Below are 144179 nucleotides of genomic sequence, written 5' to 3'. Positions count from 1 at the left end.
TAGAATAAGCCAATAGGCTGGATTGCAGAATTGAAAAGCGACTATAATAGAGTACAAAATTGGCAATCTAATATGTATACAGCTGTTTAGGGTGGTATACATAAAAGGCAATTATATTCATAAAATATGATAAAATCAGAGTATTGTTTTAACATAAAATTGGAACTACATAAACATAAACATAAATTATAAAGGTTATCTCCATAGGGTATTAAAAAGCCCCCAACATATTTATAAGAAATTAAAAAGGTCAAAGTCAACATTTAATCCATTTGGTACAAGGGTTTTTAAAAGGTAAACACACAGGATTTCTTTTTGACCTATCAACTTTTTAAAATCACCTCCTCTCCAAGGGATTTTGCATTTCTGGATACCTATACATTTTAGATATTTAGAGTTTTTATCATGAATTAAAAAGTGTTTGGCCACTGAGTGGTTAGGGTATTCTTTGATTATGTTTTGACAGTGTTCTGCTTGTCTGATTGTTAAACACCTTGTGGTCATCCCAACATACTGGAGGCCACAAGGGCAATATTAAATTTTTCGAATTGCAGTTAATGAGGTCTTTGATGCAATGTGTTCTTTTGGTGATATTGGATGTAAATGTGTAGTTTTAGACTTAATAGTTTGATCTGTAGTTTTGCAGACTATACATCTACTACATTTAAAAAAAACAAAAAACCTTCATATTGGGATAAGAAAGATAGGGTTGGTGGTAGCTTTAGTGTAGTTTTTGGTTAAAATTGATGTAAAACTAGTTGTACCTCTAATAACTATGTTGGGTTTTTCTGGGATATATACTTTTAGAGTGTCATGTTGTTTCAAAATGTGCCAATGTTTGTTAATAATTTTGTTCATTTTGTGACTGTTATTGTTAAGAATAATAGGAATAAAAGAAGAAGAACCTTTGTCTTTTTTTTTGTTTTATATTATAAAAGATCTGATCTATTACTTTGTTTGACTGCTGTGAGTGATCTCTCAAGATTGTTTGGGGAATAATTTTAATCTTTACATTTTTCTTCAAGAGTGTGGCTTCTTCATTAAAATCTTTGTCATGAGAGCAGTTTCTATGGAGACATAGGAATTTACTTTTTGGTATACCCGCTAACCAGGGTCTGTGGTGACAGCTGGATTGATCAATGATAGTGTTTGTACAAACTATTTTCAAAAACATTTTAGTGTGAACTGTATCGTTTTGGATAAAAATCTGTAAATCCAAAAAATTAATACAACTGTTACTGAATTCTGAGGTTAAAATGATACTATTGTTGTTTTTATTAAGAAGGTTTAAAAATAATTTTAGGGAGTCTTCTGAACCTGAAATAGCTAACCAGGTTTGCCCACCAGGCATGGTCACCCCAAATGGCTTCAGGCTTCCAATCTGCCATAGAAAGGTTTGCATAGCTCGGGGCAAACCTGGTTACCATGGTAGTGCCCTGCTTTTGTATTTAAAAGGAATCTAAAAACCAGAAATAGCTGTTTGTTAAAATGGTATGGATACTTTCTATGATAAAATACATTTTTTCATCTGGGATAACATTTTTTGCTTTTAAAATTTTAAAACTGATTCACATCCTTTATTATGAGGTATGATGGTACACAGTGATTGAACATCACACATGACTAAAATATAGTCTTGTTGACATGGAAAGTTCATGGGAGAGTCATGGAAGTCTTTGAGATAAGATTTCATTTTTTTAACTGTGGGTTGTAGGATGATGTCTATGTATTCTGAGAGGTTTGATAGGGCTGAATTTATAAACTAGAAACTATGGGTCTTTGTTCATTTTTATCTATTTTTGGTAGTAAATAAATGACAGGGATTTTAGAGTAAGGTATATTAATGTAAGTGAATTCTGTTTTTGTTAAGATGTGGATGCAAGGCATTTTAAAACAAATATATCTAAAGTATTTTTAATTGTAGCAGTGGGATCTTGGGGTAGTTTTTTGTAAACATTGAGGTAACTAAGTTGTCTAGAAGCTTCTTCTATATACATGATTTTGGAGAGTATAACTAAATCACCTCCTTTGTCTGCTGGTTTTATTACAATGCTTTGATCTTTTTTTTTTTTTTGTAATTCTTTATTTTTCTTGTGCATTCAGTTACAATATGCTTACAGCGCCACAACGGCGTGTAAAAGCTATTCAATGTCATACAATGTCATGGCAGGATAAACAGCACGTTTTAAATTTTTACGATATAACAGGCTTAGTACACATGAATAACACTTTTATAGCTAGTCTATGCGTGCTTAATTAAGTAGTTATGGTATAATCAGTGAGGTAAAGGCTTATGCAAGATAACATCAAGTACAGATTTCTCTACATTGATTAAATGTGACCACCAGGAGGCAGCGAGTTGCTGGGCTAGCCGGATAGAGTAGACATGTGGGCTCAGTCATTGTTAAATGATTTCTTAATGATTTCTGTGCGGATCTGCAAATACAAGATCAACTATAATAAACTCAAAAGGCAATACTGAAAATGAAATGCTAACTTGAAGGGTATACAGTGCTCTGCTTGGATTTTAATTATATATGATTAGCAGCCGCTCAGGTACTCCAGCAGCTGTGCTGTATCGTCTGGCACCCTGGCTGTAGTCAAGTCCCTTATGTTCCACTCTGATTGCTTAAAAGCTTAGGTACTTGTTGGCCATGACAGCATTCTTATGTGACTGCTGGCATCAGCCTCAGATATAGAATGAAGCCTCCATGTTTAGGCAGGGTCAGTGTCCCACTATAGTCCCGCAGATCCACTGATAACAGTGGAAGATGTTGCCTCAGATATTGCAAATATGTGCCGAGCCTGCGTGATGAATGTGCACCCTTCAAATCCGTTCTCCGGCTTATAATGGATGCGGCGGCCATCTTGGATTTTGCCACGCAGTCCCTGTTGATTGTTTGAACGCCCGGATTACCATAGTTGGTCACTGCTTCCCCGGTTGGGGTCTGGGTCAATCCCCCCGGTCCACAGTGGGGGAGAACGGAGCCCTCAGTAGGCGTGCGAGAGGTCCAGCCGGACTAAGCACGGGAGATCGACCGTTTCTCCCGCCAGAGCCTCACGACAGGCCGCAGTCAGCATCGCCGGTAGGACAGGGGCCGACAGCTCCTCCGAGAGTTGTTGCTCGGCTCCCCTCTGCCTTCTAACAGCTGTTGGGTGTTTTTTTGGGGGAGATAAGGCAGTTTTAGGCTGGATATTGTTGTTACATCATGGAGCTGAGGTGCCCCACGTCCATCCAGCTCTGCGGTCAGGCCCCGCCCCCCTGCTTTCATCTTTTTGAAGTTCTTTAAGAGCTAATTGTTCACTGCGGGTTAGGTTGTGATGTTGGTGTTTTTGTGTTAGAATTTTATCGAGGTCTTTGTGGACTTATTTTTCAAAGACTTTGAGTGAGCCAGATTTTATACTAGCTGGGTAGAAATAAGAGCTTTTTTGAAGATGGGTAGTGACTATTCTAGATTCTTCTGCAGATAGATGGTAGGGAGTGGGTGGGGTATCTGTTGTCATGGGTTTATTTAAAAAGAACCACTTGAATGTCGCTGTTCTAACACATTTGTTGATCTCTAAATAGGTTTGGAAGGGTTGGAAAGGATTAGTAGGGGGCAAATGTAAGGCCTTTGCTTAAAACAGAGATTTGGGTGGAAGATAAACATTTTTGGGACAGGTTTCAAATTCCTAGAGATTTTTCATCTGGAGGGCTCACTTTCTCTCCAATCTTTCTCTTTTGTTCTTTCTTCTTCTGCCTGCTCTTCCTCCTCTGTACTTGGAATATTTTTCTTGTTCTTAATGGGTATGGTGTTTGGGGGGGAGGGGGGCATTGTTGTTTGGACGTATCTCTAAAAAATGGTCTTCATTTTCAAATTCTGAGTCTATGGAAAGGAGTTGATATCTGTTCTGGTGACTATAGTCAATTGGGGACTTTTTGTAGTCATCGGTTTTGTATGTTTATCTTGATCTTTGGGGTCTTGGGGAAGTGCCATGATGGGTTCTTCTGTGTATTGTTGAATGGTCGGGAGGTGGTGGTTGTCTGTAGATAGGGTAGTTTTATACATATATTGGAAATAAAAGTATGTGTGTGTATATATATATATATATATATATATATATATATATCTGTGGTCGGAAAACCATAGTTGATGGTGAATAAGTATTAGTGGTTAGTAGTGGTTAGGCCTATAATAAAGAGGGCCCACCCAATTAAATAGATAATATTTAAATATTAACCAAAAGGGTGAGGAAGGAGGGCAACACTGGAACCCGTTTGCAGGTAAGGGGAGGAGGTCTTGGTTTAAATAGGCCGGACAACTTCTCCCACAACTACAGCCTGTTGGTAGTGGTGTGCCGGAACCGACGAGTAGTTAGGCCTGTAATAAAGAGGGCAAAAAGATAAGTCATACTTTATTAAACCAGAAACGATACTTGCAAAGTCATGATATTAAAACATTTAGTTAAAACATAAAGTGCGCTGTGTCTTTAAATAGTTGTGCCTTCACAAACTTGTCCAAAATGCAACAATCTCACAAAAGTGCTTAAGTGTAAAATGTGCCAAACAACCAATGTTGTGGCATATATAATACACACTATTATTTACACAATATATTAAAGTGCTAACGTGGTTTATAGTGCTAATTTGTGAAATAATATGAATTATTCAACTTACAGACCCAAATTGGTAAGGGTAAATGATTCTCCACATGTAAAAAGGAGACAAAAATATAATAGCATAATACTGTAAAACACTTATAAATATTTAAGAAATGCGGTATAACACTCACAAACACAGAGCAGGTAAAGAGACTGCTCAGGCTATAATCGCTTGTGCACTGTTAAACAGTGTATCCAGGGAGTAGACCTCTGGTAGAATCCAATAGGATAAAATCGATGGGCGGCCGTCTCAGTATAAAATAAATTTTATTTGTATAAAATACTCAGCAGGCTTGTACAGGCTGGATTAAGATCGCTCAGACATTACTCTGAACAAATAAACAGACATCCGGATACCGGTATTCTAGATATCGTAAAAAATGTCCCACAGTCTCTCGAGCGTCCAATCCTCCTTACGTGCTGCGTGCTAGCATGATGACGCGTTTCGCCGTAAGGCTTCCTCAGATCACGTGTTCCTGTGCCGACCATCCCATTATAACAGCCTCAAAAAGTGGGCGTGCTTCCGTTTTTGGAAAAGTCCGATATGTCCATACAGCTGATTACTCAGTCTGTTAATCAAGTCCCTTCTTACTCTTAAAGAGACATACTTAAAACGTCAATTAATTCCTTAACATGCTAAACTGAAAAATACATATTACAAAACACATATTAAAAAATACATATTAAAGGGATACTTTCAATTAATGTAATATTACCTTCAGTATGCATAGTAAATTAAATACATCTGGCAAATATTAAAAGAAAATAAAAAAATAAGCACAAAAAAGAAAAGGATAAAGTTATTAAAGGGACCATGTCACATAAAATTCAAAAGGTCAAACTCAATATTAAGACCGGAGGGTTGCAAGGTATTTAACCTATACACCCATCTTATCTCTACTTTTCCTATTTGTTGTATAAAATTACCACCTCTCCATGACTTCTTAACATTCTCGATACCTAAAAACATAAGGCCTTTTGGGTCCATATTGTGGAACTTCTTAAAGTGAGCTGACACACTGTGCAACTCATACCCTCTCCTTATATTATAAACATGTTCTGCTATTCTTTTTTGCAGAGGCCTAATAGTCCTACCCACATATTGAAGACCGCAGGGACATACTAGTAAATATATCACGTTTCTCGTGAAACAGGTAATAAACTCATTAATCTGATGTTCCTCATTAGTGTACTTATTCTTACATTTACTGATCCCTTTCAAGGTACTATTAACGCTACATTTGCAGCCTATACATCTATTACAAGAATAAAAACCATTTTTACTTGTTAAAAAATTATTGGTCAACCTATTACCATTGTCCTCCTTTGGGTGAATATTTGTTAAAATACTTTTAAAACTGGGAGCTCCCCTTAATGTTATAAAAGGTCTATCTGATAATAAAACATTGAGTTCCCTATCTTTTCTAAGTAAGTGCCAATGCTTGTATATGATGTGTTTAATTTCTCTAAAATTCTCATTAAAATCTAATACTAAGGGTGCAATTTTATTATGGTCTTGCGAAATACATTTATCTTTTGGTCTAATGAGATCATCCTGGCTATTTTTACCTATTTCAATCCTGGCTTTATGTATTAAGTCTACGGGATATTGCTTATATTTAAAACGATCTTCTAAAATAGAGGCTTGTTCCTCATACATACAATCACTAGTACAATTACGTCTTAGCCTCTGAAATTGACCCTTGGATATGTTGTTCAACCAAGGTGTATAGTGACCACTATTATATAAGACACTATTATATAACTATTGGCATCAACATTTAAAAAAAAAAAAAAATTGTCATGATCGTATTATTCTCAATATATATGTTCAAGTCTAAAAAATTAATACTTGTTGTACTGACTTCACTAGTTAACGTTATGCCCCAATTATTAATATTTAATTTATGTAAAAATTCTTCCAACATAAAACGAGAACCCTTCCAGATAAAAATCAGGTCATCAATATATCTCTTATAGGTGACCAGGTTCGTCTCCCATTCTACGCCACCATAAATAAACTCTTATTCCCAACCTGACATGAACAGGTTGGCGTAGCTGGGAGCGAACCTGGCCCCCATAGCCGTGCCCTGGTGTTGAAGATAAAATTGAGAATTAAAAACAAAATAATTATTAGTTAATATCCAATAAATACTCTCCATGATAAAATCTATCTGATCTTTTGAGTGTTTCCCAAAATTTTCAAGACACTTTCTAACTGCTTTACAGCCTAAATCATGTCGGATAACAGTGTACAGAGACGATACATCACTCGTCACCAGAATATACGTGCTTTTCCATTCTATATCTTTCAGCACTCTAATTATCTCCGGTGTATCCTTTGTGTACGATGGCATACTCTTAACCACATCCTGCAAATGGATATCAACGTACTTAGAGAGATTAGCTGAAATTGAACCAATACCCGACACAATTGGTCTTCCTGGCGGACATTCCATATTCTTATGCACCTTTGGTAAGGTATAAAATGTAGGGATTCGGGGAAAATTATTTTTCAAAAACTTAAACTCTTTATCATTAAGTATTGTACTCTCTATGCCTCTATTAAGAAGCTCAAAGAGAGACTTTTGAATTTCAATAGTAGGATCATCTTTTAATTTTTTGTACACTCCTTCATCGTTCAACTGTCTAAAACATTCTTTAAGGTATTCTTTAGTATCCTGGATAACTATACTGCCCACCTTATCGGCAGGCTTAATGATTATCAATTTATTATCCCTAAGCCTTTTTAGAGCATCCCTCTCCTGTGGGTTAAGGTTATCGCTTCAACCTCTTCTAATTTTATTTTCTAGGGTCTTGAGATCATCCATTACGGATTTTTCAAAAATCTCTATTGCACCAGTTTTATAAGTGCTAGGGTAAAAATTAGACTTGTTCCTAAGTTGGGTATGCGTGTCATCTATTTTATTCTCAATTTTATTTAAATAGAAAAATCTTTTAAGCGTTAAATTTCTGGAGTATTTGATAATGTCCACCTAGGCAGAGAATGAATCAAATTTTCTTTTGGGAGCAAATTTTAAGCCCTTATTTAAAATCCTAATTTCATTGGTCTCTAATACATGACTTGAGAGGTTTATTATTCCCTCCGGTTTAACAACCTTCCTCTCTTTCCGGAGTTGTAGTTGTACTCCTCCTCTGCATCCTCTGTATCTCTGTACCTTACTCTCTTCTGCGGGGATGTTACATACTCCCTTCTTTGCCTCCCTAAAAAAAATATTTTCTCTGTTAAGGGGAGTGTCCTTACTCAGAGTGTCAAACCTATTTCTTAATTGGATGCCGTTATTCTTAGGAGTATCAAGTTCTGTATTCCTAAAATTACGTCTCTGATTGTACCTAGGTTTGACTTCTGTCCATTTATTGTCATTATCTTTAGGGTTATACCACTTTTGTTTATTCTCATAGGGCCTATTATTTGACCTATCCCTATTTGGTATATAGTTAGATCTGTATGACGTACGGTTTGTTTTCTGCCTATTGTCTCTATTAGTCTTCGACCAATTGGTGACGGTATTATTTTTATAATCCGTCTTATCTCTTTTATATTTTCTTTGTTTGACAATTTTTACTTGTTCCTCCAATTTGTCAAGGTTGGACACAGTTTTTTTACTAAGTTCTTCAAAATCTCTAGTACCAACCACTGGTTCTAGATTCCTATGTATGTCCTTGATGTCTTTATCTATTTTGATAAGTGATTCTGATCTACATGCTATCACTATATCCATCATCTCAAAAGCAAATCTCTCAAGAGCATTATTCCAAATAATCATATATTTTTGGTTATCTTCATTTTCAAAAGTAGGTGTTTTCATAAACCTAAGTCCACGTGGAGTGATTTTTTCACTCCTATACTTCTCTAAAGTGGCAACTTCCCACTTGTATTTTATTTATTTTGCTAAAAGTTTCTCCAATCTATTACATACAGTCTCTAAATCATCATTTGTGGATATATTTTCTCTACCGTTAGTCACTTCTACGGTTTCTACCTCATCCAAATGAAAACGTAACTTTTCTCTGTATTCAAACAGAGCCATGTTTCTATGTGCAGCCTAGCTTGTGTTGAGCTCAAATACAATACAATATAGAAAGATAACAAGCTAGAATGGCACAGTATATTTTAAGTGACTAAACGAAATAGTAAAATAAATAGCAGCAGCACCTTATAAGTGTATAAGCTCATAAAACACTGAAATACAAATAGTTATTTTACAGAGTTTTGTGTCATCTGGAAACACTGAAACATGATTCTCAATTATTTTTTCAAAATCATTTATAAACATATTAAATAGAAGGGGTCCCAGAACAGAACCCTGAGGGACAACTCTTTGTACTCCATTTTTAAACTAATGTTCTACCCAAGAACAATAATTTTCATCTAGACTGATTTCTTTGAGTTTGAACACAAATCTGGTGTGTGGAACTGTATCAAATGTCTTGGCAAAATCCAGATAGATCACATCCACTGCAACACCCTTACTTCTTCGTAGAATGCAATCAAGTTAGTTTGACATGACCTGTGCTTCATAAAACCATGCTGATTTTTGCTGATAACCATATTCTTCTCAAGGAATTCTTGAATATTATCCCTTAATAACCTTTTAAATACTTTCCCAGCCACAGAAGTTAAGCTCACAGGTCTATAATTTCCTGGCAAGGATTTTGAACCCTTTTTGAATATAGGAACCACATCCCCCTTCCTCTAATCCTCCAGAACACTTCCTCAAAGAAAAGAATCTTGATTAAAAAATTAAAAACAGATTAATTAAAAACAGAGGTTCAATAATTTCCACACTTAGTTCCTTAAATACTCGTGAATGAATACAGTCAAACCCTGGAGCTTTGTTTATGTTAACGTTCTTTAGTTGCCGTAACACCTTGTCCTGAGTTAGCCGATTACAATTTTTCTGCAAGTTCTTTGAAGCAATCATTTGCATATCTATTGCCATAAGATTGTGTCACAGGTGGCGGTCCGGAGACCGGGACCCCTGTATGCCTGATGATGGTAGGAGTCACAGCGTGGAAATTAACAATCAGGGTCTGGTACAGGGTAACCACATGCTCCCTGGTGTTGAGCACCAAGGATTGTGCGGCCACATGCAGCGTCTGATGCAGCTTCTACAGATCTCAGGAGCTTGATAATATGCAGATATGTATCCAGTACTAGAAACAAGGCAAGACTAGAACAGGCGCCAAACAAGATAAGAAGACAAGAGTAGAAGAACCCAGAACTGGAGCAGGACAGAGAGCAGAACCCAGAACATGTACACAAGACATGAGGGAAACAAGAACAGGACATGGACAGGACAAAACTGTACATGGACTGGGAATACAAGACAAAATAAAACAAGACAAGAGATACAAGGCGAAACAAGAGGAGAAATAACCAGTTACTATATATGTAATAAACATTGGAGATTTAGACATACATTAATGGCCAAGATATATACAGCCCACCACTGCGCCAAAGTATTCCAATTACGGTGAGTCTTAACTGCCTAGCTATAAGAAATATACCGTAAGTGGGGTAAAGTGCAGAAAGCAGTGCAGGCAAGCCACTCTATGAAGAGATCACTCCCAAATCCCACAGAAACAGTAGATGCAAAAGGTGTATATATATATAAATATATATATATAGATATATAAGTGAGGGTGCCACTATCACAAATATGTGGCTTATAATTACCACTTGGGGGCCTTATTCCCCAGTCTCTGAAAGGGGCCGTGGGTACCTCTACAGATCTGTCAAGTAGTTTAGTCCAACACTAAGTTATGGTGAGGTAGATCATTGTGAGGTAGATAAAAACAGACTCCCAATACCAGCCTCCTTTTTTAGGGTAAGTTGCTGCTCGCTCGACGCATTTCGTCCATTCGGACTTTCTCAAGAGCTTGATGTCCCCTTCTTTTTTTTTTGGCAATCTTCATTTTTATTGAAGCACAGCATACATGTATACAGAGAATAAGCAGTTAGAAAGCTTACAGGCTCCAAGTATATTACCGCACATATGGTAATGCTCACACCCCTTTTCCCGCCTGTATTTCCCTACCCAGCCTCTGTGGTTAACTGAACAACCGAGTACAACTGCGCAAACTGAACTTTAGAACGTGTTCTTTATGTCACTATGGGGGAAGGTAGGGTAAGGGTATCGTGTTTTTTTTGGGGGGGGGGACTAATCTCTTCCTCCTCTTGTGTATTTGGCTTGAGGTAATGACCTGTTGATGTCCCCTTTTAATCCGGCGAGCTTAAATACTATAAAGGGCTAATTGCCGGCATGCGCATCCACAGACCACGGGAAACAGACAGCGTGAGGATGTTCTCTAATTTAAGACTATGTCCTCTTGATGTGGTAGTTTTTCTTCTTTTAAATAAAGTTTCCTCCTTTACTGTGTTGATTCCCTTTATGTATTTAAATGTTTCTATCACATTCTCCTGTATCGTATTTCAACCAAGCTATACAGATATAACTAATACCCCATCCCAGTTATTAGTGTACCTACACTTTAATGTATTTGTTTTTTAGAATTTATGTACTTAAAAACTCTTTCGAGTTGGTTTTGCTCTCTTTGGATATATTTTTTTCATTTTGCTGTTTAGTGAATCTAATCACCTTTTTGCACACATTATTGGTGTGGCAAAAGTTACCTCGCAGCTGGTACTTGGAGGGGCCTGCTTGCCAGCCTCTTGCCCCAGGATTATGGGCCCTGCAAAAATACATGTTAGAAAGTGACATCCATGGAAAAACCAAACCACTGAACCGATCTGGGTGATTTTTGGATATGTTGGTTACCCAGATCAGGGCTATCCAAGGATGTGACTCTTGTGGGGTTTTCATGGATCTTGGGGGTACTTTTGGAGTGTTTGTAAATTGTGTGTTTTTCTGTACCTGGAGATAATTAATTATCTCTCAGACACAGAGGAGGAGTATGTTGAATGTATTGCTTGTCTGTGCCTCTACCCTCCCCCTTTTTCCTATCCTACTGTTTCCCCAGCAGGGAGTTGTCCCAGGGACACTGCCAGACCAGTTTAAACTGGCTGCTTTGTCCCTCCTCAATCTCCCATCAGCCCTTGCTATTGTCTGACCCCACCCTTCCTTGTACTATAGGGCGCTATGTAACCTATTGTATGTGTAACGGATCACCTGGCACCCCGACTGGGTACCTCCATTGAAGGATGCTCCTAGTACTTCCTGAGGGCTCCAAGCACTCCAGCCGACACCACAACCACAGTAGACTCCTTCAGAGAGCAAGACAGGAACAAGCTCCCACAAGAGCTCAGTGACCATAGCAAGGGAACATGCAGAGCATAGCAATCCCTTGCAGCAGATTCCCCCAATAAGAGACAGGACTCAGATTGAGGGTGAAGTAGAACTGCCTGTACTGGCACATACAGCCTCTTTTATTCACATTCCACAAACATAGTACTGCCCACAGGGTTTTGCAGAACAACCGATCAATACGTACAATACACTCAGACACTCCCGCACAAAATCCTCCCCTCTGCCTGTGATATAATTACTGAACACAATGGTCTAACTTCATTATCACAGGCAGGGAAATACACAGTTTTACACAATATCCATAACTCTAAAAGTATACATGACATTCACATAAACACTTACATTTTCAGAATCAGCATACTCCAAATACAAACATACGTCAGAATCATACACATTGGTCCAGTGGGTCAAAAGTTAGTTGAAAGTCCCTTTGTGACCATCTGCAAGCATGGCTTGGGTGTGGTAAGCCAATTACCTCCTGCATACAGAAAATGGTTCTATTCACAACAACAGTAAAAACACATAAAAATACATAATTCCTATTATACTTAACAGAACCCCCACATTGGATCTGAGCACTCACTATATCAGAACAGCGCTCAGATACCACAACCACAGTCAAATCACCATGGGGTTAAAACACAACAAGAGCTGATGAGAGACCGAGGAGGGGCAAAACAGCAAGTTCCAACATGTCTGGCAGTTTGCCTGGGACAACGCCCTGCTGGAACAATAGACAGGAAACGGGGGAGGGGAAGAGAAACATCTTCCAATGGATTCAAATGGGCAGAAACAGTCTTTTAGAAGCCAATAAGCCCCAAATAGTCTTTTTAAATGGCAATACACCCCAGGGCCATAGTCATGAGGGAGGAGGCTGGCAATCAGACTCCTCCAACAGCCAGGGGCAAATGGCAGTTGATCATATAAAAATCCAGTGACAAAAGGCAGTGACATAAAGTCTTGGCTCATATTTGGGGGATTGTGAACTGCCCTCTGGAGATTGCTATAATCACTATACTCCCCTGGGTATAATCATTAGCTCTTCTAAGAGCTGTTCCTGCTTCGTTCTCTGGAGGAGAGAGGTCTATCCACTGGGAGCTGGATCCTGGTCTTGGGTCCAGGGGGGTTGGGGGACAGCGAGACCCCAACCAACCTGCAGCGGTTCGTGGGATTTACAGTGCTTATGGTGTCTGGTGGAGTGCTTGGAGCCCTTGGAAAGCACTAAGGGCATTGATTGATGGAGGTACCAGGTCTGAGTGCCAGGCGGTAATTGGCTTCCTTATATCTTTTATAGGATGTCTCTGATTTGTCCGATTTAAAGGCTTTGAATGTCCTTTTCTTATTTTTCATTTCTTGATTCACTTCCACTAAGCCACATTGGTTTCAATGTGTTTCTTTTATATTTATTGCCCAATGGTACATACTGAGAAATGTACCTTTCTAATATTTGTTTTAAGATATTACATTTATCCTCAGAGTTCTTTTCACTAAAGAGTTTATGCCAATCAATATATTGGCCTTTTAAAACATTCTATGTTTTAGTATACCCCATGTGCTTTTGTTTTTTTAAGTTTATTTCAAGGGACACTATATTGTGATTACTATTTCCAAATGCTCACCTACTTGAATGTTGGTCAAAAGATCAACGTTGTTTGTTAGAACCACGTCCAGACAAGTGTCCTTTCTAGTTGGTGCTTGTACAAGTTGTGACATGAAGGTGTCACTTAACAAGTTCAAAAACCTAATTCCCTTTGCTGAACTACTAGTCCCTCTGTCCCAATTTATTTCCGGGTAATTAAAATCTTCAATAATTAACGTGTTACCCAGATTGGCAGCTTTCTCAAAAGCTCAAACAGCTGTTGTTCCTCACCAATATTAACATTAAGTGGTTTATAACATATTCCAACCAATGATTGATTTCCCTTCCCTTTCCCCAAGCAGATATTTACCCATAAAGCGTCCACATTTTCCTCATCCCCTTCCACGTGCTTCAGATTTGGCTTTAACTCGTGGTTGACATACACATCTATAGGAAATATTAAACCGTAAAAATATATTTCGTAGGTTAAATTTAAACCTCAACCAACAGTAACCCCTACTGTGCTAGTGTTAGAATTATAGGTACATATAAATTATCATATATAAACCTATAGTTTTTTATTTTCATATTTAACTTTTTACCTTTTAAAAGCATATTGGTTATTCAACTAGAATATTGGTTATTCAACTGATTTGGTTATTCCACCTGTTCTGCAGCCAAATCAAATATATAGGGCAATCCAGCAAACTTTATCTTGTAATTGTGATATAAAAAAATCATTCTATAACCCCAATGTTTCCATAACTATCTTTCTTAATCACCTGTAACTTATCTTGAAAAAACAGACAATGATTAACTGCTAGATATTAGTTTCTGGTTGGTCTGCATGATTAAAGGCCAAGAGTCAAGTAGTTCATTATTTGATGAAAGGAAATATGCTAATATTGATATTTGCATATTGCTATAATTAATTTTCATGTATTATGATGCTAAGTTTTCATAGTTTTCAAATATGTTTGCATCCTGCTGAATAATAAACTCTATGACAACCCATTGATAACCCATTATGATTATTGTAGAACTGCATATTGATTTGTGATTTATTTGCTGCATTGCAATATTTCATTAAGTGATTAAAGGGACACTATAGGCGCCTAGACCACTTCAGCTCATTGAAGTACCTTGGGTGGTGTGTTCCTATTGCACTTAGTGCTGCAATGTAAAACCACCAGACAGCCACAGGGGGCACTTCCTGAATCGAAATGGACCTTTGGTCCATTATCCGACGCTGGAAGTCCTCACGCACTGCATGAGGATCTCCAGCGTCAGAATTTCCCCATAGGAAAGCATTGATGAACGCTTTCCTATCGGGAGGTCTTACTATACCCACTCTCTTCCTCCACTAGCTGACATCGGTGGGGGAGGTGTGTGGGAGGAGCCTGACCAGCATCAAGGGACTTTGGCGCTGGATTCAAGTAAGTGGCTGGATGGATTTTAACTCCTTCAGCCCTGTGGGAGGGGGGCACCTTTTAGACCTATAGTGCCAAGAATTGCCAAGAACGGATTTGTTTTCCTGGCACTATAGAATCCCTTTAATGTGGACATTTCATATTGATTTGACCAAAGTATTTATATTGTCGTATTGCCATTCTACTTTATACTTTCACTGCAATTGATATCAGACATGATAATTATTTTTCTGTCACAATAAAAATGCAAATTTTGGTAACCTGTTGTGGTTAATTGGTGAATTATAAATTCAAATTGAACAACACAATTTTGGGATGTGTAGAAAGGTGAAATAGTAGATACCATTCTGGCTTAATTTTTTTTGTATTTTAAAGTTATTGCATTATTTTTTTAATTTTTGTTTTACATTTTATTTGGGTATGAAAAGGTTACATACATGAGATAATAGCCAGTCAAAGGTGATATTGAATATGGGTGTGATTCAGCAGTACATAGGATTTATTTTAGAAGTAAATAGTTAACATAGTCTTGGGTGCCCGAATAGAAGAACAGTCCATATGGGAACCATGGTAAAGTTAGTGTTTTAGACATTGTATGTCAAGACCACTAGAGGTAAACAAGTTTAGACATAATTGATTGCAGTAATCCTAATTGAATAGAGTGAATGGATGGTGATAGATACCAATAAAATAATATGAGGATAAAGAACTTGTCAAATGGGGATGAAAATAAAAATCAACATGTAAGTGAGAAACCTAAGGATGTCCCACATGGGAATTGAGAACAAGAAGTTACTGTTTGGAAGGGAGACAGGACATGTGATTGTGTAGGAGGATTGGGTTACAGTCTGCATCAACCTGCACTTTGGCCAGTAAGGGTTTACTTTTGGAGGAAAGAGCTTCTGGAGTCCTATACCTGGAAATACTTATGGGTGAGCGAGTAGCACATCTCCTCCAGTATACGTATATTTTCAACTGTTATTTTCATCTATATCTAGTCCCTCATTGAGGGTGGATTCAGTTTCTTCCAGAAGATGGGAATACAGTTTGCATGGTTTTCTGCTGTTAACAGGTGTTTAACAGGTGTTTAACAAGGGATTGTTAAAATGTGTGCAGAGATTGTGTGCGCAGGAACAGAATAACTCCTGTTGGTGAGAACGGGATTTGAACATTCGCAATGGTGTGTAGAAATGCAAGAATGCATTTCCAGAACCCATGTATAACAGAGCTATGCCACCAAATGTGTGAGGAAGTCTTTTGTGGCTGAAGGCATCTCCAGCAAGTGTGAGAAGATGTGGGGAAGAAATTGTGAAGTTGTGTGGGAGTGTGGTGCCACCCGGAAATGCGTTTGTAATTTCTTTCCTGTGTTACTACATTTTGCAGAAAACCATGGTGAATACAAGAGGAGTTTGAATAAAAGTGATTGGAGTTTCTTTGGAGTGGTTGTATTGGTGCAATATAATTCAAATTTGATAAGGTGACGAGTGCCCTGAAGAAGGTGTGGCATGGTGCATATAACATGAGTGATTTCAATATATTTATATAATTGGAAACTCGACAAGCTATTCTGTTAGCCACACCTGAGGCTACTCCAACACTATTGAAATTGGAAAATAGTGTGAAGATATACAAAACTGACCTCATCCGCTTTAAGAGAGATAAACAAGTTAAAGTGGCAGCTGATTATAAGGAGCATAGAGTCTATAAGTGGCTAAGCGGCACTAGTGACCGTCCCAGATTTGCGAGAAAGAAAAGATATATACAGAAACCTAAACAATTCACAATTGACAAAACTTCTGGGGAATCCAGCTCTGAATCTGACCATAATAGAGAGATTGGAGAGGAGAGAATTGTAAGATCATCACAAGTGCAACCTTTTTTAGAAAGTACAGTTCAAGATCACTTGGGCATACAAACACGGTATCGGAACAGAATCACAACCTCAGAAGACGGACGATCACTAGACGTGGACAGAAGGGGAGAACCTTCTGGGGCAAGAGGAAAACCTCCACGCCAGAGGAGATAATACCGATTTTCAATTTATCCTCTAGGGTTTTGACGGCAGCAGAAATGAAACTATTAAGTAAAGGGTTGTCGTTTGTACCCACAGCCAGACCGAATGCATTAGATTGGGAAGTTGAACTGTATAAATTCGGAAGATCAATGCGACTCAAGGACTACTTTAAGAATAAACCAACTCTATTGGTAAATCCAACTGTACCATTCAAGAAAAAAAGCACCTTTGACCCTATGCCCAATCAAGCCACTATAAAAACCTTTTTGAGATCAGTATACAAGGAAACCACTGACCACTTGGGAACTATACACCCATACCGTTCCAACTGTTCTAAACAGGATAGGGAGACTATTAAATCCTTGGCTGTCGATAAGAATATTGTCATCAGACAGGCGGATAAGGGTGGCGGAATCGTCATCCAGGACTACAGTAACTACAGATTGGAAATTTTAGACCAACTATCTGATTCTAGCACTTATTTGAAACTACAGGGAGACCCTACCATTCAAGTTAACACGTTGATTGAAAATGCTCTGCAGAGGGGCTTGGAGAATGAATTAATAGACAGGGATCTCTGGGAATTTCTACATCAGTCCAATCCCAGAACACCAGTGATCTATACACTCCCGAAGGTCCACAAGAACCTCCAAAAACCCCCGGGAAGGCCAATTGTTTCGGCAGTTGGGGGCATCCTGGAGCCTTTGGCAAGATGGCTGGATTTTCTGTTTAAAGAATCAATAGAGATTTTACCAACGTATATTAAGGATACTCCTAACTTCATTAAACTCATTTCCTCTGTGGAGTTACCAATAGAACCTACAGCTCTGGTAACCTGTGATGTGAAAAGTCTCTACACCATTATACCCCATATGGGGGGGGATACAAGCTATGAGACAAATTCTTCAGGATTCAACGAAATATGAGGGACCCTCCATTGATTACGTGATGGAAATTTTGGAATTAGTCCTCACGCAAAATTACTTTTGTTTCGAATCAAGTTGGTATAGACAAATAGCGGGCACGTCTATGGGAGCATCCATGGCTCCAATGTACGCCAATGGCTATATGTTTTGTTTTGAATCACGATATATACTGGAACCCTTTCGGGACAACATCATAATATACGGACGATATATCGATGATATTTTCATGATTATCAGGGGAGACATCAGTACTGCAGAAACTATGGTGCGAAATATCAATTCATGTACGCCTAATGTGGAATTGACAATGACCCTGGATCCGTTGACTGTAGACTTTTTGGATGTACGAGTTTACAAAGAAGGCAATAAGCTGGCTTACACACTATACTCAAAACCTACGGATAGGAACACGCTCCTTCAAGCTAGTAGTTTCCATCCCAAGGCATTGAGGGAATCTTTACCATATTCGCAATTCCTTAGGGTTTTGAGGAATAATTCCAACAAAGTGAAGGCTGAAGCTCAATTGAGTGATATGTGGGACAAGTTCCGACAACGTGGTTACAGCAATTACACACTACAGAAGGCATTGGATAAATGCCAACAAATTTGCCCTACATCGGACAAATCAACCATGGAGAGATTGGTGTTCCCAACAACCTATTCAACGGCTTCCTTACAATTTAAAGAAATTATTAACAAGAATTGGAGAATTTTGACAAATGACGTCACACTGCCGGAGCAGTTTCGGCACCCGCCAATGATGTGTTATAAGCGAAACAAAAGCCTTAAGGACCTATTGGTCCGAACGGATCCTACGCATTGTTATCTACAAGAAGAAAAAGTGATGAACCCAGGTTGTTACAGATGTTTAGGATGTGTCACTTGTGGACACATGCTACCCGGGAAATTCTTCACCCACCCACACACTGGAAAAAAGTACATTATCAAGCATCGATTGACCTGCACCACCGATTTTGTAGTGTACAAACTAAGCTGCCCGTGTGGGCTAACGTACATTGGGAAAACCGACCTACCCTTACGTGAACGTATTCGGAATCATAGGTCAAGCATCAGAGTGGCATATAGGGACCAGAAGTCAGACCTTCCTGTGGCAAAACATTTTTTGGAACAGGGACACACGTTACCAACTCTAAAATTGATGGCCATTGATCACGTTCCAGTTCCACGGAGAGGAGGGGACAGGAAAAAAATGTTGCTCCAACGTGAACTTTTTTGGATAAGGACTCTGAGAACCGTATATCCAAACGGCCTTAATGAGAAATATAGCTTATCGGCATTTCTATAATATGTGGATAACATGGGATGCTCACCCTGGGGGATAGGCATACATGTTTAAATATCTCCACTGTACCATTTTGTATTATATAAGGATTGATGGTCACGAGTGAGGGGTGATTGTGAGCCCACCCTGGGGGAGAGGCCGATCACTTACCTTTAGTGACTTGGTATTAATGGTATTTAATCACTATTGTTTGGAATTAGGAATGTGTGTTATGTATATTCACCATTTTTTATGGCAGGCGCTCAATGTATAGAACTGCGAATATGGGTCTAGTTTGGTTACAGTCTAGGGGATTGACTTCATGAAATTTTGACCTTTAATTGGATTAAGGCAATATAACCGTATTATCAAGTCATCCTTGTGAGACCATATCAAATGATTAATCCTCCATATTGTCCAAATCATGTAAATTGGTTAAGAGATGTATAGAATTATCTATTTATTTGGATCATGTTATAATTTATTTTCGTTGGAGTAGAATATTGAGCAGGATTTATATTTATCTATGTTTATTATGCAGTATAAGGGTATTTCCTTTATATGGCAACGACTAATGTCTGCCATTGATATGCAGTCTGCATTTACGGTTTATGTTCAATTTTTTGTTTAAGGATAACTGTTGGATGAATAATAGGCAGTTAATTAGAACTTTTTGAGAGGATGGGAATCATGGGAGTAGGAGTCCGTTGTTTGGTCTGGTTGCAGTATCATGGCAGCCATTACATAGCATTGACAGTTTCACCTTGAATTATTTAACTATCCATGCAGTGCACACAAGTAATATTGAATCTATTTGGATTCCTGGTTTTGCATCAATTGTTATGTATGTCCGCATAGCATTACTATGACCATCTTCATTGATGAGTATCAGAATGTGGTTACTCTGAATCAGAGTATGTTTTAAAAAAATGTTGCCATCCGAGAATATATATGCCTGTTTAGGATCCCTATCAACATTACAGTTGCAGCTTCTATTACGATTTCATTTAGAGGGTTGTTTTTAAAGTTTTTACGTTCTGTATATGTAGGTATCCATGGCAACGACTCCGGGGTCGCGTCATTGAGCGCGACACCACGTGGCTTGCGACTCGCGTCATCAGCCCGCGGCAGTCTCGTTCCGGTCGCCCTGAGAGTCGGATGCAACACAGGTGGGGGTAAGTAAGCGTTATGTTTTATGCTATATATTGGGTTATTGTTTGTTGTGTGATGTGTCCTGAGGAAAGCCTGAGTATATCGGGCTGAAACGTTGACCGTTTTATTTTGGATCGAATAAAGGTTATATTTTAAAGAAGTCCTTGGAGTGCTTTCCATCTTCACTTTGCTTTATATTTCTATGTTTGGATTTAGCACCGGGCATTATACCATTTTGTTTTGGGTGGAGTGCAGGATTTTTTGGTATATATATATATATATATATATATATATATATATATATATATATATATATATATATATATATATATGTAAAAAATAGATAAAATTCGTATCTTGTAATACCTTTTTTATTGGACTAACAGAATTTTTTAGTGACAAGCTTTCGGGATAACCTCCCTTTCTCAAGTCTGAAGCATTTCTGAGCAAGACGACACATAGAATTCAAAGTTGAGTTGTGATATAGGGGTTAAGACACAGACACTCTATTAAACACCACAAAGAAGAATCATACTGCACTCCTGTGGGACACCACTTTACCCAGCCTGGCCACTCACTGAAGGACCTAAAAATCAAAGTACTGAAGGGGGGGTTTAAAAATACCCAGGAAAGAAAAGCCTTTGAAGCCAGAATGATTAAATGGTTTAACAGCAAGAATATAGGACTAAATATTGATTTGGGATTCCTGTCCCACTACCAACACTTTACATGAACACTCTCCCAGCATTATCTTACTATTCTGTCATATGTACCAACACTTTAAAATGCATTCCTATATGTTTATTCTATCTGTACACCAAGTACTATGTGTTAACCTATGCTTTCCCATACTCATATGCATGTATGCTTTTATATATATATATATTTCTGTGCATTTATATTTGTGTATATGAGTTCATGTGCATGTATGTATATGTGTTTATGTATATGTACATGTGTTTATGCGTTCACATATACACATTTATGTGTGTGTGCATGTATAAAGTGTACCATCCTCTGCACTGTCTGCTTGTTTGTTTTTCTTTTCCCTCTCTCCCCCCTCACTCTGCTCTTCAGAAAGATATTTATGACCCTCTACAAAGATGGTGTCTATTTTCTACCAAACCTGTGTCTTATCTACACTCATGTCGCTTTAACCCCTATTTCACAACTCAACTTTGAATTCTATGTGTCGTCTTGCTCAGAAATGCTTCAGACTTGAGAAAGGGAGGTTATCCCGAAAGCTTGTCACTAAAAAATTCTGTTAGTCCAATAAAAAAGGTATTACAAGATACGAATTTTATCTATTTTTTACATCTACATCACTGGACTAATACGGCTACAATTTCTACTTATATATATATATATATATATATATATATATATATATATATATATATATACATATATACATATATATATATATATATATATATATACATATATATATATTTGTGTTAAGGGCTCCTGATAGTACAGAAGATACAAACACTGATAAGTGTAGGATGGTATTAAAAGAGCAAGTCGGTTGTGGTGTGCCGGAACCGACGATGAGGTAGGCCTGTAAATAAAGAGGGCCCACAAAGAAGAAATGTAAAGAGAAAAGGAGTTAATAATGAGGAGTGGGTGGGAGGGTGATGCAGCGCTGGCCTCGAACGATATGGAGCCAGGTAAGGGGTGTCCCTTAAGTAGGGAAGAGGTGTGTCATACGCCCCTCCCACAATTACAGGCCAAAAGGCCTTAATACTTGTGTTAAGGGCTCCTGATAGTACAGAAGATACAAACACTGATAAGTGTAGGATGGTATTAAAAGAGCAAGTCGGTTGTGGTGTGCCGGAACCGACGATGAGGTAGGCCTGTAAATAAAGAGGGCAAAAGTAGAAAATCAAATTTATTAAATACCAGCAATATACATACTTTAACCAGACATGTCTTGAAAGGCATTTCTTACTTCTTGTACCGGGTTAGGTATGTATCTAGAGTAAGCCGATGATTTCCAGCGCCCTAGTGACTTGATAACATGAACTGGAATGTTTGCACTGGATGCTGTGGAGGCCGCTCCTATGCGGAAGGAGTGGCCCGAATAGTTAGCTGATTTGAGGCCCAGCTGTGTAAGTAAAGACCTGACGTGTGTCATAAAGGTGGTGGTAGTGAGTACCGAACCTTGTAGACTGAAAGTGGTTGAGATGGTGGTTCGTTGTTATGCTGGGTATATGAGTCCAGTAGTTTGACGGGGCTCCACCTGTTGTGAGTAGGATAGTACTTAACCTCTACTGAAAGTGCATGTTGATTGGTTTTGGAGTGAGGCAGAGTCAAGATATAATAGTCCATGTGTTTTGTTAAGTGTGAATGAAGTAGGATGTGAGTGGACTGTGTTGTGCTTATGGCGGTAAATTCTCTTGGTCTCAAGAAACCATAAACAAGGCTACGTATATGGCGGTTTTAACAATGAGGTTTGTGTTGTTGGCAAAGGGTTTAAATCTAGTGAGTTGGATAAGTCTTTAAAAATATGGAAATCTATGGGTAGCCTCTGGGCCGTACGTGGGGGTTCGGATCTCTGAATACCCCTAAGGATGTTCTTAATTGGTAGGAGGACACTTGATTTGTCTGGTTGTAAAGTTAGCATGTGATGTTGGATGCCTGTCAGATATGGTTTGATTGTGTTGTATGATAGTTTGAGTTTGAGGTGGCAAAAAGAAGCAATGCCCAACCATGATGTCACGATGAAAGGCTGTAAGATGTTGTGTTCAGAAAGGAATCTTTAAATCAAATGAAAGCTCTATCGTAAGTTTCCCGGGTATTAGTAGACAGTGCTAATTGGGACAATGTTCTGCTATGTTGCATAATAGCATCTAGTCCATTACTAGATGGTGGAATAGTGGGGTGTTCGTGGCTGTGAGTGCGGCTGACGGGAGTATTTGACGAAAAGCCTGGAAATGAAAGCGAGACAAATTGTCAGCAGCAGTGTTACATACACCTGGAACATGAATACAAAACAAGAGAAAATTATGACATGCAGCCATCCAAGTGAGTTTCCTCAAGAATCTCATAATAGTCAGTGATTTGGATCGGCCTTGTTTATAATGTGACAAGTTACTTGGTTGTCTGAGTAGCAACGTACAGACGAACCTGCCCATAAATGCACCCATGCCACGGCAACCGTCACGATGGGATATATCTCAAACAGAGCTGAGGTAGTGGAAAAACCCTCCAGGTCCTGAAACTTCTGAAGGCCAGCTGCCCCAAAGCCATTCATTCCTGAAAAATTGCTGCAAAACCTGTGGTAGACACCGCGTCTGACCAAATGGTAGGTGAGGAGTCAGACAATTTTGGAAGGAACATGCTTTTACCATTCAAGGTGGTTAAAAATTTTCGCCACATAATTACGCCTGCCGTGGCTTGGGTATCCAGGGGTGACCTGTGTCCATCATGTCTAAAAGTGGGAAACATGGAAAGGAGTTGTGAGATGAAAGCCCGGCCTTGAGGTATGATGCGAATGGCAAAATTCAGTGACCCAAGCAGAGACTGTAATTCTTGCGGTTGCAAGTACCGAGTTGTATGTAGAGATTATGTTGATCAGAATGTTTTCTACCTTGGGCGTGGCAGGCTAGCTTGCATGGTGGCTGAGTCTAGTATGATACCCAGGAATGTGATGAAGGTATCTGGTCCTTCAGTCTTGGTGGAGGAGACTGGGACACCCACCTGTTCGAATAGACTGATGGTTTCTTTTAGGCTACTGGGAGGGGAAATATTCTCCTCGACCAGTAAGAAATCATCCAGATAATGTATAACTGTAGGGCGTCTGGCTATATTTAATAAAACCAGCATAGGGTTTCGGCGAATACGTCGAAAATGGCCGGACTACTTTGGAACCTAAATGTTAAACGTGAGCAAAACAGTAGTTCCCTGCCCACTTGATACCATGCAGGTGACACAGTGTAGGGTGGATAGGCAGTAACTTGAAAGCATTGTGATATCAGTCTTACTGAGCCATGCTCCGGCCCCTGCCTGCATGATAGCCGTAATGGCGTGATCTATGGTGGAATATTGCAGTGAAAATTCCTCAGAGGGTATGAGGGAGTTCAGATGAGTGTCAGAGGTGTGAGGTGTTGATAGATCAATGATAAGTCTCTGTTTGTGAGAAGATTTCCCCGTGACAATACCGATGGGGTTTGTCCGCTATGTGGTGAACGGAGGGGACTGGAAGGGCCCCCATCGGAAGTCCTCTGCCACTTCCTGGCTATGAGTGTCTCCACCGCTGTAGGGTTTGTTGTGCGGATTGTAAATTAGGACATTCCAGGATTCCGGAAGGCATGTGTATGAGGCCTGTGTGAATCCTTCTGATAGACCCGAGATAATGAATTCCACCAAATGTCTAGATGGATGATGTGGCAGTAATGTCGTAAGTACAGAAATGTTTATTGATGTTAAGTATAGTTTTGGGATACATTTTATTTGGACACAGATTTAGCATGTGCCCTGAAACAGATGGCTGGAGAAAGTGATTGCAACTCAACCAGTGCTGGAGGGGTCGCAGCGGCCGACCCAGCCATGGTAAGGTGTGTAGTGACCGATTCCCCAGGGGTGATACTGGCAGGCTAACTAGGCCTGAAAGGCAAAAAATTAATCTTGTTTTGTGACAGGTGAGGCCCTGCTAGTTGCCAAGTGGCTATGAGAGGCTCTGTCTATGAGTTGGCGCGAGGGGTTATTGAGGCCACCTGTCGTAGTGGCAGGAATCGTAGGCCTCTCGGTGATAGTAAAAGAAAACAGGGGGAGGGAGTGACAGGTGAGGCCCTCTCTATAATATTGCGAGGCGGCTAACTCACGTGTGGCCCGATGGCGTTTGCCTCCGAAACGTTGAGGCAGGGTGTTGGCCTCGCGGACCACTAAACGATAGGCAGAAATGCCAAGAAGGGAGGTACCTATTTGGGCCTATACCCCTAACTTGCCAGTACTCTATGGCCTAGAAGAATGAAACGTATGTGAACTACAACGTGAGCAGGCTTACGTACCTGGTAGTATGTATGAAGTTTTGAGATTCGACAGGTATGAAAACCTGGATAAACCTAAAAAGGGATAGAGTGAGAATGGATCCTGTGAGACCTGTGTAATCTGTATAGGCTGGGATTAGGGCTTCTAGCAGTATGTGTTGGAGGTGTAAAATCTATGAGTATGATAGTGACATGACTGCCCATGCTAGGTGACAAGCGTTACGCTGAGTCCGATACCTGGCAGCATGGGGATTGGCCGTGTAATGTGTATATATGGAAGGTGATCAGATGATATGCATGTCACTAAACTGATCTGGGAATGCAAGGGACTTTTTAATGTGAAGTGACAATATGCAGAATCATAAATGTTGCTGTAAAGTGACGTATGAAGGTATGAACCAGAACGTGTGATTCAAAAACCGAAAGTCTTGTGAGACGTATATGCCGTGTTCTTGAATACTCGTGTTATGTCGTCTGAGTGTGTCAAGAAAAGGCCTGAGTTTGTAAATGCCATGTGAAATGACAATCTATGCAGAAAATGTTGTAACGTGACGTATGAGTGGTTGAACCAATGCGTGTGATTCAACCCGAAACCCTCTGTGGAAGGTAGGACCGTGTTCTTATATACTCATGGTATATCGTATGAGCATGATAAGAAATGGCCTGAATAGTTAGTGCCATGTAATCGTAATGTACATGGTTGTAATAACATCATATCTCCATTATACTCTTTGAAAATAGGACCGTGTCCTTGAACTCGTGGTATGTCGTACGAGCATGACAGAAAAAGGAGCCGTAATGTAGGCTAACCATAACAGTAATATACATGTAATATCTGCATTGTAAAATAAAATAACTATTATTATTAAAAACATATATATATATATATATATATATATATATAATAAGCAAACTGAAACAAAATAGACAACCTAAGATCGTGTAAAATAAGTATTTGAAAGTTTAACCGATTACTGTGCAGGAAACGTATGATTGGTTGGATCAGTACGTGTGATTCAACCCGAGTATGCATGAAAAGGAATTAAATCCTTGTGTCATGGTTAACAACAAAGAAATTAGGCCTGTAACGCAGGCTGATTTAATTGTAATGAAATGGATAATTATAAAAAAAAAAAAAACTCCAGTAAGCGTGGGAGTCCAATGTCTATACAGAAATGTTAGCTGGTTTCATACCCTTGATGTAATAAGTGATACCTTAAAAATAGCATGAAAATGGTCTGTCTATTTAACCAAGCAACTTTTTAACCAAATGTAAATACATGAAATGATGAAATGTAACTCATGAAAAAGATCTATGTGAATACATAGCAGAATAACCGAATCTTAGTATGAAGGGAAATAGAAGTTAGCATGAATAGCTTAACCGTATGCATTTTAATGCGAACAGCAATCGTGCATAGAATATACTATGAATAAGTGCCGACCAGAAAACACAAACCGAAATGACAATCGTTTAAATGAAGCAAGGTTGGTTTTTACATGAAATGCAATAATGTCTGAGAAGCCTGTAGTACACTGAATGACCGGTAGGGGTCAGTGTGTAGGCGAAAATGCAGTGGTTCGTTGGTTTGTACATGAAATGCAATAATGTCTGAGAAGCCTGTAGTACACTGAATGACCGGTAGGGGTCAGTGTGTAGGCGAAAATGCAGTGGTTCGATGGTTTGTACATGAAATGCAATAATGTCTGAGAAGCCTGTAGTACACCGAATGACCGGTAGGGGTCAGTGTGTAGGCGAAAATGCAGTGGTTCGTTGGTTTGTACATGAAATGCGATAATGTCTAAGAAGCCTGTAGTACACCCAAAGACCGGTAGGGGGTTTAAACGAATGATATGCATGAACATGCAATGGTTTTAGAACAGACTTAGACAAAATGCAGCCGTAAAGTGAGGACCTGGCCCGTGCATGGTGCCGTGGGACTGATGCCTGGCATAACGGGTAGGTTGACTTACAGTTTGTGAGTCACTTGGACACCATCCACGGCGATGGATTGAAGAAAGAAGGTGGTAGGCCGGAAAAGCCTGTGGCTGGATTCCTGACACAGCTCTGCTTAAAAAACCTCATGGAGTAATCAGGTAAAATGGCGTCTGGATGACCCGGAAGTGGAAATGATGCAGCGCTGACCTCGAACGATATGGAGCCAGGTAAGGGGTGTCCCTTAAGTAGGGAAGAGGTGTGTCATACGCCCCTCCCACAATTACAGGCCAAAAGGCCTTAATACATATATATATATATCTCAATTGTTGTAATTCTGTGATTCCTCCATTGGGTAGTATGGATGTTAGCTCTTTAATCCCTGATCCCTGGCCATTAACTGGCCAAGAAAAAGATAAGAAATAGAGTAAAATATTAATCTTTAATATATTAATTAGGTGTCAAAACTTCAGATCACAGGATATATTTTGTTGAAGTGGAGGGAAATTTAGGTCATAGATAAAGAATAGATTTTCTGGGAGGTAGACTCCAAAATATTTGATAGCCTTGTCTGCCAAAGCAAAGGCAAATGTGTTTCGTAGAGATTGTTGCAAAGCATGGTTTAGAGTGAGTATTTCAAAGTTGGTTAGGCTGGCTTGAAATTTAGGTACTTGGTTATAAGTGGAGATTTTAAGTAGTATATGTGGGAGGGTGGTTGAGGAGTATGACAATGTGAATAGAAGGTCATCAGCAAATGTTAAAACCTTATACTCTCCTTTAGGTTTTTGAAGTCTTTGGATAAGTTAGTTATCCCTGATCCCCTCAAGGAAGGGTTTGAGCACTAGGATAAATAGGAGAGGGCACAGGGAGCACCCCTGTCTTGTGACATTTCTTATTTGGACCGAAGGGGAGAGCTGGCAGTCAGTGTGAAATACAACACACTGGACCATCTCAGACAGTCAGGGCCAAATCCTATACCAATCTATCCTGTAAACCTTCTTGGCATCGATGGCTAATAGTAGATTAGGAGCTGGTGAGATTTTAGGGAGAAGGATCAGGTTGATAATTATAGACATGTTCCCCATCACCTCCAGACCTGGTATGAAACAAGCTTGATCTCCCCTCCTCTTCATTCTCACACTAGAAACATAGAAACATAGAATGTGACGGCAGATAAGAACCATTCGGCCCATCTAGTCTGCCCAGTTTTCTAAATTCTTTCATTAGTCCCTGGCCTTATCTTATAGTTAGGATAGCCTTATGCCTATCCCACGCATGCTTAAACTCCTTTACTGTGTTAACCTCTACCACTTCAGCTGGAAGGCTATTCCATGCATCCACTACCCTCTCAGTAAAGTAATACTTCCTGATATTATTTTTAAACCTTTGTCCCTCTAATTTAAGACTATGTCCTCTTGTTGTGGTAGTTGTTCTTCTTTTAAATATAGTCTCCTCCTTTACTGTGTTGATTCCCTTTATGTATTTAAATGTTTCTATCATATCCCCCCTGTCTCGTCTTTCCTCCATGCTATACATGTTAAGATCCTTTAACCTTTCCTGGTAAGTTTTATCCTGCAATCCATGAACCAGTTTAGTAGCCCTTCTTTGAACTCTCTCTAAGGTATCAATATCCTTCTGAAGATAGGGTCTCCAGTACTGTGTACAGTACTCCAAGTGAGGTCTCACCAGTGTTCTGTACAATGGCATGAGCACTTCCCTCTTTCTACTGCTAATACCTCTCCCTATACAACCAAGCATTCTGCTAGCATTTCCTGCTGCTCTATTACATTGTCTGCCTACCTTTAAGTCATCAGAAATAATCAGCCCTAAATCCCTTTCCTCAGATGTTGAGGTTAGGACTCTATCAAATATTCTGTACTCTGCCCTTGGGTTTTTACGTCCAAGATGCATTATCTTGCACTTATCCACATTAAATGTCAGTTGCCACAACTCTGACCATTTTTCTAGTTTACCTAAATCATTTTCCATTTGGCTTATCCCTCCTGGAACATCAACCCTGTTACATATCTTAGTATCATCCGCAAAAAGACACACCTTACCATCAAGACCTTCTGCAATATCACTAATAAAAATATTAAAGAGAATGGGTCCAAGTACAGATCCCTGAGGTACCCCACTGGTGACAAGCCCAAGCTTCGAATATACTCCATTTACTACAACCCTCTGTTGCCTGTCACTCAGCCTTACCCATTCAACAATATTGGAATCCAAACTCAAAGATTGTAGTTTGTTGATAAGCCTTCTATGTGCAACAGTGTCAAAAGCCTTACTGAAATCGAGGTAAGCAATGTCTACTGCACCACCCTGATCTATAATTTTAGTTACCCAATCAAAAAAATCAATAAGATTAGTTTGGCATGATTTCCCTGAAGTAAACCCATGTTGTCTCTGATCTTGAAATCCATGTGTTTTTAGATGTTCAACAATCCTATCCTTTAACATGGTTTCCATCACTTTCCCCACTACTGAAGTTAGGCTTACTGGCCTATAGTTGCCCGACTCCTCCCTATTACCTTTCTTGTGAATGGGCACAACATTCGCTAACTTCCAATCTTCTGGGACTACTCCTGTTATCAATGATTGGTTAAATAAATCTGTTAATGGTTTTGCTAGTACACCACTAAGCTCTTTTAATAGCTTTGGGTGTATTCCATCAGGTCCCATTGACTTATTTGTCTTTACTTTTGACAGTTGAAATAGAACCTCTTCCTCTGTAAACTCACGTGTAATAAATGACTCATTTATCCTTTTTCTTAACTGAGGTCCCTTTCCTTCATTTTCATCTGTAAATACCGAACAAAAATATTCATTGAGGCAGTCAGCTAGACCTTTATCCTCATCTACATACCTTCCTTCTTTTGTTTTTAATCTAACTAATCCTTGTTTTACTTTTCTTTTCTCATTTATGTATCTAAAAAAGGTTTTGTCCCCCTTTTTTACTGACTGTGCTATTTTCTCTTCTGTGTGTGATTTGGAAGCTCTTATAACTTGCTTAGCCTCTTTCTGCCTAATCTTATAGGTCATTCTGTCACTAGAACCCTTTCAGCAGCGCATCAGAGACAATCCTCACATTTAGGGGGTGAGGATAGACAATAAAGATAGCCGATGACCTCCTCTTCTCTGTTTCAGAGCCCACATCTACGATGCCCGCTTTATTACAGGAGCTAGACCTCTACAAGCATATCTCTAACTTTCAAGTTAATTTCACAAAGAGCGAGATACTTCCACTAACCATACACCTTCACACGAAGCGTGCCATAAATGCAAAATTCTGTTTCCCCTGGGCACACGACACAATGGTCAAGTACCTAGGGGTCAACCTTCTGCACAACTTGTCCAAACTATACAAACTAAACGCCCCTCCCCTGATTAAGGCCATCACGGCAGACTTGACTTGGTGCAGCAAACCACTGTTTAGCTGGCTTAGCCGCACTAATATAGTCAAAATGACACTCTCCCTAAAATATTATTCCTTTTGCAAAACCTGTTGTTACTCTCTCTCCCCTTCCCCCTCCCGTTACAGCCATCATACAAACTCAGGGGCCTATGTAGAGGGTGTATAACAGGAATGTAAGACAGGAGTAAGTGTTGTGTTCCATAGGATATGCTTGGAGATGTGGGGGATTTTCCATGAAGCAAACAAAACAAGCAGAGTAAAACAATATTGTGTTATCACAAATTTAACACACCTGCTCCCCATTCCCACCTGGGAACGTTCAACACTAACGAGTCACGTGGACATTTCCATTAGGGGTGTACTAACTTTTGTTGCCAACGGTTTAGGCATTAATGACTGTGTGTTGAGTTATTTTGAGGGGACAGCAAATTGACACTGTTATAAAGGCTGTACACTTACTAATTTACATTTGTAGCAGAGGGTAATTTCTTCAGTGTTGTCACATGAAAAGATATAATAAAAGATTTACAAAAATGTGAGGGATGTACTCACTTTTGTGAGATACTGTATTAGATATATTTGAACTCTGTCCCTCCCACTATTTGTACTGCTTGGGTATACCCCATGAGTAAATACTGCCATGTGTGATAAGGAATATGGAAAATTGTTTCATACTTACCATAATTTTCTTTTCCTGATCATTATACATGGCATCATATGAGAGTTGTGAAGCTAGTTACAAAGACTGTTGGGGGGGGGGGGGGATGCATCTGATTATAACAATTTCAGAGTTCTATTTCCTGTCCTTTTTGCTGTAAGGGTAGGAGCTAACCCATGTGTAAATGCTGCCATATATAATTATAAGGAAAAGAAAATTGTGTTAAGTATTAAAAATTTTGGGGGCGTGGCTTGGGCTCTGACCGGCATGGATGCTTGATTTGGGAGCTCCATTCCACCAGTGCCCTAAACAGCCTGCAAACCAGCAATAAATAGCATATATGGGGCGCCAGGTCATCCAATATGACGCCGACGGCACCATCCCCCAGGGAACCGCATGGCGCCGCGCTGGAGAGGATAGGGGAAGAACTCCGCACGATGGCAGCGGCAATGGCTACTAAAGCGGACCTGCTGGTACTCACCACCACCATACAGGACGCCCTACGTGCTGAAATGGCGGGACTCCGGACGGAGGTAACCGCGCAAGCAGGCCGCATCCAGGCACTGGAAATCACTCAGGAGGCCCATGCTGCAAGGCACCAAGCAGCGGATACAGCCCTCGCACATCAAGGGGAGCTGTTACTGCACATGAGAAGGTCAGTTGAAGATTTAGACAATAGGGGGCGCAGATGTAACATCAGGGACCGTGGGGTCCCCAAAACAGAGGATGGGGGGGAAGACGCGGCAGGCATTTTAACCGACCTGTTCCGCCTAATATTGGGGGAGGCCGCACCCCAGATCCTCAAATTCGACCGAGCACATAGAGCCCTGCGCCCCCGGTCTCTAGAAGAAGGCCCGAGGGACTTGATTTGCTGCCTCCACTCTTTTAAAGATAAAGATGCCATCATGAAGGCGGCCCGGTCCCGTCCGACTTGGGATTTTAGAGGGGCTTCGGTCTCCCTATACAGCGACCTCTCACCCATTACACTTGAGGCCAGGAGAGCCTTAAAGTAAAAATAATAAAAAAGGCTGCGCTTACAATAAAAACAGACACAATGTAAAGTCCAAAGGGAGGAAAAGTCCAACTGGTGTGTCCTTACAGAAGGTCTTTGCTGGTGATGTCCTCTACCAATGTAGTAGTTCCTCTCATATGAAAGACAAAAGGGAAGAGACGGACAACCAATAGTGTAGTATACACAATACTGATGTGAACAAAAATAATAATAACAGTTGAGAACTCACATTTACCAGAGCTACTGTCCTAGCTCTGGAATAAAGCGCATACAGCGGTATGATCCCCGCTTATGGGATTTAAATGGGTTCCTCTCTGTGTTCTTGGTGTCCAATTCTCAAAAAGATAAAAGAAACATCCGATAGTGCTCACTGTTTGGCAAAGTGGATAAAATAATAAAAGAGTATACTCACAAACCAAGAGCAGACCGACTGCTCTGTGTAGACAGCTTTGGTGGATTGATCCCCACCTAGGATTTCTTTAAAATGCAGGAAACTTCCAGGGTTTTTTTCAGGTGTAATAAAACCAATAAGGATTAAAAAGCCAGGGTAAAATAATTAAGTTTCTATAATAAAAAGGTAATTTGGCACAAACAAATGTCCAAAAAATACTTGGTGGATTGATCCCCACCTAGGATTTTTAGATATTTATTCTTGTGTTTTTATAATATATTAAAGTATTTTTTGGACATTTGTTTGTGCCAAATTACCTTTTTATTATAGAAACTTAATTATTTTACCCTGGCTTTTTAATCCTTATTGGTTTTATTACACCTGAAAAAAACCCTGGAAGTTTCCTGCATTTTAAAGAAATCCTAGGTGGGGATCAATCCACCAAAGCTGTCTACACAGAGCAGTCGGTCTGCTCTTGGTTTGTGAGTATACTCTTTTATTATTTTATCCACTTTGCCAAACAGTGAGCACTATCGGATGTTTCTTTTATCTTTTTGAGAATTGGACACCAAGAACACAGAGAGGAACCCATTTAAATCCCATAAGCGGGGATCATACCGCTGTATGCGCTTTATTCCAGAGCTAGGACAGTAGCTCTGGTAAATGTGAGTTCTCAACTGTTATTATTATTTTTGTTCACATCAGTATTGTGTATACTACACTATTGGTTGTCCGTCTCTTCCCTTTTGTCTTTCATATGAGAGGAACTACTACATTGGTAGAGGACATCACCAGCAAAGACCTTCTGTAAGGACACACCAGTTGGACTTTTCCTCCCTTTGGACTTTACATTGTGTCTGTTTTTATTGTAAGCGCAGCCTTTTTTATTATTTTTACTTATCTAGCTCTAAAGGGTTTGAGGGATCCCCTTTTAATAGGTTGCTGCTTTTTAGTTACCTAGCGCTGTCTCATTTTTATTTATTTCAGGAGAGCCTTAAAACCCATTAAAACCCATTACAGCAGCCTTACAAGAGAGGAACATCCCTTACAGATGGGGCTTCCCCTTCGCCTTGTCAGCCCGCAACCAGAATGGATGGGTGTCGATCCGCTGGCCTGAGGAAGTCCCAAGGTTTCTTGAGGAGCTGGACTCATCCCCGATATCCGTCCAGGATTGGATCTTGGGCCCCCTGGGAGGGAGGCCACACCAACAAAGGGCGCCCCGCAGACGCGGAGACAATCCGCCCAGGGGCCCGGCTCTCCGCAGATGCATCAACCCGGAGGTACATGAGTAAAAGGCAGGCCCTCCGCGGGCCCTCTCTCTCCCCCCATCCTTGGGCATCCCACTGAAAGGGACACTCTACACTACACGGATGCCATGCTGGAAGTTATTGTCACCCCTATACCCCTCCATGCCCCCTTTGGATTTAGCAGCCTCACAGCTTACTCCCAGTTATGGCCTTGCTCTCCTCCCAGACTGATGAATAGGGGCTACTCCTAATCTTTGCGCCCCCGAGATGCTTTGGATGGGGATGTGGAGCATTGTTTCTCCCCATATTAGACCGGAGAATCCTGGACAGCTCGCTTGCCTCACGTTCTCCCAAGGTGACTGGCACCACAGAAGGTTCTTGGGGTGGGGGGCTCCTACTGGGTAATTTTGGCTTGGGTTGGGTCCTCACACTAACTTCACGATACAAGATTTATATCTCCGGCACCAGAGGACTCTTTCACCTTGACGGAACAGAACGCAACCGGACTCTGCCCACGCTCCTGCAGAACTCAGCTCTAGGCCTACGGTATGGGGTGCTACCACCCAACATGCATTACTCATATATCACCGGAAAACTGTCTGATACGATTCAAATGTTTGTTACACACTATATGTCATAATTGCCATGTTTTATGAGGTTGTTATATTCATGGTATGATAGTTGCTGACTGCCTCACCTACTGATTACACGCCTCCCCCTTAGACATACAGATTAGTGAGACGATCCGACTTAACCTAACACCTCATGACATGGGAAATGACATATCAGACAGGACACAGCAGCAGGGGCGTACCTAGAGCATATGGCACCCGGGGCGGGTCCTAGTTTTGGCACCCCCCCCCACACACACACTTTAAAACACCCACAATTTTTTTTTAATGTATGTAGCATTGAGCAGTGCTTCCATGTTTCAATGTAAGCATGCTTTTGTATGGAGTAAGTGTGAGTGAATGAATGGGTGTGTATGTAGTGTTGGCATTTTAATGCAGGCATGCTTTTGTGTGTAGTGTTGGCGAGATGCAGTGGTGTGGTTATATATAATGGTGATGTTTTAATACAGAGGTGTGTTTGTATGTAGTGTTTGCACTGGAATGCAGGGATGTGTTTGTGTGTAGTGTTGGCAAGATGCTGAGATGTGGGATTGCCATATTTAAGGACACCAAATAAGGGAGCTATCTGCTAAACAGCACCCTAATTTGGTATCTTTACATATGGAATCTCACATAAGGGCACCAATTTAGGGAATTCTCTACTAAATAGCTAAAAGATCAAAATTTTAAAAGCCTTTTTCTTAATTTTTTATATTTAGGTTGTTTAGTAGATAACTCACTTATTTGTTATCCTTATGTGGGATTTACATATTTAAGGACACCAAATTAGGGAGCTATCTACTAAACATATACACAACCACAGATATACAAACGCATTTAGTTATTAAGAGGTCCAACCAACCTCCCTACCTTACTCTGGGAGTGACAAGCGGTTGCTGCTGGGCTCTGTGCTCTTCCTTCTGGGCTCTGTGCTCTTCCTTCACAGCTCACTTGCACGACCAGTAGTAATGCCGATGCCAGGATGACGTCATACCCCGGCTGCCGGCTTACTGCGGGGCGTACACAAACTCCTATATGGTCCATAAAAATGTTTCATCTCACTGCCTTCCAGTATATATCTGTCCTATCTGTCTGGGGGACTGTGACAACGTGGATGTATATGTAAGTGGGTGAGTATTACTATCAGGAGAAAGGTATATGACAGGGTGGGACAGTGTGGTGGATACTATGTCAGTGTGTGCCATTGCACACAGTGGATTGAAGGAGGTGACTGCAGGTGAGGTGGTGAGTATATGGTGTTTTATGTCACGGGTGGGAACAATGGGATTGGGTGTTATATGGAAGAGAGGATATTATGTCAAGGCAGGGCCAGGGTGTATGGCAGGGTGTGTATTATGATACGGTGGAGGTATATAGCAGGGAGGGGATTATGGCAGTGTGGGTATTATATGACATGTTAAAGGGGTATATGCCAGGGTGGGAATTATGACCAGGTAGTGGGTTTATAGCAGGGAGGATATTATGACAAGGCAGGGGTGTATATGGCGGTGGTGTATATGGCAGAGAGGGCAGGGGTGTTGAAAGAGGGTGTGACAGAGTGACTGAGGGAGGGGGTGACAGGGTGACTGAGGGAGGGGGTGACAGGGTGACTGAGGGAGGGGGTGACAGGGTGACTGAGGGAGGGGGTGACAGGGTGATTGAGGGGGGTGAGGGGGTGACAGGGTGAGGGGGGGTGACAGGGTGACTGAGTGGGGGGGGTGACAGAGTGACTGAGGGAGGGGGTGACAGGGTGATTGACAGGGTGACTGAGGGGGGTGACTGGGGGGGGGTGACTGATGACAGAGTGACTGAGGGGGGGTGACAGGGTGACTGAGGGGGGTGACAGGGTGACTGAGGGGGGTGACAGGGTGACTGAGGGGGGTGATTGGTGACAGGGTGACTGAGGGGGGGTGACAGGGTGACTGAGGGAGGGGGTGAGAGGGTGACTGAGGGAGGGGGTGAGAGGGTGACTGAGGGAGGGGGTGACAGGGTGATTGAGGGGGTGACAGGGGGGGTGACAGGGGGGGTGACAGGGTGACTGAGGGAGGGGGTGACAGGGTGATTGAGGGGGGTGATTGGTGACAGGGTGACTGAGGGGGGGTGACAGGGTGACTGAGGGAGGGGGTGAGAGGGTGACTGAGGGAGGGGGTGACAGGGTGATTGAGGGGGTGACAGGGGGGTGACAGGGTGACTGAGGGAGGGGGTGACAGGGTGATTGAGGGGGGTGAGGGGGTGACAGGGTGAGGGGGGGTGACAGGGTGACTGAGTGGGGGGGTGACAGAGTGACTGAGGGAGGGGGTGACAGGGTGATTGAGGGGGGTGAGGGGGTGACAGGGTGAGGGGGGGTGACAGGGTGACTGAGGGAGGGGGTGAGAGGGTGACTGAGGGAGGGGGTGACAGGGTGATTGAGGGGGTGACAGGGGGGTGACAGGGTGACTGAGGGAGGGGGTGACAGGGTGATTGAGGGGGGTGATTGGTGACAGGGTGACTGAGGGGGGGTGACAGGGTGACTGAGGGAGGGGGTGAGAGGGTGACTGAGGGAGGGGGTGACAGGGTGATTGAGGGGGTGACAGGGTGACTGAGGGAGGGGGTGACAGGGTGATTGAGGGGGTGACAGGGTGACTGAGGGAGGGGGTGACAGGGTGATTGAGGGGGTGACAGGGTGACTGAGGGAGGGGGTGACAGGGTGATTGAGGGGGTGAGGGGGTGACAGGGTGAGGGGGGGTGACAGGGTGACTGAGTGGGGGGGTGACAGAGTGACTGAGGGAGGGGGTGGCAGGGTGATTGAGGGGGGTGAGGGGGTGACAGGGTGAGGGGGGTGACAGGGTGACTGAGGGAGGGGGTGAGAGGGTGACTGAGGGAGGGGGTGACAGGGTGATTGAGGGGGGTGATTGGTGACAGGGTGACTGAGGGGGGGTGACAGGGTGACTGAGGGAGGGGGTGAGAGGGTGACTGAGGGAGGGGTGAGAGGGTGACTGAGGGAGGGGTGACAGGGTAATTGAGGGGGTGACAGGGGGGGTGACAGGGTGACTGAGGGAGGGGGTGACAGGGTGATTGAGGGGGGTGAGGGGGTGACAGGGTGAGGGGGGGTGACAGGGTGACTGAGTGGGGGGGTGACAGAGTGACTGAGGGAGGGGGTGACAGGGTGATTGAGGGGGGTGAGGGGGTGACAGGGTGAGGGGGGGTGACAGGGTGACTGAGGGAGGGAGTGACAGGGTGATTGAAGGGGGTGACAGGGTGACTGAGTGGGGGGGTGACTGAGGGAGGGGGTGATTGTGAATTTACAATAATATTTTCTTACCATGATTCAATGGCTGGTCTCTCTCCATCCCAGGCAGTGCAGGAGGTGCAGGCAGAGTGGCCGCAGGGGAGAAACCTTGCAGAATACACGCTCTGCGCCCCCTGCTGGCACACTCCATAACAGCATCCCTGGTGCTCAGTGATGACTCAGAACACAGGCTGGGAATCCCCTCCCTGTGCTCTGACTCACTCACTGAGCGCCGGAGCCGCGAGGGAGAGGACGACCAGCAGGAAGTACAGAGTTTGGCACCCCCCCTACTGGATGGCACCTGGGGCGGACCGCCCCCCCCCCCGCCCCCCCCTTAGTACGCCACTGCACAGCAGGCCTACTGACGCCACTGACAGTGGGGTGTATACCTGTGGGCGGGGCCGAATGTTGACGGGAGCGATGCTGGGGGACCGCATCATCAACCTTGTTGAGGTACAGGACTTACTGCAGGGACCCTCAACCGGATTGCAGACTGGGGGGGCACCCGGGGGTTATACACTGGTTACCGCACACAGGCGGGGGGGTGCCCGGGGACGGGGAGGGGGGTGGACGGGGGGGTCTTTAGTCATAGGTAGGATAGGACATTCAAACTACGTATGTATGCCTCATTGTTATTGTTTTTGCATTATTATACTGTTGAAATGTTAATGTAATGAAATGTTAATGTACCCACCTTACTACATACCACCCGTTACTACATACCACCCTGGGGTCTGGAAACTTCATATGGCACTAGGCTGGGGTGCTGGTGGGGGGAGACCTCTATTGGTATCAATCTAATTTTTCTTTTTTACACCGGATCGGAGCGGAGCTACTGACTCCACCTACGGGTCATGCAACCCTCTTAGACGACAGAACACCTAGTGGACCAAATCTCGGTCTGGTTACCGGAGTGGCCCCCGGCAGCTCTTGTCGTCGCACGACTATTACCTCCATAGACTGAGGAGGTATTGAGGTGACCTTCTTCCTACACCTCCACTTGGGGCCTTGTCTTCACATCCCCACTTTTTTAACCTATCTCCCTTTTGTCAGGGTACCTGTGGTCTCTACCTCCGAAAGAGGTAGAGACTTAGCTGTTCCTCCATCCAGACGGTCTGATGGCTCCCTTCCCCGCGGTCTATCCGGTCATGCTAGGCCGGCCGCGAGGGAGTGACTGCCTTTTACAGCATCTAGGCAGGAAGTAGTCATCAGGACACTCCCCCAGAACAACCTGTCAGTCAATGGCTGCAGGACCAATCAGGACGCCTTGGGGGCGTGGTTACTGCTCTGAACAGGGTATTTAACAGAGCTTCTTTCATTAGCTCATTGCCCTGTCGTGGTTCTAGCATGTTCTAGTCACTCAGTGCTTGTGTATTCTATTATCCCTTTTGGTTTTGACCCGGCTTGTTTACCTTACTCTGCTTATCTCTGTTACCCTTGATTCGGCTTGTATCTCGCTTACCTGTCTTCTGTTACCCTCGACCTCGGCTTGTCTTTGACCATTCTATACTGTACTACTTACGTTAGTCCGGCCATTCTAAGGTCCGGTATACGTATCTGGCTACTGTTTGTACTCTGCGTGTTGGATCCCTGTCCCGAACCTGACATTATGACAGGGCCAATGGATCCTGCAAGTACAAACAGTCAGCTGGCTGCTCCTGATCCTAGGTTTGAAGCCATGGATCACAGAATGGATCAGATGGCGCTTGCGCTACAGGCTCTATTAGCTTGTGCCAATAAACCACCAGAGGAGATACGTAATACCCCTGTTTCTCCTGTCGGTTCAGGTCTAGAGGTAGCCACAGTGGGTGCTTCTTCTCACATTACCCCCCCAGTACGCTATGGTGGGGCTCCTGAGAAGTGTCGTGGTTTTTTAAACCAAATTAGTATCCACTTTGAATTGCAACCTCGCTCTTATCCTACAGATAGGGCAAAAGTAGGATTTATTATCACCCTACTCATTGAGAAAGCTCTGAGATGGGCCAACCCACTATGGGAGAACGATAATCCATTAGTTTATAACTATAACGCATTTGTAGCTGCTTTTAGAAGAACATTTGACCCTCCAGGTAGAAAGGTTAATGCAGCCAGATTACTGTTGCGCCTGAGACAGGAGAACCGAACACTGGTGGATTATGCACTAGAGTTCAGGTCTCTGGCGGCAGAAATCAAGTGGAATGAGCAGGCGTATATGGATGTATTTTTGAATGGCCTATCTGATGTAATCCTTGATGAGGTTGCTACCAGAGAACTCCCTGAGAATTTAGAGGATTTAATTTCGTTCATCTCTCGTATAGATGAACGTCTAAGAGAGAGACAGAACACTCGAGAGGGGAACCAGAGACCTTCTTTTAGGTTAGCTCCCGCTGTTCCAAGTCCTGACTCCACGATATCTTTGCTTACTGAACCTATGCAGAAAGGGTATACCCGCCTCTCTGAGGAGGAAAGACAGCACAGGAGAAGAGAGGGTTTGTGTATGTATTGTGGAGCCAAGGGTCATTTACTCTCGAACTGTTCTAACCGCCCGGGAAACGCTCGCACCTAAGTCTCTCTAGAGGACAGGCCTTGGGTGTTTCTATTTTGTCCTCTACTCCTGATTATAAAGATCACAGGCTTCTGCTACCAGTTTCCTTAACTTGGGGGAAGGAAGTAGTAAGGGCTATGGCATTGATAGATTCCGGTGCTGCTGAGAATTTTATCGACCAAGCCTTTGCTAGTAAGAACAATTTCCCATCCCAGCTAAGGGAGACACCTTTGGCCGTTGAGGCCATAGATGGTAGACCACTACTAGACCCTGTTATCTTTCGTGAGACCATACCCATTAATTTAAATGTGGGTATCCTACACGTGGAGAATTTATCTCTTATGCTCATTTCGTCTCCTTCCGTTCCCATAGTTCTGGGGTACCCATGGTTGAAAAAACATAACCCTATTATCGATTGGGAGTTAGGAGAGATACTCTCGTGGGGCCAGGGCTGCCAGGATCGGTGTTTGTGCAAGGTTTCTCCATTAGCTAATATTAACATACCGGAGAATCCTACTCAGTCCACAGAAAGACAAATACCAGACCTTTACCTAGACTTAAGGGCAGTGTTTGACAAGAAGAATGCCGATTCTTTGCCTCCACACAGGTCATTTGACTGTAAGATTAAGCTTCTACCCGGCACTATGCCTCCGAGGGGCCATGTATATCCTTTGTCTGTTCAGGAAAACTCGGTTCTAGAGGAGTATATTCGGGAGAATTTAGAAAAGGGATTCATCAGGAGGTCTTCTTCTCCGGCCGGGGCTGGGTTCTTTTTCATTAAGAAGAAGGATGGCACGCTGAGACCTTGTATCGATTACCGAGGCTTGAATAAAATAACTGTCAGAAATGCCTATCCTATCCCACTGATTACCGAGTTATTTGATCGTCTTAAGGGCTCCAAAATCTTCACCAAGTTAGATCTCAGAGGGGCTTACAATTTGGTGAGAATCCAGCAAGGTCACGAGTGGATGACGGCATTCAATACCCGGTATGGCCATTACGAATACACTGTTATGCCATTTGGACTATGCAATGCTCCTGCAGTATTTCAAGATTTGATTAATGAGGTACTTAGGGAGTTTCAGCATGATTGTGTTATTGTTTACCTGGACGACATACTAATACACTCTAAGGAGATTGAGACTCACCATAGACAGGTCAGAAAGGTATTACACAAGCTGCTGCAACATGGTCTATATTGCAAATTGGAGAAGTGCAGTTTTGATCAGTCTCAGGTAGACTTTCTTGGATACGTGATTTCTGGGGAGGGTTTTAAAATGGATCCTGTAAAACTTCAATCTATTTTAGACTGGCCCTTGCCCAAAGGACTCAAGGCTATCCAAAGGTTTATTGGTTTTTCCAACTACTATAGGCGCTTCATTAAAGGATACTCCTCTATCATTGCGCCTATTACCAATATGACCAAACAAGGGGCTGATACTAAGTTCTGGTCTAAGGAAGCTCTGGGTGCTTTCAAGACTCTCAAGGAACTTTTTGCCTCGGCTCCCATTCTAGTCCATCCTGATACGACTCTGCCTTTCTTGCTCGAGGTCGATGCCTCTGAGACAGCAGTTGGGGCTGTTCTGTCTCAAAGGTTAGGGGTGGATAAACCGTTACACCCTTGTGGTTTCTTCTCTAAGAAATTTTCTGGGCCTGAGAGCAGGTATGACATCGGGGAAAGGGAACTGTTAGCAGTCATTAAAGCCTTAAAGGAGTGGAGACATTTGTTGGAGGGGACCCTACACCCTATTACGATTTTGACGGACCACAAAAACTTGTCCTATATTGGGGAGGCTAAGCGCTTATCCTCTAGACAAGCTCGTTGGTCCTTATTCCTGACTCACTTCAATTATGTACTGACTTACAGACCTGGTTCTAAAAACTCTAAAGCCGATGCATTATCTCGCCAATATGAACCTTCTACTGTACCTGAACCAGTTCTTTCTTCTATAGTTCCGAAATGCAATATCATTGCTAATACGAATCTCAGGATTCATTCTCCATTACTGGCCGAGATCATTAAGTTGCAACATCTAGCACCTAAACAGACTCCTGCGGGCCGTCATTTCGTTCCTCCTGCTCTTCAACTGGAACTTTTACAGTGTTTACATAATAGCAAGATGGCGGGACATCCTGGTATTCGCAAAACTTACGCGTTGATCTCTAAGGACTTCTGGTGGCCTGCTTTACGGAGGGATATTGAGGAGTTCATCGCTGCATGTGAAGTTTGTACTAAAACCAAACAACCCCATACGCTTCCATGTGGATTCCTGCAACCCTTGGAGGTTCCAGAAAAACCATGGTCCTGTTTGGCCATGGACTTTATTGTCGATCTACCTATCTCTAAAAGACAGACTGTTATCCTCACCGTGGTTGACAGGTTTACTAAGATGGCACACTTCATTCCCCTGCCTAAACTCCCGTCTTCTCCCGAATTGGCAGAGATATTCGCTAAGGAGATTTTTCGCCTACATGGGATACCCTCTCAAATTGTATCGGACAGAGGCTCCCAATTTGTTTCCCGCTTTTGGAGGTCCTTCTGCTCTCAACTTGGTATTAAATTAAACTTTTCTTCTGCCTATCATCCTCAGTCTAACGGAGCTGCTGAACGTACCAACCAGAAAATTGAACAATATTTACGATGCTTTGTTTCTGAACACCAGGATGATTGGGTCGGTTTGATTCCTTGGGCGGAGTTTGCACACAACAATCTCGTTTGCGATTCTACTCATTCAAGCCCCTTCTTCATGAATTATGGTTTTCATCCGTCTATTCTTCCTTCGGATTCCCCTTCCCAGGGGGTGCCGTCGGTTGATGTTCATGTTGCCAATTTGAGGAAGTTGTGGGATCAAACTCGACAAATCCTTGTGCACAACTCTATGTTGGTCAAGAAACACGCTGATAAACGTAGAAGGGCGGCTCCGGTCTTTGTTCCAGGTGATAGGGTATGGCTGAGCACGAGGAACATCCATTTAAAAGTGCCCTCCATGAAGTTCGCTCCTCGTTATATTGGACCCTACAGGGTGCTGACCCGTATCAATCCAGTTGCGTATCGTTTAGCTCTTCCTAATACCTTACGCATCCCGAACTCGTTTCACGTTTCATTGCTGAAACCACTCATATGTAACAGATTTTCCTCCACAATAGCCCCTCCTCGCCCCGTTCAGGTGGAGGGTCAGGAGGAGTATGAGGTTAACTCTATTATTGATTCTCGAATCTCCCGGGGGAGAGTACAATATCTGGTTGATTGGAAGGGATATGGTCCTGAGGAGAGGAGTTGGGTACCTCAGGAGGATGTTCATGCTCCCCGTCTCCGCAGGGCGTATCACTCTCGCTTCCCATCTCGTCCCGGTTCATTCCGCCCGGTGGGCGTATCTGAGAGGGGGGGTACTGTCAGGGTACCTGTGGTCTCTACCTCCGAAAGAGGTAGAGACTTAGCTGTTCCTCCATCCAGACGGTCTGATGGCTCCCTTCCCCGCGGTCTATCCGGTCATGCTAGGCCGGCCGCGAGGGAGTGACTGCCTTTTACAGCATCTAGGCAGGAAGTAGTCATCAGGACACTCCCCCAGAACAACCTGTCAGTCAATGGCTGCAGGACCAATCAGGACGCCTTGGGGGCGTGGTTACTGCTCTGAACAGGGTATTTAACAGAGCTTCTTTCATTAGCTCATTGCCCTGTCGTGGTTCTAGCTTGTTCTAGTCACTCAGTGCTTGTGTATTCTATTATCCCTTTTGGTTTTGACCCGGCTTGTTTACCTTACTCTGCTTATCTCTGTTACCCTTGATTCGGCTTGTATCTCGCTTACCTGTCTTCTGTTACCCTCGACCTCGGCTTGTCTTTGACCATTCTATACTGTACTACTTACGTTAGTCCGGCCATTCTAAGGTCCGGTATACGTATCTGGCTACTGTTTGTACTCTGCGTGTTGGATCCCTGTCCCGAACCTGACACCTTTACCCTCTATACCCAATACCGCCTATACTTCCCTGGTGACCCCTCACTGACTCTGACACAGACACGTGCCGCAAACAGGATCTACATTTCAGAGGACCTGAGACTGACGGGGGAATCGCCCTTATACAGGATAACCCTAACATTAGTGACCTTGGCCTCGGAGTGGGGACGTGCTGTCTGACCTTCCGTTCCCGATACCGCATTTCCACTAGCGCAGAGCAGAGTACGCCAACGGGTAGGATTCTCACGGGTCCCAGCTAGCTAGAGTGTGGAATTTGGGGATGGACAGAGGAGTCCCCATGTGCCCTCGGGACCCTTCCGGGATGTCCGCGCCCTACCACAATGCTCCACTACGGGCCCTTACCCTTAACTGCAGAGGATTGAACGTTCCTGAAAGCCGCACCCATCTACTACATGACTTGAGGAAGACGCAAATATCCGTAGCTATGCTTCAGGAGACTCACTTCTTAGAGGGATCCTCACCAAAGCTACGTAATCGACACTTTCCCAACAACTTCTTCAGCAACCACAACACTGCTTGTAAAGCTGGCGTTGCCATTATCTTATCGGCTGACCTGGACTTCAAAGAACTAGACAGGATGTCCGATACGCAGGGGAGGTTCCTCTTCCTGAAAGGCACCATTGCGGACAGAATCTACACATTTGTCTCAATCTATGTCCCCAACGCGAACCAGGCTAGATTCATTAGAGGAACCCTGCGTAAATTGAGAGGTTCTCGAAAGGGGCACTCATCGTGGGAGGTGATTTAATGGATACGTCAACAGGCCATAGTAGCTTACCATCTTCTAGCATTCAATCAATTCGAAAGGCACTGACCGGGATGGGACTGGTGGACTGCTGGAGAGTGCTCCACCCGGACACCAGGGACTATACCCACTACTCGGCACTACATAAGCGCTACTCGCGAATTGATTACATATTCATTCAACAGGAGGGACTATCACGACTCAGGACCGCTGCCATAGGTCCTGCCACCTGGTCGGACCATGGCCCGACAATAGTGGAAACAGAATCACCGTTATTCAAACCAGCCCGCTGGTCCTGGCGACTAAATGAATCCCTACTCCGAGACCCCGAGGTAATAAACGAAATTGTGCAAGCATTGGAGCTCTACTTCAGAGAAAACGATGGGGAAACTACATCACCTATCACTCTCTGGGAGGCTCACAAAAGTGTAATCCGAGGCATCCTCATCAGAATAGCTTCTCGCAAGAAGAAGGCAATGATGCGGGAACTGGCGGAACTTTACGAAACCATCGCGAAATTAGAACTACAACACAAACGAACGCAGCTTATTGACACGCAAACGGAACTGACGGACGCCCGACGTCAACTCAGGGACCTTATTACGCGGAAATATCACCACTCCCTACAACACTCGAAAAATTTATTTTACACTCACGCCAACAAAGGGGGCAAATTCCTGGCACGTCTCCTGAAGGGCGATACCCCACGCACGAGGGTACATAGGATCCGTCTCCCCTCGGGATCCACATCATCATTCCCTGAAGACATCGCAAATGAATTTCGCAAATACTATCTTACCCTATATAATCTCCCTACGCCGGATGGGGCGCCGCACGGCCGCGCCGACCCCACACAGATTCGGACCTACCTCCGAGATAATGTACACAGTCGAATAACCCTTCACACGACAACCACACTGGACGAAATGATCAGCACCGAAGAAGTGGCCGCGGCCCTGAAGGCCACGAAGACGGGCAGAGCACCAGGCCCGGATGGATACTCGGCGGGATATTACAAGCACTTCTCCTCCATTCTCTTACCGTGGATGACTAAGGCATTCAATAACATCACAGAAGGGCGACACTTTGGTGCGGAATCTCAGGCAGCCACTATCGCAGTCTTACTCAAACCCGGAAAAGACCCTGAGCAATGCGGCAGCTAAAGCCCGATATCTTTACTAAACGTGGACTCGAAACTTCTTACGAAGGTGCTGGCCACCAGAATACAACGAGTACTACCGAGCATAATCCACGCGGATCAGACGGGATTCATCCCTGGTAGGGAGGCACGGGACAGCACACTTCGACTCTTTTCAATACAACATCGTGCACGGACCTCACGGAAACGCCTTCTACTGTTATCCACGGATGCTGAAAAGGCCTTCAACCGGGTCAACTGGTTGTACATGATGCATACGCTGAGGGCCATGGGCATGGGACCAAAGATGATGTCGTGGATATCTGCCTTATACGATAAACCCACCGCAACGGTCAGAGTGAATGGGGCACTAACATCTAGCTTCGAGATCCACAACGGGACCAGACAGGGATGCCCCCCATCTCCCCTTCTGTTCGCTATGTCACTGGAACCGCTCTTGCAGGCAATAAGACAGAATCCCGACATCCATGGCTTCTCATGGCAGGGGTCGGAACATAAAGTGGCTGCCTACGCGGACGACCTTCTCTTTTTTGTCTCCAACCCACGAATCACACTGCCCTGCTTGCTCCTAGAATTTGAACGCTTCTGCAAACTTGCAGGATTCAAACTTAATCTATCGAAGTGTGAGGTCCTCAACATTACCTTCCCACCGAATGAATATACTGCACTGAGCGCCGCCTTCCCATTCCGCTGGTGCGAGGGGAAAATGAAATATCTCGCCATATGGGTGACGACCGACCCACGCGACCTTTACCAAAACAACTTTACCACCATCTTAAGGCAGGTCACATCGGACCTCGACCGCTGGGCATACCCACACATCACTTGGCACGGCAGGATAGCGGTCCTCAAGATGAACGTGCTTCCGCGGGTCCTGTACCTATTTCAAACTATTCCACTCTCGCTGCCGGCGGCTTTCTTCACCAGCCTAAAATCAGCTATCATTCGATATGTTTGGAGAGGGGAAAGATCACGTCTCCGACATGAAACGCTCTGCCTCCCCAGGGCAAGAGGGGGCCTTGCACTCCCAGACCTCAAAAAGTACCACCAAGCTACAGCACTGCAACGCATCCTGGAGTGGCACACGGCCACGGATCCGAAACAATGGGCGACCCTGGACAGAGGACACTAAATGACCAAGCTCAAGGCTGACGTGTGGAAGGAGGGGTCCGGACGGTGTGGGACGGAAGAGGACGGCAACCCAGTGGCCCAGACACTGAAGACTTGGAATTTGGCTAGAAGATTGGAACAGGTCTCCCCGATCCCCAGCCCCATGCTCCCCATTACCCACAACTCCAATATCGGGGGAGGGCTCCCCTCTAGGACTTGGGCATTTCTGGGGGAAAGGGGATATGTCCCACTATGTAAGTTCCTGGAAGGAGGTCGGATCCGGTCCCTCAATTCACTACTGGAAGGCAGACCACAAACTCCCCTCTTGACCCTCCATTATTTACAACTGACGCACTATTATGAATCCTTACCCCATAAGGACCTTTTAAACAGAGACCTCACGTGGTTCGAAAGCATATGCCGCAGAGGTTCCAAACTCGAGAATGCGGTGTCTACGCTCTACCAACACCTCCTGACAGGGGACACACCGACCAATAATGTCTTCCAGAGACGATGGGAGACACAACTTGGCATGCCTATTACGCCGACACAATGGGGAACAGCGCTACTTTGGCAATACAAAAGCTCCTCTAGCTCCTATTACCAAGAGGTCAACTATAAATTGATCTCCATGTGGTATAGGACACCGGTTGCACTACAGAAGATCTACCCAGACGCGTCCCCACTCTGCTGGAGATGTCAGGAGGAGAGAGGTACTATAATTCACTTATGGTGGGAATGCCATGCCATCGCACAATACTGGGATCAAATCCACTCCAAGATAAAAGAGATCCTGGGGGTCGACACAGAATGGTCCCACGAATTAGCCTTACTACATATCACTTCACAACCTATTACCAGATATAAGAGATCAATTCTACGCCACCTGTTGGATGCTGCCAAATCCTTGATTCCAGTATACTGGAAGAATCCAAATGTTCCCACACTGGCGGAATGGCTCCATCGGGTCAAGGATATACAAGCAGCGGAGGCGGTGCGGGCATCCCTGGCGGGGCGTTCGACAAGGCACGCGGAGACGTGGCTGCCCTGGTTTTCATACCAGGCAAACAGATAGAGGGCCCATGCGGGGAGCATCGGGAACAGGGGGTACAACTGACAGACCCGAACCCGTCGCCCCCACTGGCCGTGCTTACCCCCACCCCTAGGGGATAACTCATATCGGATGGAATTTTAGCTAATGATCATACAGGACCCCTTGCCAACCCACACATACATACGCACACACTGGACGACCGACAACATACCACCACGAATCCATGCCCGAAACATACATATCCGATTAACGCACGCAATGACTTACACAACGCACTATAGAACACATCATGCAGATGTGCAAACAGGGAACTGACGCTCAAAGGGAAAGATCCAACTTACCGCAATGGGCCAGACCCCAGAGGCTCTCATTACTGGCGGACAAAAACACAGACTAGGACCGCAATATCTTTCCCTACATGCTGATATAGGCCACCAAGACGTCACCCGAGACACACCCGACCGTCATATACGCGTGCACGACTCGGTCGGGCATGAGAGAGCGGACACCAGGGAAGGCACTTTCTATATTCCTATGTCATTCTTTCACTCTACTCCCTTCTCTCTACAATGCACTATCCTCTCTGCCATTTCCTCACCCATGCCTCAGGGATATAAGTTGAATAGCCTGATGACTAACAGCAATATAGGCATGTCTATAGCTCAGAGAGCGAATACTAATTGTAGAATATAGACCACGTAAACAAACTAGATAATGACTTACAAATACCTATTATGTATATTGGCTTATGATGTGCATATACAAACACCACGTATGCTAAATGTATCTCAAGTTGTTTTCGCTGTGTAATAGCCTTGCTAATATATGAACTTCTTCACTGTAACAACATGTCGAATGCCATATGTAATATGTACCACAGCTTTTCGTTGAGGCCTGCAAGCCTTATTTTATGTTCTTTTTCCCATCAATAAAAACAGATTTACAAAAAAAAAAAGTATTGAACAATTTTCCATGTTTTCTCTGCAAATTTTTCTTGTCCTGCTCAAGTTTATTAAATACTATACCAAACTCTGTACAACAGACTGCATCTACACATATGTTATTAAGACACAGGAAACTTTGATACAATTTATCATTAAATTATAATTTGTTAAAATGTTAACAAAGAAAATATTCATTGTAAGTGCATTGCTTAGATAATAGCTTATTTTTGTTCTCTTGAAAAGGGTTACAGTGTGCTAAAAACATTTTTAAAATAAAATTGTCTGTGTATAAAAATTCAAAATATATATTCTGTGAAATGTACCTACTTGTCGTATTTTAAGAACACAATATCAATCCCAAACCACAGCTGCCTGTAGCTTTTTTCAGATTGCATTGACAAATAGTACACAACAGTGAATAAAAGGAGAGGATTCAGTCCCATTACCTTGTAATACACACAGAACTTGACTTTGTGTTCTGTATGGTGCTATGGAACTGACTCATCTAGAAATTATATGAAATTCTAAGCTCTATTCCATTACACTGTGCTTTCCAAAGAAACAATGAGGCAACATGTTGCTACTATCAATCATCCTCATGTGCTGAGATTCCTGCAGTTACTGTGTGTAATATCCCCCATGTCTGCAATGCAGAGCTCAACCTTGACCTGTGATCTGACAATGACACGTTATTTTGAGGATTTTGAATACTTTGAAGATGGAGACATCATTATCGGAGGAGTGTTTACTGTAAATCGTTATATGAAATATTTTTCAAAACAGTCAACGAATATGTTAAGTTACAAACAATGCATGCTGTAAGTCACCACTTTTTTATTTTAATTTTAATTTTTTTTAGAAACATATTCTCTTCTATACTTCCTAAATCTCTCATGTATCTGTTTTTCCATTTTTTGTTAATTCCTGGAGTATTACCTATTCGGATCTGATTTTTCTCTCCTAATCCTTTTAAATATGCTAACTTACATATCGCTAGCATTTTCTAAAAATGAGAAATATTAACTGTATAATCTGGTATATGCCTGGACTAACAATTAACTCTGGAATGTTATATATGTTATATGTATTAATCTACTATTGATATATAGGGTAAACATATATCATAACTCAAATTGTCTTGCTCAATAAGGTATTTAAACAAAATTATTTTATCTGCCTTACTTTTCTTGCCCTGTTAAAATATGTCTATATATCTGTAGAATAATTTTTAAAATACTGTATTAAATGTGATTGGATACAATAGTAGTGTTATGATGTGTGTGTGTGTGTGTGTGTATGTATATGTATGTGTGTATATATTTAATATTCTATTGTAACAATGCAATGTTGGTGAGCTCCGGACATACTGGAAAACAAGAGAAATCTCGATGTATCCTTAATAGTCGTCTATTTTAAAAAATAATTAACATAGCAGAAATATACTTGAAATAAGCCTTAATATATTAATTCTATTGTGCTTTTTTTTTAGCCCTCGGGCTCTTCATTACAAAAATTTGTTGTCCTTCATTCTTTCTATTCAAGATATAAACATGGATTCAAAAATATTACCTAATATTACACTGGGATATCACGTGTATGATTCATGCTCCGATGGACTGAAGGCTGTGAAAAATGTCCTACAGATCTTATCTGGGCCAGGAAAGGTTCTTCCTAATTACTCCTGCATGGAAGGAGGAAAACTGGCTGGAGTTATTGGAGATCATTATTCCATTACAACTATACCAATGGCCCAAATACTGGGGGTTTACAGGTACACACAAGTGAGTTAGAGGTATTCTTCTCAGACTTTTTTTTGGAAAAACATACATGTCTAGTGACACGCAGTAACATAAGAGTCCATTTTACATAAAAGTCCATTTTTAAAATCCTCTCTTGCTTGTTTAATGTATATGATATTGTCTGAATTCTGTAATAAACTTTGTTTTTTTCCAGCTTGTAACTGTTATTTTTGATTGAAGTTGAATTGTCTCTTTATTTTCACTAAGTTTTTTTCTGAAAAGTAGTTGAGTGGACTGAGTATCTGAATTCTTTCTCACTTTCTTTTTATCTATCTAAGCTGATGTATATGTTGACAAATATTTACTTCAGTGCATTATCTTGTTCTTCAGATTTTCACTAGTTCTGCTTTTTATTTTTTTACTATTCTAAACTGAATTACGGTATGTTTGGGCATGCACATTATTATGTTTCATTTTGAAATGCATCAAACTAGTGACTTGCTTTCCTTTAAGCTCACTTGAATACTAGGCAAACTACCTGATCATGGTGAAAATTAATGAAAAGTAATTAGTGAAATTAGTACCATAATCATTATGACCAATTGACAAAAAAATAATTTGCCATAATATAATTAAATTAACATATAATGAAATATATAAATAAACATAAATCAGCTGGACAGAAAAGTACCAAAGATATCGATACAGACCCCATGGATTTTCAGCCATCAACATTGGCATTTTAGTCATATATAGATAATCCGCAAGTTGTTTTATTATATATTTTTCTCTGGGTTCCAGGTATACACAAACCTTAAAGTAAACAAATTGAGTGTTGTAAGGATTCTCAAGGTGTACATCAGTTCCAATTTGGTCTTTGTCAATAACATGGGCTTGATATTGTACAGTCCAGTTGCCTTTATTATTGGCATTGCTGCAAATTTACACTAAAATTGGTATTTACTAACTGGCAGAACTTTGCAGCAATACCAGTTAGTAAACGCTTCAAACTGGTGTGGTGTCCAGCTCTCCATTATGGTTTCAAGGGCTTATGCTTTTTTCTGGTAAAAAATACTACTCTTAGTGAGATGTACTGCTCTCCTCGTTAACACAGAGCATCAAATTAAAATAATTAATATGCTGAGCATGTGATAATAGAGAACCAATCAGCTCACTCATAACCGACTCCCAAAAAATATTAAATTGACACTCGGCACTATAACTATTTCATTTCTTTGAATTGGTTCTAGCATCTGGGATTAACTTGCACTGTGTCTCCAGTCCTAAACCATTTTCAAGCAGTTTAACTCTAACTCTAAAGCATGTTTCATGGCCACCCATAGTTCAGGCCCCACTGGAGATATGGCCAGTGAAGGTATTCATGCCAGCATGAATCGGTATGTCTACAATTCCTCTTAGTCATACCGATTCATGCCAGTAATGGGTATTCTGATTGGCTAAAAGCCATTATGATGTGTGGTGCAATGTGGGGGATCGACCCACTGCAGGGTTATTGCGTGGAGGGAGAAGGTAGGAAGGAAATGGGGCCTGGACCAAAGACAGTAGGAATTTAGGTTGAGAAATAGAGGCACTACTGCTGGAATTAGAGATGTGGTTGGAACACTGTCTGACTTCAGCAATAGCCATCCGGCACATACAGTTAGGGAAAAAAGTATTTGATCCCTTGATTTTAAAAGTTTTCCCAGTGACAAAGAAATGACCAGTCTACAATTTTAATGGTAGGTTTATTTTAACAGTGAGAGACAGAATAACTTGCATTACAGGTAAGTACACAAGCAGGAGAATTGTCGAGGATAAGCCAAAAGTCAGATGATGCCAGAGGTCAGGACACACGATAAAAATAAGCCAAGGTCAGTAGCCAACTGGAGAACACTCCAGTTACACCACATTTTGCAAGGTTCACAAACACAGGAACCAGAGTCAATGAACTTACACTGCCCTCAGGGAGAGGCAGTGTCTTATACCTGGCTAATTAGAGTTTTGAATCTGATTGATTGCTTCTGTGGACAGGTGCCTTTGATACAGGTAATGAGCTGGGATTGGAAGCACTGCCTTTAAGAAAGTGCTACTAATATCAGCTTGTTACCTGCATAAAAGACACCTGGGTGCCAGACATCTTGTTGAATGATAGAGGATTAAATGCTTAGCTTACTCATTGTAACTGTTAAAATACACCTACCATTAAAATTATAGACTGATTATTTTTTGTCAGTGGACAAACATTCAAAATCAGCATGGGATCAAATACTTTTTTCCCTTACTGCAACACTACAAGGATTTATAGGCCAAACATGTAAAAACTGTTTAAAAAATATTTACGTGACAAAGCCTTGATTAAAGTTCTCCTCTTTACTCTTCAATCATATTTCTGCAGCTGATAAGAACAGGCCAAAAAATGCATAATAAATAATAAAAATAAATAGATAAATAAATAAATAAATAAAAAGAAAATAACATGCTGCAACTACCTCCCACATTAAGTAAATCTAAATATTAATACCCCATTCTGACTTGAAATCCTTCAGTAAATCTTTTAGAGTTACTCAACAAACCTCTTTTTTGGAGTTTGTTATAAAGTAATTTATCTGGCCTGTTACTGCTGTAATACCATTCCTGCTTTGAGGTAAATGAATGCCTATTTGAAATAAAACAAATGAATTATAAAAAGAAGAGAAGCAACATATTAAAGCTGATATAAATCTTGCCAGCACCCGAGCAAATAGTTGATACCCAGGGTAGTCTTCTAAAAGAATTCCTGAGGAAATGTAACCCTCCAAAGCTCAACTTAAAGAACTGGAAACTCTAAACCAACCACTATTTTAGCTGAAATTCAAGATAAAGTAAATTTGCAAAAACATTTTAAGGACTCCGGCACAAATTAGTCCTCCGCTATCTTTTATTTTTTTAAAATTATTATTTTACATTTATACATTGACTACAATCAAAAAACAGAAAGTTACATACATTATCCTCTTACTTACAGTTCCACATAATGCTACTACCTAAGAGTGGTTATCATGGGGGGCGGGAGGGGGTTTTGAGTGTTAAGACTAAGATATCTAATCCAAGGGGCCCAGATCTCATCGTATTTCTCTCTGGATATCTTGTTTATTGCTATCCCTGCTTCCATCCTGCATTGATAATACACTTGTATACAAATATCTTGCCATATTAACGGACCCATACTTCTCCAATTTCTAGCCATAACTATTTTAATTGCCATAAAGATGTGAATCATACGGATTTTTAATGTTATATTGACTTTTGGCATGTCTAAGTGGAACAGAAACGTTTGAGCCGTAATAACAGTTTGAACCTTCAGAATAGAATCTACCAAATCCGATAAAGTTATCTTCATAGGTTTCAACTCCTCACAGTCCCACCAGATGTGGGAGAATGAGCCTAGTTCCCTACCGCATCTCCAACAATCTGGTAGAAGTGTGGGTTGAAATCTATGAAGGCGAGTGGGCACCAAGTACCAACGGTATACAAGTTTAAAGTACACTTCCTGTATATTTACCCCATGTATATATCTTTTTACTAATTGTAGGCCCAAAATCCAATCTTCAACCGGGAATGAAAAATTGAGTTCTTGCTCCCATTTGTTCATTGCTAACGCTTTATCTATTTGCCTTTGGCTTCTTATAAATTGGTTAAATCTGGATGCAATTTTTTTTCTATAATGGGATGCTACAAATTGATCAATTGGAGAGATTTCCGAAAAAGTTCTTCCCATAGTAAAATATTTTATTCTTAAATAATTAAATATTTCTTTCGAGTGGAGGTTATATTTAAGCTGTAACATTGGGAATGGCAATATTTTGTTATCTTTTAAAAGATCCGCAATTTTTACAATTCCGCACTTTTCCCATTCTTGAATATTTATATCTTTTATATAAAGCTTCAAGCATGTTAATGGGGCGTTTCTTGATATATAATTAGTTCCGTATTTTTTCTTTAAATATTTTGCTATATAAATCATTGTGTTATTCATCGGATTGCTAGATCTTATATTTTTTACAAATTCACCATCACACCACAAGAGAAATAGAGGTTCAATATTACAAAGATCCGATTTTTCGATATCTAACCAAATTGGTCTTGATATTGTAAAATTATCGCACTTGATTAAATGTGCTACCATATTGATCAGATATATTTTTTGTATGTCCGGAAAAGAAATTCCCCCCTCTTTCCAATCTCTCTGTAAAATTTCCAATGACACTCTGGGTCTCCTATCTTGCCATATATAATCTGATATCTGTTTTTGAAGACCGCGTATCGTCTGGGAGGACCCCCTCAGTGGGAGATTAGCAAATAAAAATGTCAGTTTGGGAAGTAGGTAGGAGTTTACCGCTTCGATTCTTCCCAACTAAGACAGCTCTAACCCCCTCCAATTTTTTAGAATCCTCCTAAATTGGGTAGCGATTTCTGTATAGTTAAGTTCTCCAATTTCTCTGTAATCTAAAGATAGTCTTACCCCTAAATATTTTACATTCCTAGCTTCCCAAATACATTTAAATTCCTTTTTAATTTTTTTTTTTCCCCGGGCCCAGTTAGACCTTTTGTCAGAATTTGTGTTTTCTTTATATTTATTTTATAGCCTGAGAATTTACTATATTCTTTAATAATACAAAATACGGCTGGAATAGATCTAATAGGGTCTGTAAGGGTCAATAGGACAGCATCTGCATAAAGTGCAATTTTATTCTCCAAAGTGTTCACCTATAGCCCACAGATGTCTTAATTTTGTCTAATCGCGGCTGCCAACGGCTCTAAAGAAAGGATGTATAACAGGGGTGCCAAAGGGCAGCCCTGTCGCGTCCCATTTCTAATTGGGAACCAATTCGATTGGAACATAAATCCTGAAACTCTGGCTTGAGGATCTTTATATAACGCCATTGTGCATTCCTTAAAAAGACCCTCTATGCTGAAGGCCTTCAAAACCTCTTCCAGATATTTCCAGTTAACACGGTCGAAGGCCTTCTCGGCATCAAGGGTAACCATGGCAAAAGGGGACAAATGTTGGTCCCTATGATATAGAATATTCATTAGTTTCCTAATATTATCAGACGTACCCCTACCTTCTACGAACCCACTCTGATCTAAATGTACAATATCAGGTTTATTTTGTTTAAGTCTATCAGCCAGAATCCTAGAATACACTTTAATATCTAAATAAATAAGAGAAATTGGTCTATAATTTGAGGTATATATTGGGTCCTTATCTGGTTTAGGGATTGGCATTATAGTAGCCTGGAGCATTTCAGACGGAATAGTTTTATAATTAGGAAATTATTTAAATGTCTTCAATATGTATGGGGAAATTATGTTATTTAATTTTTTATAGAAAATCGATGAAAAAACATCTGGACCTGGTGCTTTGCCCACTGTTAATGCTTTAATGGTATTACTAATCTCCTGAATGGAGAATGGGGCATTTAGCTGATTTAATTTCTTAATGGATATTTTTGGCAGGCTTAGTTTGTCCAGGAACTGCTTTAATTCCCCTTCAGATGGCTCATTAAGTTTTAAATTGTATAAACTTTTATAATATTCTTCAAATGCGTTAGCTATTTGAGTTGGCGATAGATTGAAGTTTATTTTTATTTTTTAATTTATTTGAAAGGTTTTCACCTGTTTTATTATTTCCATAGTACCATCCCTGCTTTAATATTAACATTGCTTTATTTATTTTCTCTTGAGTTCTTACTGGGATTTTTTCCTAATCTCCTTAATATCCTCCAGGATTTTATAATCTAAAGTAATCTTATGTAAACGTTCCTGTTTTGTCAATTCGATGTTAAGCTCATTCAGCTCTTTTCCCTTCTTTTTTTTTTATATTAGCACTGTAACAAGACTATATTGCATACCTGAACTGTTAAAATAGCTGGAGTTATTCGCATGGATATTGTATGAGAAATGCCATTACTAGAGAATGCAGCCGTTCGTATGATTCCACACGAATCCTTTGTGCTCTGAATAGGTGGCCGCCATTTCGGGACTTTGCACGTGTTCGCGGCCATCTTGCGCACAAACAGCGGTGTTTGCCAGTCAACGCGTGGAACTAAAAACGGATACTTTAACAGGCGAACACCGCTGAAACCTCCATGCGCCCAGAACTTCGTGCTGGGACTACCGAACAACCGGCCGTTTGGTAGTTATACTTAACTTGATATGGGGATTCCGGCAAACGCCAGGATAACGGTGGATGGAAAGGATTTCGTGGGGTTTTGATACACGAACGGAGACCGGCCGCAAGGCCAAAACTTCTGGAACTATTTTCGGCTAGTGAACCTGTGCGGTCGGTCAAAACTTTGGAACCCCTTAGCTCCCAAACCATTCATTCGAATGGGCTGATTTTCGGATATGTTGCTCCCCTGAACAAGAGCTAGATTTATTTTGTTTTTGTTTTTGGGGTACATCCAGAACTTGGATAAAATGTGTACAGTATAATTGTGTTAACCATTTATCTGAGGGGAGGGGATGTGTGGGTTGTACCATATGTGTGATTGGTGATTTTGTGCCTCACCCCCTGGTGATTTTGTGCCTCAGGCTGGGCATCCCAGTCCTCAGTTATTCTTGACCCTTCAAAACGTAGCCCTGCCTCGTTCTTGGAAGGGGATTATTTGGGAATATTACTCTGCTCTTTTTACAGCTGAACCTGACTCTCTCTCTGGATATCGTTTATGGGATTACACCAGCCTTCCTTCTACACAGCAGCTTGCAGGGAAAAGGACGTCTCCAACGGCAGGTACCCTCTCACTACCTGGGTAGCCGTTACAAGCACCCAATTTTATAAGACATCCTCTCATATAAGATTTAAAGGTACACCACAACATAGCGTTAGAAACATCCCCTGTATCATTGCTTCGAAAAATTCTCTAGCCTGGGTACGCAGTTCTTCTACATTAATTTCTGATTTTAATAAAGTTTCATTTAATCTCCATCTATCTCTGCATTTATATTCGGTGTTATTATTTATAACTAAGCATACTGGTGCATGGTCAGACCATGTTATAGGTCCAATTATCACTTTGTTAACTCGCTCCAAAGTTTCGGCTCTGTTAACTCGCTCTCAACGTTTCGGTCCTCCGCTATCTTTTATTTTATTTTTTTCAATTATTCTTTATTGAGATTTTTTCAGTCATCGTAAACATAAAGGGGTACAGAAAGAAAAAGGGGGGAAGGGGGAACAAATCTTCCAGGTTCATGAAAAACTTAATAAGTGTCATGGTTAATACAACGCGATTTCTGCAACAGTGTACAGTGCTTGTTATTTACCACAGTTTACCATAAGCAAGGTCTAACGTCAGCGTTTCAACAGATGGCTGCTTTGCCACATTGTACATACATTAGACATACATTAAAATAGCTTAAGCTGCGCAGAGCCTTCATGACAGTAAGGTACCGATCTAAATCTGTGGTATGACCTGTTGTGTGGCTTTGCTCATTTGTGTGACTTTCCTATGTGTTCTGTGTTAGAATGCGGGTGTGGTTTTGTCTTTCTCGATCACGAACTTTTCCCATTGTTGTCTGGCCTCTAAGAGATGGTTTGGGGTAGTATATCGTATTCTAAGCATCGTTTCATACATTAGATTTATGGAAATCTGGGATAGGAGTTCTGTGAGGTTTGGGCAGGTGGGCTGTTTCCATGCTCTTGCAATCAGTGTGTTTGCAGCAATGAGTACGTGGAACAGAAGTGTCTTTTGTGCTCTATCTAGCGTTTCAGGAAGCATAAAAAGCAGCCCAGTCTCCGGCTGCAGAGTAAGTCTCGTGTGTAAGGAACCGTTAATAAGCTCCTCCACTTGCTCCCAGTATTTCTCTATCCGCGGACATTTCCACCATATGTGATACATGCTACCTTCCTCTTCCCTACATCTCCAACATAGTGTGGATGTGGTTGGATAGATGTTCACCAGTCTAGTCGGTACCAAGTACCATCTATATTGGATTTTCCTCATCAGCTCCATGTGGGAAGAACACCTCGATCTCCCTTTATGTGCTATAAAAGCCTGTCGCCATTGAGCATCTGTGAACTGTTTGCAAATGTCGTTGTGCCAGTGCTCTTTGAATTTGTCCAGTGTGTCATTGTGCGGGCTGGTGTTTAGGGTTGTGTAGAGTTTAGATAGCAGTTTTGTCGGTATGGTACCCGGTCCACATAGTGTATATAGCATCTCAAGAGAGTGAGAGGGAGTCATGTCCATATTGTTCTCTAATAGCGATTTCAATTGAAGATAGGAAAACAGCGTGTTACTAGGTAAGTTATATGTCTGTCTTAGGTCTGTATACGGTATGATTTTGTCATCACAGAATAGTTGGCCCAGATTTGAACAACCATTTTGTATCCACGGGCGAACATTCAGTGTGGGGTTCACAATTGTCAGAATCTGCATCGGCGTCTGTTTTGCCCATTTCCTCCGCTATCTTTTATAAAACATTTTTTTTATTATACTTTTTAGAAAAGTGTTTTATACATTTTACATAAACAAAAAAGACTTATACCAATATATATATAGTGAGGCAAATAATCGGACCATAAAAAAGTCACATTCTAATCCTGATTTGTAATGACAGGAGAAGAATGAGATCTTGGAACTATATGAGTAAACTCATCTAAGTCCAAATTACAATTAATACCTCATCTCATCAAGCAGATATAATTAGTTCATACAGTATACTATACAAAACATATAACAAAACAAAAGTCTTGTCGCCAAATGGGGGTGGGGTGGGGTGGGAGGGATTCTTTTTATTAAAAAAAAAAAAAACAAGTTTGATATTCATTTTGTGTTTATTATTTTTTGTTTCCTTCTGTTATCGTATAAATCTGATTATATTAGATCTACTGCTTTAGAATACTAGTATTCCCAAATCTTATATATTAGAGTTAATACCACTTGATCTGCTTAGCATTTTTTCCATTGTCATTTAAAAAGAGGGACAGAACAGTGGGTAACGCTAATGGGATTGATAGAAAGAAGCGAAAAGGATCTGTCCCTAGAGAATATACATATAAAAATGTACAAATACGTAGATAGTAGAAAAAGCAGTAAAAATTATATACATTTTAATAAAACAGAAAAGGACTCACATATATATGTAACGAAAACCCTAGGCGTAGCTAGCTAACTCGGTTGTAGCGAGTTAGTAACCGTAGTCTACGTCAGGAACATAAAAGGAGGTAAAGGGAAGTGAGATATGACACACAAGTGAACAAGTGAATAGAATAAAATAAACTTGGGCGGACTGAAGATCTCGCTAAATAGCTGCACAGAGTTTAAAGGTGTCACCTAGAGAGGTGAATACTAGACAAAATAGATACTAATGCAACAATATATCTGAAGTATAGCTGATCCTAATAATATCACTCTATGTGTGTTCCATGAACTATGTCGATAATAGTATCTAGAAGTATGTCAACATTCCATAATGAGATGCAGTGTATGGTAAGACGGTTTGCCTGAAGAAAATCCGTCATGCAGGTAGACTCTAGGGATAAACACCTAATAGTGAAAAAGCTAGTGATCACACAATACTGCTGTCAGCGCTTGAGCTAAAGATAGAGGCTGGCTAGGCTGCCTAATAGTGATAGGGTTTGTCCTGAATGCAGGTAAACAATAAAGCGGCTACAAGCTAACTACATCCAATAGTAATGTATATGAAATATAAACAGCAGTGTGATAAGATCGTACGATCCAACAATATCCCTAGATGTAATCAGCCAGGCTGACTAAAAGTATAGCTGAATTGCTGCATGGAATGTAGGAATATAATCTGAAGAGGTACGTACTTAACAGAATGATAGCCGAAGTAACAATGTGTCAGAAATGTTACTAATACTAAATAGTAAAACTCTTAGTGTGTTCCATGAGATGTCTGATGGTAATATCCAGTAATGTATCAAAAGTATATGACTGGGATGCAATGATAAAATCAGAGCGTATAATCAGAACGGTTTGTCTGACGAAAAACCCGTCATGCAGGTAATCTCTAAGGATAACCGACTGATAGTAAAGACACTGGTAATCACACAATACTATCGTCAGCATATAAACTCTAAAAAGGAGAGAGAAAGGGCTAGCTAGGCTGCCTGATGGTGATAGGGTTTATCATGCGTGCAGGTAACGATCAAGCAATGCAATGAGATCGTACAAACACGTTGTATCTCTAAAGGTAGTCAGCCACAAGATTAATAACTAAGAATCACCAACTAATTGCCAGGAAACTTGTGAAACACACACTCCTCGTATTGAAACTGAAATTTGAAATAGAAATAAGCCGATCTGGCTGATAGTAATAGGGTTGATAATGCATGCAGATACAATTGAACTCCAAGGTGGCTAGTCCAATACTTTGCTACAGTTTGTCAAAGCCGGTAACCCATACGTGTCTTAAGTAGCAGTAAAGCTACTAGGAGTAAAAGGAGTAGAGAAAGAGAATAAAATAGACTGAATGGTGCCTTCATGGGCACCAGGTATAGCAAAGAGGAGTAGGAGGAAAGTTAGCTTACGGTCAGATGTCTATATGTAAATTACAGTTATGATATAGAAGTCCTGCAAGTTAGATTGGTGATGAAGAGACTACCCTGATCGGTAGAGCAATTCCTGTTCAACTAAGATGGCAGTCAGCCGTCAAAATTATACAAATCCCAGGGGGCAGTATGATAACGCCAACAGAGGATATATTGACCGGGATAAAAAAGACCAAGGATGATGTCAAAGGAACAGGAATGACGAAAAATATCGGGTAAGTGTCAATCAATTACTGAACAGCAGCCTGAGGTTTGAGAGGTAAATGTCCCAGGGAGAGATGTTAGGTTTGCAAGATGCATTACTGGTACTCTATAGACAAAATACCAAAGCGGCAATCTACAATACAATAATAGAGGCAGACATAGGGCAATATTGTTTGCAAAAAGATATGAATTTTTAGATAAATGTTGATTGCACTCACAAACCCAGTTTGATTGTAGGCATATCGTAACAAATAAATGTAACAGCTTCAGGACTTTGGAACATCAGTGGTGTATATAAGAAAAAGAAAGGGAATAATAGTGCAGAGTATCTCAATAAAAGTTAACACGTTTTATTAATAGTAACACTTACAAAACCGAAGTGTAAAATGGGCACATCACACTCAGGTGGAGGTCTCTTATCACAAGGTCCACAGGAGCAGGAAAAGTCAGATGGATGAATAAACAAATAAAGACAAATATGAAACAAATACTCTGTACACTATAGCCCTACGCATTTCGTTCAACGTTTGAACTTCCTCAGGGGCATCTACTGGAGTGTTGTCCTCATGCAGGCATGAAGTGAAGTCCCAGTCCTCTTCTTTTAAATCCATCTTTGGCGCGAAGCGATCAGCTATGCGCCGTACTTCCGGGTCCGGACTCCGGCGCACTTCCGGTTACGTCCAAATTACGTTCCGGAATTGCTGACCAAGCCTCGTTCTGATTGTCGTTTCGCTAGACAGCAAAAACATGCGTTCAACTTGCGTTCCAATGCTCGTTAATGAGCAGAAAAAAGTCCCCAAAATAATATTAATGAAAAAACAACAGATATATATGTATTAATAACTAAATTAAAATGTCCCAAACTAAAGATTAATATGCAATAAAATGTAAAATACACAAAATGAAACATAAGGGAAGGGGTGAAAGATCACAAAATTCACAGAAAACACATCAAATCAAAATCCACATTTAACCCATTTGGTTTCATAGTTTTTAGTGTGTGGATCCAATAGCCCTCTCTCTTCCTTAGGGCCATCATAAGGTCACCACCTCTTTCGCTTAGGGTTACCTGCTCTATACCTGTACATTTCAAGGTGCTAAAATTAAACAGAGAACAGTTATTACAATGTACTGGCACCGAATGTGTTAACATACCTTTTCTGATATTGTTTCTGTGTTCTTGAAATCTAACTTTTAGTTTCCTCCCCGTCCTCCCCACATACTGCATCCCACACCCACAGGTAAGTAAATACACCACGTGGGTAGAGGAACAGGACACCTTATTTTTGATTTTAAATTTGACTTGTGTCTGGGTACTTACAAAATCTTTAGTGATACTAAATTGATGACCACAACTCTTGCAATTTCCACACGTATAGAAACCTCCCATGTGTTTAGTTTGGTCTTTCCCAGATCGAAAGGTGCTGGGGGTCAAAATCTGTTTTAAGTTGGTACCTTTTCTAAAAATAACTTTAGGGACCTGTGGGATTTGTTTGCTTAAAAATTTGTCCTCAATGAGTAAACCCCAATGTTTTTTAATTATTCTTTGTATGTCGAAAGCCTTTCCATTATACTGAGTATTGAAAGAAAAATCAAAGATTGGGTTTCTGATAGTAACATCTTTTTTCTTATTCTGGAGTAGGTCACTACGGCTAATTTTCCCAACCCGATCAATCTCTGAGTCTATAAATTCAGGGGAGTAGCCTTTCTCCAGAAAACGTTTTTTGAGAATCTCTGATTGTATGAAAAAAGAATCTAAATCGGTACAGTTTCTGCGCAGCCTGACGAATTGGCCTTTGGGAACCCCCCTAAGCCAATTCGGATGGTGCCCGCTCTTAGTATCGATAAAACTATTGGAATCAATAGTCTTAAAGAATGTCTTGGTTTTGATCTCCTGATCCTCAATATATATCGATAGATCGAGGAAATCGATATTATGGACCTCTATCTTGGGGGTAAAAACCAAAGACAGGGAATTACAGTTGACATATTTAAAGAAATCATGGAGAAGATCTATAGGGCCCCGCCAGATCATCAGGACATCGTCGATGTACCTTCTCCAGAGCACCACGTTTGCACCGAACGGATTGTTGGACCAAATAGATGACCTTTCCCAATGGTCCACAAACACGTTGGCATAGCTCGGTGCAAACTTGGTGCCCATTGCAGTGCCCTTGATCTGGAGAAAATAATCCCCATCAAAACCAAAAAAATTATGTGTAAGGATAAAACGGATAGCTTCCTCCAAAAATGAACAGAGAGAAGGTTCAAGTTCAGTATCCTGCGCTAGATTACTCTTAACCGCCTCAACACCAAGGTCATGATCTATTACGGTGTAGAGTGAGGTCACATCAAGAGTAGCCCAAATAAACTCATCCCTCCACTCAATACTTTCCAATTCCTGAATGAGGTGCTTTGTATCCCTCGGGTATGACAAGGCTCTCTGGGCATATTTTTGCAGATGGAAATCAATATACTCAGAGAGCCTTGAGGTCAGAGAATCAATGCCACTTATTATCGGCCTCCCAGGGGTTTTTTCTTTGCATTTATGAAGTTTTGGAAGAAAGTAAAAAGTGGGTACTTTAGGAGATTCTATGAAAATAAAGGAATAGGTGGACTCATCAATAGTGCCTGCTGTTCTGGCATTCTGTAACAATCTTTTGAGATCTTGATTATACTCATAATTGGGGTTGGAATTAAGTTTTATATAAGTGATATGATCATTTAAAAGTCTGTAGGATTCTGCAACATAATATTGTGTTGACATGATGACCACCCCTCCTCCCTTATCAGCACTTTTGATAGTCAACTCCTTTCTCTTACTCAGATCAATCAAGGTTTTACTCTCTCCTGGGGTAAGATTTCTATGTTTACCTTTTCTGGCCTGATCTCTTCCAAGTTTGTCGAAATCCCTGATAATCATTTTGTTAAAGGCTTCGATCTGGCTTCCTCGTTCGTTTGGACAAAATTTAGATTTTGGTTTAAATCTCTGTAACTCCCTATCTTTAGTGGAGTTCAAAAAACCCTCACTGGTTTTCTGAACCCCTTCAGGACGGAGTCAATAGTGCACGTTCTGATCAAAACAAAACGTAAACAAAAACTGGAATTTGCGATTTGTGTCTGTTCACCCGTAGTTCCCCTCTTTCAAATTATATGCACCCACACTTATTATATATCATTTTGTTCAGGAGAAACAGGGCTTTAATCTATCATTAACTATTCATATATGGAACATCATTTATTATGAATAAAAGTAAAAAAAATGTGAGAAAATAAGATTTTTTTTTAAATTTGCATTTCCGTCTGACATTTTAACTGTGAATGTCATAATACTGTTAGGTTTTACTGCAAAAGAAATGCACATATTTGTAATCAGCGATGTCTCACGAGTACAACAGTACCCCCCATTAACAGGTTTTATGTTGTTTTGGAAAGTTACAGGGTCAAATATAGAACATTACATTTTCAAATTGAAATTTGCCAGATTGGTAATGTTACCTTTGAGACGGTGTGGTAGCCCAGGAATGAGAATTACCCCCATAATGTCATACCATTTGAAAAAGTAGACAAGCCAAGGTATTGAAAGTGGGGTATGTTTAGTCTTTTTTAGTAGCCACTTAGTCACAAACACTGGCCAAAGTTAGCGTTCATATTTGTTTTTGTGTGAAAAAAAGCAAAAAACGAATATTTGGCCAGTGTTTGTGACTAAGTGGCTACTAAGAAAGACTGGACATACCCCACCTGCAATACCTCGGGTTGTCTACTTTTGCAAATGGTATGCCATCATGGGGGTAATTCTCATTCCTGTGCTGCCATATGCTCTCAAAGGCAACATAACCAATCTGGCAAATTTCAATGTGAAAAAAATGAAATGCAAGCCTTATATGTGACTCTCTAACGTTCCTAAACACCATAAAACCTGTACATGGGGGGTACTGTTATTCTCGGGAGACTTCACTAAACACAAATATTAGTGTTTTAAAACAGTAAAACATATTACAACAATAATATAGACCATAAAAGTGCAGTTCGCTTGTAAAAAATGCAAAAAACGTAACTTTTACTTAAAATATCATCGTTGTAATACAATTTACCAGTTTGAAACACGAATATTTGAGTTCAGCGAAGTCTCCCGAGTAAAACAGTACCCCCTATGTACAGGTTTTATGGTGTCTTGGAGAGTTACAGGGTCAAATATAGTGCTTGCGAATTAAATTCTCTGCACTTTCTCCCTGTGTTGTCATGCATGTCAATCAAATTTTAATTAATCAAATCACATAATTACATTAAAAGATTATTTAAATATACATGTAGAATTTTAATATATATGCATTTATAGGTATTTAAATTCTACGTGTATACTAATGTAATCTTTTATGTAATTATATGTATTTATCTATATATATATATTTGCGGTTATTTGTATTTTATATATATATAGATATATATAGAATGTCATTCTAAGTGTATTTTGTTACCGATATATATATATTAATAACAAAATACAGTTAGAATGAAATTACATATGCATATATAATTTATATTAAATTTTGTTTCAATATTTTATTTATTTATTTTATTATTTAATTTATTTATTATTTTAATTATACGTATTTATATATAATATATATATGTACATCTATTATATATATAATATATATACATATTATATATATGTAACGTCATTCTAAGTGTATTTTAATATTAATATATATACTTATATTAATATTAAAATACACTTTGCATGACGTTACATATATATAATATGTATATATATTATATATATAATATATATACATATTATATATATATAAAAATATATTTAATTTATTTTTACACTTGTCTTTTATTTATTTTTTATACTTCCCACCAGCAGGGGGACTGTCTGATATTTCAAACAGTCCCCCTGCTGGCAGATCCACAGCCAGCTATAGGGGGCCATGTGATCGCTCTTTGAGAGCGATCACATGGCCCCCGGGGGCCTCATTTGCCGTGGGAGGGCTGCCTGGGCTGTGAGGCAGTCCTCCCGAAGCGGATCGCGGCGGAGGTAAGTATAACTTACCTCCTGGGGCTGCAAGCCGTTACGGCGTGCTATGCCGTCATAACGGCTTTAAAGCCCACTTAACCCGTGACGGCATAGCACGCCGTAACGGCGTTAAGGGGTTAATAAAAAATCTTTTGATCGACATTTTTCTAATGAATTTCTGTGCATCAATAAAAAGTTGAAAACAATTTGGGGGCTCTTCAGGGACAAATTTCAAACCCTTGCCCCTGAGGAAGTTCAAACGTTTTGTAAGTGTTACTATTAATAAAACGTGTTAACTTTTATTGAGATACTCTGCACTATTATTCTCTTTCCTTTTCTTATATACACCACTGATGTTCCAAAATCCTGAAGCTGTTACATTTATTTGTTACGATATGCCTACAATCAAACTGGGTTTGTGAGTGCAATCAACATTTATCTAAAAAATCATATATTTTTGCAAACAATATTGCCCTATGTCTGCCTCTATTATTGTATTGTAGATTGCCGCTTTGGCATTTTGTCTATATTTGTTATGAGGATATGAGGAGTCCTTTCTTCTACAATACTATATAACAATGGGTAATTTTTTGTGTGTTTTTCACTCATTACCCACTAAGTGTGTTTTATCTGCACACAGGTGTATTTGTACCTATTGTTGACATATATTACTGGTACTCTGCACACCACAGTATGGGTCCCTGGGGCGGAGCACTTGGAGAGCAGGGTGGGCCAGTGCTCCAATAGCACCAGCTGCTATGTAGCAGTTGAACCAGAACTTTTATTTTGCTTTGTAGTATCACTTATGTTTAATTGCACCTCACCTGTATCTGATCAATTAGCTAGCAGGCTTTTAAAAAGAAGGGATCAGCATGCTGCAGAGTGAGGGAGAAAAATCCAGCTAGGAGAACTGAAGGAGAGAAAATGAACTATTGTGTTTATTGCAAAGCTATTTCGTTTTTTTGAAAATTGGTAAGTGGGAAAGCCACCCAATTCCAGATAGTAATTACTCTGTTTAGTAAGTGCTCAGACAAGAGCAAGGAATTTTGTTTTGTTTATTTTACATTTGAAACACCTGTATATAACTTTCCCTGAGGAAGTCCCCTGGACGAAACACGTCGGATTACACCTTTTAAGAGGACTTACTATTGATGCTGTCGATACCACCTTGGAGTGGATTACATGCTGTTTTATTTGGACCTTTTTTACAAAAGAGGATTTTGTCCCATACACTTCTGACTACGGATGATGGGCCTGATATTCACTGTTATCTTGTGAGTTCTATATAGTCATCCTGCGTGTCTTGATATTTTTGTTCTGTAATACACTATGTGCGATTTATTTATTTTCCTATAGATATCGCCCACTTCGTTATTACAAGGTTGTATATATATCTCTACATCTACACCTTAGAAGTGTATATCTCTTGTTTTGCATTCCTACTTTTTTATTCCATTATATTATTGTTCTGGTGTTCTTAGAGGGTACACTGTTTAGTAGGTTTGCTGTTGTCTGTTTTTTAGTGGTTGGGTACTTTTATTGCCTTCACCAAATAAATCTGAAAACAGAGCTGGATGTGTCCTGGACTTTCATTACCCTAGAAGGCTGTGGTTACAAGATCAGTGGCAAAGTCCTACCTGTAAAGGAGGTGGTTTGTTACAAGACGTACTAAATCGGATTCGATTGCTATTTTTTTACCCATATTTCCACGACTCGCCTAAGCTCTGTGTAGCAACTACGCTGCTTCGTTATGTGGCTATTACCGCTCCTCTTCGCTCTTCTCGTTCCAGACCGTTATTGATTTCTTATGTCAGACCTCACAAGCTGGTCTCGTCTCCTACTCTGGCGAGATGGATTAGATGATTGTTGGCATTGGTGGTAGTGAATTCGACCTTCAGAGCGCATTCGGTTAGAGGCGCGGCGGCTTCTGGAGCCTTCATGGCGGGCGCTTCTCTTCAGGACATCATGCGTTCAGCTGACTGACTTCTCGAGAAGATACCTTTCGTCAATTTTATTTTAGGCTGTCGTATCATGCTTCCTTTGCTTTGCTTTTACCCATAATCAATCACCGACAGTACAACATCCCAGAAAACACACCCTAATTTCCCTAAGGAAGACAATTACCTGACCTATCTACCACAGCCCTGGAGAAAAGACTAACACCTAAAATAGGTCAACTTAAGGCAAACAAAGAATAAGGGGAGGGGAAAACTGCGAGGGAAATATTTGCCTCCTGTCATTAATAAAATTAAGATTATAGTTACACTAAAGCTAGTATAATCTACAATTCGATAATTAGACATAATGTAATTCGATAAAAGGAAATGTTTCAATTACAAATCAAATATTAAATTTTATTAGAAATAAAAATAAAAAAAATGTAAAAATGTAATATTTTTATTAGTGATATTGCAGAAGGTCTTGATAGAAACATAGAAACATAGAAACATAGAATGTGACGGCAGATAAGAACCATTCGGCCCATCTAGTCTGCCCAGTTTTCTAAATACTTTCATTAGTCCCTGGCCTTATCTTATAGTTAGGATAGCCTTATGCCTGTCCCACGCATGCTTAAACTCCTTTACTGTGTTAACCTCTACCACTTCAGCTGGAAGGCTATTCCATGCATCCACTACCCTCTCAGTAAAGTAATACTTCCTGATATTATTTTTAAACCTTTGTCCCTCTAATTTAAGACTATGTCCTCTTGTTGTGGTAGTTTTTCTTCTTTTAAATATAGTCTCCTCCTTTACTGTGTTGATTCCCTTTATGTATTTAAATGTTTCAATCATATCCCCCCTGTCTCGTCTTTCCTCCAAGCTATACATGTTAAGATCCTTTAACCTTTCCTGGTAAGTTTTATCCTGCAATCCATGAACCAGATCTTGATGGTAAGGTATGTCTTTTTGCTGATGATACTAAAATATGTTGATGTTCCAAGAGGGATAAGCCAAATGGCTAATGATTTAGGTAAACTATAAAAATGGTCAGAGTTGTGGCAACTGACATTTAATGTGGATAAGTGCAAGATAATGCATCTTGGACGTAAAAACCCAAGGGCAGAGTACAGAATATTTGATAGAGTCCTAACCTCAACATCTGTGGAAAGGGATTTAGGGGTAATTATTTCTGATGACTTAAAGGTAGGCAGACAATGTAATAGAGCAGCAGGAAATGCTAGCAGAATGCTTGGTTGTATAAGGAGAGGCATTAGCAGTAGAAAGAGGGAAGTGCTCGTGCCATTGTACAGAACACTGGTGAGACCTCACTTGGAGTACTGTACGCAGTACTGGAGACCGTATCTTCAGAAGGATATTGATACCTTAGAGAGAGTTCAGAGAAGGGCTACTAAACTGGTTCATGGATTGCAGGATAAAACTTACCAGGAAAGGTTAAAGGATCTTAACATGTATAGCTTGGAGGAAAGACGAGACAGGGGGGATATGAAAGAAACATTTAAATACATAAAGGGAATCAACACAGTAAAGGAGGAGACTATATTTAAAAGAAGAAAAACTACCACAACAAGAGGACATAGTCTTAAATTAGAGGGACAAAGGTTTAAAAAAAATATCAGGAAGTATTACTTTACTGAGAGGGTAGTGGATGCATAGAATAGCCTTCCAGCTGAAGTGGTAGAGGTTAACACAGTAAAGGAGTTTAAGCATGCGTGGGGTAGGCATAAGGCTATCCTAACTATAAGAGAAGGCCAGAGACTAATGAAAGTATTTAGAAAATTGGGCAGACTAGATGGGACGAATGGTTCTTATCTGCCGTCACATTCTATGTTTCTATGTTTCTATATTTCTAGGCAGGAAAATAAAGGTGGTGTATGCAGCTCTGGCAGTAGCAGCTAGGCAAGAAGATGTTTTTTTTTTTTATATTTTGACACTTTTTAATTTGCTTGATGCTGAGGTGTCTCACTGTTCATGTCAATCTGTCTCCATCCACTAGTGGGAATAATATAATGACCAAGGTGTCAGCAGTACCCATGGCTGAGAAAGATGTGCTAAGACTATAAGAGACACTACAGTTAATAATGGATTGGATAACACGACCCCTACCCTTCCTTCAGTTTTATCTTGGGATTAGTACACAGCATTAATGATAGTGGTTTTGTTTTTATTATTAAAATATATGCTATTTGAATAATTGTTGTGTGTACTGGCATAACTTTATTAACGCCTTAAAGACGGCGGGCGTCCTTTTTGGGGCGGTCCTAAATGCCAGTGGGCGGCATAGAATGTCTCCGTCATCCTTCATACTTACTGGGTACCCTGCCGATCCCAGCATGCGGTCGTGGTCCTGGACTCTGCCTGGGAGCTCAGACAGACCCACTCTGCCAGATCCCCCCCCCAGCCATCTGATATATATGATCTATGTACTTTTATATACACATACACATACATACATCATTAATAAAAGTGTATTTTAAATACACTTAGAATGATGTTAATGATATATATATATATATGCAATGCTCAAAATCTGAATTAATTAAATATTCTTCTGAAATAATTTGTTCTTTACATAGTTGAATGTGCTGACAACAAAATCACACAAAAATAAAAAAAATGGAAATCAAAATTTTCAACCCATGGAGGTCTGGATTTGGAGTCACACTCAAAATTAAAGTGGAAAAACACACTACAGGCTGATCCAACTTTGATATAATGTCCTTAAAAAAAGTCAAAATGAGGCTCAGTAGTGTATGTGGCCTCCACGTGCCTGTATGACCTCCCTACAACACCTGTGCATGCTCCTGATGAGGTGGTGGATGGTCTCCTGAGGGATCTCCTCCCAGACCCGGACTAAAGCATCTGCCAACTCCTGGACAGTCTGTGGTGCAACGTGACGTTGGTGGATGGAGCGAGACATGATGTCCCAGATGTGCTCAATTGGATTCAGGTCTGGGGAACGGGCGGGCCAGTCCATAGCATCAATGCCTTCGTCTTGCAGGAACTGCTGACACACTCCAGCCATATGATGTCTAGCATTATCTTGCATTAGGAGGAACCCAGGGCCAACCGCACCAGCATATGGTCTCACAAGGGGTCTGAGGATCTCATCTCGGTACCTAATGGCAGTCAGGCTACCTCTGGCGAGCACATGGAGGGCTGTGCGACCCCCCCAAAGAAATGCCACCCCACACCATTACTGACGCACTGCCAAACTGGTCATGCTGGAGGATGTTGCAGGCAGCAGAATGTTCTCCATGGCATCTCCAGACTCTGTCACGTTTGTCACATATGCTCAGTGTGAACCTGCTTTCATCTGTGAAGAGCACAGGGCGCCAGTGGCGAATTTGCCAATCTTGGTGTTCTCTGGCAAATGCCAAACGTCCTGCACAGTATTGGGCTGTAAGCACAACCCCCACCTGTGAACGTCAGGCCCCCATACCACCCTCATGGAGTCTGTTTCTGACTGTTTGAGCAGACACATGCATATTTGTGGCCTGCTGGAGGTCATTTTGCAGGGCTCTGGCAGTGCTCCTCCTGTTCCTCCTTGCACAAAGGCGGAGGTATCGGTCCTGCTGCTGGCTTGTTGCCCTCCTACGGCCTCCTCCACATCTCCTGATGTACTGGCCTGTCTCCTGGTAGCGCCTCCATGCTCTGGACACTACGCTGACAGACACAGCAAACCTTCTTGCCACAGCTCGCATTGATGTGCAATCTTGGATGAGCTGCACTACCTGAGCCACTTGTGAGGGTTGTAGACTCCGTCTCATGCTACCACTAAAGTGAAAGCACCACCAGCATTCAAAAATGACCAAAACATCAGCCAGGAAGCATAGGAACTGAAAAGTGGTCTGTGGTCACCACCTGCAGAACCACTCCTTTATTGGGGGGTGTCTTGCTAATTGCCTATAATTTCTGCAGGGACTCCTGATCTGGCTCCCTGCACTTCCGCAGTCAGTGTGAAGTGCAGCGAGACGGATCAGTGCTGATCCTTTTCACCCTGTAAAAGAAAAAGTTAAGTTAAATCCCACCCCCCTTTCCCCTGCTTTAATAAAATTAACCCCTTCCCTGCCAATCACTACAGTGACCAATTGGCAGGGACTACATTTTAGTGTGATTTTTTTTTTTTTTTTTAGCTTTTAACTTTTTAACTTTTTAACTTTTATTTATGTTTTTTACCCTCAGGGGTTACATTTATTTGACTAAGTCATTGAAATATATTTAGCTAGCTGAGGTGGGTGGAAGTTAGTGGGGAATCGGGTAATTTAGTATTAGACTAGCTAGGGGTTAACGTAAAAAAAAGCTTTACAAAGTTAAAAAAGGAAAAAATACAAAAGTTTTGATAAGGTTTAACCCTCCCCCCCTTTACCCAGTCCAAATAATAATTAACCCCTCCCCTGCCAGTTGATCACTGCCTACAATCTTCTTATAGAGCCCTAGGCCATCTTTATGTAGAGAAACAATTTGTTTTTCAGATCCTCAGAGAGTTCTTTGCAATGAGGTGCCATGTCGAACTTTCAGTGACCAGTATGAGAGAGTGTGAGAGCGATAACACCAAGTTTAACACACCGGCTCCCCATTCACACCTGAGACCTTGTAACGCTAACGAGTCACATGACACCGGGGATGGAAAATGGCTAAACGGGCCCAATTTTGGCATTTGCACTTCCAGGGGTGAACTCACTTTTGTTGCCAACGGTTTAGACTTTAATGTGTTGAGTTATATGGAGGGGACAGCAAATTTACCCTGTTATACAAGCTGTACACTCACTACTTTACATTGTAGCAGAGGGTAATTTCTTCAGTGTTGTCACATGAAAATATATAATAACATTTTTACAAAAATGTGAGGGTGTACTCACTTTTGTGAGATACTGTATATCTCCAAATCAAAGTTTGTATAAGTGGCACTGACAGAGTTTGCACACAAGGAACCCAAACCATTCTAACTGGGATCAAGGGCCAATCTATCTCCCACTCAAACTTGGAAAAGTTTGGAAAAGGAACTTTTTCTTTTATATTACACTTTCAAATAAAAAATATATTTTCTTTCTGCAGTGAGTTAACAAAAAATATCAAACTCTAAATCAGTTCAGAATCAAACTTGGTGTAAATGGCAGGGAGTAGGTAGAGCAGTGGGAGTAGGTACAGCAGTAGCCTGTAACCACCACCAGTATCACACTAAGATCAATTAACGTATTATTAAACAGAATGTATCTATCTCTAAATCAAAGTTTGTGTAAGTGGCACTAACAGAAGCTAGGATCATCAGTAACCCAACCAGTCTCTCACTAGGGTCAATGACCCAGGATAGCTTACTCTAACTCAGAGTTGGTATAAGTGACATTACTTATTTAATCCAGCACTGAATGAAGCTCCTGTTGCTGTTCAGTGCATCCCCATGTGACATCATTGGAGCCACACAGATGAGTTTTAGTAAGTTAGTAGCCCTGGTCCACAACTGCCAATATCTCTGAATATGCAGAGTTTTAACATGATACACAGCACATACAAACGCATAAGACTACAAAAAACTGAAATGGTCATGGTGGTTGGAGTAACCCATTAAGAAAGTAAAAAGCTTACCATAGGGACAAAAGAACAATAATAGTATAATGCCCTCCAGCACCACAAGGGTACAGAAAAAAAAATCATATTCGTTTTTATTTTATATTTTTAATATTTTTATTTTTTTTCTACATGTCATTTTTCTATTATATTTTATTATATCTATAATTTATGTATAGTTTACAATATTTTGTCATTTATTTATTTTTCATCTTTTTATTCCATAACAAATTAGACCTTTGTATTATATTTCTTTTATATTTTTATTATTGTTGTTTAGAAATAAGTTTCCTTTGGTATATTTATAATTATCATAAATGTGCAATTTTTTTTTAATATTTATGCTCCCTTCAGCAAGGAATCTGGTGCATATTTTTAATGTATTAGTACATAGTAACTAATTGCTATTAGATTGTATTGTTTCCCTTCAGTTACTGTGTAAATAAAAAGTAGAGTGCAATATTATTTGTCTCCTGCACTATTACTCTTCTTATGTAAGGTTTACCGCTATATGGATCTGGAATTTGACTCAAAAACATCTCAAGGAAAGCCTATTTTACCTTAAGGCACATTTTTATATGCATTTGTGAGTACAATAATTAATTATTTAAACAATTATTGTTCTTTGTGTCCCTACAGGATTTGCTGTATCTCCACTATCTTTTTGTATATACAGCAGCAATCTAAGTCTAAGCAGACTCATACTTGGAACAATGACACAAGCTCTAACTCCCTCACAGGTATAGCAATGGTAAAAACATGAAATACTGTCTGCTGGTCTGTCATCCTCAAAATCTCTAGCCAAAGTATCTGAAATAATCCAGTTGGAAATATACTTATTTTACTCCCTTTCCCCCCCTCTATTTTTCCTAAATTTTATTTTTTTATTTTTACATTTTGATTGTCCAAAAGATGCAGGCCACATTATTGGACAAACCACTTGTCCATCATGGCAACCTAAGTTCTTTGTCAGCCCTTGTTGGTGCCATAGGAGCAGAATCCCTATTCCTGAAGCATTTGGGAATTGCCTTGTTGTTTGCTTGGTTTTACATTCACATGACATTGGAGATATGGACTTCAACTGAAAAGCAGATCATTCCAAATTCAGCCCAATTGAAACTCAACTGAATACTCAAGTGTAGATGCAAACACATATGTTTTTACTTTATTATTTTAAATTGTGTTTTTTGCTTTTATTCCTAGATAAGTTACGGTGCAACTAGTTTTCAACTCACTGACAGAAATGTTTACCCAACTATTTTCCGAACGCTTCAAAATGATCACATAATTTATTCAGTGATATCCAAGCTGCTGAAGTTCTATGGCTGGACCTGGATCGGGATACTTGCTTCTGATGATGCAAGTGGAGATGAGGAAACTGAAGTATTATCCAAGCATTTAAATAGCGATGGCATCTGTGTTTCATTTCTAAGAAAAACTAGCCTTCATGCATGTATAGATGATGAAACGAAATTCAGACTAAGGAATACTATTAGAAAGTCAGAAGCACAGGTCATTGTACTGTGTGGTTCATTTTCTGCATATATTATATATACCTTACAAAGGTTAAGAGAAGTGCTTAAAGACAAGACATTAATACTTGGGCCAACTTGGGCCCTAAATCTAGATTTTTTAAATGAGCTACCAGATATATTTAATGGCAGTCTTTCACTTCATTATTATGCTGATGAACCTCCAGAAATCCTAGATTTAGCATATTCATTTCATCCTTCAAAACACCCAAAGGACAGATTACTTGAAGATATCTGGATATATTACTTTAGATGTTTATCAAAAAATCAAACAAAGAACCAATATTATGAACGCAAATTAAAATTTGAGCTTACTAACTGCACTGAGGAAAAAAATATAGCAGGTATTCCTGGTTTTCGTAGAGAAGGACATTTTTCTCAAGTGTACCATGCAGTAAACGCTTTGGCTATTGTGCTGAACACTTTATGTGTCTCTCTGGATACACATTGTAACGGAAAAATAAATCCCATCTACAGATATAAATATCAGGTAAACAATGTACACTCATTTACTGAGTTATCATTTCTATTGCCCTGCAAGAACCATCCCTGGTGAACCTCGCTAAATATGGTCTAATGAGCTCTCTTCAGCGGAGTCCGTGTAACCCGACTATTTTCCCTCTCAGTCAGGCTGGAACCGTTAGTAACTAGATGAGACATAGTTCTGGGAGTAATCTGCTTTATTCAGGACAAACACTCTCAATTTATACACAGAGGGGTCTCCATATAGAAACATAGCAAGCCACTCCCTGGCGTTCCTGTGTCTAGGAGATAATTGAGTCAGAAAACTGTAACTCAATTATCTCTCAGTTACAGGGAAGCATAATATTTTAACAATCCCCAAAAGTACCCCCAATGTTAACAGGAACCCCAATCTCCACCGGGGCAAAGTTCTGACTAGCCGACCATGAAGTGAAAGCCCAAAACAGGTCCATGGAAATTGGATGGCCAGTCTCGATTTGGGGGTTCCTGTGCGATCACAGTCGGTAGTTCCTATCTCCCGAATGGCGCTCGTCTAGCTGGTCGGGAAGTGGCAGCGGTACTATCTTTGACGGGATTCGTGCAAGTGCATAGCCAAAAAGAGTTCCATTTACTCGACGAGCAAGTGTTCGGGAGCCAAAACGGTTGCCATCCTTTCAAACACGTGCGTTCGGTTAGCACTCATTAATTATTTCCTTTGCGGTTGCACGTATGTTAATCGATGTTCCAGGGGTAGTCCTCGTTCAGGAGTTGAACTAAGTGGTTTTGGGTACAGTGAGGGGAAAAAGAGTGTTTAATCCCCTGCTGACTTTGGAACGTTTGCCCACTGACAAAGCAAATGATTAGTCTATAATTTAATGGTAGGTGTATGTAACGGAACGCCTGGCACCCTGACTGGGTACCTCCATTTGACATATGCTCCTAGTGCTTCCCGAGGGCTCCAAGCACTCCAGTAGACACCATAACGACTGCAGACCCCACGCACCACCACAGCTTGGTTGGGGTCTCGCCGTCTTCCACCCACTCTGGACCCAAGACCAGGATCCAGCTTCCAGTAGGTAGACCTCTCTTGTAATCCAGAGAGAAGGAACAGGAACAGGAACAAGCTCTTACAAGAGCTTACTCTGGGGAGTATAGTGATTATAGCAATCCCCAGAGTGTAGGTAGTTCTCCAATTCCCCAAACATGAGTCAAGACTTCATGAAGGGTAGAACAGGTCTGTTTAATGCAAGCCAGCATTCACAATTTATACAATTCCTCAGGCCTGAGGCACACCACCTGGACCTGATGGAACACAGGCACACAAATGACACAAGCCAATCAAAGCAATACAACAATGTCCGACACTCCCACATACAGCACACAAGCACTCCCCTCTGCCTGGGAAATAATTAAAGCAGCTAATACAATAACCTAATTATCCACAAGCAGAAAAACACACATTTTCCCCAAAGTTCAGAAAACACCCCAAAACATAACACATCCCCATAAATATCCCTGGATAGCACTGATCTGGGGGACCAACATATCCAAAAATCACCCAGATCAGAGCAGGGGTTCAAAAGTTTTGTGGAAGTCTCTTTTGACCAACCGCATGCATGATTTCATGCCCAAAACAGTTCCAGAGAATTTGGCTGTGTGGCCGGTCTATTTCCAATGTTAAATTCAGTTCAAATAGACGAACGGAAACTATTTGTGCAAACCGTCAATGTTAAAGTGCCGTTTGAATTGTTGAATGGTTTTCGACTCCTGTCGAAGAGTTGGAGTTCAGAGAAGGTGCAGCTTCAGCGGTGTTCGTGCCGTCGCATGTCCGATTTGAGTTCTATGAACTCAACGACAAAACATAGTTCGACTGAATTAAAATGGCCGACGCCACATGTTCGAATGTCAAATGGCGACCACTTCGACTACTTCGACACTTCAGCTGTGTCCGTAGTGCCACTTCAAAGGTGTAAAGTTGTTCCAATATAATTTAAAGGGGCAGAAACAGTGTTTTAAAGCCCAATATGCCCAAATCGTGCTTTTAAAGGGCCATACATCCCAGGAGCTATAGTCACAGGTCAAGAGGCTGGCAAGCAGGCGCAGTGTATATTAACAGTGAGAGTCAGAATAACAAAAAAAATCCAGATAAACGCATGTCAAAAAAGTTATAAATTGATTTGCATGTCAATGAATGAAATATGTATTTGAACCCTTTGTACTTGGTGGCAAAACCATTGGCAATCACCGAGGTCAGATGTTTCTTGTAGGTAGCCACCAGGTTTTCACTCATCTCAGGAGGGATTTTGTCCCACTCCTCTTTGCAGATACTGTCCAAGTCATTAAGGTTTCGAGGCTGATGTTTGGCATCTCAAACCTTCCACTCCCTCCACAGATTTTCTATGGGATTTAGGACTGGAGATTGGCTGTCATGATTGGTACCATGCAATTCAGACAGCCAGTCATAGCTGCCCCCTGGTGGCTCTTAGGGGATTTGAACTATGTTCTTCTGTGTCCTAATCCTGCTGTCTTACCTCTGAGTCACAATTCAGTTCTTGTTGCAGACTGATGTTTATTCTTGCCTTGTCTCCAGCATTGGGGACTGGACTTTACTAATGGCTGCTCCTGTCAATCTCAGTCCACCGGAAGCAGATGCCTAATAAGCCAGGTATAAGACACTGCCTCTCCCTGAGGGGACTCTGGTTCCTGTGTTTGTGAACCTTGCTAAATGTGGTGTAACTGCAGTTTTTTCCAGTTGACTACTGACCTTGGCTTATTCTTATCGTGTGTCCTGACCTCTGGCAACATCTGACTTTTTTCTTATCCTCGACGATTCTCCTGCTTGTGTACTTGCCTGTAATGCGACTTGGAGCAATATCCTGCACAGCCCCCATGCACAGATTCACAGGCCAGGTGGTTCCTTATCTGGTCACCTTGGTCTGTGTTTATTTGCAAGGGTTATCCTACACCTCTGCATACCGGACTCCCAACAAAGATAAGCCTTGGCACTGGCTAGGCATTCTAGTGTCAGGATCGGGTCAGGGATCCAACACGCAGGGTACAAAGAGTAGCGGACCTTAGAATGGCCGGACTTAACGTAAAACTACGTATAGAATGGTCAGGGACAAGCCGAGGTCGAGGGAACGAGAAGACAGGTAAGCGAGAGACAAGCCGGGTCAAGGATAACAGAGAAGACAGGTAAGTAAGTAATAACAAAGCCGGGTCAGAACCAAAAGACAAGAGAATACAAGAGCACTGTGTGACTAGGCTGACTAGAACCACGACAGGGCAATGAGCAAATGCTGAAAGCTCCATTAAATACCCTGTTTAGGTGAGTAATCACGCCTCCGCCGAGTGCTGATTCGTCTCCGGAGTTTGATTGACATGTCGGACTGAATTTGCGTCATGACGTCGATTATTGAACGTCACGTCACAAAACGAGGTCCTCCCCTCGCGGCCGGCATGTAAACAAGCGGAGGGACCGCGAGGAACGAGAGGAACATGCTGTCTGCAGGGAAAAACGTCTAAGTCTCTGTCTCTCTCAGAGACAGAGACCGCAGGTACCCTGACATCTAGGACCTTAATGTGCTTCTTCTTGAACCACTCCTTTGTTGCCTTGGCTGTGTGTTGGGTCATTGTCATGCTGTAATACCCATCCACAACCCATTTCCAATGCCCTGGCTGAGGGAAGAAGGTTATCAGGTTGTTTTTTGGTGAGTATGGTCCCAGCTGCCTTGAGATCATTAACAAGATCATCCCATATAGTTATGAGCTCATTCCTCACTGTTCGCATTATCATTGAAACTCCACGAGGTGAGATCTTGCATGGAGCACCAAACCAAGGGAGACTGGCACTTATTTTGTGTTTCTTCCATTTGCAAAGAATCACACCAACTGTTGTCACCTTCTCACCAAGCTGCTTGTTGATGATCTTGTAGCCCATCCCAGTCTTGTGTAGGTCTACAATCTTGTCCCTGACATCCTTGGACAGCTCTTTGCTCTTGGCCATTGTTGAGAGTTTGGAATCTGATTGATTGCTTCTTGGACAGGTGTATTTTGTACAGGTAACAAGCTGAGATTAGGAGCACTCCCTTTAAAAGACTACTCCTAATCTCAGCTCGTTACCTGTATAAAAGACATCTGGGAGACAGAAATCTTGCTGATTGATAGGGGATCAAATACTTATTTCACTTATTGACGGGCAAATCAATGTATAACTTTTTTGACATGCGTTTTTCTGTATTTTTTTTATTTTTTTTGTTATTCTGTCTCTCACTGTTAAAATACACCTACCATTAATATTAAAGACTGATCATTTCTTTGTCAGTGGAGAAACATTAAAAATCAGCAGAGGATTAAATACTTCTTTCCTCACTGTAACTCCCGAACATACAAAAGGTTAAATTAGTCGAAAGGAATGGCACATCCCGCCCCACTCTCCTTCTACATATACCAAAAGTTCAAATGAATAGCCAGCCTCCAGGTTGAGCACATCAGAACAATATGCATACGTGTGATGAAATTACTTTGATTCTACTATTAAAAGAAGTATAGAGGTGTAGACATTAGATAGAAGGGAATTGTGACTTTTTTGATACTTCATAAAAGACTTACAACTGTAGAATACTGGTATAATTTAACAACGAGGAAAGGAAAAACAGGACAGAAATATTGAATAGTAGTTAGCAAGGATAATGTATCCCTGTTAGTAGGTATTCATTATACAGACAAAAATATATTTTATTATTGCTTACAATTTATACCAGGTTTACTAGCTGATTGAATATACAGATTACCACAAGTACTTGCCCAATAAATTAAGGAACACTACGAGTGGTAAAAGCTTGTTAAAGTGGACTGCAGTAAAGATTAGATTTTTCTATGTGTACTAGTTTCACTAAATTGTATCTTTTACTTCAAGATTCATCACCACTTGAGAAAACTGAAAAGTGGAAATGAAATTAATACTGAAGTATTTTTCAATGAAAATGGAGAATTAGACTCTTGGTATAGGATCAATAACTGGAAGGCATTTCCAGATGGATACAATATATTAATGCAAGTTGGTTACTTTCACCCATGGGCACCAAGTGAACGACAACTATTCATGGACAATAATCTAATTATCTGGAAGAATCCAAAAAATCTGGTAAGATGTTTTCTTAAGAACATTAATTAAATGAGTATATAAAAAAGAAGCATATAAAACAATAATTATACCACACACATGTGTTTTAGTTATAATTTTAATCTTTTATTTTTTTTTGTTCAATATAACTACTTTCAGGTCTTTTTTCTGCATAGACACCACAATTCTTAGACATATTCTATATGAATTAGTTTAGTGTAGTGGTAAAGTCATTGCCTTAGAACTTGGAAACTCATGATATGTACCTGTCTATCTCAATAATATTGAAAGTAAAATAAGCCAAGAAAGTAATGCCAGCTTGGACGTCACCTTGATTATTAAGTTCCACGTCAGATGCTAGGGAAAAAGGTCAATCTGCTGACAAACCATGCCTGGACACAAAGTGAGAACTTATAGCTGCTTGACTGCTACAACAGTAAATCCAATATGGGGGCTACATGAGAAGTATTTAGAAACTATGGATGTATAAGAAACCTTCATCCATCCTAACATCTTGTTACACAACATTTGAACATTGTCAAGAGGAATCTTCTGTCCCAACTGGAATTAGATTAACTACACAAAACATCAAACAGGAGCCATGAGGTGGAAGAGATTTCCATACTCACATTTACAGACGATTGCCAACTTGAATCTCTGCTCCAAGATTATAAAAAAAAGCACATATAAGATATTATAACAGCATATACTGTATCAGAAAGATGATCATTGTCCACTGGCCAAGATTAACGGAAAACTGCCAACAGACAATATGCTAGCAGTGGTTAATGAGGCACTATCCACAATCATGATTAACACGCTCATATATGCCAAAGCATTCGTGGTCCTACAAATACACGAGCAGGCAGAAGGAAAAACAATGCCCACCATGGAGACTATGACTGGAAGCCAAGACAAAGGCAGAAAGATCAAGGATATATGCTGGCTACTAAGGAAATACAAGGGAATGCAAATAACAGCTAAGAAAAGGCTGATAGCAACCAGACTGCGCAGCCACTCCAAAGAAGCAGAGACTAGGAGAATAAATGCCCTGTTTATGCACAGTGGAAGGGTAAGTACATACCCACCCAGAGCAGAGAATGAGCTGTATTGGAAGAACATATGGGAGAAAGAAGCATCACATAACACAAAGTACCAGAGGCTACTAGACTTAAAAGAAAACCACTACATGTTCCCAGAACATGAACCAGTCATCATCACAGTGGGATATATTCAGCAATGAGTAGTCCACATGAAGAGTTGGTCAGCTCAGCACATGACAGGGTCCATTCCTACTGGATAAAAAAAAAAACTTTCAATGCTACATGAACACGTAATAGTACAAATTAACTAGCACCAGGGTCCAACCTTAACACAAGAAAAAGCAATATGATGCTCTAACTACCAACCAATCACCTGCCTCCCCACAAAATTGAAAATCCTGCCAGGATCATAGCCTCCAAGATCAATGGGATTCAATAAATGAACAATACTCAAAATGGTATTGAAAGCAACACCAGAGGTCAAACCACCACCTGCTGGTAGACCAAGCAGTCACTTGGGCTTCTAAGACCAATCTGTGCATAGCCTGTAATGATTTTAAGAAAGCCAATGGCACAATACCACACACATATACTGGAATGCATGCCCCTATTCAAGGTCAGCAAAACCATAAGAGCCTTTATCAAGAACTTCATGAGTAAGTTGAAAACAACTCAAGAAACCAATTCCATACAAAATGTAGAATATACCAAGATGATGCACTATCCCCAATGCTGTTTTGCATAGGCCTCAACCCCCTTAGCTGGATTATCATGAAGAGTGGATACAAATAAAGGTTCAAAAGTGGAGCTACCTTCAGCCACTTACTATACATGGACAACATCAACCTGTATGTTAGGAGTGAACAGGATATTGACTGATCAACCTAACTAGAACATACAGCAAGGGCAGTGGAATGTCGTTCGGACTAGATATGTGTGGTTAGATGATAGGAAAAAGAGGGAAGGTGATCAGAAGAGAAGGCGTTCAAGTACTAGAAGGTCAAATAGAAGATGTAGAGAACAGCTATAAGTACATGGGGATACCACAAACTCATGGTAACTATGAGGAAGAGGCAAGGAGAATAGCAAAATCCAAGTACCTCCAGAAAGTCAGACAGGTCCTGAAGTCCCAGCTCAATGACACGAAAGAGATACAAATAACAAATATGCCCAACTAATTATCAGGTACCCAGCTAGAATAATAATCTGGTCAATAAAGAGCTGGTCACTATAGATGACAAGACCCAGAAACTACTAACTATGAATGGGGGTCATATATATATATATATATATATATATATATATATATATATATATATATATATATATATATATATATATATATATATATATATATAAAAATCAAAAGAAATATTACCGGCACTCTTGGAGTAAATTCATTCAATTTATTTGTTAGTAGAACCAGTCAACGTTTCAGCTCTCGATCGGAGCTTTCATCAGGACACACAAGGCATAAGACATTGCAAAAAACAAACTTAAATAAGACATCTCATCCAATAATCACTCACCAAATCAGCTGAAGCTCATCGCTCATCCTGCACGGCGTGTGCCCGGCATAACAGCGCATGTGTCAAAGCAATTCACTCTTCCGTATCACATGATGGAGGGGGGGCCATGTATCAACCCAGGAGGCGTCATAGTATCCTAGCAACCTCTGATACAATCGGCAATGGTTGCTACTATGTATACAGCCTCCGGTAGGAGAAAAATCTCCTTTCGTAAATGGCTCCACCCACTACACAACGCAACGGACAGTTGCTATGGCAACCGGCTCTAGCCGTGTCAGCAGGAGCAGATGAAAATGAACAGAGCTAAAATACAAATTATATTATAGGGAAAGAGGAGCTTCTTGTTAATTTATAGCACCTAAATACCAAATAAATAAATAAATAAACAAGTGAAAACAAATTAAACTAATACTCATACCGTGAAGTCATCACCCAATTTATAAACTGTGCCACTAAAGTCTCATCGTAAGAGCAGCTCTTCTGCTTTCATATGGTATTTCAAATTCAGTTCTAAATATAATTACATACTACATTACCTAATACAAAATATATATATTTTACCCTACTAAGAATTACTTAGTATATTTCCACATAGTAAATAAAAGTGAAAACAATTCTTATGACGTGTTAATAATTAAGGAGGGGTTACATATTATTAAATACACACCCTCTCATAAAATGTGATCTAGAGCTTCAAAATGTGATATACAAAATATGAAATTTAAACCAACCCCTACATATCCTAATATTTGTATATACAGCCTTTGGTGAGTGTTAGGTTGCCATCTTTGACCGATTATCAATGCATAAACTGAATTTATAGCTAAATCATAAAAACATTTTTTAGACTTAAAATTACAGAAACAGTTTCTCCACGGGTTCATCGCAAGGGATCATCTTTCCTAGCGAGGTCCCCGTGAGAAAACTTATTTCCTCAATCTCCAATATATTCGAGGGTTATAGTCATACAGTCTTTGTTACGAAATTATAAGAATGATACAAAGGAACATTTTTCATTTAGGCCTTTAGGGGCCACAGTGTCCAACTCCACTATCCAGTAAGTCTCTCTCTGCAAGAGAAGCTTTCCTCGATTTCCCCCTCTTGCTGCCAATGGGATATGATCGAACGCCACACATCGCAAGGCAGAAAGTGGATGTTGCTTTTCCAAGAAATGTCTGGCCACAGGTTTGTCCGATCTGCCATCACGGTAGGCAAGACGGATACTTGACCTGTGGCCTCTGATTCTCTCGCACAGAGCTGTCTCTGTCTTTCCTATATAACTCAGTCCACAAGGACATGTGAGTTTATATATGACAAATTCTGTGCGACAGTGTATCCTATGAGCAATCTTATATAATTTACCCGTATGTGGGTGAGAGAGTGTTTTAGATGGAATGATATGCCCACAGGTTACACACCCTAGGCATCTAATGCATCCATTGTTCGTCTTCCCTCTTTGTGAGGGACTATAACAATGGATGGGATCAGTTTTCACTAATAGATCCCGTAGGTTTCGATTTCTCTTGTAGCAAAACATCGGTTTAGATGTCAATTTTTTTGGAAGCGTCGCATCTTGTTGTATCATATTCCAATTTCGGCTGATGGACTCCGTTATTTCCTGGCTTGCAGAGTGTAGTTTCATGGGGAATACCACTCTATTTATCGTTTCCTTTAAAGGAATCCTTTCCTTGTTAAAGTATTGTTGTTTTGCTTGACATAGAGCCTTTTCCAATACTGGACGTCTATATCCCCTCTTGGCGAACTTAGCATACATCATTTTTAATTGTTCTTCCCTTTGCTCTTCTTGAGAGTTGTTCCTATATACTCTTAAAAATTGAGAGAGCGGTAATGATTTTTTTAAATGTGGCGGGTGAAAACTTTCGGCGTGCAGAATGGTGTTCCGGTCCGTGGGTTTAGTGTACAATTTGTACTCAAGTTTGTGATTAATGACAGAAAGTTCTATGTCAAGAAATTGAACATTTTTTGAATCAATATGTGAGGTCACTTTGATCGGTGTCGGTAAGTTGTTAATGTATTCAATCAATGTGTCTGCTTCTTCATGTGTTCCATTCCAGAGTATTAAGATGTCATCGATAAATCGATAATATCGTATTATTTGGTTCTGGAATTGTGTCAAAATATATTTCTGCTCAAAATCAAACATGAACGTATTGGCATACATGGGGGCCATCGCTGCCCCCATAGAAGTGCCTGAGACTTGTAAGAACCATTGGGTCTCAAACCTAAAATAGTTATTCCGTAATGCCAATGACAACAATTCCATTGTAAACTCTATGGGGGGTCCACAGTAATGTGCAGAACTGGACAAGAGTTCCCTCATAGCCTCGATACCCTCTTCGTGCGGAATAACAGTATATAAACTGTTGACGTCCATAGTAATAAATAACCCATCAAACTCTTCTATTTGTCTCAGATTTTGTATGAGGCTATTTGTGTCCTTAATACAAGTTGGAATCGCAGTGACAGGTTGTTTAAAAAGATGATCAAGGTACTTGGCTATAGGCTCCAAGATGCCATCCACTGCGGACACAATTGGTCTGCCTGGTGGGTTAGATGGATTTTTATGGATCTTTGGAAGTGTATATAGCACAGGAGTACGGGGATGGGTTTTCTGCAGATATTCAAACAGCTCTGTTCCAATAAAGCCCGCCCTCAATCCAAATTGGAGTGTTTCCTCAATTTTCTGTGCAATATCACTAGTTGGATCTTTATCCAGTAGTTGGTAAGTTGTTTCTACTGCCAGTTGTTTATGGATCTTACTCGCATACTGAGCGTAATTGAGTACCACTATACCCCCACCCTTATCTGCGGGTCGGATGATGATTGTTGGATCTGACGCCAGTCGACGAACCAAAGAATGTTGTTCCTTTGTAAAATTCCAATATAGTGGTTTATGTTTCTTCAGAGCGTCCGAAGTCTCATTCTTCACCGTGGATAAGACTGTTCTAATCATGGGTTGGTTTGTTGGAGGATCAAATTGGCTAGGTTTCCTAAACAGTTGTTGGTTAGATTTCAAATTCTGATCCCCTGGCTTTTGATTTTTATTGAAAAAATCTTTCAACCTTAGTGTACGGCCAAATTTATATAACTCCACATTCCACTGGAACTGATTTGGAGCCTTAGTAGGTATAAATGATAACCCCTTAAATGATAACCCCACCAGGATATCCAGCTCCTGGTGGTCAAGTGGTCTATCTGATAAATTAAAGACGGGGATTATTTCCGCACTGGTGGTTTCCCTCTGAGTCCAGTGGGCCCGTCCTTTTTGTCCCCTTCTAGTGGAAAATCTTTTTCGTGTTTGTTTTTGTTCCTTGTAGAGACTCTTTGTGGAAGTATATTCTCCGAATGTGCCTCCATTTCTAAAAAATCCCTCGGCTGAGTTAAGTGGCGTCCTTCATTTTCTGACCCTGATTCACCTGAGGTGACATCTATTGTCGTCACGTTTGGTTTGATGATCCGTTTTCTAAATCTTCTTGGTCGAGTACGTCATAAGAATTGTTTTCACTTTTATTTACTATGTGGAAATATACTAAGTAATTCTTAGTAGGGTAAAATATATATATTTTGTATTAGGTAATGTAGTATGTAATTATATTTAGAACTGAATTTGAAATACCATATGAAAGCAGAAGAGCTGCTCTTACGATGAGACTTTAGTGGCACAGTTTATAAATTGGGTGATGACTTCACGGTATGAGTATTAGTTTAATTTGTTTTCACTTGTTTATTTATTTATTTATTTGGTATTTAGGTGCTATAAATTAACAAGAAGCTCCTCTTTCCCTATAATATAATTTGTATTTTAGCTCTGTTCATTTTCATCTGCTCCTGCTGACACGGCTAGAGCCGGTTGCCATAGCAACTGTCCGTTGCGTTGTGTAGTGGGTGGAGCCATTTACGAAAGGAGATTTTTCTCCTACCGGAGGCTGTATACATAGTAGCAACCATTGCCGATTGTATCGGAGGTTGCTAGGATACTATGACGCCTCCTGGGTTGATACATGGCCCCCCCTCCATCATGTGATACGGAAGAGTGAATTGCTTTGACACATGCGCTGTTATGCCGGGCACACGCCGTGCAGGATGAGCGATGAGCTTCAGCTGATTTGGTGAGTGATTATTGGATGAGATGTCTTATTTAAGTTTGTTTTTTGCAATGTCTTATGCCTTGTGTGTCCTGATGAAAGCTCCGATCGGGAGCTGAAACGTTGACTGGTTCTACTAACAAATAAATTGAATGAATTTACTCCAAGAGTGCCGGTAATATTTCTTTTGATTTTTATACATTTGGGACCTGGCACCTGGTTATATATATATTGAGTAGGAGTGCAAGAGGTTCTGCTTTTGTTTTATATATATATATATATATATATAATTTCCAACATCCAGGATGCACACTCAGGACTTTCAAAGTGGAATATAGTGGTTTATTAAAGATAAATAAACATAGAGCAAAAAAACGACATTTCGACCCTCCCGGGTCTTTTTCAAGATAATCTTCATGTAATCTTGAAAAAGACCCGGCAGGGTCGAAGCGTCAATTTCTTTTTTTTTTTTTTTTTTTTTTTGCTGTATGTTTATTTATCTTTAATAAATCACTATATTCCACTTTGAAACTCCTGAGTGTGCATCCTGGATTTTGGAAAAATATATATATTGGACGCAAGTGGATTGCACCCAGGCAGTTAGAGATTTAGTCCTGGTAAGGAGAGTGCCAAGCCATCTACTTAATTAATATATATATATATATATATATGAATTAGAAATTTGAATCCCTGCACCCCAACTATCAAATAATACAGCCTGGTGCCCAGTGACAATGTAATATACAAAATGAAATAATACTGGCACTCTAGGTCTTCTAAAGGTCACTTGTTTGTTTTCTGTCAATCCAGAAGGTCAACGTTTCAGCTCCCGTTCGGAGCTTTCATAAGGACACATCAAAAGCATTTCACATAATGACTTATATAGGACTAAAAACCATGACCAACACTCACCAAACCAGCTGCTCCTTGTTTCTCCTGATGCCCGGCATCTGTTCAGTGCGACTGCGCATGCGTGCAATTACGGGAATCACCTCTTCGTCATAAATCAGCTGGGACCCTTCACATAACGCAGCTACATCACGTTGCCATAGAAACCGCAGAAACACTGCAGCTATAGGCAACATTTGGTTTCCATAAGCCGTGTGGAGAATCTCTCCTCTCACTTGCAATAGGCCCGCCCAGAAGATGACATGGAGCTGTATTCCCACCTCTAACTGCCGAGATCGCCGTGCATGAGGGGATGAATACAATATAAACACATATAACTCGATATCAGTTACTGAATATTAAACTATATAAACATAATCCTTCACAGGCATATACATATGGAGCTTACACTATCTTATGTTTGGAAAACCTTACTAAATCCATATTGTTATGTATAGTGAGACATAAATTACATAAAAGGCAACGGTGAAATTCTTGTGATGTTGCTCTATTTTTATTGAAAAAAAGTAGTCTATACATTTAAATAAAAACTAATCAATGTGTCAATTGGAATATAGTGATTATTAATAATGCTATGTCCATCCTAGGTTGCAGTTTAGCGAAGCTTTAGAGTGTAGGATTATATAAATGTAACAATCATACAGAGACATAATAAAACACTCTATTCATATCTAGTGCCTGTGGGGTCAGCTGGGTGAGTGTCTAATCATGATAAAATGTACACAATATCAACATACTGCAATATAATCATATATAGTTAAGAGAGAAAATCTTAGATTAAAAATATAAACAATAATATATGGAGGAGAAGAAAACGATTCCACTTCATTGCAAAATGCACTAGATAATCAATGATTATAATTATAGGAATGAGGTGAAGGAGCACTTCTCATTTAAGCCTTTGGGGGATAATGTATTAAGTTCCAATGTCCAGTATGATTCTCAATGTAGCAAGAGTTTCCCTCTATCGCCACCTCTAGCCATTGCTGGAACATGGTCAATGGCCAAACATCTCAGAGTAGAGAGTTGGTGTTGTTTCTCTAGGAAATGTCTGGCCACAGTTTTATCCGTCTTTCCATCATGATAGGCAAGAAGAATGCTAGACCTGTGGCCCCTGGTTCTCTCACAGAGAGCTGTCTCCGTTTTCCCTCTATAGCTTAATCCACATGGACATGTAAGCTTATAGATAACAAACTCTGTGCAGCAATGTATTCTGTGGGCTATTTTGTAAACCTTACCCGTATGAGGATGGGAAAAGGTCTTAGCTGGAATAATGTGGCCACAGGTCACGCACCCCAAACACCTCACGCAGTCATTATTCTTCTTTTCCAACACTGTGGGATTATAGCAGTGGATCGGATCTGTCTTCACCAACATATCTCTCAAGTTCTTATTCCTCTTAAAAGAGAACATTGGTTGTTCTATTAGTTGGTAAGGGATAAAGGTAAGGGATTAACCTCTTACTCCTCCCTCAGCGCCATGGGAGTGGGACTCTGAGGGTGGGGGCACCCTCAGGGCACTATAGTGCCAGTAAAACGAGTATGTTTTCCTGGCACTACAGTGGTCCTTTAACATTTTATCTACTCCAATCAAAGTAACCTCACATATGGATGAAAAGTGTATCCATTTTTTGGATGTTGAACTGATGGTGGTCAACCAGAAATTAGAGTATATATTATATACAAAGTCTACTGACCACAACACCCTCTTACATTACAAAAGTTTTCACCCAAAACCATTAAAAAATTCACTGCCATTTTCTCAATTTTTACGAGTACTCCGCAACAATTCTCAGATGGAACAATGCGAGGAACAATTGAAGACAATGTATTCTAAATTCATAATGCGAGGTTACACATGGCCAGATCTGGAGAACGCTATGAATAGGGCAAGACTACAACACAACAAGAATGTGAAGAAACCTGATAAAGAATGCAATACAAGGATGGTGTTCCCGATGAAATTACACTCCGCGAGCCAAGAGGTGACGAAGTCTATCACACGCAACTGATGACAAGATCCAACCCTACCGAAACAACTAATACAACAACCAATGTTCTGTTTTAAGAGTAATAAGAACTTGAGATATATGTTGGTGAAGATGGATCCGATCCACTGCTATAATCCCACAGTGTTGGAAAAGAAGAATAATGGCTGCGTGAGGTGTTTCGGGTGCGTGAACTGTGGCCACATTATTCCAGCTAAGACCTTTTCCCATCCTCATACGGGTAAGGTTTACAAAATAGCCATGTTCCAGCAATGGCTAGAGGTGGTGATAGAAGGAAACTCTTACTACAACGAGAAACATACTGGACATTGGAACTTAGTACATTATTCCCCAAAGGCTTATAATTATAATCATTGATTATCTAGTGCATTTTGCAATGAAGTGGAATCGTTTTCTTCTCCTCCATATATTATTGTTTTTATTTTTAATCTAAGATTTTCTCTCTTAACTATATATGATTATATTGCAGTATGTTGATATTGTGTACATTTTATCATGATTAGACACTCACCCAGCTGACCCCACAGGCACTAGATATGAATAGAGTGTTTTATTATGTCTCTGTATGATTGTTACATTTATATAATCCTACACTCTAAAGCTTCGCTAAACTGTAACCTAGGATGGACATAGCATTATTAATAATCACTATATTCCAATTGACACATTGATTAGTTTTTATTTAAATGTATAGACTCATTTTTTTCAATAAAAATAGATCAACATCACAAGAATGTCATTGTTGCCCTTTATGTAATTTATGTCTCACTATACATAACAATATGGATTTAGTCTATTCATCACAGACTAGATGGATTAAAAGTCACTTTTACATTACTACACAGGGTTGACAAATATATTCAAACAATTCATGCCACTGTCTCTTTATATATAAATGATATAGTAATATACTTATCATTACACATAAGATATATGTATGTCTTATTTAAAATAGCTGTTAAGGTTTTCCAAACATAAGATAGTGTAAGCTCCTTCTGTATATGCCGGTAAATGATTATGTTTATATAGTTTAATATTCAGTAATTGATATCGAGTTGTATGTGTTTATATTGTATTCATCCCCTTATGCACGGCGATCTCGACAGTTAGAGGTGGGAATACAGCCCCACGTCATCTTCTAGGCAGACCTATTGCAAGTGAGAGTAGAGCTTATCTGCACGGCTTACGGAAACACAATGTTGCCTATAGTCGCAGTGTTTCTGTGGTTTCTATGGCAACGTGATGCAGCCGCGTTATGTGAAAGGTCCCAGCTGATTTATGACGACGAGGTGATTCCCGTAATTGCACGCATGCGCAGTAACACTGAACAGATGCCGAGCATCAGGCGAAACAAGGAACAGCTGGTTTGGTGAGTGTTGGTAATGGTTTTTAGTCCTATATAAGCCTGTCATTATGTGAAATGCTTTTGATGTGTCCTGCTGAAAGCTCCGAACGTGAGCTGAAACATTGACCCTCCGAATTGACAGAAAATAAGTAAGCGACCTTTGGAAGACCTAGAGTGCCGATATTATTTCATTTTGTATATATACATATATATATATAAATATATATATATATATTTATATATATGTATATATATATATATATATAATAAATATACAAGATCCAGCGCACTCTCCTATCTACTAAACAGCAACTTCAATGTTGACAGATTTTATTAGTTTGTAAAAGTTTTTTTTAAAAAACACCTAATCTAGGCAAAAAAAAATGGGGATTTAGTTACATTATATGATCATACATTGCATAAGCCTGCCACAACATCAATGTACCCCATCTTTGGCAGGTCCTACTCTCACAGTCTAATGTCTGCTCTTATGAGATTAACCACTTACTTGGGAAAAATTCCATCTGAGGCTCTCTGCAGTACAAGGCTAAATAGGGACCTGAGATGAGGCACCTGTAACAGGGAGGGGTGCAAAACCAAGGAGTTGGCTAGACTCCCAAATATATATAGGAAACATGGGGGGATGGTTGCACTCACCTAAACATGCTTAAATGGGGTGCTGCTGGGGGCCATATTATACAATAAATATACAAGATCCAGCGCACTCTCCTATCTACTAAACAGCAACTTCAATGTTGACAGATTTTATTAGTTTGTAAAAGTTTTTTTTTTTAAAAAACACCTAATCTAGGCAAAAAAAATATGGGGATTTAGTTACATTATATGATCATACATTGCATAAGCCTGCCACAACATCAATGTACCCCATCTTTGGCAGGTCCTACTCTCACAGTCTAATGTCTGCTCTTATGAGATTAACCACTTACTTGGGAAAAATTCCATCTGAGGCTCTCTGCAGTACAAGGCTAAATAGGGACCTGAGATGAGGCACCTGTAACAGGGAGGGGTGCAAAACCAAGGAGTTGGCTAGACTCCCAAATATATATATATATATATATATATGACAAACAGATAAGTTTTTGGCAGGTGGAATAGCTTAAACCAGAGTCTCTCTTATGTATACAGATGGAGAGAGCAGGGATGTTCAAATATGAAACAAGACAATCACATAGAGGAGGACTATATAGTGTAATATGTAAAAAAAATATATTAAAGAGGAAAAGGAGATGTTGTTTGGTCAGTGGTTATACAGATTATATACCAATATAGTGTAGTATGTTGGGTACCACAGGAGAGATTAACAAAATGTCTCTGATGATGACTCCTAACAAATAGTGGGTAGTGGTATAATCCCCACTTTTGGATCTATATATAGTAGTGATTGTCCTCACCATGGCTGTGTGTAGATAAAAAAAAGAAATAAAATATAGTGCACACTGCGACAGAAAAGTTAGAATTTTACTTACAAGTCTGGAGCAAAAATATGTTTTTGCTAGTCCTCAAAGTGTAGGTGGTATAATTCCCACCAGACAATATAATGTCCTGATAGCAGGAATAAAACAGGATGTCCAAGGAATGTTAAAATATTCACTAATTTATTTAAAGTATAGAAAATATACAATAAATACAAAAGTGCAATAGAAAAAAAACACTCATACATTTCACCACATTCAATGAATGTTATCAAAGTTTTTACAGAGACCTGGACATAACTTGTTTAAATAGCTGAGGAAAATTAAAAATTGCAGCCTATGACAGCACCTGACCACAAAGTTGACTGTGCTATTTAAACAGGTTATGAAAAGGTCTCTGTAGACACTTCTTTTCAATTGAATCTAAGTGCACTGAAAACTTACTCCATGGTAAGCATGCACCTTTATATTTGCAAATGGTGGCTTTATTATTTGGAGCTAAATAATCAGTGTGACAGAAAGAATAATTTGTCTGGGTTTGTGTCATATGGTATATATGGTTTTTGCACTGTGACAGTTTCCGGTTTTGATTATAACTGGGATTATTAGTAACACTTTGCATAAATATGTGATGTGAAATCGGTTCAACAAAATTCAATCTATCTTGTAGATTCCAAAGTCTCAGTGTTCAGATAATTGCCAGCCTGGAAGCAGGAAGATCCCACAATCTCAAATCCATTCGTGTTGTTATGCATGTGCCCCATGTTCAGCAGGAGAAATTTCCAATATAACTGGTACAAACTATTCCTTAATATAATAAAGCATGTTTAAATCTACACCTTTTTAATGATACATGAAATAATTGTACCTATAGTGGAGTGCTAAAGTGCAAGAATAAGGGGAATAACTTACCCCATGTTAATATTTACATATACAGAAAAGAAAAGAACACAAAATATAGTGCAGATGGTAATGATCTTTCAATATTTAAACTTTAGAAGGTCATACCACTCACATGTGATGTGAAGTGAAGCTAGCATAATGCTTGCTTGCATGAAAAGAGGTATTCGCAGTAGAAAGAGGGACGTGCTCATGCCATTGTACAGAACACTGGTGAGACCCCACTTGGGGTATTGTACGCAGTACTGTAGACCGTATCTCCAGAAGGATATTGATACTTTGGAAAGAGTTCAGAAAAGGGCTACTAAACTGGTTCATGGATTACAGGATAAAACTTGTAAGGAAAGGTTAAAGGACCTTAAAATGTATAGCTTGGAGGAAAGACGAGACAGGGGGGATGTGATAGAAAAATGTAAATATATATCAATACAGTAAAGGAAGAGAGTATATTTAAAATAAGAAAAACATGGGGCGTGTCTTGACCTAACATAAGCACTTTAAGCCTTTTTACTTTGGGATATGATAGAAACATTTAAATACATAAAGGGAATTGTGGCAGAAATGCCTCTGCCACGTGTTCTTGGAGGGGCTTGATTGCTAGTCTCCTACCTCAGGACTATGGACCCTGTAATAGACTTTGGCTCCTGCACATTTAAAAAAGGTTCCATTCATGTACTTCTGTACTCCAGAAAGAGACCGACCGTTAGCCCTGATCGCATGGAACTGTTTTGGGCATAGGACCATGTGCACAGTTGGTCAAAATTATGACTTCCATGGATATCCCGAACCCCTGAACTGATCTGGGTGATTTTGGGATATGTTGTACTCCCTGATCGGAACTATCAGGGCATGTGACATTTGTGGGGTTTCCATGTGTTTTATAGGTACTTTTGGGGTGTCGTTTTATTGCATGTTTCTTGTACTGAGAGATAATCTAATTATATGTTTGTGTACTCAATTATCTCCCAGGTACAGTGGAGGGATTAGCATATTATGTATGGGAGTGTCCTGGATCTGAGAGTCAATGTGATTGTGTTTTTTTTGTTTTTTTTTACTGTGGTTTACTCTCAGGTCCAGGGGGGGAGTGCGCCTTGCATGGGGACATGCATATAAAGCCAGTTGTGGCTACCATTAAAGAAGTTTCAGTTTACCCTCAACACAGAGCCTGATCTTGTGCTTGTAGGGGAAAGTTATACCAGCTATAATCCCTGCTCTTGGGATTGCTCTTTGTATTGCTATATTCACTAGCTCTTGAAAGAGCTACATTGCTATATCTGCTATACTCTCTTGGAAGAGAGGCTTTTCCGCTGGAAGCTGGATCCAGGAGTTTGGTCCAAGGTGGGAAGGGATGGTGAGACCCCAACCAAGCTGTAACGCTGGAAGTGGGGACTACAATGCTGATGGTGTCTGGTTTGGTGCTTATAGTACTCACGACTACTAGGAAGCAGCGATTGGCGAAGGCACCCAGTCAGGGTGCCAGGAGGTCTGTTACAGGAATTACCACAGTAAAGGAGTAGACTATATTTAAAAGAAGAAAAACTACAATAATTACCCCTGAGACGGTCACATATGGGCTTAAATTAGAGGGGGGCTAAGGTTTAGAGGAGCAAAGGTTTAAAAATAATTTCAGGAAGTATTACTTTACAGAGAGGGTAGTGGACACATGGAATAACCTTCCAGCTGAAGTAGTAAAGGTTAACACAGTAAAGGAGTTTAAGCATGTGTGGGATAGGCATACAGCTATCCTAGCTATAAGATAAGGTCAGGGAATAATGAGAGTATTAAGAAAATTGGGTAGAATAGATGGGCCAAATGATTCTTATCTGCCGTCACATTCTATGTTTCTATATATGTTGGCTCTGTATATATAGCTGTTATGCTCTTAGTGCAGCATCACACCCCTCCTTCATATAGATGTATCCACCAGTAAAAAGAGAGAAACCAGTAATGTGTAGAATTCCCAATTAAAATTAATTAAAATTATCAGGTAGATATTGAGCTCACCTTATTTAGAGCCCAAACTCCCGGCTCTAAGGTATGCAGGTATAGTGCCACTATAGAGGGGATGGCACTTCCACAAATGAAGATTCATGAGGCTTGAGCAGACTGTTTAAAATACTATAATATACATTCAACAAAAAGAATAAAACCAATAAAATAAAACATAAAATACTGTCCACACTTATAAGAGATCCTAGATCAGACAAAACATGTTTCAATCTCCTTTGAGCTTCTTCAGTCAGCTGCAAGTCAGTCTCAGGAATCTTCAATTTTTAAATAGCATACAGACCCTCCCCCTGGATCTATTGAGGCTTGGATTTAACCAATCAAAATAGTTCAGGTGGTCTGCCCCTTTAATCATCTTGATACACATGTTGTAGACCAGACTTCATTGGTTGGTGACATTCTCGCACTTTTTACTTTTCATTCTATTTGTTTGTACCAATTTCGCCTATTTTCTCCTTACATTCATTGGTGGTGTGGTGGTGCTTGATGGAGGTGTATCCTGTTGCCTCAGTGGTTGGTGGAAGTGACGTTGCGGCTTACTCCACTTGCCACATCCGCCAACCAACTCGGGCTGCCACACCTCTGTCTCTGCTTGCCCGTGGTACCGCCCCTTATCCTGAGAGGGGTCACATATGGGGAAAAATTAGATAAGAGAGACAAAAGGGGATAAAAGGAGAGAGACAAAAGAAAAAAGAGATCGAAAAGAAAATGTGGAAAAAGAGAAAAAGGATAAAGTTAATAAAGAATGGAAAATTAAATAAAAAAAAATTTTATATACAAGAAAAAGACAAAAGAGAAATATGAAAAATATTTATCCACCTAAATGGATGTAAAGGTGTACATACCATTTATACTGTATTGATATTGTTCATCTTTAGCTAAAAATCTATATTTCACATATATAACTAAATTCAATTAGAGTATACCTATACATATATCTGATTTATATCTCCTAAAGGGACAGGTTCCAATTTAACCATAAAGGAACATGTTAAGATTTGGATACTATAATTATATGAATATTACTTCAACAATCACCTAAAAAAAGTATATTTTATGTGTTTTAAAAAAATCAAAAACAAAAAAATTATAAAATAAAGATGATAAAAAAGTTAAATAAAATGACATAATTCAACGTTTATATTCAGACCTTGGGGTTGTAAAGTGTCAAGGTTGAATATCCACTTCATTTCCTGATGGCCCAATTTTTTCATAAAATCTCCCCCTCGCCAATTGCCCTAAACTTTTTGAATGCCCATGAATTTGAGGCCCTTAGGATTACTGCTGTATTTGATCTTAAAGTGCTGCGATACACTTAGCCCTTTTTAATATTTCTTACATGGTCAGAGCACTCAATTGTTATAGTGGATATTGGGACAGGGCGTGATAACATGGAGGAAAAATGAGAGATTGCTGTTAATATGATGAAGTATTATTTTGATGAAAATAGTGATAGAGACATTTCTTTGGCAACTATTTGGTGTGCCTTTAAAAGTGTTATATTATTCGGGGTTATATTAAGATAGGTGCAGAGAATAAGAAAAAACAGGACCTACCCTTTAATTTGTTATACCATCTAAATAAACTAAATACATCACCTACAAAAGAAACAGGTGTTAAAAATAATGGTAATAAAAGGAAAAATGTATACCAACCTATGGTCTTAAGCAAATTTTGCATTAGTAAAAGTAAACCAGAGATGGTATTAGAAGGGTAAACTAACTTAAAAACCATAAAGCTATGAAAAGAATAAAAAAAAAATTGTAGTAGATGGGCATAGTTACATTGAGTCTAAAACTATAGTAAGTGCTTTTCATAGTTACTGTGGGGATATTTATGAGGATTTTTTATTAATTTAGATTATTTAAAATTAATATTTTCATAAATCAAACTAATAATATTTATTAAAATATCAGGGCTTGATATTTTATTGGCGCTATTCCCATTTATTATTTAAAGCGAAGAAGAGTTATTCACTGTTTTTACTCTTTAAACCTGGAGTATGTTGTTTGAATTTAATATTTCATACATTAATATTACAGCTTTTTATAGAAATTATAATATTTATTTTATTCAATAAGTGTAAATATACGTGGTAACTAGTGAAAAAGGTTTTCAATAATATAGAAGATATGGCATAGTACAGTATCACAATCTCAGTAAAACAATTTTAAACTCTTTAGAGTGATGGGAATGTTAGTTCATGACAATTTCAACCAGGTTATCAAATGCAATATGTTACTTCATATACAATTGATTGAAACAGTTAGCAAATAGAATGTTACTATTTGTTAAATTATAGAGAACCATATGAATTTATCAGCATATGGATTATTATAATTTAAAGACAGATGTTCGGAATCTTAAAGAAATACAATCTTCATTTTTACTCTTAGTAAGATTTACAATGTGTGGATTGTTTGCTTAACGTAAACACTATTCATTAGACTTAGCTGGACAGAGTTTGTTATTTACTCAGGTGATCTATACACAAAGTTCTACAGACAATGTTTTATCAGCTAGCACATAAGTTTAACCAGCTCAGTGCTGACAAGTCAATTTAAGCTTTTAACTAACACAGGATTTTTACTAGCTCACTGCTAAATCTTGCAGGTTTAGTTAAAACCGTTCTGTAACCGCAGCTGGTTCCCCTATTTACCACTATAACGTCTTAAAGCATAGAACTTAGCAGGGCTAACCATACAGATATCTTAGCCATAATTTTAGTAAGTAAGAGATCCTGTATTTAAAATATATAAATAAAGAGAATACAATATAAAATAAGGAATGTCTTGGAAGCAATGAAAGTTTGTCTTTTTAGATATTTAATATATAAAAATATAGATATAGACATAAAATCCATTACAATAATGTATAGCAGAGTTTATAAGATTAAACTACATGCTTGCAATATCATTAAAATAGAATAATAGAATAACCCTCCCGAACCCCTCTCTGTGTTCTCTTTATACCTTAGGTGCCTTCATTTTAGGGTTACCGTAGTTCATATATGAAAAAGTAACACTTCTTTGTTTTTCTTCATTCTAGGGACCTCCCTTAACTTACAAACAAAAATACAAGGCCATAACTAAAATGTAAGGGTGCACACGTCATGGGAAATTCCCTGACTTAGGACAAGATGGCATCTTAAAGTCTGAACATCTTTATCTATTTAGGGTTACAGCAGTATATTATGTACTAAAAGAGTCGTACCATAGCCTTGAAGCTTGTTTATGCATTATTGTTATTTTATTTTGTCTGGGACAAAATGGCATAAACATATTATGCACTGAAAGTAGGTAAAAGGTTGTTGCTTAAAGAAATATGTATGAAAAACAATATGTTTCATTTCTAACATCCTGTTGGCTTGCAATATCTCTTAATGATAAAGTACACAGTTTGAGAAATACAATATTAGCATTTTGCCCATAACAGTTCTTATCTGATAAATATTTCCTAGATTGTTATATGATTAATATTTCTCTGGGTAACTCTTGAAACTCTATTTTTATTTCACAATTTTAATTAACATCCCACCTGCAGTTTGAGATACCAACATGGTGGGGATCCAGAGAAGTGTCGTGGTTTTTTAAACCAAATTAGTATCCACTTTGAATTGCAACCTCGCTCTTATCCTACAGATAGGGCAAAGGTAGGATTTATTATCACCCTACTTATTGAGAAAGCTCTGAGATGGGCCAACCCACTATGGGAGAACGATAACCCATTAGTTTATAACTATAACGCATTTGTAGCTGCTTTTAGAAGAACATTTGACCCTCCAGGTAGAAAGGTTAATGCAGCCAGATTACTGTTGCGCCTGAGACAGGAGAACCGAACAATGGTGGATTATGCACTAGAGTTCAGGTCTCTGGCGTCAGAAGTCAAGTGGAATGAGCAGGCGTATATGGATGTATTTGTGAATGGCCTATCTGATGTAATCCTTGATGAGGTTTCTACCAGAGAACTCCCTGAGAATTTAGAGGATTTAATTTCGTTCATCTCTCGTATAGATGAACGTTTAAGAGAGAGACAGAACACTCGAGACAGGAACCGGAGACCTTCTTTTAGGTTAGCCCCCGCTTTTCCAAGTCCTGAACCTATGCAGATAGGGTATACCTGCCTCTCTGAGGAGGAGAGACAGTACAGGAGAAGAGAGGGTTTGTGTATGTATTGTGGAGCCAAGGGTCATGTACTCTCGAACTGTTCTAACCGCCCGGGAAACGCTCGCACCTAAGTCTCTCTAGAGGACAGGCCTTGGGTGTTTCTATTTTGTCCTCTACTCCTAATTATATAGATCACAGGCTTCTGCTACCAGTTTCCTTAACTTGGGGGAAGGAAGTAGTAAGGGCTATGGCATTGATAGATTCCGGTGCGGCTGAGAATTTTATCGACCAAGCCTTTGCTATTAAAAACAATTTCCCATACCAGCTAACGGAGACACCCTTGGCCGTTGAGGCCATAGATGGTAGACCACTACTAGACCCTGTTATCTTTCGTGAAACCATACCCATTAATTTAAATGTTGGTATCCTACACGTGGAGAATTTATCTCTTATGCTCATTTCGTCTCCTTCCGTTCCCATAGTTCTGGGGTACCCATGGTTGAAAAAACATAACCCTATTATCGATTGGGAGTTAGGGGAGATACTCTCGTGGGGTCAGGGCTGCCAGGATAGGTGTTTGTGCAAGGTTTCTCCTTTAGCTAATATTAACATACCAGAGAATCCTACTCAGTCCACAGAAAGACAAATACCAGACCTTTACCTAGACTTAAGGGCAGTGTTTGACAAGAAGAATGCCGATTCTTTGCCGCCACACAGGTCATTTGACTGTAAAATTAAGCTTCTACCCGGGACTATGCCTCCGAGGGGCCATGTATATCCTTTGTCTGTTCAGGAAAACTCGGTTCTAGAGGAGTATATTCGGGAGAATTTAGAAAAGTTATTCATCAGGAGGTCTTCTTCTCCGGCCGGGGCTGGGTTTTTTTTCATTAAGAAGAAGGATGGCACGCTGAGACCTTGTATCGATTACCGAGGCTTAAATAAAATAACTGTCAGAAATGCCTATCCTATCCAACTGATTACCGAGTTATTTGATCGTCTTAAGGGCTCTAAAATTTTCACCAAGTTAGATCTCAGAGGGGCTTACAATTTGGTGAGAATCCAGCAAGGTCACGAGTGGATGACGGCATTCAATACCCGGTATGGCCACTACGAATACACTGTTATGCCATTTGGACTATGTAATGCTCCTGCAGTATTTCAAGATTTGATTAATGAGGTACTTAGGGAGTTTCAGCATGATTGTGTTATTGTTTACCTGGACGACATACTAATACACTCTAAGGAGATTGAGACTCACCATAGACAGGTCAGAAAGGTATTACACAAGCTACTGCAACATGGTCTATATTGCAAATTGGAGAAGTGCAGTTTTGATCAGTCTCAGGTAGACTTTCTTGGGTACGTGATTTCTGGGGAGGGCTTTAAAATGGATCCTGTAAAACTCCAATCTATTTTAGACTGGCCTTTGCCCAAAGGACTCAAGGCTATCCAAAGATTTATTGGTTTTTCCAACTACTATAGGCGCTTCATTAAGGGATACTCCTCTATCATTGCGCCTATTACCAATATGACCAAACAAGGGGCTGATACTAAGTTCTGGTCTAAGGAAGCTCTTGGTGCTTTCAAGACTCTCAAGGAACTTTTTGCCTCGGCTCCTATTCTAGTCCATCCTGATACGACTCTGCCTTTCTTGCTCGAAGTCGATGCCTCTGAGACAGGAGTTGGGGCTGTTCTGTCTCAAAGGTTAGGGGTGGACAAACCGTTACACCCTTGTGGTTTCTTCTCTAAGAAATTTTCTGGGCCTGAGAGCAGATATGACATCGGGGAAAGGGAACTGTTAGCGGTCATTAAGGCTTTAAAGGAGTGGAGACATTTACTGGAAGGGACATTACACCCTGTTACTATCTTAACGGATCATAAGAACTTGTCTTATATTGGGGAGGCTAAGCGCTTATCCGCCAGGCAGGCTCGCTGGTCCTTATTCCTCACTCACTTTAATTATGTACTTACATATAGGCCTGGTTCTAAGAACTCTAAAGCCGATGCTTTGTCTCGTCAATTTGAACCATCCACTATAACTGAACCAGTCCTGTCCTCCATAGTTCCTAAGGGGAATATCATCGCGAACACTTATCTCAGGATTCACTCTCCATTGCTTTCCGAGATCATGAAGTTTCAGCATTTGGCACCCAAACAGACTCCGGGGGATCGACACTTCGTTCCTGCCGCTCTCCAACTGGAGGTGCTACGCTGTCTTCATAACAGCAAGGTGGCTGGGCATCCTGGCATCCGCAAGACATATGCTCTGGTCTCTAAAGATTTTTGGTGGCCTGACTTACGTAAAGACATTAAAGAATTCATCGGGGCATGTGAAGTTTGTACCAAGACCAAGCTACCCCATTCGCTTCCATGCGGATTTCTGCACCCTTTAGAGGTTCCTGAAAAGCCTTGGTCCTGCCTGGCAATGGACTTCATTGTTGATCTGCCTATCTCCAAAAAGCAGACTGTCATTCTCACTGTGGTGGATAGATTTACTAAAATGGCTCACTTCATTCCCTTACCTAAACTCCCATCTTCGCCCGAATTAGCGGAGATATTCGCTAGGGAGATTTTCCGGTTGCATGGGATACCTTCCCAAATTGTCTCTGACAGAGGCTCCCAATTTGTTTCCCGTTTTTGGAAATCGTTCTGCTCCCAACTGGGCATCAAATGGAATTTCTCCTCTGCCTATCATCCTCAGTCCAATGGAGCTGCTGAACGCACTAACCAAAAGGTCGAACAATATTTGCGTTGTTTCGTTTCTGAGCACCAGGACGATTGGGTCGGTTTGATTCCTTGGGCGGAGTTTGCACATAACAATCTCATTTGTGATTCTACGCATTCTAGCCATTTTTTCTTGAATTATGGCTTTCATCCTTCCATCCTTCCTTCGGAATCTTCTTCTCAGGGGGTACCGTCGGTGGATGTTCATGTTGCCAATTTAAGGAAGTTGTGGGATCAGACTCGACAAATTCTTCTGCACAATTCTATGCTGGTTAAAAAACACGCTGACGAACGTAGAAGGGCAGCACCGGTGTTTGTTCCAGGCGATAGAGCATGGCTAAGTACTAGAAACATTCGCCTAAAAGTGCCGTCCATGAAGTTTGCTCCTCGTTATATTGGACCTTACAGGGTACTGTCTCAAATTAACCCAGTTGCGTATCGTTTAGCGTTGCCTAATGCCTTACGCATTCCGAATTCATTTCATGTTTCCTTGCTAAAACCACTAATTTGTAACAGGTTCTCCTCCACGATCGCCCCTCCTCGCTCAGTTCAGGTGGAGGGTCAGGAGGAGTATGAGGTCAATTCCATTGTTGATTCTCGAATCTCCCGGGGGAAACTGCAATATCTGGTCGATTGGAAGGGTTATGGTCCTGAGGAGAGAAGTTGGGTACCTCAGGAGGAGGTGCATGCTCCCCGTCTCCGCAGGGCGTTTCACTCTCGATTCCCTTCTCGCCCTGGTGTATTCCGCCCGGTGGGCGTATCTGAGAGGGGGGGTACTGTCAGGGTACCTGTGGTCTCTACCTCCGAAAGAGGTAGAGACTTAGCTGTTCCTCCATCCAGACGGTCTGATGGCTCCCTTCCCCGCGGTCTATCCGGTCATGCAAGGCCGGCCGCGAGGGAGTGACTGCCTTTTACAGCATCTAGGCAGGAAGTTGTCATCAGGACACTCCCCCGGAACGACCTGTCAGTCAATTGCTGCAGGACCAATCAGGACACCTTGGAGGCGTGGTTACTGCTCTGAACAGGGTATTTAACAGAGCTTCTTTCATTAGCTCATTGCCCTGTCGTGGTTCTAGCTTGTTCTAGTCACTCAGTGCTTGTGTATTCTCTTATCCCTTTTGGTTTTGACCCGGCTTGTTTACCTTACTCTGCTTATCTCTGTTACCCTTGATTCGGCTTGTCTCTCGCTTACCTGTCTTCTGTTACCCTCGACCTCGGCTTGTCTTTGACCATTCTATACTGTACTACTTACGTTAGTCCGGCCATTCTAAGGTCCGGTATACGTATCTGGCTACTGTTTGTACTCTGCGTGTTGGATCCCTGTCCCGATCCTGACAATGTTATAATTAGCATAAATGGCTTATATTTACCGATAGATGTTCTAGATGTTATGTTTAAGATTGTTTCAAGATGTCTTCTAGATTATCAGATGTCCTGGGATTTCAACAGATTGTCCGAGTAGTATAATGTTGATGTGAGATCTAATGTTTGTCCTCTTTGTCCCTTTTTGTCCGTATCTCTATCCCTATGCCATGGATTTATATATCATTCCTTATCTATTATCTATCCTTCTGGCCTGGTCCAATGAAATTATCTATCCAATGAAATTATCTATCCTTCTGGCCTGGTCTAATGAAATTGTGGGATAAGTCTTTATGTTAATGGCTGTTGACGTTATTTTGACATATATTTCTATATGTTTCAAACAGCACGTGGAGCTGTTGGCTTACATCAGGACAATTTAGGAATGTTGGATTCTAAGAGGCTATTCTTCTTTCTATGTGAACTTTGGTTGTTCAACCAGTGTGTCCTTGTTCACCTAAGTGCAGGGCCGGCCTTAGGGGTGTGCGAGCTGTGCGGCTGCACGAGGGCGCCATGGAGCAAGGGGCACCATATGGCCGACAAAGCTCGCACATGGCCGGCATTTTAAAAATAAATAAATAAATACATTTGCAGCGGGGCAGAGCTTCCATTGTGGTGGGGGCAAAGTGAAACTGATGGCGGGGGGGAGCTAAAAGTGTCAGATAACTGCTGCAGGGAAGCAAGAAGGAGTCCCTGCTTCCCCAACAAACAGTCTCCAGGAGCTGCACTGCCTCCACAATGAACAGAGGTAACTATGTGTGATTGTCAGTGTGTGTGTATGACTTTCTGCCTTTGTGTGTGTGTGTGTGTGTGTGTGTGTGTGTGTGTCTGTGTGTATGACTGTTTGCCTGTTTGTGTGTGTGTGACTGTGTATGTTTCTGTGTGTATGGCTGTCTGCCTGTGTGTGTGTGTGGCTGTCTGTCTGTGTTTGTGTGTGTTTGTGTGTGTAGGTGACTTTCTGCCTGTGTGTGTGTGTGTGTTTGTGTGGCTGTCTGCCTGTGTGTGTGTGTGTGTGACTGCCTGCCTCTGTGTGTGTGGATGTCTTCCTGTGTGTGTATGGCTGCCTGCCTCTGTGTGTGTGTGTGTGTGTGTGGCTGTCTGCCTGCGTGTATGTGTGGTCCCCTACTGTTCTCCATCTATACTGCCTCCCTTGGTAAACTCATTAGCTCCTTTGGCTTCCATTATCATTTCTATGCGGATGACACGCACATCTACCTGTCCTCTCCTGATCTCTCCCTGTCCCTCTTGACTAGTGTCTCTGACTGCCTCTCTGCTGTTTCTAACTGGATGGCTGCCCACTTCCTTTAACTAAACTTGACCAAAACTGAAATTCGGGTCTTTCCTCCCTCAAGTGTTGTTACTCCTGTGTCTGTCTCCCTCCAAGTCAACGGTGCTACCATCAGCTCCACCACGCAGGCTCACTGCCTAGGTGTTCTCTTTGACTCCGACCTCTCCTTCAAGCCTCATGTTCAATCTATCGCCAAATCCTGTCATTTCCATCTCAAAAACATTGCGCGCATCTGCCCCTACTGAACGCCAGATGCGACTAAGGTGTTGGTCCATTCCACTGTCCTTTCTCGCCTTGACTACTGTAATCCGCTTCTCAGTGGCCTTACGTGCTGCCAACTTGCGCCGTTACAGTCCATAATGAATACGAGGCTCATCTTCCTGTCTGCCCGCACCTCCCATGCCTAACCCTTCTGTCAGTCCCTACATTGGCTTCCTATAAAATATAGAGCTCAATTTAAAATTCTGCTTCTTGCTTTCAGATCTCTACATAATGCTGCTCCCACCTATCTATCCTCCCTTATACACAAGTAGGTCCCGTCTAGGCCCTTACGATCTATTGAAGACTTACGTCTATCTTCTGTCCGTACTCCCACCTCTGATGCTCGCCTTCAAGATTTCTCGAGGGCTGCACCGTTCCTGTGGAACTCGCTTCCCTCCTCCGTTAGATGCTCACCCTGTCTCCACTCCTTCAAAAAAAATTTAAAAACCCACTTCTTCATAAAAGCGTATCAATTAAACTGTTAATAGCTCCCAACTGATTCCTCTTCTGCAACTGTCACTAGTCTAATACTATCCTTACCTTTTTGTGTCATTTTACCCCACTCCCTCTAGCATGTAAGCTCATTGAGCAGGGCCCTCAACCCCTCTGTTCCTGTGTGTCCAACTTGTCTGGTTTACAACTACATGTCTGTTCGTCCACCCATTGTAAAGTGCTGCGGAATTTGATGGCGCTATATAAATAACATAATAATAATAAAAAGAAATAGAGTAGGTAATTGACAATCTTAAGATGAATAAATTTCCAGGTCCCGATGGGTTTTCTAACCAATTTTATAAGAAATGTAAAAATTATCTGGTCCAACATTTGGTAAATAATTTCAATGAAATTAGAATACAAGGATCAATACCAAAAGAACTGCTACATGCCTCCATATGATATTAAAATCTATTCCTCAGTATTAGCAAGCACGTTGAATCCCTTAATACCATTCCTAGTGCACCAAGATCGAATTGGCTTGACCAGGCACTGGAGAGAAAACCTGAGTGTTTTGATACGCTGGATTTTAACCTTTATCTTGTGAGTGCAATCTAAATAAAATTTATGTTATTGATTTTATTAGTGCACTATGTTTGTGTGTCTCTCCCTCTCAATTAAGGTTGAAAATGAAGAAAAATTGAGCTCATCTGAATCCTAAAGATTCCTATATGCCTGCATTTTACTACTATCCTGTGAGTGCAATTTGTCATAAGCGCAATTCTGGTGCTTAAATATACTACACCATTTTTGGTTTCTGTTTGTTCTTATATTTGTAGATTGTATTGTTTATATACTATAAGAACAAAGACTGGTATGAGAAAAGAGGGCAACCTTGACTGGGCACTCAGGTGATGGTTCTAAAATAACATACAACAATCAATTGCCTAGCCTCATTCTTCTAAAGTCTAGTTACTTACTCTCCATTATCTGTAAATATTATCCCCAGTTCACCAGGGACGCGTTCTGCTTGTATGTACTTGTACTTGTCAATGTGTGCAATTGCAAATACTTACTTTTAAATGTGTGATTTGACTCTAATGCTTGTCTAAATTTTAATATGGTCTAACAATTGTATTGTCTAAATTTTGTAAAGTTAAAAATGCACTAAAAATAATACATATAAATAAAAAAAACATGACAATGTATAAGAATAATACTGTATATGTGATACATTTTTGGCGATACTAGTCTGTCTTGTGATTTATTACTTGTGCAATTTGCTCTCTAATGTTTTGTTACATTTTTTGCAGATAGTGAGAACTGTCTTAAATGCCTCGATTATGAATGGTCCAATAAGAGGAGAGATGAATGCATTCCTAAACTTAGTGAATACCTATCCTACTCTAATGACTGGATTACTGTAATGTTAACAACACTGTCAATATTTTTTTGTATAGTAACAGCTATAACATTGGGAATATTTATTTTTTATAGAGATACTCCTATTGTCATAGCTAATAACCGAAATCTTAGCTTCATCCTCCTGGTGTCCATCATGCTGAGCTTTCTCTGCGTGTTTTGGTTTCTTGGCCGTCCTGTGGATATAACCTGCATGCTGCGTCAGATATCCTTTGCAATTACTTACTCAATAGCTGTGTCTTCTATACTGGCAAAAACTACCATGGTCTGCATTGCATTCAAAGCCACCAGGCCTGGCAACATGTGGAGCAAATGGATTGGAGTTAAACTGCCCAATGCCATTGTTTTTTTAGGATCATTCATCCAAGTTATAATTAGCATTTGTTGGTTGACTATTTATCCCCCTTTTCAGGAACTGGACATACATTCTTTTGAAGAGAAGATCATCATTCAATGTAATGAGGGCTCAGATATTGCCTTTTACTCTGTCCTGGGTTATATGGGGCTGTTGGCATCTATTAGTTTTACCATCGCTTTCTTGGCTAGGACATTACCGGACAGTTTTAATGAAGCTAAGTACATCACCTTCAGCATGCTGGTGTTCTGCAGTGTTTGGATTGCAATGATCCCAGCCTATCTGAGCACCAAGGGGAAATACATGGTGGCTGTAGAGATTTTTGCCATATTGACCTCAAGCGCTGGACTTTTATGCTGTATATTTTTACCAAAATGCTACATTATTTTATGCCGACCTGAATTAAATACAAAGGAGCAAATATTGCTTGAAAGCTGAAATAGATCATTTAGCTAGAGTTAAAGGGACACTACAGTCACCTGAACAACTTAAGCTTAATGAGGTTGTTCAGATGAGAACTATAGCTCCCTGCAGCCTCTCATGTAAACGCTGTATTTTCTAAGAAAACACCTCCAGTTGCAGTCACTCAGAATGCCACCAGAGGGACTTCGGTGTAGATTGAGGCATAAAACTCCGCAATCCACTCAGAACTGCTGTGAGCAGAGCACAGGGCAGCATGCAGACACTCCCACTGCATGCAGACACTGAAATTTGATTCAATTCATCTCTCTGAGGAGATGCTGATTGTCCAGGGCTGTGTTTGAATCATGCTGGCTCTGCCCCTGATCTGCCTCTTTGTTAGTCTCAGCCAATCCTATGGGGAAACAACAAACACACTACAATAGTATGTATAGAATAAAACGTTAAAACAAACTTAACTTAGTGACAGCTTCCCAATGGCAACTTATCCACATAGATGACTGGTTTAACACATGTATACAAAGGGTAGAGGAAAACCTATAAAAAAGAAATTAACAATACATAGTGAAGATCGTTATGAGCATGTATAAAGACACGCTAACAGGTACACTCACAAGATGTCAGGAGTTTTGCGCATTCAGAACATCACCCCTTGGTAGCAGAGGGGGAATATGCAACACTGGGACTGCTGGATGTTATCGGTCCACAGATCCGGAAACCACAGAAGAGCAGGAACAAGTGGTATGATTTAGAAAATTTATTTGGTAAAATAAGGCACTGGTCCAACGCGTTTCGTTTGGTTAGAACTTCATCAGGGACCTCTTAGTAAAAAATATAAATAATCTTCATACAAAACAAATTCCCGCTATACCATATATATAGCGGGAATTTGTTTTGTATGAAGATTATTTATATTTTTTACTAAGAGGTCCCTGATGAAGTTCTAACCGAACGAAACGCGTTGGACCAGTGCCTTATTTTACCAAATACATTTTCTAAATCATACCACTTGTTCCTGCTCTTCTGTGGTTTCCGGATCTGTGGACCGATAACATCCAGCAGTCCCAGTGTTGCATATTCCCCCTCTGCTACCAAGGGGTGATGTTCTGAATGCGCAAAACTCCTGACATCTTGTGAGTGTACCTGTTAGCGTGTCTTTATACATGCTCATAACGATCTTCACTATGTATTGTTAATTTCTTTTTTATAGGTATAGACAGCGATTTCCCCTCTACCCTTTGTATACAATCCTATGGGGAAGCATTGTGATTGGATCAGGCTACCAATTCTGATGATGTCAGTAAGATATTTACTATATTTATGGAGGCATGAGGGGCCCAGGGGGGGTAGATGGTGGTGTTAATACATGTAGTTGCACTGGTGACTATGGTGTCCCTTTAATAGTTGGTAAATTCAAATTAAATTGAAAGTCAATTTAAAGTTTTAGGACATATTAGTCAATAAGGAAACATGTGGAGATTTATTTTTCAATTTGACTATTGCAGCCTAAAATGTGACATTCACTTTGAATATTTAACAATGTGTAACTCTGACATAAGCATGTTTCTTTTATCTATACCTAATTTATTACAACATAACCAGAAAACTATGGAATCCCTTTATAATAACCTTGATTTCTGCAGTGTTCATAACATTTGATCTGCCCTTCAACTAAGGCAATCTGCTTACAATAATAACAAGTAGTAATTATAGGTTTTCATATCAGCAGGTACAGCATTTTTGAAAGGGGTATTTACTTGTTTTTAGACTTGAACATGGCAGAAAAATTCAGTTAAACCGAATGTGGCATTAAGAAAAAACTATTTGGCTGAACTAAAATGTAATCTAAATTGGCCAATCAATGTACTGCCAAATATATATCAAATATTAATATTATGTAATTCTCACTTGATTTGTGAATAAAATCAACATTTAGTGGCTGTCTCAAAACCATCAATGATTTCTTTTTTTGGTGCCATGGATGGAATTTGAATGAGCCTCCGATCACCCAAAATTCAGAGCAATCGCTATTTGTCTGAAACTAAATGCACAAGTCTGCTTGTTGCTTCAAAATTAGACCAATGCCATTCTTTTTGATCGTATGTATTTACTATTGGTCCTAGAAGGGAGGAAATGCATAGGACTTTGTAATAAAAGCCATTTATCTAAATCCACTTGCTGAAGTCCCTTGATTCAAGTTGAGCTGAGCACTCCTTACAACAAGCTGAGTGGCCGAGTTTGGATGCACACTAGCCACCCACATATCGGGGTAGTCACTGTTTTGCACTACAATATCATCACATTTTGTGAGTGCAGTGCTGCGCATGTCACACTAGGTTGTACTTCTTTCCATTTTATGTCACAGCTGTATGCCTATTCTTCTTTTGTGAGGCTGTGTCCGGGGGGACCAACTAGAAAGGCCCTCTGGGGAAGCTGTTATATATAACCACACACCAGTTAAGTATTTCTATATTGGTGGTGGAAATAGTTAATTACATGTTCTATTATAAAATAATTATATTTGGAAACAATATAGCAGTACAGGGGCTGCACATATCATAGAGATTTTCTGTTGCGATGGGTTAATATTGCAAGCAATATATGTTGAATAAAAAGACTATGGATGAAAAGTAAAACGATCTGTAGAGACATGGAAATAAGAAGAATGGATGTTCACAATGTAAGAGCAATATAAGGCTCTCTTTTACTAAATGTGGAGGAATTGAAATGGCTCTACTTCACTGTATGTTTAGAATAGACTTTTGCGCAGCATTTTGACATATATTGTTTTGTTGTTGATAGTTGCTTCAGCTTGGCAGGATTTCAGAACCAAGATTCAGATTTTTAACTTATAGGAGCATTTTCCAGTTGGTTCACAGATCAAGTGAGAAATAGTGACCAATAGAGTTAAAAGCAGGAGGAGCTGTAAAAAAAAAAAAAAAAAAAAATAATTAAAAAAAATTACACACGGATCAGCCACAATATTAAAACCACTGAGAGGTAAAGTGAATACTATTGATTATATTGCTACAATTGCACCTGTCAGTTGGTGGGAAATATTAGTAAGCAAGTGAACAGTCAGTTCTTCAATTTCATTACATGGAAGCAAGAAACATGGTCAAATGAAAAGATCTGAGTGACTTTGACAAAGGCCAAATAGTGATGGCAAGGCATTCCGTCATTCATGTGGATTTTACTTTGACACATACCCTATACCTAAAAATTGTTGTAGACCTTGTACACCTGTTCAGGGCAATGGTGTTCCCTGATGGCAAAGGCCTCTTTCAGCAGAATACTCTTCCCTTCCACACTGCAAAAAATATCAGGAATGGTTTGAGACACATGACAAAGAGTTTAAGGTGTTACCTTTGCCTCCAAATCCTCCAAATCTCAATCTGATTGAGCATTCCAAGTTGGTGTTTAGTGGCAGTGGCAATGATTGCCAAATTAGCATTAGCTAAGCAAGAGGATTTCCCTCCCTCAGAAATCAGAATTTGGCCGATCACATGATTGGCGCAAGTTCAGCTGAATTGCAGTTTGGCTCAAAATGAATGACCAAATCTAGGTGGCAACTAGTGGAGACATGTGGCAGGGCCCCCTCTTGTTCTATTGTTTCCAGCAATTATTAGATGGGGTCTTAGGGACTAGATAGCCACAGATGCCCAGTATTACCCACCTAACCGCAGGGTATTGGCACTATTTAAGGGGTACGTAACTGCAGGTTATTGACATCATTTAAGGGGTAAGTAACTGCATGGTATTGGCACTGTTTAAAATGAAACAGAAACAGATTATACTGTATCCCTTTATATTTAAATGGGTCTCATAGCATTATATCTACTTAATAATATTACAATTATTGTATTGGAAAGTTGTGATGCCTGGCCAATAGACAATTAAACTCTCTAAAATCCTAGGAATTGAGGTAAGAGGGAAAAAACAAACTGACCACTATGTTCGTAAATTATGTCTCTTTGTTCTGAGTCCAAAAACGTTGTCTGTCCCTGTTCTCTCTTGTGATGCTTACTGGCATTCCTGCCAAGGGTTGTGAGAGTTAAAAACATATAACTGATTTACTGGGACTGGATGTTTTTGTGGAATATAACTCCAGTCCACCTCGTCATGCTGTATCCTTTAGGTAGTTCATTGCTAGATAGCATGCTAAACCTTGTTTCACAATGAGTCAATGGCCAATGTAACCTCCCACACTGGCACAGCAATAGTAAAACACACTGTATCACTGCTGGTCTGTCTACCTCTGTAGCTGTAGTCAAAGTGTCTGGAAAAATCCTGCTTGATAGTATAAATCGATTTAATGCTGCTCCTATTAATCCCCTATTGGTCATTTGTCATTTGATCTGTTAGTTATAATATACATTTAGTTGCTGTCCCCTAACTATCAGACATCTCTTTTTCCCCTGTTGATTGGGCAGGAGATGCAGCCCGACTGATTGGGCAGACTTCTTGTCCATCATGGCAAACTATAGTAACATGTTTTTTTGCCCCCACCAAAACAAGACTGCCTCTTATCCATGTCACTAGTGAAAAGAATGGAACTCCAAATCATGAATGAAAATAAGCATGTTCGAACCTGTGTAAGATTCTTGCCAGTGGTGGGTTGGAAGTTGGAATTTCAGTTGATTACCTGATCAGTCCGAATTCCAACAAACAGCAGTTCTGCCACAAACAAATCTCCAAATCTCCAGAAATGTATATAATCTCAATGAAGAGAATTTAAAATAGAAAAATGATGCTCAGCATATTTAGAAGCTCATTATTAATATGTTTTAGAAATGTACACAGACCAAATATCCCAAAGCACACAGGTCCATAGCTATATCCAGCACCCATTGAAAAACCTTACACTTCACTGTATAAAAGGAGGGACATCATTTAGATTCATTATAATGGGAGATTCAAACTGCAAGTGGCATTATCCTGAACAGCATCGAACCCTGGATCTGAGATACTTTGTATTTTATTTTGATACATTGTTATGTCTAAAGAAATAATGCTGCTCCATATAGCTGGATTGAATGTGGTTAATGTCCTTTGGTTTACATTGTTCTGGTGTGTACTGTCTGTAATGCAGAGTTCAGGAATGACGTGTGACCTGAGAATGACACCCTGGTTTGAGGACTTTCAATATTTCCAGGATGGAGACATTGTTATCGGAGGAGTGTTAAGTGTGAATATTATTGTGGATCAACGAGATAAAAAATGTAAAGTGAGGGATCTTTGGCTGTGTGCTAAGTGAGTGCTTTATTCTTTTCTGACTTCAGTTTGCTTCAGTTTTTGTACTTTTAGATGCAAGCATTTTTTTTTTACTTTGCTATGTGTATGTCCAAGTGTAATTTCCATCTTTCTCATATATTGCACCAACACATATTTTAAACTGTTAATTTATTTCTTGGTTTTATTTTTTTTTTTTTATGAAAATGGCTTTATTTACACACATATATAAGTTCTCATTTATTTAAAAAATTGAAAATAAATACTTTTTTTTCACAGTTGGATCAATAATAATGTGTGCATAATTAGTGCAGCTTAAGAAAAGTAATTCAAAAAAATTTAATTTTTTTCCCCTGATTTAAAGAGTACATCAAATGTCTACAATTTCAGTTTATTTTAGTAGTTCAAATTATGCTTAGCTATATCTTCCTGAGTACAACAATACCCCAATGTATGAATTTGACACTATTTTGTGAAGTTTCCATAGGTGACCAATTCAACTTTTAAAGTGTGAATTTTCATAGATCATTTTAAAGAAGCAATGTCTCCTTTTGGAGCATATTAGCACTTTGCTATTCAAAATCAGCCCATAAACGCCTACTATTTTTGAAATTAGATACCCCAGAGTACCTCAAATGGCACTTTTTGAAGCTTATAATGAGTCAAATGTTTTTACTGGTTTCAATTTACAGTCTATTACCTTTGGGTCAACTGTCAAAATTCTCTAAACGTCCTCGACATTGAACTTGCTAAGCATTTTTAACTTTATATACAAGAACTTTGCCTGATTACCATCATAAACTATTTTGTAACGTTATTTCTTTTTTTCTTTTAACCCATAACTATTTTAACACCGTTATGGGCATAATAAATGTGTAAAATGTAAGCCTTTGTTTGTGTTCCTACAACCAAAACACACACACACTTATTTATTTTACTACTTCTGACCACATACAAAACCTGGAATTAGAGTAATATGTCTGTACAACCCCAATATACATCATTCATATTAAGTGCACCTAAACTTAATTTTATATCATTTTGTTCAGAAGAAACAGGGATTTCAAGTCACATTAAATATTTATATGTGAAACAAAATTTAATATGAATAAAATCTGAAAAAGAGTGAGAAATAAAGAAATGCTGTTTACTTAGTTTTGCATTCATAACTGGGAATGTCATAATACTGTTAGCTTTTACTAAAATAAAATACACATATTTATATTCAGCAATGTCTCAGGAGTAGAACAGTACCTCACGTGTACAAGTTTTATGGGGTTTTGGAAACTTACATGATCAAACGTAGGGCTTTCCTTTTTTTTAGCTTTTACATATTAAAATTTGCCAGATTGGTTTGCTGGGTCTATGTTGTCTTTGAGATTGTATGGCAGCCCAGAAAGGAAAATCAACTCCATCGTGGCCAAATTCAGCTTTCATGTTTGGTTTTTGCATTTTTCACACACAAACTGCACTTTCACTTTCACATGCATGGAGTTTTTACAGCAGTTGATTTGTTTGGTAATAGTTTTTGGTTGTAACCATAGATTGGGAGAGTACATTTAGATGGGAATTACGGTCATTAGGATCAGAGCATATGCGATGGTACCTAGTGGCTTGGCTGTAGATGATGCCCTGTTTAGTATGGGAGGGGTGGAAGCTGGAGCTGTGAAGGTAACTGCACCTGTCTGTGGGTTTTCTGTAAACCAAGGTGTGGATTGTGCCACTGTTACATGTCAAAGTGGTGTCCAGAAAATTCACAGATCTAGTGGAATATTCCATTTCTAGTTTGATTGATGGATCGAATGTGTTAAAAGAGTCATGGAATTGTATCAGTTTTTCTTTGCTTTCAGTCCAAATTATAAAGATATCATCAATATAGCGATAATATTTGTATGGTTTGGTGTGCTGTTTTTCTAGGAATCGCTGTTCAAGATCTGCCATAAACAGTTTGCATATTAGGGTGCCATCTTAGTGCCCATAGCCGTGCCCATGGTTTGTTAAAACTAAAATAGTTATGTGTGAGGATGAATAGTGCCAGTTTTGTAATAATTCTGGGACTATATTTTTGGTTGTTGGCATTAGAGAGGAAATGGAAGCAAGCACTGATGCCATCTGTATGTGGAATTTTTCTGTACAGAGATTGCACATCCATGTTTACAAGGATGGTGTTAGCAGGGAGTTTGGTGATTTGGCTGAGTTTGTTGAGGAAGTCGGTTGTGTCTTTTATGAAGCTGCTAGTGTTGGTAACTAGAGGTTTTAGGGCATTTTCTACCGGTCCTGATATATGTTCTGTGAGAGTTCCCATTCCTGTAATAATGGGTATTTCAGGATTACCTGCTTTGTGGATTTTGGGAAGCATATAGAAAGTGCCCATGTAGGGACTAGTTGTTATGAGTGATTGCAGTTCTAGATACAAATTCTCAAGGAAGGATTTAATGAGCTCCCTAAGTTGTAATGTATATTCCTTGGTGGGGGTCTTCATTTAGTTTTCTATAGTATTTGTCATCTGACAATTGCCTGTCCCCCTCTTTTATGTAGTCGTGGGTGTTCATTATCACTACTGCTCCTCCCTTGTCTGCTGGTTTGATGGCGATAACATGATTATTTTAGCCATTTGTTCCTGTACTGAGAGATTATGAAACATTTTCTTTTGGTTTTGCTTGGTTGCCAAGGATACTGTTCTTAGGCGGAAACCTTCAATGTAACTGTTCAGTTTGGCATTTTGTCCTGGTGCTGGAGTGAACGTAGTGTTCTTTTTCCTGTTGTAATCCATTGTGGTTTCAGTGCTCTCTTTGTCATGCACGTATTCCTTAAACCGCATCCATCTGAAAATTTCTTCCACCTCATAGTAGAGCCCAATGTCTTCAAACTTTGTGCTAGGGCAAAATGATAATCCTTTGGAGAGAACTGTCGCTTCTGAGTCAGATAGTTTATAATCCGAAATGTTAACAATACCAGATTTCTCTTGCCATTTCTCTTTCTTTGCCAGATGTTTGTGATAATCCTGCTGGAGTCTGGTTAGTTTATTATTTTTCTTCTTAAAAAGGTCCTGTTGATGCTTTTTGTAAAAAATACTGTAGATCATGTTCTAGTTGTTCAGCAATAAATGAGTTATCCTCACGTAGATTTTAAAGTACTGTATATACTCGAGTATAAGCCGACCCGAATATAAGCCAAGGCCCCTAATTTTACCCCAAAAAACTGGGAAAACTTATTGACTCGAGTATAAGACTAGGGTGGGAAATGCAGCAGCTACTGGTAAATTTCTAAATAAAATTTGATGCTAAAAAAATTATATTAATTGAATATTTATTTACAGTGTGAGTATATAATTAATGCAGTGTGTATGAGTGCAGTGTGTGTGTATGAGTGCAGTGTGTGTGTGTGTGTGATGCAGTGTGTATGTGTGTGTTGCAGAGCCTTGGTGGGGGGTGGGCATTTTTATTATTATTTTTTTAAAATTATTTTAATTTTTTTGTAATTATTTTTTATTTTATTATTATTAATATATTTACTTTTTTCGTCCCCCCTCCCTGCTTGATACATGGCAGGGAGGGGGCTCTCACTCCCTGGTGGTCCAGTGGCAGGGGCTGGCAGGAAGCACTTACCTCTCCTGCAGCTCCTGTCAGCTCTCTTCTCCTCCACGCCGGTCCGGTCAGCACCTCTGTCAGCTCCCAGTGTAACTCTTGCGAGAGCCGCACTATGACCCCGTGGCTCTCACGAGACTTACACTGGGAACTGACAGAGGTGCCGACCGGACCGGCGTGGAGGAGGAGGGAGCTGATAGGAGCTGCAGGAGAGGTTCCTGCCAGCCCCCACAGCCTCATTGTCTGTATTATGGCAATGTAAATTGCCATAATACCGACATTGACTCGAGTATAAGCTGAGTTGGGGTTTTTCAGCACAAAAAATGTGCTGAAAAACTCGTCTTATACTCGAGTATATACGGTAGATATTGTTTTTTATGTTGCATGCTATATTTCTTGTTGTAGAGCTGGTGGATGAGATGGTTCCTTAGTTTCTCACTAGTGCGTTTACACAGGTTTTCAGACAACCACCAAACCTCCAACAAAAATGAATCAGCAGGAAGCTGCCCACTGATGGAAAGAATAAAGAAAACGGGACCAGCCAATGCAAAAAACCTGCTGCAAACTATGTCAGCACATATGCACAAACAACACAGCCACACACAACAATGAAACCTACAGCATTAAAGGATTATACTCCTGCATATCCAGCAGTGTGGTATACATAATTTAATGCACCAAATTCCACCTAGGTTGCTATATTGGGGAAACCACCCAGCAATTAAAAGGCAATATGAATATGCACAGACACTCCATTAAACACCACAAAGAAGGATCGTACGGCACTCCTGTGGGAAACCACTTTACCCAGCCTGGCCACTCACTGAAGGACCTAAAAATCAAAGTACTGAAAGGTTTTTTTTTTTTTTTAAATACCAAAGAAAGAAAAACTTTTTAAAACAGAATGTTCAATTTTTTTAACAGCAAGAATAGAGGACTAAATATTGATTTGGGTTTCCTGTCCCACTACCAACACTTTACATGAACACTCTCCCACATTATCTTACTGTTCTGTCATATGTATAAACACTTTAATCGCATTCCAATATGTTTATTCTATCAATATACAAAGTACCATGTGTAGAACTATGCTTTCCCATACTCTTATGCATGTATGCATATATATGTGACTGTACATTTATTTACATTTGTGCATGAGTTCATGTATGTATGTGTGTTTATATGTATGTATATGTATGTATATGTATATGTGTTCATGTGTTTATGCATTTGCATATATATATATACATATTTATTTGTGTGTGTGTGTGTGTGTATGTATAAAGTGTACCATCTTCTGCACTGTCTGTTTTTTTCTCCCTCTACCCCCTCACTCTAATCTTCAGAAAGATATTTATTACCCTCTGCAAGAATGTTGTCTATTTTCTATGAAACATGTGTGTTATCTGCACTCATGTCGCTTTAAACCCTGTATCACAACTCAACTTTGAATTCTATGTCTCGTCTTGCTCAGAAATGCTTTAGACTTAAGAAAGGGAGGCTCTCACGAAAGCTTGTTATTAAAAAATTCTGTTAGTCCAATAACAAAGGTATTACAATATACAAATTGTATCTGTTTTTCACATCTACATCACTGGACTATCTCGGCTACAATCTCTATTAGAACATTATGTATATATAAATATATATATATTTATTATTATTTTATTATTTGCATTAGTATATATATAGTTCAATATATATATATATATATATATATATATATATATATATATATATATATGTATATATATATATATATATATATATATATATATATATATATGTATATATATATATATATACAGGTGATCCGCCAAAAATTAGAATATCGTGCAAAAGTTAATTTATTTCAGTAATGCAACGTAAAAGGGGAAACTAATATATGAGATAGACGCATTACATGCAAAACAAGATAGTTCAAGCCGTGATTTGTCATAAGTTTACAGCTCATGAAGTTTACAGCTCATGAAAACCCCAAATCCACAATCTCAGTAAATTAGAATATTACATGCAATCAATAAAACAAGGAGTGTACATAGAACAATATCAGACCTCTGAAATGTATAAGCATGCATATGGACTCAGTACTTGGTTTGGGCCCCTTTTGCAGCAATTACTGCCTCAATGCGGCGTGACATGGAAGCTATCAGCCTGTGGCACTGCTGAGGTGTTATGGAAGACCAGGATGCTTCAATAGCGGCCTTCAGCTCTTCTGCATTGTTTGGTCTCATGTCTCTCATCTTTCTCTTGGCAATGCCCCATAGATTCTCTATGGGGTTCAGGTCAGGCAAGTTTGCTGGCCAATCAAGCACAGTAATCCCACGGTCATTGAACAAGGCTTTGGTGTTTTTGGCAGTGTGGGCAGGTGCCAAGTCCTGCTGAAAAATGAGGTCAGCATCCCCATAAAGCTTGTCTGCGGAAGGAAGCATGAAGTGCTCCAAAATCTCCCAGTAGATGGCTGCATTGACCCTGGACCTAATGAAGCACAGTGGACCAACACCACCAGATGACATGGCTCCCCAAATCAACACAGACTGTGGAAACTTCACACTGGACTTCAAGCATCTTGCAGTGAGTGCCTCTCCATTCTTCCTCCAGACTGTGGGTCCTTGGTTTCCAAATGAGATGCAAAAGTTGCTCTCATGAGAAAAGAGGACTTTGGACCAGTGAGCAACAGACCAGGTCTGTTTTTCTTTAGCCCAGGTAAGACGCTTTTGACATTGTTTGTTGTTCAGGAGCAGCTTGCCAAGAGGAATACGACATCTGAAGCCCATGTTCAGGATCCGTCTGTGTGTGGTGGCTCTTGATGCACTGACTCCACTCCTTGTGAAAGTCCCCAATATTTTTGAATGGCCTTTTCCTGACAATCCTCTCCAGGCTGCGGTCATCGCTGCTGCTTGTGCACCTTTTTCTTCCGCACTTTTTCTTCCACATAACTTTCTATTAATGTGCTTTGATGCAGCACTTTGGGAACATCCAACTTCCTTCACAATTTCCTTTTGAGGCTTTCCCTCCTTATGGAGGGTGTCAATGATGGTTTTCTGCACAACTGTCAGGTCAGCAGTCTTCCCCATGATTGTGATTCTTACTGAACCAGACTGAGAGACCATTTAAAGGCTCAGAAACCATATGCAGGTGTTATGGCTTACTTATCTGATTAGAGTGAGACACTGTGAGCCTAGAATATTTCACCTTTTTACAATAATCTAATTTACTAAGATTGTGGATTTTGGGATTTTCATGAGCTGTAAGCCATAATCATCGCACTTATGACAAATCATGGCTTGAACTATCTTGCTTTGCATGTATTATGTCTATATGTGCCCCTCCTACCCCACCCCTCCTTCAGTCTTCTTGTTCCTGTCCTATGTCGAACCGACAAACAATTTGGTAATTTTAGGCTAAAACATTTTTCTTTTTGGCTTACCTAAGTTGTCCCCCTGAAGATATCCCTTTATTGATCAAGTATACTTGATGTGACCTTAGGTGTAGCAAGAGATATATGCCTTTAACCTATTTCCTGCAGTGACCCAAGGGTTCGCAGGCTGGCAAGTATTTTTCACATGTAAAAAAACATAAAATGTACATTTACATCACTGGAATAATACGGCTACAATCTCTACTTGAACACTATGTATATTTATATATGTTCCTTTCTTCTCACATCTTTCAACCTCTATTTTCCCTTTATTAACAATAGTCCTTGCTAGCATTTTTTTATTATTTGATAACTTTATTTTACCCTTTTCCTGCTTGATTTCTCTTTCCCTGGTCATCCTGGGGCATCTTCCTATCTTTCATGGCAAATTTGCTGCAGTCTTGGTACGTTTTGCTGACGTTTTATCAGCTCCCAGCATTCAGGAACCAGCATGTTAGTTAGCATTCGGTCCCTCTAATGCAAAGGCGGGAACTGAACATTCATATCATGCAATTTTCGCACATTCATGGAAGTGCCGCATCATCTATGACATCAGGTGTCCTTTTAAAACACCAAAACTGAAAAAAACTTTACCTGATCTTCATTATAGGCCATCAGTATCACCTGGATGTGGAGTTCTTTCTATTTTGTATCAGCGTTTGGTTTTCAGTATTCCTCTTTATAGCAGGAATACTCCTTTCTCTAAAAGACACATTACCATTTTTTTCTGAAAGTGACATTTTATAATAATTTTAGTATACTAATTTCAATATCTTAGTTTCAGCAATTATGGAAAAAAAAGAGATCCTTTTACATGAATTTAATTTTATTCACTCCTAAAAAAAAGGGCACACTCCAAGAGTCATATGTAAGCCATCTTAAGTTTGTTCTTTTTATTGCTTCTTCTCTTAAATTTATCACAAACATTTTTTTTTCTCTTTCTCAATAGCTGTTCGGAGACAAAAAAATTCACTATGGCAATGGAGCAACATTCCATTCCTTTTTTGATATATTGATCTCATTGAATAATGGCAAATTGGAAACTAGTGTCTATAGAAAACCACTTGACAAAAATACTATTTTACATTTTGATAGTTTCCACCCCCTTATGATGTTCAAAGCAATTTCGAGAAGTCAATATATAAGATGTCTTAAACCAAACAATTAGACCAACATCTTAAAGAAATAACTCAGATATTTTGTAAGAGATGATATCCTCTATCCATTCTTCAAGACCAATTGGAATTTGTACACAATATGAATAGACAAGATATATTCACTACTAAATGTAACACGGATAATAGACTTAAACTTATTTCCCAATATTGGACACTGTCTACAGTCTAGAAAAGGTAGTAAACAAACATTTGCACATATTATCCGATTGTCATCCCAATATGGAGGAATATGGAGGAATTTAAAAACAAACCGATGCTTGTTCATAAACAGGCTCCGTCCTAACAAAATTGGCAATTTTCCATGCTATAACTGTGTGTGCTGCAATTCTATGATTAGAGGATCTGTTTTTTATCATCCTCATACAGGCAATATATATTCTATTAAGAAATTTGTCACATGCAATAGAACATATGTTATTTATATCTTAAAATGGCCTTGTGGACTAATTTATGTTGGTCAAACAAAAAATGAAAGAGCGCTTTTCGAAACACCAGTCTACCATAAGGACAGCTATGACATAATTGCCCATTCCATCACATTTCTCAGAGACACATCATAATATATCCCAACTAAAATTTCAGATAATTGAGCACATTGCAGAAAAACACAAACGTGGAGATAGACACAAAAGACTATTATTTAGAGAAGCCTTTTGGATCAAGGAATTAGACACTTTGGTCCCAAAGGGACTAAACCAGGAATACAACCTTGTTGCATTAATCTAATTTGTTTTAAATTTGTAACTAATATTTAATTTTTTTAATTTTTTTTTTTTTTATAATTATCTTATCTTATTTTTTTCATCTTATTTTCTTTTTTAGATCTTCATTTACATAAGATGTTAGTGCTGGTGATCTCACTCTCTGGTGATACTCCCCATAGAGCCCCTCAAGCTAGAGAGACGGTCCCACCAAATAAATCTGCCCCCCCCCTTATTGTTGACTCTAACTTGAAAGTTAGAGAGGTGGGCAAGAGTAATGGGGAACACATCCTAAACAGAGCGCACCCCAGTCAAACAAAGGAGAGTATGACTTCCAAAGTGCCAAAGTAAATAAGCAACACCCTAGTGAGCCCTGGACTGGATATCTATCCCAGAGGTAAACCTGAATAATTAACTGCTGCTTCAAGGTAGCCTAACACTGTCCCTATAGATCTGAAGAATCCCAAACAACATTGTTCATCTGTTTTGATCAGAGCGTTGCCACGCCTACTCTTTTCCGATTGGTTGAGGGGTTAAAAATGAGTATACTCGCTTTCTGGTCAACCCCCATTGGTTCTCCAATGGGAACTGTGTGCATCAAAGACAATGGGCGGGTCTCATTTTCCCTTTATTAGGAACCCATATCGCAGTTTGACGGTTAGCTCTTGACAAAGGCGTGTGATAATGCCGAAACATGTGTCGAGCTCATATATTCCGATGCACTCACCTTGAGTTAGAGACTTTTCTTTGCTTTTAAACCACTCCCCTGGGTTCCCACGATGTCTGTGACTTCAGCCTGTATTATGGGACAAACAAGCTATAATGATTATAGCTTGTCCCAAACATCAGCCGAGGCTTGATAAAGGGTTGCCAAAATGATTATAGCTTGACCACTGGGAGAGAGCAGCCAAAGTGATTATATCTTATCCGTGGGACAAAGTAGTCCTGAGACAACTTCTAAGGTGAGTGCATCGGCATATATGAGCTCGACACATGTTTCGGCATTATCACACGCCTTTGTCAAGAGCTAACCGTCAAACTGCGATATGGGTTCCTAATAAAGGGAAAATGAGACCCGCCCATTGTCTTTGATGCACACAGTTCCCATTGGAGAACCAATGGGGGTTGACCAGAAAGCGAGTATACTCATTTTTAACCCCTCAACCAATCGGAAAAGAGTAGGCGTGGCAATGCTCTCATCAAAACAGATGAACAATGTCCGTCACGAAATCCCTTAATAAAGATATGTATTAGGGGCCAAGTGCTCAGATGGTCGTCTTATATGGGAAAACCAACCCCGTAAGGGAAAAGAAACTGTAGATGCCCTCCGATTAACACGTACCTGATAAAGTGCACCGTTTGAGTGCACCGTACAGGGGCTGGCCGGCAAGACTAGTTCCCTCCCCTTGTTGCCAACAGCCAATCAAGCAGTGATAGGTGTGCATGGAAATCCCCATCTAACCAATGGGAAAGATCAGGTTACTTCATTCACTAATGTTAGCCAGTATACTGGCAGGCCGCCCATGGAGAATAGTAAAGATACATAAAGTCACATTGTAACTAAAATGGATAACTTAGCAAATTCCGGGGACTGAAACTGGTGTGGGAATTGGTTTTTGTACTAATTTTTTCAGTTTTTTCTGTTTTTCTGTATTTTGTACTAATAAAGGTTCCTATTTCCTGTGACTTCAATTAGGAGGCATTTTTGAATGAGAGCATTTTCCACCTACTATTTGTTGGTGGTTATCCCCTCATTTTCTTGTTTTGTCTAGGTTAGTGAGGGATTTGCAAGATGGCAGGGCTTTAATGGTGTCTTTGATTTCCTGTATGGTGAATAGTCGGAGCAGAGGGTGACTTTGATCAGTGGTGAGTCGGGTCAGTTCTGGGGGCCTTATGTTCTGGGGGCCTCGTATTTTTACTCCTTTCTTGTCCGTCAGGTGAGAAATTCTGGTGGTTGCTAGTTGATCTCTAAGCCTATTTGCTAGGTACTTATTTGCCTTTCCACTCTCAACCTGTGCAGGAAATACGCTGTTTTGATGGAGTTAAGGTAGTAGAAGTGTATAATACCTATAATTGTTCAGCTAGGTCAGTTGTTCTGTTGGGTAGTTGCGGCTATTGTTTTATGGATCTAGTCCTTATTTTGAGTGATTATATATATATATATATATATATATATATATATATTTATATACGTATATATATTTGCCATTTTAAGTATGTATTGGACATTTGTAAGTGTTTGAAAATATGCTATTAAATGGCACTGAGTCCTAAAACAATTACAATTCTGGGCTGTTTTATTGAAAGCGAGTTTATTGTCTTACTCTGTGCATTATTGTTGTACATTACGTTCTATGTATGCTGCCCTCTGCTGGCTTATAAATCCCAAGTGTCTTCAATGCACATTATCCCAAATACATAATTCATTTAGAAATTATCTTGGATTGTGATTATTGTACATATAAAGTTTGTGAAAGTAACTAAATATTTGCTCAATGGTCTGCAAACTAAAATAGTGGGAAGTTCTTAGCTTACTAAATTTAGGAATTTCCATGTCAAAATATAGATTTTTTTTATATTAAGAATATTATTATTTTTTGATAATTTTTATAAACTGTTTTTTAAATATTTTATTGCTCCATAAATATTCCTACAAACATATACAAACACTGACACACATGCAGATACGTACACTGACCCCATCCGGATATACAGATACACACAGATATACACAGATACATGGAAACAAAGATATACACACACATACAGATACACACACTGACATACATGCAGATACATAGACACACACACACACAATGACACGAATAGATACACAGATACACACAATGGCACTCATACAGATACAGGGCCAAACACTGCCACAAGATACACATACAGTTAGTCACAATAATTATGTTTTCAAGGCCATTGAACGTCTTCACTTCACAGGTAGCATGGATTGAATGCACCGTCCAACTGCACGTTCTCTTACCACAATTATTCAGAGTCTGTCTTCTTGAATGATGCATCCTTGTATAGAATTACATTGAGAAATGTCACATCCAGTCTTAAAGTGCCCACATTACGTAGGTGACCCCATTCTCATACTTTTTGTGGGTGATGTGGACAAATCAGAAGTTATGTAAGCCTATAAAAATCTCGTTATGGCTATTTTTAGTGCCCTATCATGGTTTCTACCCTGATACACATATAGTGCACACAGTAAGTTGCTCTTGAAATTCTGATATTGACCTTGGTTTGTTTATTGGCTTTCTGTAATCCTAACCCCGCTTTGTTTGTTTGTATAAAAAATAAACAAAGTGATTAGCGCACATAGATATCTGTAGTTTTACCTTTACAACAAGGGTTCTTAATAAATATGAGGGTAGAATTTATTTTTCCTATGTCAAAATAAATACAAAACAAATACACATAATGTGACCTGTAATTGACATATATTGATAAATAGAAATAATCAGCAAACTCACACTTTTTAGAGCCTATTAGAAGTTGTCTCAGGACTTATGATGCATATCATCTCATTATAGAGATATTAGATAGATTTTCCAGCAGTCACACTCACAGGAACTCCTTAACTCGAGGTTGGTTTGAAACAGGAACTCCAGAGTCCAAAGTGAATATTTAAAAGTATGCATTTTACGTTTTATCCTTCATCAATCCTCAGCTGATGTTTGGGATAAGCTATAATCATTATAGCTACTTTGTCCCACGGATAAGATATAATCACTTTGGCTGCTCTCTCCCAGTGGTCAAGCTATAATCATTTTGGCAACCCTTTATCAAGCCTCGGCTGATGTTTGGGACAAGCTATAATCATTATAGCTTGTTTGTCCCATAATAACTTTGGCTACTCAATTCCAAGGGGAAGGGACAAGCTATAATCATTTGGGAGGATCCAGGAAGACGAACTGCTGTGTGTATTAAAGGAACACTATAGTCACCTAAATTACTTTAGCTAAATAAAGCAGTTTTATTGTATAGATCATTCCCCTGCAATTCTACTGCTCAATTCACTGTCATTTAGGAGTTAAATCACTTTGTTTCTGTTTATGCAGCCCTAGCCACACCTCCCCTGGCTATGATTGACAGAGCCTGCATGCAAAAAAAAACAACCTGGTTTCACTTTCAAACAGATGTAATTTACCTTAAATAATTGTATCTAAATCTCTAAATTGAACTTTAATCACATACAGGAGACTCTTGCAGTGTCTAGCAAGCTATTAACATAGCAGGGGATAAGAAAATCTTAATTAAACAGAACTTGCAATAAAGAAAGCCCAAATAGGGCTCTCTTTACAGGAAGTGTTTATGGAAAGCTGTGCAAGTCACATGCAGGGAGGTGTGATTAGGGTTCATAAACAACGGGATTTAACTCCTAAGTTGCCTGCTAGAGTGTTGGTGAGTCGAGGTATTTTTATTTTTGTAGTGGAAGCCTGACGGGGTGACGTGTGAGAGGTGTTGCCACCGGGTTGCACATCCTGTAAGCAGTATTGATGGTAGGTATACCCGTGGCCTAAGTGCATGTCCCTTCCCTCTGTGCATGATCGTGTGGTCTGTGCGTCCGTGTGAGTTGGGAAAGGGGGTGAGGGTGGAGGATTTGTCAATTTCGTAATCTGTGAGTAGGTGCCTGGACGGTATGAAATGTGAGGTTTGCCGTGCGTTTGCATGTGGGTTGATTGGGTCCTATGTGAGTATCCAAGTTTGTAGGGGTGTCCTCTCCAGCTAGGAAAATGTGCTGTGGGTGGTGACAAGAGTGGCATACAGCGGTATTAGAATTAAGATAAAAGTATAACAATAAAGTGTATCAACAAGGTTTCATCAATCATGTTGGAGCATTAGTCCAGCTTAAAGTCCTAGGGTCAGCAGGTCTGGTGTGGTTAGCCCACTTGGCAAGTCCCTGGAGCAGTGGAGGGTCTCAGGTAAGGTCTCAGTATCCCTTCACTTAAGTCCCCTCTCCAGTGGATGAGGAGGGTCTCGCTGCCCTTGGTATAAAGTCCTTGATTGCGGCCAGGTCCACCTGTGCCAGAGGTCTGCTCTCCGGTGCACTGCTCAGTGGGATTTTCAGCGTTTGTAGGTGGCCCTCTAGTTCCTGGTATGTTTCTGCTCGAAGGGTGGTATCTTGGGCCATTATTATGACTGTGCAGGAAGGGCCCCATCTGTAGGGCACCTCGTTTGCACAGAGGTGCTGGAGTAGTGGTCGAAAGGATTGGCGCCACAAGAGTGTATTCCGTGAGAGGTCCGGGAAGAGGAGCAACGAGGCACCTTCAAAGGCAATAGGTGCCTTCCCCCTCATTGCGGCCTGTAGTATGGCTTTGTCCTGCAGGGAGCTGAAACGGAGGATGAGGTCCGGGGCTGCGGTCGCCGGTACGCTGGTTGGTTTCGGGAGGCGGACCATGACATCTATCCTCATGTTTTTGGCCTGCTTCGGGGGTAGGTGAGCTCCAAGGAAACACCTAATAAAGTGTTGTAAGTCCGGCAGGCCCACCGTCTCTGGCACTTCCCTGAGTTTCAGGTTGTACCTGCGTCTTTGGTCCTCGAGGATGTCCAGCTTGCGATCAATCTGCAGCCAGTGCTTGTTCAGTGCAGCAAGGCCCCTCTCCATAACAGTAATCCGGCTCTCATGAATGTTTTGTACAGTCTCTAGTTGAACCAGTTGAGCAGTTGTATGTTCCATGGCCTTTCTGAGGGGGGCCAAGTCCCCCGCTAGATTTGCGCGGAGTTACGCTAGCATCTCCTTTAGCTGTGTTGCTGTGACCGGTTCCCTGCCTGTGGCAGCCTCCGGTAAAGTGTTGCCTTGTTTCGCCACCTGAGCTGGTCTGTCCATTGGGGCTATGGCCATGTCTTCTTAGGAGTATGAGGTGTTGTCATCCTCCAGCACCATTTTGCCCCATGCAGCTCTCTGCGAGCTCCAGATCAGATCCCCGATATCCCGGCTCTGTGGGCTCCTGTCTGGCTTGGATTTTTTATTTTTGCGGCCCATACTTGGTTGCGTGGTCCGGGATTTGTAGTCCGGGTGTTTTGCGGGTCTCTTTGCCAGTATTTTTGGCCGTTATTCGTAAATTTCGTCCAGGTTCACCACTAGGCTCTACCCCTCTTCTCCTTACTGTTTTGATTTATTTGATTTTTTTTTTACTTTTTTTCCCCTTTTCTTTGCTGGATTTATTTAAACTTTGTTCCTTTTTTTTTTCTTCTATATTTTCTCCTTGCTGGTTTTATTTAAAACGTTTTCACTCCTTTTTTCATTTTTTTTCCTCTCTTGTTGTTTATATTCCCCTCCTTGTGGGTGCTGCTGCTGCTGCTGAGCTAATTAGGGGAAGTGCGCCTTAATTGTGTGGGATTTGTATTGCCAATATAAACTCACTACTCACTGGAGTTTGCTTGAAAGTAGGCTATTTAAAGTAGTCTCTTTTAAGTAGGAGTTAAACCAACAGGAGTTGAAACTACAAGGGAGTTTAAACCAAATGGTAAATATTGTTTTTGCACACTTGTTTTTTGGTAACTGGGGATGAGTGCTAGCAAGATTGCCAGTTTACTCAGTGTACATCGTGCTGCAGGTATTTATGTCTGGATAAATCTGTCCAGGGTTCATACCTCTGTGGTGGGTGTGAGCGAGTGGCTTTTCTGAAAGCTCAGATTGGAGATCTGGAGAGGCAAATTGCAACACTGAGGGAGATTGATAATCTTGAGAGGAGTCTGCTGCTCACTGAGCAAAGTTTAGTGGGTGCAGGTAGTGGAGTGGGAGGAGATGAGACAGTTGGTGAGCAGGCACATAGCTGGGTAACAGTGGGGCGAGGAAAGATTTAGTTAGTCCTGATCTTGTGCAGCCTAACAGATTTGCCCGTTTGAGTGAAGATGTTGGGAGCATCAGCTCAGGAGTAGCTATACTGCAGGAAGCTGTTCCTTCTAACAGCCGCGGGATCAGCCCCTCTAGTACGAGTGGGGTTGAGAGGGTAAGGAAGTCTAGACAGGTTGTGGTGGTAGGGGACTCTATTATTAAGAGAGTAGATAGGGTAATCTGCCACTTTGATTGACTCAACCGGACCGTTTGCTGTCTCCCGGGTGCTCGGGTCCGGCATGTTGCCGACAGAGTGGAGGGATTATTGGGAGGGGCAGGGGATGACCCAGCTGTCATGGTCCATATTGGTACAAATGACAAAGTCAGAGGAAAATGGAAAGTCCTAAAGAATGAATTCAGGGAACTAGGAAGTAAGCTAAAGAAAAGGACCTCCAAGGTATTTTTTTCAGAAATATTACCTGTGCCGTGCGCTACAGCAGAAAGTCTTGCTGCAGGAAAGAGGGCTGATTTTGCGCTTGGGTACAACCTGTATAGTCGGGATGGATTGCACCTAAGCGGAAGAGGGTTTGCTGTGCTGGGGGATAGGATGGCTAGAAGGTTGGAGGAGATTTTAAACTAGTACTAGGGGGGGAGGGTCAAAGTAATCTAGAAAATGGAGATAGGATAAAAAGGAGATGGGCTTTAGCTCAGAACAAAGGGGGTGGAGATGGGGGGAGGGGAAATCTCTGAACAGAGGAGGTATGTAATATTGATAATTCGCAAAAAGTACAAATGACTCATGATAATATTAAATGTATGCTTACTAATGCAAGGAGCCTATATAACAAAATGGGGGAACTAGAGACAGTAGCATACACTAAACAATCTGATATAATAGGCATAACAGAAACATGGTGGGATGAGACACATGGCTGGGCAGTTAACTTAAATGGGTACACATTATTTAGGAAGGATAGGAAACACAAGAAGGGTGGTGGGGTATGTTTGTATGTCAACCATGAGTTAAAGTCAAATCTTAGGCATGTGGAGTGTGACGAGGAAAATGTGGAAGCTTTATGGGTAGATATCTGCTTGGAGCAAACAAAGGGAAATCAATTATTGGTTGGGATATGTTATAAACCACCTAATGTAAATATTAATGAGGAAGAACAGCTGTTAGAGCAAATTGGGAAAGCTGCAAATCGGGTTAACACGTTAATTATTGGAGTTTTTAATTACCAAGACATAAATTGGGATAGAGGGACTAGTAGTTCAGCAAGGGGAATCAGGTTTTTAAATGTGTTAAATGACACCTTTATGTCACAACTGGGACAAGCACCAACTAGAAAGAATGCTTGTCTGTTTCTCGTTATAACAAACAATGTTGATCTTTCAACCAACATTCAAGTGGGGGAGCATTTGGGAAATAGTGATCACAATATGGTAATTTTTTAAACAAATAAAATAAATAAAAAAGCAAAAGCACGTGGGGTATACTAAAACATATAATTTAAAAAAAGCCAATTTTAATAAGATTAGGGCAGCTTTACAACATATCGACTGGCATAAACTCCTTGGTGATAAAAACACGGAAGATAAATGGAAACTCTTCAAACAAATATTAGAAAGGTACATTTCTCAGTATGTAAAAATTTTTTTAAATAACTATTTTTCTTCAGTATATATTAATGAGGATCCTATGGCAAGAAATATGCAAATGATTGCTGCAAAAAACTTGCAGATAACTTGTGATTGGATAACTCAAGACAAGGTGCTACAGCTATTAAAGAAAATTAATGTAAATAAAGCTCCGGGGTCTGATGGTATTCACCCACGAGTACTTAAGGAGCTAAGTGGGGAAATAAGTGACCCTCTTTTCAAGATTATTTTGTTTCAGGTATTGTACTGGAGGATTGGAGAAAGGCAGATGTTCTTATATTTAAAAAGGCTTCAAAATCCTTGCCTGGAAATTATAGACCTGTGAGCTTAACTTCTGTGACTGGGAAGGTATTTGAAGGGCTATTAAGGGATAATATTTCATTGGGAAGAACTTTGTTATTAGCAATAATCAGCATGGTTATATGAAACATAGGTCATGTCAAACTAACCTAATTGCATTCTACGAAGAAGTAAGTAGAAGTATAGATCAGGGTGTTGCAGTGGATGTGATCTACTTGGATTTTGCCAAGGCATTTGATACGGTTCCTCACAATAGGTTAGTCTTCAAACAAAAATTAATTGGTCTAGATGAATATTCTTATTGTTGGGTAGAACATTGGCTTAAGGATAGAGTACAACAAGTTGTCATTAATGGTAAATTTTCAGGCTGGACAAAAGTGATAAGTGGTGCCCCTCAGGGTTCAGTTTTGGGACCGCTTTTAATTAACATATTCATAAATGATCTTGAAATAGGCATTGAAAGCCATGTATCAGTGTTTGCAGATGACACAAAACTTTGTAAAGTAATAAAATGTGAACAGGATATTGCAAAGTTATGCCCTTCGGGGTTAAGAATGCACAAGCAATTTACACCCTAAATGGTAGTGAACTAGGGATAACCACACACGAGAAGGATTTGGGAATTGTTATAGATAACAAATTAGGTAGCAATATGCAATATTAATCTGCCGTTGCTAAGGCCAGTAAGGTTTTGTCATGTATAAATAGGGGCATAAATTCTTGAGATGAAAATATAATTTTGCCTCTTTATAAATCGCTGGTAAGACCACACCTTGAATATGCTGTGCAATTTTGGGCACCTGTTCTAAAGAAAGATATCATGGCACTAGAAAAAATGCAGAGACGAGCTACAAAATTGATAAAAGGAATGGATCATAGTGGATTTCGAAAAGGAGAATTTAAATAATGTTATAGAGAAGTTGGGAAATCTAGAAAAAAGTAACACTTTTGATAAGAAAAGTCCCGAGTTCATACAAAAAGAAAAAGTAGTATATGACAGAGTCCAAAAAAATGGATGAGAAAATTGCGGAGACTAAGAACAATAAATATAGGAGGGATAAAAAGGATAAGGAGATCCAACTTTTTTCCATAAAAAACAAAAAAGATAGACGCAGTATGCAAAATTTTCATTTTAATTATAATAAAAGAAAGCAAACCAGCATAATAAGAAATGACACTCATTTGCCAAGAAAAACTAATGAGAATTACAGACAATACTCCCCGATAAAAAGGGACAGATATGTCCCTACTTATAACCAGCAATCCAAATGGAGTTTAAAAACGCAAAATGAAAGTAGACCCAATAGAGTCGAGACACATCTGGAGAGAGAAACATTCCAAGATAGAGATTTTTTAGAGAGGGGGCGAGACCAAAAGGTCAAGAAAAAGGGCATAACACAATACTTCGCTCCAAAGCCCAACAGCATAGATCTAACCAACCGATTCACTCCATTATTAGATCAGGATACCCCAGGGAAAAGAAGGAGAATAAGTCCAGAGAGGGAAACTTAAATATAGACCAACGTGTGAAAGAGGAATCGATGGGCATCTTTAACATCTCTGAGATTAAACTAACCGAAGAGGAATGCCTAATTTTGAAAAAAGGCCTTAAATACACACCAAATATTCCTCCAGATTCATTCCAGGTTTATATAGACCTTCAGAAATTCATCAGAAAGTTGAGCATCAAAAGATTTTTTATCAAAAAGGAACTAGAGGACCCATTGGGACAAAATAGTAAATCTAATTATGAAACAAACCCTCTCACGAAATTTAGACCTAAATCCACCTTCCAACCCCAAGATAAAGGTAGCCAAATAGAGGTTTTCAACAAAATGGTAACAAAAGATCTAGAAAAGTTAACTAATAAAAAAGAGTTCTGTAATAATATGACTAAGAAAGAGATGGAAACTTTAGACCATCTGAAAAAAAGAGATGATATAGTCATTAAGAACTCAGATAAAGGGGGAGGCATAGTGGTTATGTCTATAGACTTTTATCTTGGAGAGGCTTATAGATTGCTAGGGGATACCACTACATACATCTCACTCTCTAGTAACCCTAATGCATCTTTTAAGGGTGAATTAAAACCATTATTAGAGAAAGCTTTAACTGATAACACAATTGATACCAATATTTATAGGTTTCTTTTCCAAGAACATCCCAGAATCCCGACTTTCTACTTTCTTCCGAAAGTACACAAGTCCAAAACTAATCCACCTGGAAGACCCATAATAAGTGGTATCGACTCTCTTACATCTAAATTGTCCCAATTTATAGACCACTCACTACAAAAATATGCCCAATTCGCAAAGTCCTACTTAAAAGATACAAAACATCTATTACAAGAACTGGACTCGATTGAATGGTGTAAAGACTACATCTGGATAACGCTAGATGTTAGTTCCTTATATTCCGTGATAGATCACAGACAAGGGCTGCAGGCTGTGAGGGAAAATATTGAGGGAGACGAAACACTGGATCCCAACCTCAGGTTGTTCCTACTTGAATCAATAGAGTTTATTTTGACACATAACTTTTTTATGTTCAATGATGATTTCTTTCTGCAGATCAAGGGTACGACTATGGGCACCAGGTTTGCCCCTAGTTATGCAAACATCTTCATGGACAGTTGGGAACGTTCATTCATTTGGACGGATAGTCCATTTGGGGCAAACCTGGTGCTCTGGCGTCGGTACATTGACGATATTCTTGTAATCTGGAAAGGGTCTGATGAACAACTCGATGATTTTTTCCTCATATCTTAATAACAATACGTTGTCCCTGATGTTTAAACCAATTTTCAACCCAATTAGCATAGATTTTTTGGACTTGACAATTTTTATTGAAAATTCAGAAATAAAAACAAAAACCTTCTTTAAGCCCACAGATGTAAATAGCTTTATTCAATCAAACAGTGGACATCACCCCAAATGGCTCTCATGAGTCCCCAAAAGTCAATTCACGAGGTTGAGACGGAATTGTACGAATGAGGAACTATATGAAGAGCAAGCAGATCTTTTGATTAAAAAGTTCGTAGAAAAGGGGTATAGAAAAGAGCAATTAAAAACAGAGGCAAAAAGAATTAGGAATACCAATAGGGGGGACCTTTTGGTCAATAGATCCAAACCATCAACTAACACAAGAAATCCCTTTGAGTTTTCATTTAATACGCAGTTCAATTCAAAAGCGTTTCATATTAACAAAATTTTCAAAAAACATTGGTCTATCCTTCAGCTTGATGAATTTTTGGGACGTAAATTACCAGACATTCCCAAAGTTATATATAGGAAAGGGAGAAACCTCTCGACACATCTTACACCTAGTTTCTTCAAACTACCTAATACAACTGGAGGTAAGAAGGGGTTTCTATACCTGTGGGCTATGTAAAGCCTGCAAATTGAGACCAAGCCATATTGAAATCTTTAAAAGCACAACCACTGGAGAAGAATTTAAAATCAAGGGAAATGTAACATGCTCATCCACGAATGTAGTATATCTACTCATATGTGGTTGTGGGGCACAGTATGTGGGGAGAACTGGACGGAAAGCGAAAATACGCTTTTTGGAGCACTTGAACAACATAAGGAAGGGGGTCCAGAACCACTCAGTCCCCACACACTGTAATCAGTGTCCCAGTTTTAGAACACATAGCTTGTCCTGGATCATCATTGAACAAGTTACTTTGGATGCAAGGGGAGGGGACATCATCACCAAACTAAGACAAAGGGAGGGATTCTGGATCCATAGGCTTAAAACTTTACAACCACTAGGACTCAATGTGGATTTTGATTTGATTTGTTTTTTATAAAATCCATGTTTATTTTTATTTTTATTTTTACTTTCATTATTATTATTGTTATATTTATTTTTACATTTATTATTTATTATTTATGTTTTATTTTTATTTTTATTTTATCTATTTTCCATATGTATACTTTTGGCCAAGTGGCTCCAGAATCTTTCCCTTTGCCATTATCACCTCTTGGGTATACCTTCCCTTTTTCTGTTACTCTTTTCAATATGTTTTGTCTTTCTTACATATTTGGATTAATCCATATACTAATAATACAATATATTTTTAATATATAAATAGTTAAGTGTAATTCCAATACACAATCCTATCTGTGGTATGAATTGTTTAGTAATGTTGTCCATAACATTTTTGTCCATAGTATAAAAACATAGTATGCAAATGGGAAGCATTTAGGTCCTGAAAGACCAATATAAATTATGGGAATACAAAATCTCGATCCTATTATGTTTTGGATTTAATTATACATTCTGGTTATGATAACATTGCCTGTATAAAGAAAAGAAGCAAGCCAAATGAGCAATGACTGTGTATTAAATTAACACAATGCAATTTCATTTTTTGTTTCTAACATGGGGACCTTTCCAATGTCAATGTGAAAATCGGACGAAGTGGAACGCACGTGCGTTCCAGTGACGCACGTCCACTCAGTTGGAGAGGATGTGGATGTTTCCGGGTCTATGGAACGCACGTGCGTTCCACGAACAGGATCCGGAACTCCATATATGGAGTGAATGAACAAACCAACATCCAGAACATCGGAATACGAAAATTGGATGGAAATACCGGCGGGGGGACCTATAAAAGGAAGTTGAAGTCCCCAGAAAGATTGAAGCACTACTCCTGAGGAAGTCTGGTGACCCAGACGAAACGCGTAGAGACTTGAGACTTTTATTGATTGGCATTTTATTATTTTATAATTGTATATCTGTTTTGCCTGCCTGACCTCTCTACAAGGACGTTTTGGCTCCACACTGATGGAAGAAACAGAATTGTTTTGATGAGCCTTTTTACAACTATCATATTGTAAGTGTAACCATTAAAGCTGAGATTTTACTTTTCAACAGTGTTACACTATGATATTTTTTATCTTTTACATGCTTAATCTACCATCCTAATTTCGAGGGATCTGGGGATATCCATCAATTTGATGAACCTGAAACCTACAGAAATTATGTGAGTGTGACATAAACACAAGGGGATACCTGTGTTTTTTACGTTAATCCCCTATGAGCGCTTTCTTTTATTTTCTATAGGTCTAGATATACTCTATTTTGTCTTACATAAAAGGAATGGAGCATTTTAGTTACGAAGAAAAGTAAAAAAAATTTAATCTGTTTAGTTTGGAAAAACAGTGCCTAAGAGGGGATATGATAACATTGTACAAGTATATTTGGGGCCAGTACAAACCTTTATCTGGCAATCTATTCATAAACAGGGCTATACATAGGAAACGAGGTTACACATTTAGGCTGGAAGAAAGGAGATTTCATCTAAGGCAAAGAAAAGGTTTTTTTACAGTAAGAGCAATAAGGATATGGAATTCTCTGCCTTAAGAGGTGGTTTTGTCAGAGTCTATACAGATGTTTAAACTGCAATTGGATAAATACTTGCAAAAGCATAACATACAGGGATATAATTTCTAATTAGTGGGGTAATAGCTGCTTGATCCAAGGAGACATCCGACTGCTATTTTGGGGTCAAGAAGGAATTTTTTCCTAGTTTGTTGCAAAATTGGAAGTGCTTCAGACTGGGTTTTTTGCCTTCTTTTGGATCAACAACAAAAACATATGTGAGGAAGGCTGAACTTGATGGACGCAAATCTCTTTTCAGCTATGTAACTATGTAACTATCCTATTCATTTTTGCACAATAGCATCTGAGGTGGATTAGACAAATAGTGGTCTGATATAGCTTTCACGGAGGAGGTAAATGATAACATTTTAGATGAGGTGGCAGCTAGAAATTTACTAGAGTATTTAGAGGACCTCATTGAATAGTTAATAGACATTGATAATCATTTGAGGGAAATAAATCTTCAGAGGAAAATAGCTAGAAGGACTGCTATAGCTGTAACTCCCAGGGTCACAATATTTAAAAAAATTTGGAGCGGCTGCTACAGAATTAAAGTGGCAGACTATAAATAGTTTGCTAGGACTTAGGTCCTTGGTTCTATTTGGTTTCCAGTAGCATGTTGTTATCCTCTCATTGTATTTCTGGTTTTGATCTTGGCTATTATTGAGTATTCTCCCTTGACTTGGATGTTGTACTTTGCTATTCCTGATTTCTGAATTATCTCTCTATGGCCTGTCCCTGACTATTCTCTGTCATTTTGCACATTTAGCCTGGCCAAACAAAGGTCCAGTATACATGTGTATTTGGTTTATTATTGGGTCTCCTGGTATTCCTGACATCAATACAATGGCTCATAGGATTTTCCAAGTATTTCAGAAAATTAATTAAGGATATTTCTTCTGTAATAGCCCCTATTACACACTAAGAAAGTTCAAGTCACTATATATGGTCCCCTGAATCTATAGAAGTGTTTGAGAAGCTAAATAAGGCTTTTGTTCCTGTTCCTGTTCCTATTCTCAGACATATTTGAAGTGGAGCCTCCTGAAATAGAAGTAGGGGCTGTTTTGTCACAATATGTGCTCTGACCAACTATGTGGGTTTTATTCAAGAAATGTAACACACACTGAACATAATTATCATACAGGAAGTAGAGAGTTCTTAGCCATTATTAATGCCTAAAAGAATGGTGACTTTAGGGTTCTAAAGATCATAACATTTAATTGATCTAGGAGAAACAAAAAGGCTGAATTCCCAACAAGCTAGATGGTCTCTTTTCTTATTCCAGTTTAATTCCCTTATTACAGATAGACCTGGACTTTGTAATGCTAAAGCTGATGCTTATCCAGGCAATTGCATATGGTCAAAGAAGACAGGGTTGAGGTCAATCATTGATATCAACTAGGTAATTTGCACCTGGCAGTCAGCATAGAGGAAGCATACAGAGAAAAGGAGAAATTCAACAATGTTTCTACTTTGCCTCTTCATTAGCAATGTTTTGCCTGATGTTGTTGGTCTGAATTGGACTCTAATGTTGCTTACTAAATATATTTTTTTTCAAATTCTTTTTTTTTTCAATATCTAATTTTTTTATTGAGTTTTACAAAGCAGTGCATAGTGCATTCAAGTCCACATATAGATTGCTTACAGTACAGAAATTGACATGGTTACATTCGTTGTTGTTCGTTACTTGTGGGGTACACCATTCATTGTATACCAATTTTATAGATTGCAAACAAGCAATTTACAAATTACACATCATATAATACATATCTTGTTCATACAATGATTTACAGAAATTAGCCCTCATACCATAGGCATATGGGTTTGTGTGTCTGGGTCTATATGTAGCTCTGCCTATGATAGCGGTATGTTCATTACGAAATTTCAATTCCTTGTGCCTGAAAATCTGAAGTTACTTGTGGTATCTGCGACCCCAACACCTTATATCATTAAATTAGGATATAGGATGAGTAACCCTGCACCTGTGCACCTGTGAGAGGTAATGATGAGAATATTGTGTGCTTCTTGTTATCTTGTAAATGGGGGGAAATCAAAAGAGGGGAATACAAAACAAAGATTAAACGTAAGACCGTAGTACTTTGTAGTAAACTAAGTGTCTTTAGGTAGATATAACTGTAGGTACAGGTACGTGTCTATATCTAGTGACTTAAGGTTGCATACTTTAGGTGCCAGTGGATTAGAGTTGTATGTGGTTAGATCTCCGGCTTATCCAGCTCTTTGTTTTGTGTCTCTAGCTCTGACATTTCTCGCTGGAGACCACTATATGTTTCAGCTGTTTTCTTTTTTTCTCTAATAAGTACCCCTCTCATTACTGTTTTGTGTGCCACCCATTTTGTCTGTATTGGGATATCGTCTGCTGTGTTGTTTATGAAGTACTTGGATGCTTCCCTGAATATTGTGGATAGCACCGAGGGGACATCCAGCAGCCCTTCTTTTAGTCTCCACTTTCCCCTACCTCTCACTGGATATAGAGAGCGGAATGTGACCATGACCAGGGCATGGTCTGACCACGTCCTCTGCCCTATGTGCACCCCCTCTGTTTGTCAGAGTTGTTTTATCCACTATGCAGAGGTCTATTCGGGAGTACGACAGATGTACCGGGGAAAAGTAAGTGTAGTCTTTTTCTTTTAGGTATATAGATCGCCAGGAATCATATAGGTTAAGGTCAAAAAGCAACTTAGAGAGCAAGATGCTGTTCACCACCGATTGCGAAGTGGGGTGTTTGTTCTGTTCTCTTTTAATGTCTAATTTGGGGTTCAAGGTGCAATTAAAGTCCCCGCATATAATTGTGTGTCCCTGTTTTAAGGAGTCGATTTTTTTTCAGCGCTTTGCGGGTAAAGGCTACTTGAGCTTTTTTGTGGGGCATAAAGTGATACGATAGTGACTAAAAAGCCATTTAGGGTTCCACTTATATCAGAAGCCTACCTGATGCATCGGTATATTTCTTACACTCCTGGAATACCCAGTCTGTATGGAAGAAAAGGGCAAATCCTCTCGATTTGTGTGGAGAATAAGAGTGGAAAGCTTGTGGGTGGTTTTTAGTGTAGATTTGAGTGGGTTTCTTGGAAACATATCATAGCCGCTGTGGCGGAACCAGCCTCGCCACTGGGCATTGGAGAAGTCTGATTGCCAGCCTCCTGCCATGTGACTATGGCCCCTGGGATGTATTGCCTGCTCTCCTGTACTGCTGAGGATTGCTACCAACTAGGTGGATTTGGCTATGGAGCTTGTGTAGTGCCCTCTGTTGGTAGCAACAGTAATATGCACTACCTGAATAGCAAGACTGGTAATTTGCATATCGCTAATTCTGCATGCAGGAGAGACATTTGGTGTTAATTATGGTCTTCCCCACCCATTTATAAATATGTAATTATGTTATAATAAGTCACTGTATGTTGCCTGCTATGATTTGACTGTTTGTAATTGTATTGAGTTTTCACAGCAATGTTAATGTAATGACCATATGGGCTAGTCCCAAGGAAAATAAAGTTTTAGTCAGTTCTACTTCACCCTCAGTTTGGAGTCCTGTCTCTTATTGAGGAATCTGCTACAAGGGATTGCTATGCTCTGCATATTCCCTTGCTATAATCACTCCTAAGCTCTTTTAAGAGCTTGTTCCTGCTTCGTTCTGAAGAAAGAGAGGTTCGGCCTGCGATGGTTGTGGTGTCGGCTAGAGTGCTTGGAATCCTCAAGAAGCGCGGTACCCAGTTGGGGTGCCAGGTGATCCATTACAGCCGCTTTAGATTTATTCATCGCTTGGACTGCTAGGCGCCTTTTATGGGGACTGTTAAGTCCTTTAACATTTAGGGAGTAGATTTTAAATGTAGTTACAAACATGGTTTACAAAAAGGCTGTGAGCTGTGCTATTGTCGTGTGATTGTAGTCCCAGTACAAACCGTCCTTGAATGTTTGTCATGTTAGGGTATAGTGTTGGTTAGGTAGCGCTGTCTTGTAGTGTGCATAGCTCTTTTGATTTATAGTGTTGGTTAGGTAGCGCTGTCTTGTAGTGTGCATATGCATTTCTCCACCTTATTGTCGTTCCCTAGAGGGGTGATAGAGTACATTTGCAACTGTTCTGTTTGTTTCGTACCTCAGTGTGAAGTTGTTTTAGACACAGTACAAATATTCAGGTCTTAGAGAAATGTGAAACAGTAATAGTCACTAAAACAATACATAAGATTGATTAAACAAAGAACACCCTTGCGAAACTCGCAGGGGAAGAGACCAACTTGGGAGTGATACGTTTCACTGCCCATTCTGTGGTCAAGGAGGGGTGGCCGGAGATCCACCGACATTTAGCCCTTAGTTAAGCCTTCTATTGCTTGATAAACCATTAACCATAAATCTTTAAGTAAAAAGAACAAGCCACATTACTCTTGTTTCCTAACACTAGCATCAAGAGACGTCCCACCACCTCTACACAGGGGCCCGTTAGCCATTATCTTACGTAGCCTCCTGATACCCAAGTTCCAGGTTCCCAACCCATAGGCAGCAGACATGGTATTACATAGCGGCCTGGTAGATCAAGTGGTGGATATAAGTTATTCAGAGCGCTGTATGGGGTACAGGGTATCTATACTGAAAAACGTGTCTGGCATGAGGTCAGTTGGTTGTCCCGTGCGAAGCGAACACAGGAGATATGGGTCCCTCATATGCCTTAAGGGTGGGACGGAGTCCGTTATTATCAACTTCTACTCGCAGTATCCGGCTGCTTATGGTAGGCTTGAGCAGTGCACGGCCCCCAGCAATTATAATGCACTACCCAATTTCTATGCAGTTAACCACAATTTGTCACTTTCTATGAGATTACCACCATTTTGCCATGTGTTTGGCAGGCCCCTAGGTTTGAAGTATAAGCTTTGTCATGTATTTGAACGGGTGCATTACAGTAATCTGGAGTAACCTTCTGTAAATACCATAAAATCTTATAACTTATCAGCAATAAACAATGTAGGGCACTTGGGTTAGCATTAGTGGTGCTTTAGTCTGTGGAGCCTGTGTTTGGTCTCGCTGAGGGCCCCACCAGAGTCCATTCGGTCTCAGTTTCTTCAGCAGAGGCCTGTGGAGAGAGTTTTGTCCAATAGCATGGTGAAGGCTCCATTCCTTGAGTTTTGCCAGTCCAACCTCCAGCTCCAGAATTGCCACTGACTTGCCTCTGTGCCATACTAGCAGTTTAGTCGGGTAGCCCCAACGATAGGGTATATGGTTGTTGTGTAGTGTTTTTGTCACGTTTATAAATTCTCTCCTCCGCACCATGGTTGCCGCGGATAGGTCGGCATAAATATTTATCCCCTGATAAGGCTCCAGCAGGTAAGGGAGTTTTCTTGACGCATTCAGAATTTCCTCTTTTGATTTATAGTAGTGGAAACGTGCGACTATATCCTTCAGAGTGTCCACAGTAAATCTAGCCGGCCTGGGGAGGCAGTGAACTCTGTCAAAGGTCCAGGCTGTGTCTTCAAGATGAGGCATGAGGGCCTTACATAGGGCCTTCAAATATTGTGGAAGGGCCTCTGTAGTTATGGTGTCTGTTATTCCTTGAAAGTGGAGGTTATTGTGCCTTGCCCTATCCTCCATAATTTCTGTTTCATTGTGGCCTGCTCCTCTTCTAGTCTCTGCAGTTTATCCACTACATTGTTATGTGCAGTGCAGAGCTCTTCTGTCTTGGTTTCTAGGTGGCTGGTGCGGCCTCCAAGGTCTTGAATGTCCTGGTGTAGTTCTTTAGTAATTTGCCGAAAGTCAGATCTCAGAGAATCCTCAAGATCCTGCAGCATGGTGTGTAGACTTTAATTACTGAGATGTCCTCCGTAGCAAGTAGCATTGGCTCAGAGTCCGCTGGGTTATCCGAGGCCGATGCGTGTGGTGCAGACTCGTCGCCATCTTGTAGTTGCCTTGTGCAATCTTTTTTTACTGTGTCATATTTGGCCTGTGATTTTGAGCTGTTTGGAGGGTGTCATCACTGTCTCTGAGTTGCATGCCCCCAAAATATGATTGTTTGATGCTTATGTGACTTAATTGTAGTCGCTTTTGGCTCAGTGGGTCACGGAGCGCTCACGCCATGCGTCTACTCTGTACGGTAGTTGACCACGCCACCCCTTATTAAATATTTGTTTTCACACTTATCAAAAGAAGTGTAAAAGAGTTTTTATTTGGTTATTTATTTATTTATTTATTAATTGATTGGTTCAGTTTGAAGGCATACATTTTTGAATTGCTTAAGGGAATGGGATTACTACATTTTAGTAATCAGAAGGAAGGTATAAATCTAAAATGTGTTCCATTCTATGATAAAACTATAGGTATACTATAAATATAAGCTCCCCTCCATCTGGCATGGGTGAGGGCTAGGGGAGGGGATAAGAGTTCCCCCCTATATTGTAAGTATTTAGGGCCCACACCCGTCAGTATAATCTGCAAATGTGCATCTTGCCAGAAGCATTGGGTTTATTAGTGGCTGCCATGTGTTTGTGAATAAATCTCTGATTCCGGAACTGTACATTAGTTTGAAAGCAAAAATCACTGATTTTACAAAATTATCTGAGCAAATGTTACATAATTGTTTGGATGGACCAAATCCTGACTGCATTAAATATGAGAATTACCAATGCGGTTGGAATTTGGTTGTTTTAACTGGATTTTGTCCATTCCGACAAAATGATGTGCTTCGTGATTTACCCCGTAAATACATTTTTGTTTTGGCCTTTTATGCAATGCTT

At 40.1% G+C, this 144179-nt stretch overlaps 1 protein-coding gene across 1 annotated transcript; it reads left to right on the top strand.

The window, feature by feature from the left end:
- The first annotated feature begins 49901 nt into the window (after nucleotides 1–49901).
- Nucleotides 49902–109201, top strand: LOC134566000 (uncharacterized). The gene is made up of 7 exons (XM_063425714.1): nucleotides 49902–50179; nucleotides 50851–51142; nucleotides 75615–76433; nucleotides 81324–81551; nucleotides 82249–82602; nucleotides 94574–94697; nucleotides 108300–109201. The coding sequence occupies exons 1-7, from the start codon at nucleotides 49926–49928 to the stop codon at nucleotides 109199–109201; spliced, it is 2973 nt and encodes a 990-aa protein (XP_063281784.1). The 5' UTR covers nucleotides 49902–49925.
- The last annotated feature ends 34978 nt before the right edge of the window (nucleotides 109202–144179 follow it).

Source organism: Pelobates fuscus, chromosome 6, assembly GCF_036172605.1.
Source record: "Pelobates fuscus isolate aPelFus1 chromosome 6, aPelFus1.pri, whole genome shotgun sequence".
NCBI lineage: Eukaryota > Metazoa > Chordata > Amphibia > Anura > Pelobatidae > Pelobates > Pelobates fuscus.
The sequence above is the reverse complement of the archived record's forward strand: the minus strand, read 5'-3'. Positions and strand labels throughout refer to the sequence as shown.

What these genes read in the sequence shown, in the direction of transcription:
- LOC134566000 (XM_063425714.1), top strand. Translation starts at nt 49,926, where the DNA reads ATGAGGCAACATGTTGCTACTATCAATCATCCTCATGTGCTGAGATTC. An exon ending in AGTTACAAACAATGCATGCT is followed by an intron (nt 50,180 to 50,850) that starts GTAAGTCACCAC and finishes CTTTTTTTTTAG; the next exon opens with CCCTCGGGCTCTTCATTACA. An exon ending in GGGTTTACAGGTACACACAA is followed by an intron (nt 51,143 to 75,614) that starts GTGAGTTAGAGG and finishes TTTTATTCCTAG; the next exon opens with ATAAGTTACGGTGCAACTAG.